The following is a 144,179-nucleotide window of genomic DNA, read 5'->3' as shown; positions in this document are numbered from 1 at the left end:
GCTAAAGGGGTTTTTCAATCTGAAAGAAAAAGATAGTAAGGAGCAATAAGAATCTAAAGGCACAAAACAGCAAGTATACAGAAAAGTACAGAATATTATAATACTGTAATTGTGGTATGTAAACTCATATCTTGAGTAGGAAGACTAAAAATGAACCAATAAAAAATAATAGCTACAACAACTTTTAAAGATGTAGACAGTATAATAAGATATAAATAGAAATAATAAAAACTTTAAAAGTTGGTTCGGGGAACGAAGTTCAACTGTAGAGTTTACATTAGTTTTCTCTTTGCCTGTGTGTTAGTTGTTGTTTGGTTGTTTTGGGTTTTGTTTGTAATCAGAGTTAAGTTGTCATCAGTTTTAAATAATGGGTTACAACATGTTATTTGCAAGCCTCGTGGTAACCTGAAATCAAAAAACTTACAACAGACACACAAAAAGGCAAGAAATTAAGACACACCACCAGAGAAAATCACCTTCACAAAAAGGAAAACAGGAAGGAAAGAAAGAAGATCAGAAAACCAATTTTAAAATGGCAAGAGTAAATTCTCATCAACAATAACATTGAATGTAAATGAACTAAACTCTCCAATCAAAAGACATAAAGTAGATTAAAAAAATCAAGCTGAATGGATAAAAGAGCAAGTCCCAACTATCTTCTCCCTAAAAGAAACACGCTTCACATATAAAGACACACATAGGCTGAAAATAAAGTGATGAAAAAAGATAGTCCATGCAAACTGAAACTGAAAAAAAAAAACATAGAAACAAAGAAGGTTATTTCATATTGATAAAGGGGTAGATTTAACAAGAGAATACAACAATTGTAAATATACATGCATCCAACACTGGAGCATTCACATATATAAAGCAAATATTCCTAGAGCTAAAGAGAGAAATAGACCCAATGACATTCTTCACCGAGATTGAAAAAATAATCCTGTAATTTATATGGAACCATGAATGACCCAGAATAGCCAAAGCCATCCTGAGCAAAAAGAACAAAACTGGAAAAATTATATTACCTGACTTCGACTGATACCAATGAGTGATAGTAACCAAAACAGCATTGTGCTGGCATAAAAATAGACACAGAAACCAATGGAACAGAATAGACCACCCAGAAATAAGACCATATATCTACAGTTAACTCATTTTTGACAAAGGTGCCTTCAATAAATGGTCCTGGGAAAACTGGATATCTGTATGCAGAAGAATGAAACTAGACCTCTATCTCGCACCATATACAAAAAATCAAATCAAAATGGATTAAACACTTAAATTTAAGAACTCAAAACTATGAAAACTACTAAAAGAAAATATTGAAGAAACTCTCCAGGACATTTGTCTGGGCAATGATTTCTTGGTTACTGCTCTACAAGCACAGACAAATAAAGCAAAAATGGACAGATGGAATTATAACAAGTTTAAAAGCCTCCACACAGCAAAGGAAACAATCAACAAAGTGAAGAGATGACCTACAGCATGGGAGAAAATATTTTCAAACTCTTCATCTGACAAGGGATTAATAACCAGAATGTATAAGTAACTCAAACACTCAATAGGAAAACATCTAACAATTTGATCAAAAATCAAGCAATCTGATTTTTTAAATTAGCAAAATATCTGGATAGACTTTCCTCAGAGAAGACATACAAAAGGCAATCAGGTATAAGAAAAGGTGCTCAACATCATTGATCATCAGAGAGATGCAATTCAAAACTACAATGAGATAATCATCTCATCCCACTTAAAATGGCTTTTATACAAAAGACAGGCAATAACAAATGTTGGCAAGGTTGTGGAGAAAAGGGAACTCTCATACACTGTTGGTGGGGATGTACAGTAGTACGATCACTATAAAGAACAGTATGGAGGTTCTTCAAAAAATCTAAAAATAGAACTTCCATATGACCCAACACTCCCACTGCTAGGTATATACTCAAAAGAAAGGAAATCAGTATATAAAAGAGATATCTGCACTTCCATGTTTATTGCAGTACTATTCACAATAGCCAAGATTTGTAAGTAACCTAAGTGTCCATCGACAGACAAATAAAGATATGGTACATATACATAATGGAGTACTATTCAGCCACAAAAAAGAATGAGATCCTTTCATTTGCACTAACATGGATGAAACGGGAATATTATGTTGAGTGAAATAAGCCGGACACAGAAAGACAAAGTTATGTTCTCACTCATTTTGGGGAGCTAAAATTTAAAACATTTGAACTCATGGAGATAGTAGAATGGTGGTTACCAGAGGCTAGGAAGGGTAACAGCAGTGAGGGAGTGAAGATGATTCATGGGTACAAAAATACAGTTAGATAGAATGAATAAGATCTAGTATGTGATAACACTACAGGGTGACTACAGTCAACAGTAATTTCCTGTGAATTTAAAATAACTGTAAGAGTATAATTGAATGTTTGTAATGCAAAAATATGATAAATTCTTAAGAGATGATGGATGCTCCATTTACCCTGATGTGATTCTTAAGCACTGTATGCCTGTATCAAAATATCTCATGTACCCCATAAATATACACACATACTATGTACCTATAAAAGTTTAAAATAAATGAAATATAATAGCATCATGGAGAGACAGTAAATGTGATAAGATGTTAATGATTGAAGACATGTGAGCTTTTAATACTATTGCAACTCTTCCATAAGTTTGAAATTATTTCCAAATAAAAATATATACCTAAAGACTATGTGTATTTCATCGATTTTCATAATATGCTTTCATGCAAATAAATCATATACAGATATGCATAGGAAAGAATAAGAGGTGAGAAGGTAGGGTTATTGAGTATAGAGAACTCTTTTTGGAATTTTGCTGTAAAATAAAGGGGAGAAATGAAACAGTGGCTGGAGATGTTGGAATTAAGAAGGTTTGCTGTAATTGCTGTTATTTGAATGAGTGACATTAAAGCAAGTATATAATAGAAAATGAGGAAAATTCAACTGAGGAAGGACAATGGATGAGTCACAAGAAAGAAAGAATATTTTCAGAAGCAAAACCCTTCCACAGCCAAGTAGTAATGAGTTCTGGTGCCTACATAGGGCTTGGCCTTGTATTACAGCATGGACAGTTCATATACTGTAAAGGAAGGGACAGCCCGGGTGTGAATGCAATTAGTTTAGTTTATTTGATGTTAGAGGGACAAGAAGTGCTTTTCTAAGAGCTCCTATTTTCTCAGTACAGTTAGAAGCAAGGTCTCCAGCTACAATTGAAAAGAGGGAGGAATGATGAAAATTTAAGATTACTACAAAGACAAAAGCAGAATTGTAAAAAAGCAGAGCTCAGAGGAAGAAAGCAACAATAAAGTCAGCAGACAAGTATTTATAAATGAACCATGAAGCTACTTACTTTTAAGAGGAAATAAAACTATTTAGTCATACAGCACTTAATGATGGGAATACATTCTGAGAAATGTGTTGTTAGGTGATTTTTGTGGTTGTACAAACATCATAGAGTGTACTTACACAAACCTAGATGGTATAGCCTACTACACACCTATGGTACAGCCTATTGCTCCCAGGCTACACACCTGTACAGCATGTCGCTGTACTCAATACGGTAGGCAGTTGTAATACAATGCTATTTGCATATCCAAACGGATCTAAACATTAGAAAAGGTAAGTAAAAATATGGTTCTATAATCCTATGGAACCACCATTGTATATGTAGTCTGTCACTGATGAAAATGTCATTATATAGCACATAACTATGTTTATTTTTTATTTTCAGAGGCCTGTAAATGGGTAAATGTTCCTAAGGACAAAGATCTCTATAAATCTGCAGAGTGTACATCTGTAAGAATAGAAGACTGATTCCTCTCTCACATCCTCGCTGATCTAATAAGTACTCTGGCTTCCAAGATGCTTCAAAAACTAAACTCAGCAAAAAGTGCAGACCAAATATGTGGCAGAAGTTGAACTGAGCTCATTAAGTTTCATATTACGTATATCCTTTAATATAGCCTTTTAATGCCAATAAGTGTGTCATGCATAGATGAAATGCTAAACTGTCTTATGGCTTAGCAGTATTGGTCTTGGTCTCAGATGGGTATTTAGAACTCAGCCTCTCTTAAGACTTTTCTTCTCTGCCAAAACCTGCTTAGTCACCATCTAGGGTACCCCAAGGTTTTGTTGCTGTGCCCATACAAATTTACTTGAGAAGGTATTCGCTGTCCTAGGCAAAGAGGTAAGTAACAATTAATCTATTTCTGAGGAAAAGAACACATAAGTTAGTCATATAGTGCCAGCACGTCTGAAGAAAATGCTTTTAATCAAATAATACTGAAATGTATAATAAGAAATATGATGAGAAGAGACTGGGATTCCACTAAGATGCTTCCCACTCATCAAATTATTTCTAAAATATGATGATCTACCAAAGTGCTTTATGCTTCAATCACAGAAACCAATTCAAGCTTAGACCCAGACTTAAGGATGGTCCAAAGATTATGCCACTAGCCATATGTAAAGTTAAACAAAAGTACAAATCCTGTTTCTCAGTTGCACGAGCTATGTTTCCAATACTCGGTAGTCACATGTGGCTAATAGCTACCATATTAGTGCAGATATAGAACATTTTGTCATCACAGAAAGTTCTATTGGGCAGCACTGGTCCAAACCATGGAAAGCCCCTGTGGTTTACTCCATTTTTTAAATTGTTACTGGTCCCAGGGAAGCATAAAGAAATATGAACTTGTGCTGTAACCTCAGAACTACCTTGGACTTCCAGCTGACCCCAAACTGGAGCTCTGAGCCTTCCCAATCTGGATCTGACTCAGGATAGACCCACATCAACCATCAGAGTTTAGGAGGAGGAGGAAGCAACACTTACCTCAAATGACAAAGTGATGCCTGGGAAAGTCCTTTTAAAACTATGAAGTCCTGTGCAAAAATATTCTTTCTATTTTCCTAAGCAATTGCCTTCACTTTGTTGTGGGGCTCTCCCTAGATTATTATATTCATTGCTGGACTCTAGAGCTTGAGATAAATGCAGAAAATTTGGAGGCAGTTCAGAGGAGACACTCAAAGATGATGAAAGGTTTGCGAAATAAAATTCTGTGGCTAAAAAAAACAGAAGTCATCCATCCCGGAAGAAAATCGTAAGATTATCTTCAAGCATAAGCATACATATTATACAGAGGATTATGTCCAGCTACTTTGAAAAGCTGCAGACAGAACAGAAGAATTAAATTAAATTAAATTAACAGCATAAAAGTAAATTTCCTGATAATGATGGCTGCGATGAAACAGGCTATCAAAGAAGTTTAAGAAATCTTCTCTGGATGTATTTGAAAGCAGAAAAGTTTCCATGTAAACATTTTCCAGTAATGACTCCTTCTGAGGAAAGCAGTCACATATAATTCATTATGTATACATTCTCATGTTTTGTAACATGTGCAAATCTGGTCCCAGCTGGTAGGCCTAGGGATTGCTTCTGGCTCCTATCATGCCACATATAGTCAGGGATGTGGCTACTATGAGAGCCCTATTCAACAAAGATACTGTATTCTCAGAGTAATTATATTAGAAGATAAGGTCATTGTTTCCCCAGAACCCACTTCTCCTTTCCTTATAACATATCCCATTATTTTTCTTGTGGTACCGTCCTTCTCCTATCCTGTACAGCCCTGGTCTGGTTAATCAGAGCATCCATTCTCCCTGGCCACAGTGATTGGTTCAGAAGTAACAAGTAACCCAAGTCAATCCAGTATGGCTCGACGCCAGGACTTTCGTGTTGTTGTTGTTCAAACTGTTGGGAGCACATAATCGCTCTCTGTGACATATTTGGAAATATGAGATTTAAGCCTGGTTCTAGTGGTCTGGGTTGGGTTGCCATTACATGCAGAGTACAACAACAAAGTGATCCTGTAGGAACTTCTATTAAATTTATCCAGAGAAAAAGCATTGGCTCTCCTGCCAGGAAGCAAGTAGCTAGAGATGGTGAGCAACCTGCTAAGCCACAGAGCTAGAGAAGAGGAGAGAAGGAAAGAAGGAAAAGAAGTCCACTCTTTGGTACACAGGCTTTCTCACTTCATCACCTTCTTTACAGCACCATACTGTCTCTCCTTCAATGGTCCTTGGCCCTACCACAGTTCTTTGAGACAAATAAGCAATCTTCTCCTCCTAAACAGCTTCCTCTGGTCCTAATTCAGTTATCACTGCTCCATGCTTTCCTTCTGCTAAACATTTACTCAAACTTCTCAACCACTGATGTCCTCTTTCCTATTAGTCCTTCGAGGTTTTTTTGGTTTGTTTGTTTGTTTTTGTGTTGTTGTTGTTGTTTTGAGATGAGTCTCGCTCTGTCGCCCAGGCTGGAGTGCCGTGGCGCAATCTCAGCTCACTGTAATCTCTGCCTCCCGAGTTCAAGCCATTCTCCTGCCTCTGCCTCCCGAGTAGTGGGATTACACGTGTGCACCACCACAGCCAGCTAATTTTTGCATTTTTAGCAGAGGCAGGGTTTCGCCATGTTGGCCAGGCTAATCTCGAACTCCTGGCCTTAAGTGATCCACCAGCCTCAGCCTCCCAAAGTGCTGGGATTACAGGTGTGAGCCACTGTGCCGGCCCTTCAAGTATTTTTGTTGTTGTTGTTTACCATCATTTTAGAGTGGTTTCAGGAAGGCAATAAATGTTCATGGTCAATCCACCATGTTTAAACGACTTTTATGTTAAGAACAAGCCAAAATATCAAGAAGAATTAAAATAGAATGAAGGAGAAAGAAAGAATCAAAGCAAGACATAATGTCTGCTAGCTGTTGTCATGAACATAATTGCAGGGACTAGGATGCACTTACTCAAGCAGCTCGGGAAACCCATTATGCACTCGGAAATCCTCAGAGTAACAATGCTTCAGTGAGGCTGGAGACCAAATCCTGCTGGGTCCAGGCAGACACCCAGTCTGTAGATGTTTGAAACTGAAATTTTCCCCTGGTCCAGTGAGGGTGAGAAGTGCTTTAATTTGGTTGTTTTGTCTTTCTTTTTTTTTACTTTTGGATTGATTTCAGGTCTCTTCTCTTAGGCGTTTTGTTTAACAAATATTTACTAAGCAACCAATAGGCACACACAGTATTATGTTATTTCCTAAAATACAATAAGGAAGACTCAAATCTTGCTTCAAAAAAAAATTCAATTTTTTGGAGAAAGTAACCTTTCTACTAAGTTATTTTGAAAGAGGAGGGCAGAGCAGGGAAGGAGATGGAGATGGGGTGGGTGGGGCAGTGGTTATAGGAACAAGAGGAAATGTTTGGGAGGAGTCAACCCTCTGGTGCCAAATTGGAACACTGGTGTTTCCAGATGTCTCTTTAAAATCCCATCTCACTAGCAGGATTAATATTGAAGAGACTTACCCAGATTTGAGGGTGGAAGAATTGGCCTGGTGAAGGTATTATTACTAAAATACACAATTTCACTCTATTCTGGAGCTATAATCTACAATATTTTGTGACCCTTCACTTCCTCATTTAAAATCTCAAAGGTTGTTTTCAGTTCTAAAATTTTAGTATTTGAACCCAAATTCTGGCTTCTGGGCAATCTTCCCATAGTCTTTCTATTTATATCACATCCTGTCCCCAAGCCATTGAATTTTTTTACTCTAACTGATTTGGAATTCTACATTACTTATTTCAGTCCCCACTCTAGACATATTTTTTCTTCCCAATTTATTCTTAAGGTTGAAATAAAGTTCAAATGAAACCTAGCAACACATAAACCTAGAGAAAAGAAGTAAATAATCTATTTTCTGGTATAGAGGAAACTATTTGTAGCTACAAATAAACCAAATGTTCTCAAATCTGAGTGGAATTATATTAATTATATTTTTTTTCAAGAATATTCTGAAATGGGATTTTTCTGACCTAAATGAATCACCCAACTGTTATGATAATAGCCCTCCAAAGCTGATGAAGCCCAGATTTTTTGATACTATAATGTACTGCAGAGTCATCTATCATATAATTTGAACAACAATCTCTAATTGTGTTTTCCTTCATAACCAAAAAGAGCATCTTAAAATTGGATGAGTTTTTGAAATGGTCAGGAATTCTTTATTTTTGTTCTTTGAGTATTAGAATCATCCAAGATTATACCCAAAGACACTTTAATTATAATGATAACATTCACTGAAAAAAAAGAGCGCTATGTAAGCAGGGCGTCCCATGTTTTTTTGCATTATGACACACATGAAAGCTGATTATATTTGCACAGCATGCTGGGATCAACTTAGAGTTGCCTCAGCGAGAAGCAACAAACCTAATGGTGGTAGGCGCCTGCTAGCTGTGAAACTAGTATTTCAGGATTCCAGTTACACTTCCAAGGCATTAGAGAAGTTTAGGAGTAGAGCATAGACTTTTCTTAGAGAGTTGCCTAAAACTCCCTTTAATCTTCTTCTTAATAGGGACACCCATCTCTCTACTCATACCTCACTCCCCGGCAAAACTGCATTTTTGCCCAAGGTGGGCTAAGCATACATAATTTTATTTTTACATTGGTTTAGTACATTTTAAAAATCAAAAGAAACTAACACATGAAAACAGAATGTGGATATTTTGCATTAGGGGAAGTTGGCTGCATTATACATATGATTTTAGAGATAGAGCTGCTATGAGGAATTGGCAATAAAATTGTTGACCTGAGTTGCATATCTAATCAAAAGCCCACCGAGACATTACAAATTCAAGGAAAATGTCTATATTATTACCCAGGAGATTAATAAAATTTCCTAAATTCTCTTTTTATGGCCTCCTACTGACTTAGTTTTATGAAAGATGCTATAAAGATAATTAAATTAGATGCTCGCTAGTGACTGCTATTGCACAGGACTTTCATTTCCATTTTATAGAACAAAACAGTGTTGAAGAAGAGAGTTGTGGTAAATGGTAGATATCTTGCTTTGTTTTGCAGAAATTAATTTTGTAATATAAAAGAAAATATAATTATTATGAAATCTTCAGAAAATAAATAAAGGAAGGCCTATGGTAACTTCCTCAGGTGACTTATTCAAAGATCTTTTTCTTTTTTTTTTTTTTTTTGAGACGGAGTTTCGCTCTTGTTGCTTAGCCTGGAGTGCAACGGCAAGATCTCAGCTCACCACAACCTCCACCTCCCAGGTTCAAGTGACTCTCCTGCTTCAGCCTCCTGAGTAGCTGGGATTACAGGCACGTGCCACCAAGCCTGGCTAATTTTTTGTATTTTTAATAGAGACGGGGTTTCTCTATGCTGGTCAGGCTGGTCTCAAACTCCCGACCTCAGGTTTTCCACCCGTCTCAGCTTCCCAAAGTGCTGGGATACAGGCGTGAACCACTGTACCCAGCGACCTTTGTCTTATAAAATAAAATATAGCTTCAAAATCCTAACAACATACAATGATGGCTAGGATGTATCAAGTTCTGGGTGCCAGATTTCATGCCAACAATTTTCCAAAATCTTCCAAACTCATTTCATCTTCAGAACAATATTATGAGGTGGGCACATTTATCTTTATCATACAAATAAGAAAGCTGAAACTAAACAAAATTACCTGGCCAGTCTGTGGACATAGACAGAACCAGCAGAGGTTGAGCAAGATTAAGAAGCAGCTTGTCTGATCCAAGTGCCTGCAATCTTGATCACATTGCCTTAGGCCCAATCATTGCAAAAAGTCAACCTAACAAACTAGCTCATTTTACGATGATATCGTCCAAATTTCAGGAGTTCCCAAACTTTGTTCCACATTAGAATCACTTGGGGAAATTTTACGATTCCTATTCTCATCCCCTACCAATTAAATCATCATGTCTGGTAGAGTTAGGGGCAACCAAATATCAGTATTATTAAAGATTCCTAAGTGATTCCCTTTGCCCAAAATTTGGGGACCACTGACCAACGCTGATTTTGGAGGTCTCAGCTTACAGCTGGTCCTATAGTTCTAAATTTCACTTAGGAGAAACCATTGTGCTTCAGGTTCTGGAGCTAGACACTTAACTATAGGCTATGACTAGTCCCTATATGTGTAAATCTTCTCATCTCCCACCTCCCTCCAACCAAAAAAAATTTCTACAAGTGCACTATTTAATTATTAGGAGATGCACAGGTGGACTGAGCAGTGGTAGCATTTTTTTTAATGCACTAGAACAATATTGGCTAAGCATACAGAGAAGGGAGAGAGAGAGATTTGGCAATTAGCAGTTATTTTGATACTGTTAGACAGCCAAACAGGAAAATTAGGCCCCCCCAAAATCCACTTTGGAATCTAATTATCCAATCTGACTCTTTACCATGATCAAATTAGTCAACGAATTGCCTTTTCACTTGTCCTATGTATTCCAGGATATTATAAATGAAAATTTGAAAACTTCCTTTTGCTATTTTTGCAGGAGGTAGAAATTGAAAAGAAACTTACAAGTCATTTGGGCCAAGCCCTTCATTTTAAGCTGAGGAAGTGATGCTACAGATTACTGCCTTATTCTCCCAACAAAGCAACAGCAGCTCTCAGGGCCTCCTGCTACAGCTTACTATCTCAGGAAAAAACCCAAGGGTGACACAATGCCTGAAGGGGGCTGTTGGGATTCTAGACAGAGGCAGTATCTCTGGGGAGGGACATGTGATTCTGATCTCCATGATGTTTGAATCCCTTGGGTCAGTGATGCATTCTATTTATAGAAAAAATATAGAAAAACAAAATATAGAATATAGAAATATATTCTATATTCTGAATGTAGAATATATGAAAATAAATATAGAAAACAATATGAATATAGAAAAACAAAACATAATTCGAAGAAAGGTTGTCTATCAGAATTCACTCTCAGTATTGGCTGTGTTACACATACTTGGCCTTTCTATGGTGACTCAGCTACCTTCCTAATCAAGGCCTTTCAGGGCAGGGGCCGAGGAGTAAAAGCCTCTGCTGTCAATGCCCTACAGATCGTGAGGTGTTAAGAGGGTGGGCTCCTTTGTTGGCATCAATACCTACAATCTAGGGCATCCACCTGCAGGCCTAGATCATTTGTGACCTCAGAATTGTTGTGGTTCCTGGACCTTTGTTGATGTAGTTTACTTTGCACCCCTCAGACAAAACTAGAGGGGCTGGGCAAGGAAGGGAAGAGGAAGTCAGGCCTGCAGTAGCTTCTTGGGGTCTCTACCTCTGATCCTCCCTGCACAACTGTAATGTAACATGCTGGCTTCCAAAAGTGTAACTACTTATTTTTTTTTAACTACAATTATTCTCTTAAGAGCATCTATATAGAGGGGAAAAAGGAACATTAACCAACCAAACTTAAGTTTTCCCTTGAATTACAAAAAAAAAAAATTTAATGATTATTCACTTTATAGAAGCAAAACCTTACTGTGTCTTAATATGACCAAATAAAAACTTAACCAAAAATAAAAAAAATAAAAATAAACCAGGGCCGGGCACAGTGGCTCACACCTGTAATCCTAGCACTTTGGGAGGCCAAGGTGGGTGGATCACCTGAGGTCGGGAGTTCCAGACCAGCCTGACCAACATGGAGAAACCTGTCTCCACTAAAAATACATAATTAGCCAGGTGTTGTGGCAGGCGCCTGTCATCCCAGCTACTCAGGAGGCTGAAGCAGGAGAGTCACTTGAATCCAGGAAGCAGAGGTTGTGGTGAGCCGAGATCGCGCCATTGCTCAGGCACTCTTGTTGCCTGAGCAACAAGAGTGAAATTCCATCAAAAAAAACAGTTCATTAATGACTGTACTACCAATAGATTCATTACCATGATAGAAATGCTTCACTTACTCCCCATGGTAAGTGCTGTAGAACAACACTACACTATTAAAGAGACTGTAATTGCATTAATGCAGGCTAAGATACTAGTTAGCTCTTGGCAAATCACTATATTTGTTTGTATTGAACTTACTGTGAACAAAACCCCTGGCTTTTTTTCCACATCTTAGGCCAGTCAACATGGCTCTTTCAAAACATACCTGAATATAATTGGTTTATTTGTGTACACTTTTTTATTGACTCCACACAAATGTGCTACCTAGGATGCTAGAAACAGGTGGGTTGTCTTTCCTGTGTCTGTATTTAGGCCTTTATAAATTTCTATATATGTAAACTGTCCTCCCTTTTAATATCCATCTATCTCTCCCCACAGATGACTAATAGAAACCTTATCCACCTTCAACTGAAAAGCTCCCTTCTCTCTTTTCCTTTATTTTACGGTTCTTTGCAAAATCCCATTACCCACCCCTTAAAACTCTCTGAAATTTTGATTCTACCCATCCCAAGCTCATCTCTCCCTATGCAAAATCCTTCCCTCTATTACTCTCTTTGGTGACAATGCATTAGTAGGAAGAAGACAAAATTCCTGTCAAAAAAGATGACTCAAGCTTGCTTCCATAACATAGGACAGCCATATAAATGATGGTTTTGTTGTTTAGTTTCATTTAGTTAAATGTAGGTAGGCCCTAGAGCTCAGTTAGAATTGCAATGGTTGAGAAAATAAAGAAATAAAATTCTTTGCATAATTAAGAATTGTTAAAAAAAAATGTTCCCTTGGAAGGCAAGGGAGACAAAGAATTGGGGATCCTAGGACTGGAAGAGAAGCTTTAGAAGACAGATTTAAATAGAGGGCAAGAAAGGCCTGAGGGGGGAAAAAAACAGAAAGTGAAAGTAAGAATACCCCTCTGATAAGGATATTTAGGGCACTTTTAAAAAAGTAATAGTGCTGAAGAGGTTGTTTATGAGTGCACCAACCAGCCACCTCTGTCCCTTTCCCGGATGATCCGGAAGATGAAGCTTCCTGGCCAGGAAAACAAAACGGCTGTGGTTGTGGGAACCATAACAGATGACCTGTGGGTTCAAGAGGTGCCCAAACTGAAGGTGTGTGTGTTGGGCGTGACCAGCCGGGCCTGCAGCCACATTGTCAGGGCGGGGGACAAGAACCTCACTTTCGCCCAGCTGGCCCTGGACTCCCCCAGGGTCTGCGGCACCGTCCTGCTCTCAGGTCTTCGCAAGGGTCGACAGGTGTACCGGCATTTCGACAAGGCCCCGGGAATCCTGCACAGCCACACCAAACCCTACGTCCGCTCCAAGGGCCGGAAGTTCGAGCGTGCCAGAGGCCAAGGGGCCAGCCAAGGCTACAAAAACTAACCCTGGATCCTACCTTCTTTTTTCTTTTTTTTTCTAATTATTATACTTTAAGTTCTAGGATACACATGCACAATGTGCAGGTTTGTTACATATGTATACATGTGCCATGCTGGTGTGCTGCACCCATTAATTCGTCATTTACGTTAGGTATATCTCCTAATTATATCCCTCCCCCCTCCCCCCATCCCATGACAGGCCCTGGTGTGTGATGTTCCCCTTCCTGTGTCCAAGTGTTCTCATTGTTCCATTCCCACCTATGAGTGAGAACATGTGGTGTTTGGTTTTTTGTCCTTGCGACAGTTTGCTGAGAGTGATGGTTTCCAGCTTCATCCATGTCCCTACAAAGGACATGAACTCATCCTTTTTTATGGCTGCATAGTATTCCATGGTGTGTATGTGCCACATTTTCTTAATCCAGTCTATCATTGATGGACTTTTGGGTTGGTTCCAAGTCTTTGCTATTGTGAATAGTGCCACAATAAACATACATGTGCATGTGTCTTTATAGCAGCATGAGTTATAATCCTTTAGGTATATACCCAGTAATGGGATGGCTGGGTCAAATGGCATTTCTAGTTCTAGATCCTTGAGGAATTGTCACGCTGTCTTCCAGAATGGTTGAACTAGTTTACAGTCCCACCAACAGTGTAAAAGTGTTCCTATTTCTCCACATCCTCTCCAGCACCTGTTGTTTCCTGACTTTTTAATGATGGCCATTCTAACTGGTGTGAGATGGTATCTCATTGTGGTTTTGATTTGCATTTCTCTGATGGCCAGTGATGATAAGCATTTTTTCACATGTCTGTTGGCTATATAAATATCTTCTTTTGAGAAGTGTCTGTTCATATCCTTTGCCCACTTTTTGATGGGGTCATTTGTTTTTTTCTTGTAAGTTTGTTTGAGTTCTTTGTAGATTCTGGATATTAGCCCTTTGTGAGATGAGTAGGTTGCAAAAATTTTCTCCCATTCTGTAGATCACCTGTTCACTCTGATGGTGGTTTCTTTTGCTGTGCAGAAGCTCTTTAGTTTAATTAGATCCCACTTGTCAATTTTGGCTTTTGTTGCCGTTGCTTTTGGTGTTTTAGACATGAAGTCCTTGCCTATGTCTATCTCCTGAATGGTATTGCCTAGGTTTTCTTCTAGGGTTTTTATGGTTTTAGGTCTTACATTTAAGTCTTTAATCCATCTTGAATTAATTTTTGTATAAGGTGTAAGGAAAGGATCCAGTTTCAGCTTTCTACATATGGCTAGCCAGTTTTCCCAGCACCATTTATTAAATAGGGAATCCTTTCCCCATTTCTTGTTTTTGTCAGGTTTGTCAAAGATCAGATGCCTGTAGATGTGTGGTATTATTTCTGAGGGCTCTGTTCTGTTCCATTGGTCTGTATCTCTGTTTTGGTACCAGTACCATGCTGTTTTGGTTACTGTGGCCTTGTAGTATAGTTTGAAGTCAGGTAGCGTGATGCCTCCAGCTTTGTTCTTTTGGCTTAGGATTGTCTTCGCAATGCAGGCTCTTTTTTGGTTTCATATGAACTTTAAAGTAGTTTTTTCCAATTCTGTGAAGCAAGTCATTGGTAGCTTGATAGGGATGGCATTGAATCTATAAATTACCTTGGGCAGTATGGCCATTTTCATGATATTGATTCTTCCTATCCATGAGCATGGAATGTTCTTCCATTTGTTTGTGTCCTCTTTTATTTCGTTGAGCAGTGGTTTGTAGTTCTCCTTGAAGAGGTCCTTCACATCCCTTGTAAGTTGGATTCCTAGGTATTTTATTCTCTTTGAAGCAATTGTGAATGAGAGTTCACTCATGGTTTGGCTCTCTGTTTGTCTGTTATTGGTGTATAAGAATGCTTGTGATTTTTCCACATTGATTGTGTATCCTGAGACTTTGCCTAAGTTCCTTATCAGCGTGAGGAGATTTTGCACTGAAACGATGGGGTTTTCTAAATATACAATCATGTCATCTGCAAACAGGGACAATTTGACTTCCTCTTTTCCTAATTGAATGCCCTTTATTTCTTTCTCCTGCCTGATTGCCCTGGCCAGAACTTCCAACACTATGTTGAATAGGAGTGGTCAGAGAGGGCATGGGTCCCACACCCACAAAGCCTCGCTCATTGCTAGCACAGCAGACTGAGATGGAACTGCAAGGGGGCAGTGATGCTGGGGGAGGGGTGCCCGCCATTGCTGAGGCTTAAGCTGGTAAACAAAGCAGCTGGGAAGCTCGAACTGGGTGGAGCCCACTGCAGCTCAAGGAGGCCTGCCTGCCTCAGTAGACTCCACCTGTGGGGGCAAGGCATACCAGAACAAAAGATGCAGAAACCTCTGCAGACTTAAATGTCCCTATGTGACAGCTTTGAAGAGAGTAGTGGTTCTCCCAGCATGGAGTTTGAGATCTGAGAACGGACAGACTGCTTACCTTCTTATTAAAAAGATTTTGGATGCTGACAAAAAGTAATATCTGTGGTCAAGAAGGATTAGGGGAACTATCTTTACCTAGTCAGAGACCAGAGACCCTCTCTTTTATCTGGTCAGAGATCCTCCTTTTCTGCACCATTTTCTAATGGAATGTATAAAATATGAAGCTACCTGTACTTGTTACAACAGAGAGAGCAAGTTCACCTCTGTAAATTACTAAGATAAGTAAAGGAAAGAATGTTAACTGAAACTATTAATCATGAGTTGAGAACTGAAAGAGTTCCAGAGAAGAGTTGTCATAGCACTAAGTGAAAGCCATTTATCAATGTGGAAGTCATGAGTGCAAATATGTAGGGAGGCTCTTCATATAAATAAAAAGGAAAGGACCTGCACACTGGAGGAAGGTTCCAGCTGATATGATAAGGGAGGTGACTTCATACATCAGATCATCCATTTGAGGAGGTAAAAATCTAGAATAATGTGTCCCAAGACAGACTCCCTCATCAGAATTCTGTGAAGGTGACTTCTTTAGAGCCACTTGGAGTTGTCTTGTTACTTTTCGGGTTTTTTTTTTTTTTTTTTTTCTAAGACCAGGTGTTGCTGGAGTGCAATGGCACGGTTATAGCTCACTAATGCAGCCTCCAACTATTGAGTTCAAGCAAACCTCATACCTCAGCCTCCTGAGAAGCTAGGACTACAGGTGGACACCACCATGCCTGACTAATTTTTATCATTGTTTAGTAGAGACGAAGTCTTGCTATGTTGCCCAGGCTGCTCTCAAATACCTGGGCTCAAGCAATCCTCCTGTCTGAGCCTCCCAAAGTGCTGAGATTACAAGCATGAGCCACTGCACCTGGCCTGGCCTGTTGTCTTCAGGAATCCTTATTGTATCACCTTTCTCCCCTTCATTTCGTTCCTCTATCTTTTGTTCTTCAGAGAAACACAAGGGTGTGGGAAATAATAAGCAACCCATTAAGCAGTCATTTAAAGAAGCCAAGTTCTAATTTTTTCTAGATTCTTAGGATCATATTGGCACTATTTGTCTAACAAAGAAAGTTAATTGCAACCTTAATATAGTTTTTAACCTTACTTACTCTCCGTGATCCAAATAAAATGTAAGCAATATGAAGACAAGGATTTTGTCCTTATTGTTCAACGCTTTGTGCCCAGCACCTAGAAGAATGTCTAGATGATGTGATAGGAGTTATTAAGAAATTATTTTAGGCAGATAAAGAGGAAAAGGGGTCCTTGGGAAGTTTTCATTTTTTTAAAAAGCATCCCCAGAAAAGTTTCCTGTAAAGCCCCTGCTCTTAGAGCCAGGCTGGCAACCTTTGATATGCAAAAACAGGCCATTAGAAACCGGGTCCACCCAAACATGGTGATTCCCAGGGTCTTCTTGCCCTTACCCCACATGTTCCTGGCAACATGGCTGCCCCCACATATCCCCACGTGTGTAGAACATCATGGCCCCCTTCATTTGCATATTAGGGTGGGAGGGCCAGCTTTTTCATGGGCTGCATGAATGAAATGCCTGGTCAAACCAATCCCCTGAGCCCTGTGCAAATCAGACACCAATTCCTCCAGCCTCACATATATCTGGCTGGTATCCACCGCACTTGGGGTTGGTTCCCTCTCTCTACTTTGAAGCCCGGCTCCCTCTCTGTATGGAGGAGCTTCTTCCTTCTGCCTTCTTCCTTCTTTCTTGCCTATTAAACTCTCCGCTCCTTTAAACCACTCCATGTGTGTCCATGTCGTTTTATCTAATTCGACTCCAGACGAAGAACCTGGTGTTCCTCTATTCATTGGAGTCATATCAATGATAGGTGTTAAAAACTATTTACTAAATGGGATGAATGAATTCTCCTGTGTCTCTATTATTCTCAAACCTTAGGCAGGTATCTGTTACATAAAACAGCCCAGTGTTAGTGGTGCTTTGCTGAATGCAGGTAGGAGAGCAGTGGCCATGTGCAGGGCAAAGGTGACAGCTGCAGGAATCAAGAGCATAAATAGGGGTTAATAATGAAGAGGGAGCAGGAATTATGAGTAACAGGAGAACAGGAAGACATTGAAATATGGCAATGGGAAGGGAGTGTGCTTTCTTTCCAATAGCACATGGATTATGTCACCAGCTAATTATTTGGATTAAAGGAAAGGCTGAACCTGAAAATCAGGAATTTAGGAACAATTGAACGAATAAATTGTAAAACTGTTCTTTCATTGTAGACAGACTGCCTTTCAGTTAAGACCTTTATCTCAACTGAAGATTTATAACAAGAGACCTAAACATCAATTACAACTTATCAGATGAAGGCCCAAGAGCGAATTTCACCTTGTCCCATTGTTAGTTCTTAAAACTAGACCAGCCCACCCACACCATGAATTAATGGAAATGGCTGAAGTTTCACCAAGACTGCTTCCATGAACCCTCCTTTTTCTTTTCTTTTTAATTGACAAATAATAATTGCATGCATTATTTTTATGGGGTACAATGTGATGTTTTATATATGTTTACATTATGAAATCATCATTTGTCCTCACTTTTTCCTTAATTGCTCTTCATCTCTGGTCCATGCTCTACCCAATTCTTGGCCCAGCAGTGCTACCTTTGGTCGTTTAAATTTGAAATTAGTTATTGGTCTTCCCAGCATTTGAATCTTGGTTATACCTTTTGAGAAAAGAGTACTTGTTTCTGTGATTTTGAATGAGAATCCATGTCCAGGTTGCAAATTCTTGGCAATCTTGACACGAGATATCCTCTGCTGGATTGACCACAACTTCTCTGTAAAGTAAGTTAGGGACAGATTAAGATAATCTATTTTAAAAACCCACAAGATTAAAGCAGATATATGTGAAAGTATTCAGGAAAAGGCAAACACTAAACATGTTGATTTGTATTCAACAAAACTTATCTCAAGTGCTTTGTTTATTAAGCATTATGGTAAGTGTTGCTATTATGTCCTTTAATGTCTCTTCCCATTCGTGTTGGTAAAAACACTTTTTCTCTCTAACAGTAACCTGTTGGTCTATTTCTTCCTATACTTGATTTGAAGAGAGATGAGTAGTAATTTTCTTCCTCGGTTTCTTGTTTTATTTTTTATTTTTTTGGTTGCCTGTTGACTCTTTTTTCTCTCATCGTACAGTCTCTGTTGACCGTTCTTTCTTTTATTATACAATTCTTTATTGTCCTCTCTCTCCCTTTCTGTCTCTCTCACACACACACACTCTCACACACACATGCATACACACTGCCTTAAGGACAATGCAATCTTCACCATATTCTGCAGATCTTACCTACATATTCATCACAGTCACATCTTTAGCTTATAATTTGTTTCTCCATGAGCAATGGCCTCAGCCACTTCAGCGTTCTTATTACTAAACTGCTTTGATGCCATATTTACTGAGTTTGTTGCCTTAACTTCTTTGCATTTCTATTTAACACCATCAACACACCAGGATAGTATATACCAGATCTCTCTCTCTTTTTTTTTTTTTTTTTTTTTTGAGATGGAGTTTCACTCTTGTTGCCCAGGTTGGAGTGCAATGGTGCAATCTCGGCTCACCACAACCTCTGCCTGCTGGGTTCAAGTGATTCTCCTGCCTCAGCCTCCTGAATAGCTGGGATTATAGGCATGCACCACTACGCCCGGCAAATTTTGTATTTTCAGTAGAGATGGGGTTTCTCCATGTTGGTGAGGTTGGTCTCAAACTCCCGACCTCAAGTGATCCGCTTGCCTTGGCCACCCAAAGTGCTGGGATTACAGGCGTGAGCCACCACACCCAGCCCAGATCTCATTTTTAATAGGCATTGCTATTTCTCTGAGATTCAACCATGTGCTTCTTACCTGCTCTATATCAATTTCTCTCTGCTTCACCTGCTCTTTTTTCACCCTCTGAAACAAGCATTCTAACTTCAGAGAGATCTCCAAGCCTTTCATGTCCTTGAATTCACTTCATCCTATCAGGGCCCTCTTTACGAAACTGGAGTTTGTCCTCAGACTGGGCAGCATGGTCTACAATACTTCTCTCTCCACTAGACCAGATGTCCTGGACCCCAACGTTCTGCAGAACTGGACACCATTGTCTTCTATAAAGGGCTGCTACCATGGCTGGCTTTCTCCACTGCTGCTTCCTGGCCACTGAGGACTCTTAGGGGAAGATGCAGAGTGGTTCAGACCTAACTCAGCTTTGTTAATTTTCAACTGGATCCTCATGCTGTTGCTTGATCTTTTCATTGTTTTCTCATTGACTCAGTAAATCCTCTCCTTACAGAAGATATTCCAGTCTCCAATCACAAAACCAAACACAGAATGTTAGGGACTTTAGAAATTGAGCCTGGTTTCTTTACATTGTGAAAGAAGAATCTGAAATTTGTAGATTTACCTGAGGTCAGTAGATATTCTGAGCCAGCTGAAACCCAGACATCCTGACTCCCACCTGATGCGTTATAGCCAGCCTCCTTATTTTCTTCATGCTGCTCAAGTCCTGATTTCTGCCTGATTGTTTAGTGGATGATCTTGCCTTCTATGTCACATGAAAGATCTGGGCCATCATCTTCAGTATACCCCAGCATTATCATTTAAAAAAAAAAAATCAACTCTGGCCTACAGAAGCATTATCTTTTTTTTTCTTTCTCTTTCTTTCTTTCTTTCTCTCTCTCTTCCTTTCTTTTTTTCTTCCTTTCTTTTTGAGACAGAGTCTTGCTCTGTTGCCCAGACAACAGAGTTGCAGTAGCGTGCAACGTCAGCTCACTGTAATCTTCGCCTCCCAGGTTCAAGCAATTCTTGTGCCTCAGCCTCCCAAGTAGCTGGGATTACAGGCATGCACCACCATGTCTGGCTGATTTTTTGTATATTTAGTAGAGATGGGGTTTCACCAAGTTGGCCAGACTGGTCTCAAACTCTTGACCTCAGGTGATCCCCCTGCCTTGGCCTCCCAAAGTGTTGGGATTACAAGCGTGAGCCACCGCACCCGGCCAGCATTATTGTTTTGATAGACCATTTAGTCTCTTCCATAAGTTTCAAAGGAAGAGAAAAAACCTCTTTATTTCTAAAAAGGAATCGCTCCACTCTTTCTCTTATATTGTAAAATCCAATCTTTCTATTTTCCCTGATTTTTGATTGCTTCTTTTTTCTCTTACAGTTTCAATTCCTTCTCTGTAGATAGCTTTTTAAAAAGAAGCTCTCATCTCCCTGCCCCAATAAACAGCATTAAAAAACAGGACAAAAACAAAACCAAAAAATAAAATAAAATAAAAACAAGGTTGATCCCACTATTTATTTTATTTATCAAACCTTTTCTCCCACTGTTAAACTCATGAAATGAGTGATGTATGCCTGGTAATTCTCTCCTTCTACTCCTTACTCCAAAATGTACCAATTTTATAACCTACCAAAACTGCCCTTGCAGATATCATGATCTCCTTTTCTTCTTTTCAAACCCTAAAAAATTTTTTCTGTTATCATATGATCCAAACATTCTGCAGCATTTTGTTGTGTAGAAGACTCTTTTCCTTGCATGTCTCTCTTCTCTGGAGTTTCACGTTTGTTCTGTTCTTCCTTCTCTGATCACTGCCTTTCTACTTCATCTCTTCCTACACCTAACCTCCAAGCAGAAAGTCCTATCAACATACTTGTTTTTGTTTGTTTTTTGTATTTTTGTTTTTTGTTTTTTTGTTTTTTGTTTTTTTTTGACAAGGACAGGCTCTATTGTCCAGGCTAGAGTGCAGTGGTGTGATCTCGGCTCACTGCAACCTCCACCTCCCAGGCTCAAACAATCCTCCCACCTCAGCCTCCCAAGTAGCTGGGACTAGAGGCACATACCACCACGCCTGACTAATTTTTGTATTTTTAGTAGAGACGGGGTTTTACCATGTTGGCCAGGCTGGTCTTGAACTCCTGACCTCATGTGATCCACCTGACACAGCCTCCCAAAGTGCTGGGATTACAGGCATGTGCCACCACACCCCGCACTTTTTTTTCCTTTCTTCTTCTTATTTTTTTTTTTGTATCTCAACTCTTCTGCGAGTTCTCCCAACCTCAGAGTCTCAAATAGCAAATCTATTTGGATAACTCTCAATCCAACATCTCTAGTACGTAAATCCTGCCCGTAATCTAGATTATATTTCAAATGCTTAAGAATAGCTATGTTTTGATTACTCAAAAGCCAAGGAATTTAATAAGATTACTCAAGTACAGGATAAGAAAAGAAAACTGCCCAGAAGCAAACGCTGAGGCACTTAAACATGTAAAGACTGAGTAGATATGAAGGAGCCATCAAAGGAGACGGAGGAACCAACCATGAGGCAAGACAAAAGCTGAGAAAAAGGAAGTGTTCTGGAAGCCAGGAGAAGCGCAAATGAGGGAGAAAGCAGCCCTGTCCAATGCAAGAAAAAGTCAGCACATTGGGATAGAGAGGGGGCCACTGGAGTTATAAACACTGAGGTTTCCACAGGAGTGGTGGGCAGGAGAGAAGCCAGACTTGAGTGAGTGGAAGAATTTGTGGGTGGCAGGGAAAGGGAGACAGCATGAGAGGCAAACTCTTTAGAGAAGTTTTGCAGATAAATCAGACTGGGTGGGATATTTGGGAATGAAGGTAGTTTTTTTGTGTGTTTAGTATATGGCAGATACTAGAGAATGTGTGCATGCTGGTTGGAATACCCAGAGAAACAGAGAGACACTGGTCTTGCAACAAGGTAAGAGATAACTGAAGCATCAAAGCTCTTGAGAAGGAAAAAGAATGAACCCACAGCTCGGTTGGCATAGGCTCTTGAAAGCAAGTTGAATACAGTTCTTATTGTAACAGGGAAGACATAGTGAAGACATGTTCAATTACTAATAGAATTATAGATTTTGTGGTGGGGAAACTAATAAAATTTTCTCCTAGTTTCCATTTCTCTTGAGTAAAACAGTGATGTCATTATCCAAAGTGAAAAGAAGGTGAGGAGGGTTGGGGAGATTTGAAGAAAAAGAAATCAGAGTGTGGGAAAGAAGACAGAAAAGTAAGACTGTAGGATGGCACTGAGAATCCATGTGAGGTGTGCGGTTATGTTCTTAAGATGAAACCAGGTTCTTGGTGTGATTTTCTCCTGCAAAATTCAAGATAAATAGATAGGTAAAGTGTAATAGTGTAAATATCATTGTGTAGGAGTTCAGGGAAGGCCTCTCAGACAATTCTGGCAGAGCTATAAGAAGTGAGGCTAGTTTCCAAGCATTCTATATAGAGCATACAGTGAGTGCAAATCCCTTAGGTGGGAACATGCTTCCCATAATTCCAGAAATATTCAGGAACCCAGTGTAACTGGAACACAGTTTTAGAAGGTGAGTGGTGAGAGACAAGATGGTGTAGAGCAGATTTTCAGAGTCTTAAATTAAAAAATATATATATATATAGAGAGAGAGAGAGAGTTTTACTTATAGTGAAGTGCCCACATATTAATTATACAGCTTAATAAATACTTATCTCTCCATATATATCTACATATACACACACACATGTATTTTATACATATATTTACACATCCAGATACATTACATATACCCATATAAACATAACCTAGGTCAAAATATGGGACATTTCTGGCATTCCAAATGGCTATCTTGTGCAAGGACGAGAATTTTGAATTGTATTTCTGGGTAAGATTTGAAGCTAGTAAAGGAAGTGGCACCATCTGACTGATTTTTAAAAGGATTACTCTGAGTGCCACACAAAAAATATACTGATGACACTGCAACATCTGAGCAAGAGATAAAGGTAGCTTGGACCAAGTGAGTGGTGGGGAAGATTGTAAGAAGTGGTCAGATTCTGATTATGTTTTGAAAATAATGTTCCCATGTTTTATGATGGCCCGAATCTGAGCTATAAGATAAAGAGAAAAGTAAAGGATGACTAAGAGATTTGTGGCCTGAACAATCAATGCAGCTGCCATTTAGTGAGAGGAAGAACCAGAGGAGGGGAATGTTTGGAAACTAGAGGAATCAATAGTTATGTTTTGGTTATATTCGCTTGAAATAGAGACTAGACATTTAATCAGAAATATCTAGTGGAGGCCAGACATGGTGGCTCATGCCTATAATCCCAACAGTTTGGGAGGCTCAGGCAGGAGAATTGCTTGGGCCCAGGAGTTCAAGACTAGCCTAGGCAACATAGTGAGATCTTGTCTCTATAAAAATAAATAAACTAAATTAAATTAAAATTAGCTGGGCATGGAGGAGGCTGAGGTGGGAAGATTTCCTGAGCCTGAGAGGTAGAGGCTACAGTGAGCTGTGATAGTGGCACTCCCCTCTAGTCTGGGTGACAGACCAAGGCCCCATCTCGAAAAGAGAAGAAGAAGAGGAAGAGGAAGAGGAAGAAAAAAGAAGAAAGAAAAAGGAAGAAAGAAGAAACACAGTAATGGTGTGTCCCAGAAGCCAAGTGAAGAGGGTGTCTCAAGAAGGATAAATGATCTATGGCATCAGGTGCTGCTGAGAGCTCAAGAAAGATGAGGAATGAGAACTGGCCGTTGGACTTGGCAATGTGTAAATAATTGATTACAACATCACTTACTACTGGCATTTCTTACCCTCCAGTAATTTCTCCCTTCATTCATATTGTGTGTTTGTATGTCGGGCGGGGGCGGGTGTTATGTTTTTTCCTTTTAACTGATACTTGATTAAAGAATGGTAATTTTGCTCTTTAAATGGGTGCTTATCCTACATACCTAACTTATCGTCACTGTTTAATAATAGATTATTATTCAGTAATTTTTTGTTTCCCTTTTACTCACCCTTATAGGCGTAAGTTTGGACAAGTGATTTAAGGAAAATGATGGGTTAAAAAAAAAAAAAAAAAAACAGAAATCTGGGCAAATAAGAATTAATAAGCCTTTCACAAGGCATATCTAAGAAGGTTGAAAGTATTATTTGAAGGAATGTATGCCCTGTGAAAAAAAAGTCTAGTAGAGAAACAGCAGGGAATAAGATGTTACAGATGTCAGTTTAAAATTAGTACAAAATAAAGCCATTGTCATAATTACCTCAACACAATTTAGGACCCCAGTTTGGGGATTTTTATTCCAGTGATACAGTTATTAGTGTTACTCACATATTTCCAATTCTCTGCTTTCTAGCCATATGCAACAACTGCATTCCCCACCTCCTTTTAAAGTTAGACATGCCCATGCTACTCGTTATGGCCAATGAAATGTGAGTAGAAGTGACCTGTGTCATTTCTATTTGATAACTGTGCAGAGTAATGCATGATTTCCCTGTTTTCTTGCCATACTGATGGCCTCAGTAGCCTGGATTCCTGAGTAATTATGATAAACAAAGCCATCCATCTGACTTTTAGTGGAGATGTAGTATGAATGAAAAATAAACTTGCACATTTTAAAATTCATTTTATTTTACTTATTTATTGTCTTTTAGAGACAGGGTCTTGCTCTGTCACGCAGACTGGAATGCAGTGGTGCAATCATGGCTCACTGAAGCTTTGCATTCCTGATCACAAGCTATCCTCCTACCTCACCTTCCAGAGTAGCTATGACTACAGACACACACCACTATGGCAGCTAATTTTTAAATTTTTTTTGTAGAGACAGAGGTCTTCCTATGTTGCCCAGGCTGGTCTCAAACTCCTGGACTCAAGCGATCCTTCCTTCTCAGCGTTCCAAAGTGCTGGGATCACAGGCACTGTGCTCAGCCAATTTTTGCCTTTTTAAGCAACTAAAATTTGGGGGTTGCTTGCCTCATCTAGCCCATCGTAACACACACTATTAAATTAATCTTTGATCAAGAAGTTTAAATGTTTTCATCACCTGGAGAGATTTACAGTAACAGAAAAAGTAAAATCTAAATAAATAACTATTTACTTGTTGGGTTTTGGGTGTCCATGGAAAATATGTTTGGGGGTAGTAAGATCTTGATATTCTACTCTACAAGCAGTTCCTAATAGGAGAAAGAACAAAATCAAATAAATAATGGTTCTCTCAAGTTTCATCTACCACTTCATCCCTGCTTGGAAAGAAGGAGTAAATATATGTTGCACTTTATGTTATACGTGACCGACAAAGTGCTAAATATTTTTGGAAGGCTTTATGAGATAAAATTTACATAACATAAAATTATCCATCTTAATTATTTTAAAGTGTATTATCCAGTGATCTCTAGCATATTCCGTATGTTAGGCAAGCATCTCTGCTGTCTAATTTCAGAACATTTTCATCACCCCAAAATGATAAGCCGTACCCATTAAGCAGTCACTTCCACTCTTCCTTCCTTCAGCTTCTGGCAACCACTGATCTATTTTCTATTCTGTGGGTTTGCCTATTCCAGATATTTAATATTAATGAAATTGAACAATATGTGGCCTTTTGTGTCTCACTGCTTTTACTTAGCATAATGTTTTAGAGGTTCATTCATTCCATTTTATGGATATATCACATTTTGTTTATCCATTCAGCAATTGATAGAAATTTGGGTTGTTTACACTTTTTGTCTGTTATGAATAGTGCTGCAGTGAACCTTTGTGTCTAAGTTTTTGTGTGAATATATGTCTTCATTCTCTTATTGGTTTGGGGAACCACAAAACTCTTTTCCACAGCTGCTGTACTATTACATTTCCACCGGCAATGTATAAAGTTCCATTTTCTCCACTTAAAAAAAATTATAGCCATTTAGTAAGTGTGAAGAAGTATCTCATTGCAGTTTGGCTTGCATTTTCCTAATTATTAATAAGGTTAAGCATCTTTGGCCCAGTGTGGTGGCTCACATTTATAATCCCAGCACTTTGGGAGGCTAAGGCAGGAAGATTGCTTGAGCCCTGGAGTTTGAGACAAGCCTGGGCAACATGACAAGATCCCGTCTCTACAATAAAAAGAAAAAAAAATGTTTAAAAATCTTCCCATGTGCTTATTGGCCATTTCTACATCTTCTTTCCAGAAATATCTATTCAAACTTTTGTCCCTTTCAGCTTCAATTGTTTGCCTTTATGTTGTTGAGTTATGAAAATTTTTTTAGTATATCTTTTGCATATTAGACTCTAATAAAATGTATAGTTTGCAAATATACTCTTACATTCTCTGGGTGTTTGTTTTTTTTTTTTTTTTCATTGTAGTGTCCCTTGATGCACAAAATTATTTAATTTTGATGAAATCAAAATTTTCTCTTTCGATATTTGTGTTATATTTAAGAAAATATTGCCTAACCCAAGGTTACAAAGTTTTGTCCCTCTGTTTCCTTCTAAGAGTTTTTTAGTTAGCTCTTACATTTAAGTATTTGATCCATTTGGGGCTTTTTTTTTTTTTTTTTTTTTTGAGACGGAGTCTTACTCTGTCACCCAGGCTGGAGTGCAGTGGTGGTGCAAACTCAGCTAGCTGCAACCTCTGCCTCCCAGGTTCAAACCATCTCCTGCCTCAGTCTCCCGAGTAGCTAGGATTACAGGTGCTTACCACCATGCCTGGCTAATTTTTGTATTTTTAGTAGAGATGGGTTTCACCATGTTGGCCAGGCTTGTCTCGAACTCCTCACCTCAAGTGATCCGCCTGCCTTGGCCTCCCAAAGTGCTGGAATTAATTTGTGTATATGGTATCAATAGGAATCCAAATTCATTATTTTACATGTGGTTATCAATCTGTCCAGGATCATTTGTTAAAAAGACTATTCTTTCTCCATTGAATGGTCTTGGTATATTTGTCAAAAATCTCTTGACCATAGGTAAATGAATTTACCCCTGGACTCAGTTTGATTCCCTTAATTTATATGTCCATCCGCATCCCAGTACCACACTATTTTGATTATTACAGACTTGTAGTAAATTTCGAAATTCACTCCCTAATTGGGTTCTGGGCTGAAAATGGAATGCACAACTATGATGCTCTGTTTTTAAATAGAGTCCCCTCTTCGAGTCAGATTATCCTTTAACCCCTTTATATCTATCCACTGCAGTGTGGGCTGGTAATGTGTAATTCATCTCTGCTTTGTGCAGTTCTTTTCTGTACCGGTTGTGTTTTTTAACCTATCTTAGCTTGGGCAACCATAACAAAATACCATAGACTGGGTGGCTTAAAAAACACGAATTTATTTTTCACAGTTCTGGAGACTGTGTAATCCAAGATCAACGTGCCAGACAATTTGGCTCCCCAGAAAGGGCTCTCTTCCTGTCCTGCAGACAGCCACCTACTTGCTCTGTCCTCACGTGACAAAGCCTTCTAGTCTTTCTTCCTCTTCTTATAAAAACATTGTTTAAAAGGTAAGTTGAGTAACAGTCACATTTTAAAGAGTTTATTTGAGCAAACAATTCATGAATTGGGAAGATCCAAATAAGAAGTGGACTGGGAGCTCCACCAAGGGAATGCAAGAGAGAGGCTCTTACAGAAAAAAATACAGAGGAAAACAAATAAAATGTTTAATTGGTTACAGTTATTCAGTTGCCTTATTAGGTCTATCTTGTTCCTAGTTACATAATTATAGGTTTGTTTTCTGTTTCTGAAGGGTTGGTGCTTACATTCTGTTTTTCTTTAATAGAGGCATTTATAAGAAATAGCTCAAGCTAAGTTTTGCTTATGTTTGAAAATCAAGCAAGGTTGAAGTCACCCATGAGGCCTCACTGGTTAAGTCTGCTCAGAGAATCTTCAGGCCTGGTTTCCATTTAAATTTACTTTAATATCAATAATCCCATCATAGAGGTCCATGCTGACAACCTCATCTATACCTAATCACCTCCCCAAGGCCCCATTTCCAGATATCATATTGATGGCAAAGTCTTCACTACACAAATTTTGGGGGGACAAAAACATTCAGTCTACAACATTACCTATCACTTCAACAGAAGGTGGTAAATTATGAAAGGGATACAATTCTGTAGTTTTATAAATTCAGAGTGATTGTTAACAGCTCCTATGGGACAAAAATAGAAAGAGTGTAGGTTGGGAAAAATATAGATCTACCCACAGTTTGGCAAGAATTTTGACTGCTGCTTCTTCCCAAGTGGTGATAATAACCAGCTTAGAATTAGATTTAATAGATAAAAAAAATTGTCTAGCAAAAGAACCCTCTTCTATTAGGAGTTTCTTGTTTCACATTCTAATGGCATACCCTTTTAGTTGTTGATTTAAATTTTGTAAAAACTGGAGAAGTAGTCAAGACCCTTAAAATGTATACTGAGTTTTAATTTCAAGTTATTTGGTTTAATTAATAGAGACAATCTCTCTTTTATTTTATTAAGCATATTTTATTAAACTATTCAGTGTTCCACATTTTTGACATCATAAACAATTAGTAGGGGACAATAAATATTTAAGTTCTCCAATTTTAGAATTGTTTATGTTATAATTTGAATACATAAATACTAGTGATTTTGACATATTTATTCATTAAGGTTTATAAATCATTTTATTTTTCTCCTTTTAAAATAATTGTTTACCCAATGAAATCAACCTGAGAAAAAGCATCCAGATCTTTTCTGAAATATCAAACCACACTTATGCTAAGTTTGTTTGTATAGTACTTGTTGATTTTAAAATATTGGAGTTGACAGCTAATTGTCTACCAACATCTATTCTCCATATTTCATAACAGTAGAGTTATGTCTGACACAGCCCCATCCTGCTAGAGATGATCAGATTCCCCTGCTGCTGGGTATGTCCAAGTAACTATAACCTATTCCACTGGCTTAAAGAGAAGGATTTCCCCACCACTTCTCATGTTCCCCTAACCTGTAATCTGGACCGTGCAGATGAGAGAAAGCCTAGAGCAGAGCAGCTGGTTGGAAGGAGTCTTAGACCCTGAATGACAGATCTTATGGACCACAACTGCCCACTTGTCTAAACTATCACCTTCCTTTAACCTGCTGCATGACAGAAAAATAAGTCATTATACTATTTCACCCTATGTAATATAGACACTATAGAATAAATGCACTCTATTTAATGTTACGTGTCCTAATTTTGTGGAAGAAACACAGAAATATGATATTTTTCTTCTCTTATTGAGTTTCTAATTCAAGGTAAAAAACTAATACAGGAGAGAAAATTTGGAAAATGAAATACTTTACCTAATTCGTACAGAACATTAATACTCATATCGAAATAATTGGATTAAAGAAGTTTATGATGATTGAAGAAACGTCTTGAAATATGGGTAAAAACATTTTCAAAAGGCAAGAACAAGAAGGCCTTTCAAGTTTACAGAAGTAAATGTATTGGGGCAGAAATAGTATATTACATGAAGAAAATAAGATGAAATTGGATGATTGGCATGTACGTTTCACCATGTGAGAAAAGAGTGAGTATGTTAGGGCAGCTTAAGTAGAAATTTAGGTTCTTAATCAATAAAATGACATTGATACAATGGTAAGAAAACCAGATCAGCATGGGAAGAGAGTGGAAGCAAGGATGACTCCTTAAGCTATAACCTAAACCCTAGAGTGTGATAAAATAATTGTAAAGACAAAACAGAGATTACAAAGATTACAAAGAGACAGAACAGAAAACAAGACATACTTGCTCACAGAAGATGCATTTGCAAAAGTCTAAACCTATATGAAAAACAAAGTTTTCACGAAGCATTTTTACTCTGTATCAATAATGCAACTAGCAGTAATAATCAGGATAAAATTACTTAGGACATCATTCTTTTCCATTTACTATCATTGTAACTGACATTCTTTTTTTTTTTTTTTTTTTTTGAGACGGAGTCTGGAGTCTGGCTGGAGTGCAGTGGCGTGATCTCTGCTCACTGCAAACTCCGCCTCCCAGGTTCACGCCATTCTCCTGCCTCAGCCTTCAGAGTAGCTGGGACTACAAGTGCCCGCTGCCATGCCCAGCTAATTTTTTGTATTTTTAGTAGAGACAGGGTTTCACCGGGGTTTCAGGATGATCTTGAGCTCCTGACCTCGTGATCCGCCCACCTCAGCCTCCCAAAGTGCTGGGATTACAGGTGTGAGCCACCATGCCAGGCCGTTACTGACATTCTTAGCAACGAACTTTCTGCCATCATGGGAACTTAATCATGACTTATTTATAGTAGTATTAGCTTAGTTGTTTCATAATATTTTATAATCTTAGTAAACTTGTTTGCAAATACAATGTCTGTTACATAGAAAGGGCTCATATACTTTTCGCTGAACTGAATTAGAAACTGCACAATAGTTTTATTGCAAAATTTTCTACATATGTATGGCATACATGGTGATGAAGATGGCCTCTCATGAGATAACAGGCCTTTATAAGGTATTTAAATAATTTAATAATTTAGAATAAAGCCTTCAAGAAGTGACTGTGTCCTCACCTACAATTGTACTTTCTTTGTTGAAATACTTATGCTCCAGGGAAGAGGTTATACTAATCATGGTAGTGTTCCCTTGATTCATTCTTTGAACAAATTGTGTCCAGAATTGGTGGGTTCTTGGTCTCACTGACTTCAAGAATGAAGCTGCGGACCCTCACGTGAGTGTTACAGTTCTTAAAGGCAGCGTGTCTGGAGTTTGTTCCTTCTGATGTTTGGATGTGTTCAGACATTCTTCCTTCTGGTGGGGTTCGTGGTCTCGCTGGCTCAGGAGTGAAGCTGCGGACCTTCCCGGTGAGTGTTACAGCTCTTAAGGCGGTGCGTCTGGAGTTGTTTGTTCCTTCCAGTGGGTTCGTGGTCTTGCTGGCTTCAGGAGTGAAGCTGCAGACCTTCACGGTGAGTGTTACAGCTCATAAAGGCAGTGTGCACCCAAAGAGTGAGCAGCAGCAAGATTTATTGCAAAAAGCAAAAGAACAAAGTTTCCACAGTGTGGAAGGTGACTCCAGCGGGTTGCCACTGCTGGCTCGGGCAGCCTGCTTTTATTATCTCATCTGGCCCCACCCACATCCTGCTGATTGGTCCATTTTACAGAGAGCGGAGTGGTCTGTTTTGACAGGGCGCTGATTGGTGCGTTTACAATCCCTGAGCTAGACACAAAGGTTCTCCACGTCCCCACTAGATTAGGTAGATACAGAGTGTGGACACAAAGGTTCTCCAAGTCCCCACCAGAGTAGCTAGATACAGAGTGCCGATTGGTGCATTCACAAACCCTGAGCTAGACACAGGGTGCTGATTGGTGTGTTTACAAACCTTGAGCTAGATACAGAGTGCTGATTGGTGTATTTACAATCCCTTAGCTAGACATAAAGGTTCTCCAAGTCCCCACCAGAGTCAGGAGCCCAGCTGGCTCCACCCAGTGGATCCCACACTGGGGCCACAGGTGGAGCTGCCTGCCAGTCCCGCGCCATGCACCCGCACTCCTCAGCCCTTGGGTGGTCGATGGGACTGGGCTCCTTGGAGCAGGGGGCAGCGCTTGTCCGGGAGGCTCGGGCCGCGCAGGAGCCCACAGAGGTTGGGAGGCTCAGGCATGGCGGGCTGCAGGTCCTGAGCCCTGCCCCGCAGGGAGGCACTAAGGCCAGGCGAGAAATCGAGCACAGCACTAGTGGGCTGACACTGCTGGGGGACCCAGTACACCCTCTGCAGCCGCTGGCCCGGGTGCTAAACCCCTCATTGCCCAGGCCAGCCTGGCCAGCCACTCTGAGTGCGGGGCCCTCCAAGCCCACGCCCACCTGGAGCTCCAGCTGGCCCGCAAGCGCCATGCACAGCCTCGGTTCTTGCTCACGCCTCTCCCTCCACACCTCCCTGCAAGCTGAGGGAGCCAGCTCCGGCCTTGGCCAGCCCAGAAAGGGGCTCCCACAGTGCAGCGGTGCGCTGAAGGGCTCCTCAAATGCCGCCAAAGTGGGAGCCCAGGCAGAGGAGGCGCCGAGAGCAAGCAAAGGCTGCGAGGGCTGCCAGCACGCTGTCACCTCAAAATGTTCACTAAGTGCTACCGGGTGGTAGGCATTGCTCTATATCCTAAGGAAAGAGTAGTTAAGCAAGCTCCTTGCTCTCATGGAACTTAAATTCTCATAGCAGAGATAAACAATAAATAAATTTTAAAAATCAGTGACATGAACCTACTATTTGTACAATGAGGAAAGTAAAGTAAGAGGCTACTGAATATTGAAGTAGGGAGGTTGAGTAAAGCCTTCCTAATGAGAAGTGGTCAGAGAACTGAATGATGAGATAAAGCAGCCACGCAGTATCTGCGGAGAGAAAATTCCAGGTAAAGATAACAACAGGTATAAGTCCATGAGGCAAGAACCAGCCTGGCAGGTTGAAGAACAAGAAGGCAAAATGACTAAGCAGAGTAAACAGGGGAGAGGAATAAATGAGGTCAGGGAGATAGGAAAGTGCCCGATTATATTGGGCTATATAAACCTTGGTCAGGAGTTTGCATAGAACAGAAATTAATTATATGTATATTATAGAAGATAAATTTGGTTGTGGTTGGTATCATAATCTGCAGCTCGACTTAGAACAGAAGTACTTAAACAGGACACTACAACTACGCTTAAAGCTTCCAGTAAGTTTTTCAATGGTCCCATCTTTGACATAAGCTACACCAAGTGTCACCAGGCACCTGAGGAGAGCACTAGAAGAAAGTCAGAAATCCAAGCAAATACAAACAAAGAAGGGGACAGTGCAAAAGCATGAAAATTGCTATTTTTGTTCTTATTTATTTTTCAACTGGCCGAGTCAATATGTATTAAAAAACACACAAACACATGCACAGTGGTAACAAAATAGAGACAGGGAAAGGAGACTTGACATCTCCTATCTGGGGACAGGCTGACCACATAGCATTTGTACAGGGCATGCCTCACTTTAAGAAAGAAGGTATCTTCAAGACCAGATTGACAAGCTAGATAAATGGATAAATGAGGAGGTATCTTTGTTTTTGTAAGAGAATTATTATTTTATTTATTTTTTTTTTTGTCAGAGTCTTGCTCTGTCACCCAGGCTGGAGTGCAGTGGTGCGATCTTGGCTCATTGCAACCTTCACCTCCTGGGCTCAAGCAATTCTCCTGCCTCATCCTCCCAAGTAATGGGACTACAGGCAAGTGCCACCAAACCCAGCTCATTTTTTTATTTTTAGTAGAAATGAGATTTCACCACATTGGCCAGGCTGGTCTCGAACTCCTGACCTCAGGTGTTCCACCTGCCTTGGCCTCCCAAGTGCTGGGATTACAGGCTGAGCCACCATGCCCAGCCTGTAAGAGCACTTGAGGCAGCTTCACTACTCTGACGAATGGGAATTAGAAGAGATTTATGCAGGAGTATTCACAAACCCCTCCATTTGTGCTAGGAGGGCTCATGAGTACCTGATGTGGTTCTAGAAGCAAGAAAGGAAAGAACAGATTTCCCTTGAGACTGCTTTCCTTTCCCAGAAGAGGAGGAATGTTCTCCAAGGAAGACTGGAGAAAGAGGCTCCTCCCAGGAGCTCAGGGAACCAGCTTCTTGGGAAAGCAGGACCAAAGTGCAGGCCGTGTTGGTGCCTGCCAGCCTGGCAGGACTTTGGCATAGGAACACAGGTCCAGAGCCTTGCCTAGGGTCACTGGTCCTCCTTTCTATAGAGCTCCATAAGGGTCCAGAGACAAGTCACCATTTTTTTCTGGTCCACCTCTTCTGCATGCTCACCTGTATCTGTTGGCCCTAGTCAGAACTTCTGCACTATTTAATCAGTACCATTTTTTCTATATCTAGATATATAGATATAGATATATATTCTGTATATAGATATCTATATATCTATATATCTAGATATAGATATATCTATCTGTATCTCTATATCTATACACACACACACACACACACACACACAAACACTACAGCCAAATAACACCTAACACCTATTTATGATTTAAGAAAAACTTAGCAGACTAGGAATACAGAGGAACTTCATCAACTTGATTGAAAAAATACAAAAGCCCTACAGCTAACATCATATTCAATGGTGAGAAAACTTGAAGCTTCCTGATAGGATCAGGAACAAGGCAAGGATGCCCCTGTCACCACTTCTTTTCAACATTGTACTGGAAGACCTAACTAATGCAATAAAATTAAATAAATGGTATACAAATAAAAAAAAAGGTATACAGATTGGAAAGGAAGACACACTTTGTTCACAGATGACACAATTATCTGTAGAAAATCTGAAAAAAATGACAAAAAAATCCCTCCTGGAACAAATAAACATTTATAGCAAGGTTTCAGGATAAAAGGTTATGTGTAAAAGTCAAGTGCTTTCCTAAGTACCAGCAATGGACAAGTGGGATTTCAAATTAAAAACTCATTACTATTTACATTAGCACCCCTAAAAATGAAATACTTAGGTATAAAATGAACAAAATATGTACAAGATCTATGAGAAAAACTATGAAACACTGATGAAATAAATAAAAAACTTTAATAAATGGAGAGACATTCCATGTTTGTGATACAAAGATTCAATATTGTCAAGATATCAGTTTTTTCCCAACTTATCTATAGATTCATTGCAATCTCAATATCAGCAAGTTATCTTGTGGCTATTGACAAATGTTTTCTAAAGTTTATATGGAGACGTAAAAGACCCAGAATAGGCAACTCAATCTTAAAGGAGAAGAACCGAGTCAAGGAACTGACAGTTTAAGATTTACCATAAAGTAACAGTATTAAGACAGTGTGGTATTGGAGAGACAAATAGATAAGTTGAACAGAATGGAAAATCCAGAAATAGACCCACATAAATATAGTCACCTAATCTTTGAAAAGAAAAAAAAAAGCAAAAGCAATACAACAGAGCAAAGATAGGTTTTTTTAAAACAAGCAGTGATGGAACAACTATATCCATATGCAAAATAAAAATAAAAAATAAAAGCCAACATCTAGACACAAACCTTACATCCTTCACAAAAATAAACTCAAAATGGATCATAGACTTAAATGTAAAACACAAAACTATAAACTCTTAAAAGATAACAGGAGAAAATCTAGATGACTTTGGATGTGGTGGTGACTTTTTATATACAACACCTAAACAATACATGAAAGAAAGAATTAAAGTTAAAGAATTAAAATTAAGTTCTTTGTTAAAATGAAGAACTTCTACTCTGTGAAAACACTGACAAGAGAATGAGGAGACAAGTCACAGACACGGAAAAAAATTTACAAAACACATATCATATCTGAAAAGAACTATTATCCAAAACAAGCGAAGAAGTCTTAACTCAATAATAAGAAAACCTGATTGAAACATGGCCAAAAGACCCAAAAAGATACCTCATCCAAGAAGATATTAAAGTGGCAAATAAGCATATGAAAAGATGTTCAACATCAGATGTCATTAGGGAATTTCAAATTAAGATGACAAGGAGATACCACTACAAATATATTAGAATGGGCAAAATTCGGCACACTGACATCACATGCTGGCAAGGATGTAGAGCGACAGGAACTCTCTTGTATTGTGGATGGGAATGCAAAACTAGTGCAGCCGTTTGGAAGACAGTTTGGCAATGTCTTAAAAAACAATATAATCTTACTGTATGATCTGTAAATCATGCTCCTTAACATTTACCCAAATGAATTGAAAAGTTATGCCAACACTGAAGTTTGGACAGTCATTTATGGCAGCCTTATTCACACTTGTGAAAACTTAGAAGCCACCAAGCTATCCTTCAGTAGCTAAATGAATAAATTAACTGTGATGTATCCAGACAATAGAATATTATTCAGTGCTAAGAAGAAATGAGATGTTAAGCCATGAAAAGACATGGAAGAAATTTAAATATATATTAATAAGTGAAAGAAGTCAATCTGAAAAGGCTATATACTGTATGATTCCAACAATATGCCATTCTGGAAAAGACAAAACTATGGAAATAGTAAAAATGTCAGTGCTTGCCAGGAGTAATGGTGGAAAAGAGAATGAATAGGTGGAGCACAGAGGATTTTTAGAGCAATGAAACTGTTCTGTATGCTGCTATAATGGTGGATACATACTATACTTTTGTCAAAACCCATAGAATGTACAACAAGACTGAACCCAAATATTAACTATGTATTCAGGGTGATGATGTATCATTGTAAATTCATCAATTATAACTGTATTGTGGGATGTTGATAATGAGGGATCTTGTGCATGTGTTGGGGACGGGGATATATGGGGACTCTGTATTTTCCTTTCAATTTTACTATGAACCTAAAACAACTCTAAAAAATAAAGTCTATTAAAGATTTATTTTATTGTTTGTTTGTTTGTTTTTGTTTTTTGTTTGGTTTTGTTTTGAGATGGAGTCTCACTCTGTCACCCAGCCTGGAGTGCAATGGCGTGATCTCGGCTCACTACAAGCTCTGCCTCTCGGGTTCACGCCATTCTCCTTCCTCAGCCTCCTGAGTAGCTGGGACTACAGGTGCCTGCCACCACGCTGGGCTAATTTTTTGATATTTTTAGTAGAGATGAGGTTTCACCATGTTAGCAAGGATGGTCTTGATCTCCTGACCTCGTGATCCACCCACCTCGGCCTCCCAAAGTGCTGGGATTACAGGGGTGAGCCACCGCGCCCAGCCTAAAGATTGATTTTAAAAATTGAAAATGATACATTATCTGATGTGTTGGTAAGCTATTGATCAGAGGTTTACATTTCTCTAGGGAAGCTTGGAAATGAAATAACGATGAATATATAGAAAACTAATCAATTTTTTTTAAAAAACTAGGAGGAAAATTTAAAAAGAAAGAAAATACATTTGGTTCAGATTCAAACATTGCTTACATACTCATAAATACTAAATACTGATTTAATTCCTTTTAGTATTGTGTTTTAATGTTTTACTTTGATAAATTGGGAAGATTGAAACTAAATGAAAAATACCACTGGTATAAGTACATCAGAAAGATATGTGAAAGCAAACTCGTGTGTGTGTGTATGTGTGTGTGTGTGTGTTCAAGATGGCTTCTAGTTGATAATACCAGAAGAAAAAATGCTAAAAGTGTTGAAAAATCTAATAATTAGTGATCTCAATATTTTTTTAGAAAAATGATTATTGTGTTTATTATAATTGAATTATAATAGATTTGTCAAAAAGGTTTTCAAACAAAATGAAAGCACAAGATTATGGGCTAAGCAGCCTAAATCTAGCTGAAGTGGGCACTATGAACTCAGCTGTAGGTACTGAGAGCAATAGCAGGCAAAGACACTATGGATCTGTATTTTTCAAGCACAGGACTGTTTCTAGAAGTAAAGATTAAAAAAATATTGCAACAGACTGAATATGTCCCCTCAAGTTCCCATATGTTGTAATCCTAACCTGCAATGAGATAGTATTAGAAGGAGGGACTTGGGAAGTGGTTAGGTCATGCGAATGCAGCTGTTGTAAATGAGATTAGTGCCCTTATAGAAGAGGCCCTACGGAACGCTCTCATCTTCTTCTCTATACGTGAGGAGACAAGGAGAATTTGGCAGTCTGCAACCCAGAAGAAGACGCTCAACAGAACCCGACACAACTGGTACCTTAATCTCAGACTTCCAGCCTCCAGAGACATAAACATCTGTTGTTTATAATCCACCCCATCTATGGTACTCTGTTATAGCAACCTTAGCATACTAACAAATAGTAGCCACAAATTTGAGAAGTCACTGGACTGAAGCCTGAGGCGAGGAAGGCCTAGCTGCTGATAAACGTCTATGAAAAGTAGACCTTGACTATAGGTTGGAAGAGTTTTTCTAACATGAAAAGTTTGACATTGAGATACTTGATATAAATATCAGGATTTCTCTATGAAATAAAACTTTAATGGTTATTAAGGTGTGATGAGTTAATGTGATGGGTTCATGATGACTCTTACAAAGATACATCCACATCATAATCCCCAGACTCTGTGACTGTTGCCTTATTTCTAAAAAGGGTATTGCAGATGTAATTAAATTAAGGACTTTGCGATGAGGAGATCATCCTGGATTACATTGTAAATCCAGTTGTAAACGTCCTTACAAGAAACACACAGATGAGAAGGCAAACACAGAGAAGAGGCAATGTGAAGACAGAGACAGAGATTGGAGTGATGTGGACATAAGCCAAGGGAGCCAAGCAATGCCCCAGTCACCTGGTGCTGAAAGAAATAAAGAAACATTCTCTCCTAGAGCCCCAAGAGGGCCCAAGCCTGTCACTACATTGACTTCAGACTTCTGCCCTCCAGAGAGAAGAAACCTTTGTTTTTAGCCACTAAGTTCGCAATGCTTTGTTACAGAAGCCACCTGAATCTATTGATAAGGCATTATATATATATATATTAGAGCAAAAAATAAATATTAGGCATAGGAGGCAAGGCACACACACACACACACACAAATTAGGATGGGCAGTGGGGATGCAGGCTATGACTATGTCTATGATATTCCTTCAAACTCTTTAAAATAGATGATAAGGTAGCTTTTAGTCTTCCTTTGTGACTCCTGCTATACTTTTTCTTTCAGGCAAAAAGAAAAGAGATAGAGATAGATATAAATATAGAATGGATATAAATAAATTTATATCAGCATCGATTACATTTACACAGGTTGATTCTTAACTTTTTTGTAGATATCTAATTAAAACACCTCACCACCATACTGCTATTTTCCATCTATTTTGATGTGAATTTGCTCTTTTGTGTATAATATGGTTAAAACAAATCTGATAAATGACTTCAAATGACAATTTAGTGGTGATATTTCTCAGGATACATTTGTATTTTATTAAGGGACTATTGGAAACAATGAAAAAAATGTTAATTGCTTATTTTGGAGTTTTTCTTGGATTTCAACTTTAAAGAGCAGAAATTCAGGTCAGCAGGGACAGTGCCATCCTCAGGTTTCAATAAAGTGGAGGTCACCATTCCAATTTCCCTGCTGCAGTTGGTATTTTAAAAAAGATATGTGTGTGTGTGCGTGTGTGTGTGTGTGTGTGTGTGTGTGTCTGTATGTGTTGAAATATTTTATCAGTGGACTGAAACTTATTTATTACTAAAAGGAAACTAGGTGTTATTAACCTCTCTTTTCTCCTTTCTTTTTTTATTTCTTCCATATGGAAGCAGAAAACAAAGCTTACAAAAATCATAACTTCAAGCAATTCTAATAAATTAGCATAGTTTATTATTAGAGTAAACCTTCTGATTGGTTATATACTTCAAACTTAATTTCATCTTTCCTTATAAGCAGACATGAGCTATGAGATAATTCTTTTTTCTGTTTGTTACTAAAATCTAATGTTTTCTGATATTATAAAATCCCTCTCCATTTTGATTTCTGAGGGTTAGATATACTGTGTTAGCTTAATCCATTGCCTTTCAAAAAATTCTAACTGTGTGAACCAAGAGTAGAATTAGAGTCCAGAAGATGATATAAATTTGTATTTACTCTTCCCTTAATACACACTTAGGCCAATGACAAGTTCACCTTCCTTCAGGACCCAGAAGACTCTTTCCCTGAGCCACCCTTCCTCCTTCATTTTCAATTAGATCTCTTCCATGTATGGGTCTTGATCTCTATTTCTCAACTTGCAAAATTTAGCAAAGCCTCCTACCCTGGAACCTACCATTTTGGGACCCCCTTTACCCTCAGTTCTCCCCAGTTTTAATGTAAGCTCTTTGAGGACATGGACTTTTCATATTTCTCTCTAAATCCCCAAATCTCAGAACTGTACCTGGCACACAAGTATGAATTCAATAAACATTTGTTCGGTGCATAAATTCTCACAGGCATTAGATTGAAGTAACTAAAAGACAGAACTTTCTTCTGCTAATTATCATCATTCTTTGCTTAAAGATTTCAAGGAATTTGAATGAAAAAGACAAAGAAGGTGAAAGAGGATGAAAATTCCATCCTGCTAGAATAGTAAACCACTTCTGGGAAGGGAGCCATCAGCCAGCACCTGGGAAATTGGATTACACGCTCAATGCTTATTGAGTGGGGTGCATTGATTGATTACATCTGTACCACTAACCAACTAAGATGAAATTATTTATCTGAAAGTTCAAACTGGAACAGAGGAGAGTGCATTGGAGTATGGGCAAGTAGGATTTTTTTTCAAAAAGGACTTTTATGATGGGCAGAGAGCAAGGCAAACATGAGATAAATGAACACTTTATAAGATGGCACAACCATCAAAGGCCATGTGGCTGCCACAGAGATTAGGACAAGATGTTATCCGAGTCCAGTAGTGAAGAAGCCAAGTCACTGAAAGATGAAATCACATTAATGTCCGATGATAACAGTCCTACGAAATAGGGATTTCCCCCTCTCCATAGGCTCCAAATTAATTGGGCATATAGGAAAATTATTGCATTAGTAGGAGAGAGAAATCAAGGAGTAAAAGAAGGCAAAACATTAAATATAGGTATAAGAAAGGAAAAAAGGGGGACAAAAAAACCCCAGGACAGCCTAAAGTCATAGCTTTTTTAACCAAATGGGGCAAAGACCTCTGAGGAAAGTGAGAGTCACAGTTGGAGACCAGAGCAGAACCAGGTGACAGACAAGAGCATAAACTCAAAAAGAAAACTAGAAAGCAGTCTCTGGGGGAATAGAGATTTCCCCAGTGATCCACCTACCTTATCTAGCTACAGGGAGAACACAGATACCAGAGGTTGGGTGTCCCTGACTTCTTTCCTTGGACGTTTGTCCTGAGAACTTTTTCTTTTTTTTTTTTTATTATACTTCAGGTTTTAGGGTACATGTGCACAATGTGCAGGTTTGTTACATATGTATCCATGTGCCACATTGATTTCCTGCACCCATTAACTCATCATTTAGCACCAGGTATATCTCCTAATGCTGTCCCTCCCCGCTCCCCCAACCCCACAACAGTCCCCGGAGTGTGATGTTCCCCTTCCTGGGTCCATGAGTTGTCCTGAGAACTTTTTCTAGCCAAGTCCCTGTATAGCTTCACCTCGCTCATTTTTAAAAATGCCATTTTGCCATACGATAGCTTCTCCTTCTATCTTTCTGTTACTTTTCTTTATTTCAATTTTGTTTCTCTTAACCCCTTAATGAATTCATTTTGTCAAATTATAACTTGCTCAGAAGGAACCAAGGTGAAAATATTTTTCATCTCTTACCTTGAACAGGAAGTCAAAATAGCCTCAAAGTTGGTTTATGGTGGTGGTGGCAATGAATACAATCCTCTGAACTTGATGAGTGGGTCCTCGTGAGGAAGTAGCAGATAATCGTGGTAAAATGAACTCCAGGAACTAGATTTTAAGAAAGGGCTCAGATTATTGCGTCTTTCCCTTTTTACATGTAGAACGAGGGGAAAAGCAGTAGAAAACAGTAGAATTGCATATTAAATGTTATTCAAATGTCCATTTAAGGTAACTGAAACTCTACCACGAAAAGTGACTATGCAACAAGTATAAAAGTTTTATGGGATAAACTTTTAAAGTCCTGAAGTTTTTCTAGATTAAGAAATGAAAAGTAAACATTTTAGGTATGCTTAGTAACATTTTATTAGTTCAGGTGGTCAAATGTGTACAAATAACCAAGTTCCTTCAAATGCTAACCCTATAAGATGAAATTCTGAACACAATTATATCCCTTGCATTATATGTGGGAGAGAAGTACTTGAACAATATTATACAAGAAACTGTCTTTCTCCCAGTTCATTAAATTCATTCTATCTTAGGAAAGCCATGTTAGCCTTTAGAAAAAAAAATTAATTATTTGAAAGGGGACCTGGCCAATGAGGTGCTTTGGTTAGCAGCCATTTGGTAATTGGAAGAGTAGCTCAGGTGATTATAATCTGATGTCCATTGATGGGCTTCAGAAAGTTTATATACCTTTTGAAATGATCAGCATTTCAGAATTAAAAATGCTATTTTGAAACATAACTTCCTTCTAAGAAGGTTTAATGTGTTAAGGGAAACCATGAGGTCTCAGGAAATGCTTGGTGCTTCTTGCAGAGTAGATGGCATCTTTGTTGGGATGAGCATCTCAATCTGTTTTCTTCCAAACATTTTCTGGGAAGAGAATCCCATGGTTTCTCCCATGTAATGTACATGGGAGAAAAGGAATAATTGAAAAGAAAATAAACTAATAGGAAAACTTTTTAAAAAGTAATTGTATATTGCATATTTCCAGACTTCCTTTGTATTTTTAAAAATCTTCATGTGCCTCTTTTTCACAAAGACATATCAACATCTCCAGGAAATTAAGTTTCTTTTTTGGCATTTCCTATTTTCCTTCTTTCTAGTTATTGTACTTTGACATTGCTGCGAAGATTTTTCAGAGCCAAGATAATCCATCCTTTCCTTGGATTTCCTTTTTAAATCTTAAAGACAAATTCTTTGGCCTTCCTTTGTGAAACTCACTTCACAAATTTCCATTAGATATGGACTAGCAACACACCCAAGGGAATATCATCTGCCCCTTGAACGTCTGTATATGGCTGGAATGTGAGTTCATGGATGGTTTAAACCTGTCCTAAACCAATTTGCTCATTACAACTTTTAGCTTAATTGTGGTAGTTACTGTTAGCTGCCAATAGAGGAGGTTGAGGGTTAACTAATATGTACAAACTTTCTAATGGTTTATAATAAAAATGAGTCTCAAACAAAAATCTGCTACAAACACATGTATTAAACAAATATTTATTAGCAAGTGGGCACAAAACAGCATAAAACCGTTCATGCAGCTTATTCTATAAACTCTATTAAATTCTAGTTCTCTGGACCCTGAAGAGATTTGAACACAACTTCCATGAGAGGTTCATTTGATACTGAAACAATATTCTGGCAGGAACATTCTAGAGGCAGTACCTTCAGAGATTACCCTTAAGGATACAACCTTACAAGACTCTTATATCTTGTTCATGCAATGGAGAGAAAGTGTTCTAAATTTTTTTTCTAATATATATATATGTGCGTGTGTGTGTGTGTGTGCTTTGAAAGATATATCTCAAAATAAAGAATATATGTAGAATATATATTAGACTATATATATCGAACATATATTAGAATATATCCTATATATGTTCTACATGTATAGTCTAATATATATTCTATATATATATATATATATCTCAAAAACACTAATTTCACTAATAAGGCAATATCTAACCTTTATATATACATATCAGGAACACTAATTTCACTAATACGGCAATATCTAACCTTTATATATACATATCAGGAACACTAATTTCACTAATAAGGCAATATCTAACCTTTATATATACATATCAGGAACACTAATTTCACTAATAAGGCAATATCTAACCTTTGTTATACTAATCAGGAAAGCCTTTGGTGTTGATGGGAGATACAGATATCGAAAGCATTTGTACCATAGCTTCATCTAAGGGACAACTTTTCTTAAATGTCAACAGACAATCCCTAAATTGTGAATTTCTGATTGGGAGAACCGGTTACCCTAGAATTTATCTCAAACTAAAACAAATATTTTCTCACACTTTCAAAGCTGAAATGCTTGACAGTAAAATACACACGTCACAACAGCCTCTTACGCAAGTCTTTCATTCTTGAAACATCTACCCATGACCCCTTCTAAGCTAAATCAGCTTCTTTACACCACATGCAAAGAGCAGCATTTGGGGAGTTGGGAGAGTGGAATGTTTGGTGGAAGGAAGACTGCCCAGAGGTAAGGTGGGAGCCCGGCAGCTTGAAAGCCAAGCATGAGGAACGTATATGGGTCCACTCAGCAAGCAGAACCCAAATGTTAGTCCTGGCAGCCTAGGGTTTACACAAGTTCACAATTTAACACACCTTTAACAGGACTTATGGCTTAGTCCATTTAGTGTGGTTGTAAAGGAATATCTGAGGCTGAGTAGTTTATAAAGAAAAGAGATTTATTTAGCTCATGGTTCCACAGACTGTACAAGAAGCATGGGCCAGGCATGGTGGGTCACACCTATAATCCTTGTGTTTTGGGAGGCCAAGGTAGGAAGACTGATTGAGGCTAAGAGTTCAAGACCAGTCTGGGCAACATAGTGAGACCCTATCTCTACAAAAATTTTAAAAATTGGCCAGGCATGGTAGTGCATGCTTATAGTCCAAGCTATTTGAGAGGCTGAGGGAGGAGGATCTCTTGAGCCTAGGAGTTTGAGGGTGAGGGTGCAGTGAGCTATGATCTTGCCACTACACTTTGGCAGTCTAGCCTGGGCAACAGAGTAAGACACTGTCTCAAAAAAAAAAGCATGGTGCAGGGATCTGGTTTGGCTTCTGGTCTGGGCTTTTGTGCTGCGCCAAAACGTGGTGGAGAAGGTCAAAGGGGAAGTAGGCATGTGCAAAGAGAGACCAAACCTGAGATCCTGGAACTAATCCAATCCCATCAGAACCAATCCTATCTCGGGAGAGCGAAGACTTACTATCATGAGAACAGCACCAAGCCATTCATGAGAGATCTGCTCTCATGATCCAAACACCTCCCACTAGGTCCCACCTCCCAACACAGCCACACAGGATCAAATTTCCACCTGTGCTTTGGTGAAGACAAACAAATCATACGCAAACCATAGCAAGTTGTCACCTTCCTTGGGGATTAGCTCTCTTTCTGAATGGCAATTTCTGACAATAGTGCTTTCTACTTTCTCTGTCATCCAGGGTCATAATCTTGATAAATTTTGTCTTTACAATTTCCACATTGAATTACAAATCCTGTCTATTCTTCCTTTATAAGACTTCCTTTAAAAGACTACATAATTTGTGGGGTCCCAGTGCACAATGAAAATGCAAGATCTTTATTCAAAAAGCAGAAAGAAAGATACTGTTCAAGGAATTAAATGGTCTTACCATGGTCTTTCTCTTTCCATCTGTCATGGTGTTTTTTATTTGCGATTTAATGTCCCACTCCCTCAAGCATAAGGTCCTGCAGGCCCTTCCCAAGATAACTGATGGCTGGGTTGCCCCTCCCACTATCTGCTGGATCACATTCCAGGGCTCAAATTCCTCTGCCCAACTCCCAGGGAACAGGAACCCACATGATTGCAACCCCCCTGCTAGGATGTGCTCAGTACCTGGATTGGGGAAGGACAAGAAACTCACTCCCATAGAATTGCCCATTGAGCACAACAAAGCCCCACCATCTAGGGCTGGGACGGCTGCCTCCAGGCCCTCCTGTGTGATGCCACAAGACGTGCATGCCAAACTGTGATCCTCCCCATGCTGTACCAAGCCCCACCGTGGGCATAGGGCAGCAGTAGACACTAGGCTCAAGCAGGGAGGAGGAAGTCAGACAGGGCTTAGAACACCAGGAAATGGTAAGGCTGGAACCAGAGAACCTGTTTTGGGGAGAAGAGATTGTAGGAGGAGAGATTGTGTGTGAGCAGTAGCTCCAAGCCTTCCCCATTGTCCCATTAGGTTTTACTTACAAAGCACAGATTCAAAGAGAAAATTATTAAGAATTTTAAGATGGTGACAGAGCATTAAAGGTCAAGCAGGGCCCTTCTGAGATTAGGATACTTCTAAGTTTGCTCACGAAGCCTGCCTCTGGGTGTCTCCCATATGCTTCCATTTCTTCAATTCCCATTGTTCCTGGTTAAACTCAGAACTTTATCTCTTTTGATCTGCTCTATGCCAGAGCTCTCTAGCTGATCCCTCCCTTTGGACGATTCCCTGCCAGAGTTCCACAAATACAATCAATCAGTGACACTGCTGGTTAAGAAACCATGGTTTTCCATATTCTTTTATTGTTGTTGTTTTGTTTTGTTTTGAGATGAAGTCTCGCTCTTGTGCCCCAGGCTGGAGTGCAATGGCGAGATCTTGGCTCACTGCAAACTCTGCCTCCCAGGTTCAAGTGATTTTCCTGCCTCAGCCTCCTGAGTAGCTGGGATTACAGGTGCTTGCCACCGCACCAGGCTAATTTTTGTATTTTTAGTAGAGACGGGGTTTCACCATGTTGGCCAGGCTGGTCTTGAACTCCTAACCTCAGGTGATCCACCTGCCTCATTCTCCCAAAGTGTGGGGATTACTGAGCCACCGTGCCTGGCTGGTTTTCCATATTCTTAAGCTTCTTTAGATGCCCTTTGGCATCTAGCCTCAATGTAAATGTTCTAGTCGTATAACACAATATTAGGCATTTGTCCTGGCCATTTTTATTTCCTGCATACTTGCATTTGAACACAGTGGTTATTTCCACCACAGTGCCTTTATTCCTTAAGACCAAAATGCAACCCACCACCCTTTCAGGTCCATCTCAAGCTACCTTGCTTTCATAAGGCCCCTGGAAAATCTACCTAAATCTAGTTTACAATGGATCAGACGTCTCTGATCTACTGCCTCGACCACTGTCCTCACCTGTACTTATGCATTTTTTCTATGTACTGTCCTTACGCTCAATGTGACTACAAGCTATTCAGATATCATAGTGTATGGATTGTCTTTCATAGGATGGTGCCACATTCCTATTAGGGGCTCAAAGAACATTTCTTGAAAGAATAAATGGACGAATTGATTATCATTCATTGCAGTGGGTTGAATGGTGCCCTCCCCACTCCCACCCCCCCACCCCACATACAAAAGATATGCCCATGTCCTCACCCCTGGAACTTTTAAAGGTGAACTCATTTGAAAAAAAAAAAAAAAGGTTATTTGCAGAAGTAATTAAATTAAGGGTCTTGAGATGAGATCATCCTGGATTGCCCAGGTGGACCCTAAATCCAATGACAAGTATTCTTTTTTTTATTTTTTTATTTTTTGAGACATAGTCTCACTCTGTCGCCAGGCTGGAGTGCTGCGGCGCGATCTCGGCTCACTGCAACCTCCGACTCCCTGGTTCAAACGATTCTCCTGCCTCAGCATCCTCAGTAGCTGAGATTACAGGCACGCACCACCACGCCTAGCTAATTTTTGTATTTTTAGTAGAGACAGACTTTCACCATATTGGCCAGGATGGTCTCGATCTCCTGACCTCATGATCCACCTGCCTTGGCCTTCCAAAGTGCTGGGATTACAGGCATGAGCCACCGCCCAGCGGTGGGCGCAACCACGCCCAGCCGACAAGTATTCTTATAAGACACAGAAAAGGAGAAGACACAGAGAGAAGAGGAGAAGTTCATATGAAGATGATGCATTGATTGTCACGATGCATCCACAGGCCTAGAGAGCCTGCGTTGCCACTGTGGAATTCCTGGAGCAACCAGAAGCTTTAAGAGGCAGGGAAGGATTCTCCCTAGGGCCTCCAAAGGGAACTCAGCCCAGCCAACATCTTGATTTCAGACTTCTCTTCTCCAGGACAGTGAAAGAGTAAATTTCTGCTGTATAAACCATCTAGTTTGTGGTAATTTGTTATGGCAGTTCCAGGAAACTAATATATATTTTATTCCCTCAGGCTGTTTGTAGAAATTAGTCTCTATGGATAATAGTAGAACCATTTTTATGTCACAGGCTGAAGGGGCAATTGCCCCAGGCATCTTGCATAATATGTACTATATGAAATCTTCAAAATGGCAGGTGCAAAATCCCTTAAGCTCTGTCAAAATCTGACATTCAAATTACACGATTCTTCAAGTATGCTCTTACTTTGCTAGTCATAAGTCCCTCTGGTGTGTTCTTAATTAAGCTTTTTATTTTTAGATCATTGTAGATTCACATGTAATTCTAAGCAGTAGTGGATCTATGTACCCTTTATCCAGTTTCTTCAAATGGTAACATCATATAAAATTATTCAGATTTCCCCAGTTTTAATAGCACTGATTTGTGTGTATGATTTTGGTCTATGTAATTTGATCCCCTGTGTTGGTTGTGTATCCACCACCACAGCTGAGGCACAGAACTATTCTATTGCCACCAGGATCCCTCATGATGCCCTTTTGAAAACACACCCACTTTCTTCTCTCTTCTCTCCTAGTCTTGAGGATAACAAATTGGTGAATCTTAGGAGAATTATGTTGAGTGAAAAAAGCCAATCCCAAAAGACTATATACTTATATACTGCATGATAACATTTCTATAACATTCTTAAAATGACAAAATGATAGTGATGGATAACAGATTGGTAGTTGTCAGGAGGCATGTGTTCTCTTGAAAGTGAGATGTATTTAAAATTTTCAGGGGTCATGTATGATTCCAAATTGTCCTGTATGGCAAATTAATTTATTAATTTAATAGACATCTGGAGCAATCATCTGTGTACCTGCTTCTATTCAGATGCTGGAAATATTTCATCACTATTTCAGGAAATGCTCAAAGATAACAAGTGAGAAGCATGAAAATGGAATCATATGTTAAGCCCTTGGTGAGATCTACTATGAATGAGAAGCTCCAATTAAAAGTTTTGTCTCCCTCAAGGAACTGTGAGAAACTATGAGAGGATTTGTCATCTGAGTTAAGGATTTGGGAGAGTAAGCAGCTTAGGTTGTTCAGATACAGGTGCATAGAGTGAAGCGTGTGGCCTCTGGAGTCCTGGAAGAAGGCAAATGGACCACTAATGAGTATGAGCCCTCAATAGGTGTACCACTGGTGATGGAGAGATGACAATTCTGCTGGGCTGGATGGAAGCAATGGAAATGAGGAGGTGGAAAATGTCGGCTCCTATGAATCAGTGCAGGCTGTGTGTGAAGGGTAGTAGTGTAGAAAAGAATAACAACAACAACAAAAGCAAAAATAAAATAAAAAATTCTGCAAAATGAGTCCCATCTCTTAGTGCTGAAGTAAGACCATGCAAATGAGTTCTAGGACAACTGGCGGCTTGAACTGATAAGCGGATACTTCACCAAAGTTTTGCACACAAACCAGGGGAGGGTGGGTAATGGCATTTAAGAATTATTTGGGACCATAGAGCTGATGTGGCAAATGAATTTCACCTCCAATACTAAAAACTATACTGAACATTCTCCAATACAAAAACAAAATGGAACGAACTAACTAAAAATCTGTGAGAGGATTGCTATTGTTCTCATTTACAGGGAAGAACTGGTTTAGACAGACTAAGCACCTGGGCTGAGGTCACTTAGAAACAATTAATAGATGTAATCAAGATCCAAATTCATCTGTCTGACTTCATGTCCAACCCTCTCACCTCAATCCTTGCAATGAGTTCAACAATGATAGGGGGCAGAGTGGCCTGGAGGTATAGAAGAGAGGGGGAGTTTCAGAAGGTGAGATTATCCCAGAATCTATAGAATCTGAAAGTTAGTTAATTCCCCGTGCTTGATTTTTCAAAGTAAAGTGAGCAGTTTTCTTGGTTTTGGCTTCATGAATAGAGATGGAAAATTTCACTATTGGATAAAACGCCATGAAATACCAGATGCTGTATTTGAGCAGAGCTTCTCTGAGTAAATAAATTACACTTAAAAATATGTCCAAGCCTCAGCAAGGCCACAACAGTTCTACAGAAAATATTTCAAAATAAAAGTGCAAAAAATGAGCAGCTTAGGGATTCATAAGTAACCTGTCCTATTTAATCAGGAAACAAGTTCAAAATAGTACAGATGTCGTACCTTTTGTGTGGTGGTGAGGGATGGGAGAGTGACCTAGAATTGGAAATGCAGTTAGTGAAACATATTTGGAAGGTTAGGCTGATTCCAGCTTCCTATCTAGGTCACAGGTACATCAAGGAAAAGCATTGTCGCACATAAAATACTGCCAGCCTGTAAGTTTTGAAGGTCAATGTCATTGTCTAGAATTCCAATGTTTCCATCTAATTCCTTGGAACAAGTATTATTGAAATAAGTCATATTAGGAAAAATAGCCAACAAATTTATGAGACTATATAATAGATGAAAAAGCACACAAAGATTGCAATAACAATATGCAGTATATATGTATTTTTTTATTTTGTGTTTGTTTTTCTATTGTATATTTCTTAGACTTGTTATGACCACATGGGATTTTGGCCTGCTGGAGTGTGTTGCTGAACTATCTGTAGTGACCACGAAATTCACCAGAGAACAGGTCTTTATGCAATACTAACAATTGAATGATGCTTTGTTACTCATATTTCTACTGTTTTGCCTTCCAAAGCAAACAATGCATTCCAATTTAATGTAACTAGAGATCTTAATGTTTAATAAAAATGCCATCGTCACAGTGAGTCCTTTTGTGCTTAGACTAAAGGGTTTCCATAGTCAGTTCTTAATAAAGAACTGAAGTTACAGACTTAAGCAATTATGTTGTAGGAAAACAGACACTTGGTTCAGTATTTGTTCAGTTGCTTCTTCTCTGAGAGTTTTTTGGTAGACTTTTTAAAAAATGGAATGTGGATAGAAGTGTTTTCAGATGACTTAATATGAAGCTTACTCATTGTACTTACTTAGATTTATATGAATGTTAGGGGTGTAGTCACATTTTCCCATTTATTCTGTGGCAGTGAAAAACATAAAGCATTTTCTCCAAAAGTCTGATAAATATAAATTTCTAAACACCTTATACACTATGTGTGTATTATGTATCTACGAGGTGTGTGTGTGTGTGTGTGTGTGTGTGTGTGTGTGTGTGTGTGGTATATTTAGGCGAATCCATGGTTACAGCATCGTTTGGCATTACCAACAGTTAACACTGCCATATAAGACTTCAAAAAAAGTATTTTGTAGAATATGATGCTGACTCAGAAATTTTATGACAGAATTTAAATTAGTCTTCAGAGGAAGCCACTAGTAACCTTAATAATTGCTTATAATTCACATTTGTGCACAATTTCAAGGAAAGGGAAATTACTTTGTAGTCATGATTCCAATACATTTTTTAGATATGAGTTACCATATACGGTATATCATTTAACATGATTTATAAGCAAGACAAAAATGCTAAATTTTCCCACACTGAAAGACCTATTAAAACATCAAATCCAAACTAGAATTCCCTATGCAGTGAAATCAAAAGTTAAATTTATTTGAATATTTATTTTTTATTCAATTCATTTAAAAATTCAAATTTTTATGGTATCTAGAATTTTCTTGTATGTTACTAGAAAAGTAATAGATTAAAAACTTAGAGTCTTTTTTATGCAAAGATACATTTGCTATAATGCCATTCTACTGTATCCTACATAGTAAATTAAACCACATTTTATAGGCTGTGTTGCTAATGTATCAAATACAGTGCCATGAAATCTGTGAGCACTCCAGCTTTTTGAACTGTACTATTTTGCCCTTGCAGGCAAGGATGAAGTTTAAGGGTTTTAAATTCACATTTTTATAAAAACTCTGAATAATAGTTTTCAAACAGCACTTAGATGTGGTATTTTAACCCGTATAGATACAAAATTTGACACGTTTACTTTTGGTTTTATTATTTTACCTCTCTCTTTTTTTCTCTCTCTCTTCTGCTATATTCTTTAAAAGCTAGGCAAGTTTCTGGCCATCTTGCCGCAGGTTTGAGTTTATAATCCAATATAAACATGCTTGAATATTTTAAAGTAATCCTACCCCCAGAGTTGGTCAACTTTTTTCCCCCCACAAATGTTTTCTTCCCTGATTCAGTTATTTATTGCTGTGTAACAAACTACCACAATACTTAGTAACTTTTTTTTGTTTTAAGTATGTTATTTCTCAAGTTTCTGTGGGTTTGTTGGTCTAAGCTGGGCAGTTATGCTCCACGTGGTACTGTCTGGAGTTACTCATGCGATATACTCAGGTAGGAGCTTAGCTGGAGCTAGAACATGCAACACGACTTTACTCATATGGCTGGTGCCTCAGGGGAAGTGCCTTGGGATGGTGTGGACAGAGAGAGATGTGTAGGGAGAGAGAGAGCTAGGCCTCTCTCTTTCTGCATGTAGTTTCTCATTACTCAGTAGTCATCCGAGTTTCCTATATGGTGACTAGATCCTGAAGACAGTGAAAATGGAAGCTGCAAGGTCTCTTAGGACCTAAGCCCATAGTCACATAAGATCTCCTCCTTGGGTCAGAACAAGTTCCGGGGCCAGCCTAGGTTCCAGAGAAGAGGATATAGATTGACATCTTGATGGTAAAAAACAAAGTGGCATGAACTTACAGGAATGGGGGAATTGTTAGTAGCCGTATTTGCATATAATTTACTACTCCATATACAGAAAAATGATACCAAGTGGACTCTTCTTCTTGAGGGTGGATGCAATTAAAATTCTGAGGCTTTTTGGAAATTTTGTACTTAACAGTATTATCTAATTCTTATATATACATTTTATATATATTCTTAGTTATAGTAATATAAAGCAGGTTATAGTTTTATATAACATATGGCACCTATTGAAGAGAGAATGAACATTCGTTGCTTTTAATCATGATCTGTGGTTTTGTTTTTAAGTCTTATGATCACACATAATTTTAAAATTTGTGTATATCTCCTCTACTTTAATAATTTTAAGTTGGCAAAAGCACCATTCCCAATCACAAATACACAGCAGTTCTACGATTTTCTGTTTCTGAATGGCTGTGTTTTTTTTTTTTTTTTTTTTTTTTTAGACAGAGTCTCGCTCTGTGGCCCAGGCTGGAGTGCAGTGGCGTGATCTCGGCTCACTGCAAGCTCTGCCTCCCGGGTTCACGTCATTCTCCTGCCTCAGCCTCCCCAGTAGCTGGGACTACAGGTACCCGCCACTACGCCCGGCTAAATTTTTTGTATTTTTAGTAGAGACAGGTTTCACTGTGTTAGCCAGGATGGTCTCGATCTCCTGACCTCATGATCCACCACGCCCAGCCTCTGAATGGCTGTTTAAAGACAATCCTAAATTATAACTTAGTTTGACTTAGATCGTAAATAATTCAAGAGTGAAGTTTAACTTGCTACTATTTTAAAAGCATGTTACCTTACAGATCATCTATAAAATGTGAGAAGTGTTAATCTTTATTTGATATTACACATAAACCACACTAAAATGCCTTTCAATAAGTAAAAGGAACTATTTTAAATACAGGGAATTCTAATTAGATTGACATAGTTAAAGCCAAAAATATAAAGTAGACATTGCTACCTTATCTTCAACCCTTGCCTTTAAGAGGCAAATGAACACAAAACACAGGTGAATCTTGCTTGGTTCTGAGATAGTGAAGGAATTTCCCCAGTATTTAAATATATTCACATAACCAGTTATATAAATCTAAATATAAAACCAATCTCCAATACGTTTTCACCATCTTTGTGAAAAGCTGAACATTACTAACGAAGTCTAATCATGTCTTTAGAAACGGTAAACAGTGATAGCATTTACTGAATTGGAATTACTATTAAAATTCAAAAAACTGAACATATTCATTTAACCGCAAGCCAGTCTTAGTTTTACATCAGGACTGCTCAACAAAATATTCTGTCAGTTATTCATGATCTGAATTTTGGTGTGTGAGGTCTATTAAATTATGGTACACATAAAAAGTCATAAGACATTTCTGTTTTGTAATAAATAAGGCAGTGGCCGATTATTATTCAGTAGTAGCTTTTTTGAGATAAGCTATCAGGTCTGCTCTTTCTGCCTTCTTCTTAATGCTGGCAAAGATCATTTTGTTCCAGAGATGTGCTTTTTGGGATTCTCCAAATACTCCATCAGTGTATCCTCTCCCCAGGTGATGCCTTTGTTCTTATTGGCATCTGTGTAAGATAATCCAACAGCTTGACGTGTCTTCCGTCCGAAGAGACCGTGGAGATTAGGCCCAGTCCTGTGCTTGCCCGCCTTTTCCACAGTGTGGCACTGGGCACCCTTCTGAATACAAATCTTCTTGCCTTTCTCAACATCATCCATATTTAATCCTCTCTTTTGTTGCTTGTGCTATGAAGGATGACACTCAGAAGCTGGATGTCACACTCTCTGTATATTCTTTTCGAGTCAACAAAAAAGTTGGGCTTTGAAGTTGAGCACATGAGTTTGAATCTTAGCTCTGCCTGGTCATAGCAGAAGGACCTTGAGCAAGTTTCAGTTTTCGCTGCTGTATTTACAGGATTATTGTGAGAATTAAATAAGTCTATATATAAAAAGTGCTTAGAAAAGTGCCCGGTGCACAATAAGCACACAATAAATATCAGCTTTAGAAATATACATTATCAGTAGCTATTATTATGTAATATACATTATCGGTAGCTATTGTAATAGCAACACCTTTGGCTTATACCTCCTGGACCTGTAAAGCTCTGTGGTTTTATTAAGCTTAATCATTAATCCTGATTACTTCTCCTGGCTCCCCTACCTCCTGCCAAGTAAAAGTAGGAAGTTATACTTACTCCTTTATAGGTGTAAGAACTGGCTGATTAACAGGAGTCCTAAAGAAGTGATTTACCAATGTTAAAAAAATTGAAACCCATATTAAGAAATATAATTTCTACTGTATCCAGGACATGGACACACAGACACTCATCCACACATGATACTGTACAAATGTTTCATGAAGAATACTTATCCTGAATTTATGCTTTCAACTGGTTTTTTTTTTCTATTTTTCAGTGAATCAACAGCAACAAAATGTTGGTTGTGACCCATTGGTATTAATTGCATTACCTACCAAAGGGTTCTAAGCTATATCTTACGGTCAGTGGAGAATAGGCTACTAACACATTAGACTTTATGCACATGAATTGTTTCAGGTGTGGTGCTATAAGAATATGTCACATGTAATTTCCAATCTGGTTGGCTTGGTTACAGAGCGGATTGCTCTTTCAGAAACACACCATGACCTCCCTACTCAAGAGGCTTCATAAACTCTTTCAGTGAGACATAGCAGTCTAGGAGAGGCATGTGTACAGTAAGGGTTATGATTTTTTGGTACTATAATAAGCAAAGTGCCTTTTTGTTTATTTGGAGCTACATGAAGCTAGGCCGGAATTCCAGCTTCATAACTTACTATCTTGTATTTTTGAGCAAGATATTTAAACTCAGTTTTGGAGTCTTAGTTTTTTGATTTAAGTAATACACAAATAGCATAATATTGGCACATGGAAGACAATGAGAATTCATTTCATGCTTTCTCCCCTGATCACGGATCACAAACTCCAGAATTCATAGTTATTATTAGTTTGTGTGTTTTATATTTTTGGAGGAAAGCTAAAATTTAGTAGAATATCAATTCTATATTAACACACTGTAGTCAAACCCTGTTTTTAAATGCAATTTAATTTCTGCAACCACTGATGATCCCAATATTCTATCAAATACTAGGTAATAGTTATTCATTATTTTAGAATATGGATCTGAATTATGAAATAATTTTGCATTCTGAGGTCTTATATACTAAGATTTGGATTAACTTCCCAATTATCAACACAATTGTAGGAAATGTCCTGAGAAAAAACATTTCTAACTATTGTGTAGCTTATAATTTAAAAAATAAACGTGACTTGGAAAATGCAAGGACTACTTTTCTTCTTGGGTGGTGAATTAAAGGTGATCAGAATTCTAATGACGCTGGACAGTAAGATTTTCAGAATCAGTTTCCTAGGGTTCAAGAAGTCAAACGGCAAATAACCAAGGTCCTTGGTTGATCTGACCATCTCAGCTATCTCAAGATATGTAAGATGACTTAGCTGGCGCATCTCTAGGATGGGTGGGTCATTTAAAATGTTCTGCCCTTGAGGCTGGGATTTTGTGCATGTAAATGGTGGGGAGAAGGCAGTGACACATTTTTCTCCCTCCCGCAGTGCCACCCGGCGCAGGGCCGCCGCCACGGCAGCAGCTCCCACGTGGCAAGTTGAGATTGTGCAGCGCCTGGCCGGGGGCGGCGGGCGGGACCGCAGACCCCTCCCTCCGCTCTCCGGCCCTTCCCTCTGGCCGGCCCGGGCGCCCGCTTGGTCCTCCACCGCCAGGGGGCGGGCGCGGCTTCCCGGCGGCGGGGGCCCATTGGTCGCGGCGGGGAAGCGTGGGAGGAGGCCCAGCGGCGAGCTGGCTTTCTCCTGGCCACTTGCGGGGGTGAGGGGCAGCCGGAGGAGTCCGAGAGAGAGCCGAGGCGCGAGCTGGAGGCGGCGGCTCCCGTCGGCCTCCGGCAGGACTGAGCGCTGGGAGGCCGGAAGGCGGGCGCGCACGGCGGAGAGGCGGGCGGGAGGCCGGTGAGACGGCTGGGAGGCGGACGGAGCCGGGGCTCAGGTTCGGGGAGGGACGGAGGAGGTCGGGGGGGCCGGACGCCCACCTACGTCCTCAGCCTCCGCGCACTCTGCGGTCACCGGCCGGGGGCGGGCCCCGGGCCCGGCTGCGTTGTCACGGCGTGTCCGGACGTTGGAGAGGGCGCAGGCGGGACCGGGGTCCCGGAGAGCCGCTGGCCGGGGTTCCCGGCCGCCGCCCCGGTGTGGGCATCCCCGGGCTCCGCGGAGACGGGGCGGCGTCTGCACCTGGCGCTGGCACTCGGCGCCCCGGCCTGGGGCGAGCACCTGGGTCGCGTCTTCCCCAGGTTGGCGGTGGCTCACGCCCCTGCAGCGTGTAGGCTGAGAGCTCCGAGAGGTGGGGACGGAGTTGGGTGTTGCATTTCAACTCCATAGGGGGCCGTTTTGACTAACTTGTAAAGTTTTAGTGTCGCCTGTACTAGAGGTACTTTTGGTTTTTTACAACCTATCCAGCCCTTTAATGTTCGGTGTCTTTTCTTTTTCTTCCCATTTGTTTGCTACTGCCCTCACCGCTCGGGACCACGGATGATGATTAGTGGCCCTAGATCTGAATATGTGAGTGACGGATTGGCAATTTGAGATTGAGAGCTCCAGCTGTTTTACTTGTGGGAGGAGCGGTTTCCATCATCCTCTACCTTTTTTTTTTTTTTTGAGAAAAAATATTATTGCCTGTAATACAGAACTGCTATCTAACTGATAGGACTTTTCCTTTGTTTCTTTTTGGCCAACATGGTGAAACCTCGTCTCTACTAAAAAAATACAAAAATTAGCCAGGTGTATGTATCTATATCTATATATATGTATGTATCCATATATATATATATGTATGTATCCATATATATATGGATACAATGACATAAATATTAGATTGCTTACTGTGTACTAGGCACTACCAAATGGTTTCATGTGCTCATTTATTCTCACAATAGCTCAGTGAATAAGTCCTTTTATCTTTCCCAGTTTTACAGATGAAAATATGAACTCCCAGAGAGTAAAAGTCGATGCTGATAGCAGAGGCCCAGACCTCTTGGACTTGTGGCCAGTTTGCAGTTACATTTTCTTAAGTCTTGGGAAACGTTGCTATTATTCATACAGTATCTTACAGAGTACCAGCAGATCTCTATTGAATTTAGAAAATAAAAGTTAATCACTTACTGAAAGCCATTTAACAAGAAATTGGCAGAGTCAGCAAATCAGCATCTGGTTTTGGTCACTTCATCGACCTGTACCTCTTTCTAGAGGCCACTAGTAGTCTCTTGTGTTTCTTGGCTGTTTAGCAATTAAGTCACAAGGTTTTCAATTTTATACAGGTGTTAGAAGCTTTGTTTCGCAGATTCTTGTAATGTTTTCTCAACTCAATAAAGACTAGCATTTCTTCATAGGAAGAAATAAGAGTTGGAGCCAATAAAAGGAGTTCAGTCCAGCGGTTCTCAACCTGAGGACCTCTATGAATTACCAATGGGAACTTCGTAAGAGGGACACAGGAGAGATTCTTCTAAATCCTCATTGTAAGGGGCTTATGTTTCAAAACGGAGTAAAAATAAGACACTACTGGCATAAAGTGATTTTAAAAATAAACTTAATGGATGTTTTATTACAATTACAAAGTTTTAATATGGATTGCTGCCTTAAGCATTGTCAACTAATCTTTCATAATTTATGAAGATACATTAAAAAGGAAAAGGAAATTGGAAAAGAGAGCCAAAAGGCTAAGAGGCTATGGAATGGCAAAAAGTAATGTTCCCTGTGGGGGTATCATAAGACTCGTGTATTTTTCACCATATATTTTAGGTTTTAAATGATTCATTTCATTTTTCAAAAAATTTTATATTCTTAAAAATATTGGAATGCCTACCATGTGCCAGTAATTGTAGATATCATGGATACTATGAATAAGACAGCCTGGGCACTCACAAAGCTACTTTATTTTCTCTAAGGCAGGGAGTCTTTTTTTTTTTTTTTTTTAATGCCCATTTCTTAAAGCTGAAAGGTGCAAGACCCAAATAGCAAAAGATTTTTGTGTTAGCTCTGAGCTAGATTTTTGTGAGACCTTGGTATAATAGCAAAAGTTTGTCTTGAATTTAGTCCAGAAGCGTCTTTGTTCTTGGGATCAGATGATCAGGATTTGAAGCATTGATTCTGTATTTAGTTATTTCAAGAGTGGCACTGACTAAATTACTTAATATCATGCAGTACTTTATTAATCTGATTGAGTAGACTGAACCAGGTAATTTCCCAAAATCTTTAAACTTTTAAAAGGTTTTGTACTTTCTTTTAATGCAATTCTTTGAGACACAATCAGCTGACTTCCTCTCAGAGGAGGAAATTAAGTGTAATACCCCTAAGTCTCTTCAGTGTACCCATTAATATTCTTTCTTTTTCTTCTTCATTGGCCTGCTCCATTTGATTGAAACTATTCTTATATTTCCCTTATTTTTAATCTAATTTTGAAAATCTGCTATTCATGATTTTTCTAACTTCAGTGAGTTTTTTTTTCCAATTTTCTTTTTTAAATTAAATTCCTGTAACAGAATTTTTCATTTTATTTTTAAATTATTTACAAAGACAGGGTACTGTTCTGCAGACTGGAGTGCAGTGGTGTGATCATAACTCACTGTAGCCTTGAACTCCACCTTAGCCTGTGGAGTAGCTAGGTTTACAGGCATGCGCCACCACACGCGACTAATTTTATAATTTTTTTTCTTAAAAGACGGGATCTTATATTTTGCACAGGCTGGCCAAGTCTGCCCTCAAGTGATCCTTCCACCTCAGCCTCCCAAAGCTCTGGGATTACAGACATGAGCCCCTATGCCTAGCCAGATTTTCCATTTTAAAGCGTGGCATTTAGCACGTTCACAATGTTATGAACTGTCACGTTTCTAAAAACATTTTCATCACCCCAAAAGGAAACCCCACATTCATTAAGCAGTTGTTGTTCATTCCCTTCTCCCTGCCAATCCTCGGCAACCGCTGATCTGCTTTCTGCCCCTATAAATTTATCTATTCTGGATTTTCCTAAAAATCGAATAATTCAATATGTGTTCTTTTGTGTCTGGCTTGTTTCACTTAGCATGTTTTAGAGGTTCGTCCTCTAAATCAGCAGGTATCAGTACTTCATTACTTTTTATGGGTGAGTAATATTCCATTCTGTATTCCATTCATATACACCACATTACATATATATCATTTCATTGGTACGTACTGCATTTTGTTTATTCATTTGTTAAATTTTTGTGTGCTATTCAGAAAGTTATATGAACATCTCTAAATTGATTTTCGTCATAATCTCTACAAGGCTTGCTAAAGTAGTGTTATGGTATCAGGTGTGCTACCTAACATACCATTCATTACCTGCAGTTAAGTGATTATTAAATGAGTTTTGAAGGACACAAGGTCAACAAAAATGGATTTTTAAGTTGGTTCAGTTGATACGTGGTGTGGTTTGGTTCTGCGTCCCCACTCAAATCTCATCTCAAATTGTAATCCCTGTGTGTCGAGGGAGGGAAGTGATTGCATCATGAGGGCGGCTTCCCTCATGTTGTTCTCGTGATAGTGAGTTCTTACGAGATCTGATGGTTTTACAAATTGAAGTTTTTCCTGCGCTCTCGCTCTTCTCTCTCCTGCTGCCTTGTGAAAAAGGTGTTTGGCTTTCCCTTAGCCTTCCTCCATGATTGTAAATTTCCTGAGACCTCCCCAGCCATGTGGAACTGTGAGTCAGTTAAACTTCTTTCCTTTATTAATTACCCAGTCTCGGGTATTTCTTTATAGCAGTGCAAAAACAGACTAATACAATACGTTTTCACGAAATTTTACAATAGAAGCATGTTTAGAGTTTATTTGAGCAAACAATTCATGAATTGAGCAGCTCCAAACCAGATCTGGGAGTTCCACCAGGGGAATCCAGGAGGGAGGCTTTTATAGGAGGGTCGCGGATGTAAAGCAAAGCAAATATTTGATTGGCTACAGTTATACAGTTGTTTTATTTGGTCTGTCATGTTGGAAAGTCCCCTAGATGTGTAATTAGAAGTTTGTTGGATGTTTCTGATTGATTAAGCTTAAGTTCTCTTTTTCTTTAGCATAGGCATTTATAAGAAGTAACTTCAAATTTTGCTTATGTTTGCAAATCAAGTAAGATTGATGTCACTTATGAGGTCTAATTGGTTTTGTCTGCTCAGGGATTCTTCAGGCCTGGTTTCCGTTTTAATTTACTTCAGCAGTGCTAATTCTCATTCAGTTTTTGTGGTACAAATGGTGTGCCAATACTGCATTTCATCCAGGACCCTTGGGCGATGGAACCATTCTGTTTCTCCATTTCTTCATTTGGAGGGTGTGACTGATGGAATTATGCCTACCCTGGTGCACTTAAATTCTGCAGACTACTTCAAAACAGCATAAGTAGAGTGGATACCTAAGGGAATCCTTAAACATGTAGAACAGGAACCTATAACTTCTCATCTAGTACAATGTGAGATAGTTACATGAGATGAAGATAGCAGTTCTACTGTATGTAAATGTGTACCTTTCTCTAATCTCATTTTAGCAGTTTATGAGTGGGACACTTCATTACCCCATTTATGTTCAACCTCCAATAGTTAATATATTTCACTTTATTGTTGTCATTGTTTCTAAGAATAGCTGTTTCTTCCTGTCCATCCATTCATTCATCTATCTATCTCTCCCTGGATGGTGTACTGTAGGATTAAGGTAGCTTAGATCACAAATGTTTAAACAACTGTAGAACTCAGAGCAGGCAAAACTGAATGTCATTTTGTAGAGTTCTGTCTTATTTTCTGTTTTGGGTATGTTTGTGGTCTTGGTTGCAGAAATCCAATCACCATTTCATTTCGTTAAGTGGATTATAACTTTTTAAGCAAAATTCTGCTTTGGTAGATAATAAAAACTGCAAGAAAACATTTGAATAATATTAAATCTAGTACTCTGGTTTAACCACTGCAAACAGGAGTTCTTTATTATTTATTCCTCACCACATTTTCTCCAGATTTATCTGTTGCCCACCAAAACTGAAGACCTGTTCTGGAGGCAGGTTGACTGTTCCAGAAAGAATGAAAAATCTTGTCATGTGAATTTTACTTTTGAACTTTTTTGGTTTAGATCTGCCTTACCTTCCCCTCCCCCCCACAGCCTTCCTTGTGTGTTTGGATTGGTGTGCTGTAGATCTGAAGCTCTCAGATCTGAGCACGAATGACAGTCATCTGGGGAGCTTGTTAAACATACAAGAGTTTTAATTCCACTCCTAGGGATTCTGATTCTCCAGGTCTGCAGTTGGCTCAGGAGTTTGCATTTTAAAAAACACACTAGTAATTCTGGTGTGCATGCTATAGGTAACCCTGTAGTAAGAGGTTCAAAGAACATATGATGTTTCATTGAATCTGTGATGCCATAGATGGTAAGGGTCAGAATCTGGTAGCTTTCAGCTGCATGACTCCTAAGCCCTAATTTCTAATCTTGTGGCTAATTTGTTAGTCCTACAAAGGCAGTCTAGTCCCCAGGCAAGAAGGGGGTTTGTTTTGGGAAAGAGCTCTTACCATCTTTGTTTAAAACTATAAACTAAGTTCCTCCCAAAGTTATGGCCTATGCCCAGGAATGAACAAGGGCAACTTGGAGGTTAGAAGCAAGATGGAGTTGGTTAGGTCAGATCTGTTTCACTATTTCAGTTATAATTTTGCAGTGGTGGTTTCACTACTAAGAAATAAAAATGTGGTTGTAAGCCTTATCCTGAGTTTAGTTAAAATGAGGGAAGCAAAATGCAAAATGAGTTTAGTTAAAATAAATAAGGTATTAAGTGCCTGGCAACCAGAGGTTCCTCTTATTATCTTAACAGGTTATTATGAAGCATAGTGGATATGAGATTTTAAAAAATTATAAAGCAACAGTTCTTCAGATCTTTTACCATGTAAATTATTTGATTGCAATGAGGAGTTTATATAAGGTGTCCTTAGTTGACATCTATTTGTAATGAAAATTGTACTGATGACTTTGTTTTAAAATGCAACTTAGGTGTATATGGGGGTGTAATAGACTCCAGTTTGGCCCCATATTAATTTCATCCTACTCATTTCCAGTCATTTAGATGTTGCTGGCTCAGTTCAGAAGTCTGATTTCTATCCTCCTTGTATTTCAGTGATTTCTGTTTTGTAATTATAGTCCACTGAAATAGTAAGGTGTGGCATAATCATTTGATGTCTACCTTTTTTTTTTTTTTTTGCCACTTTCCTGTTAGAGTCCACAGCTTTCATTAATGCCAGCTAGGTGATTATACACATATATACCAGCCGCGTAGCGTCTTGTACTGAGTAGTGGTAGGATGTAGTGGCAATATTTGGGGTAAACACCAAATCTGTGTCAGTGTAAACCTGAACTTCGGCTGCCAACTCAGAAATGCTGTAGTGGCATATTGGGTACTGAATGAGGGCGTATCTGTAGGTTAGAACAAATCTTTCCCCATTAATGAGAATTCAGTGAAGAGCAACCCCACCTGCTTAAGGTGCTTCCTTCAGTAGTATTAGCTTGGAAAACAAAATATCTTTGTTAGGAAAAAGTTGCCTACCCATGTTATATTCGGGTATAGAGGAGCAGAAGAACACATCCATTTAGTTTTTAGCTCCTTGAAGTGTTTTTGAAGACATAGTTAAATACTTGTTGATCCACTAAATACCAGATTTCTGAAAAGGAAAGAATAACTGTAGGTCTTTTTAGCTAATTCACATTGATTGAAGGGGTTGTACTATGAATTCTTAACATTGAGATGAATCATATTGGAATACTTATGTTCTCAGGATGTAGTGTGTATGGTCTGTCAGGCTTGGCTGCCTCTCCCTACACTAAGTCTTTGGGTAAAAGTTGGCCTAGATGGGGCACTTTCATGATTTGGCTGAGCACTTTTGCTAACCTGTTTTTAAGTGGAGGGAGAAGCAGGTATTATATTTTACCAATTTCATTCTTAGAAGAATGGAGTGTTATCTAAATTGCTGTAGATAGAAGTTTTCTGAAGTGTTTTTCTCCATTCACTGTCAGGAGCGCCAAATGAAAAGCAAGGTAGAGCAGTTTATGGTGGATTGTGGAGGAAAGCTAAACTTGCCTAGTATAATCCCAATTTGCTTCATATCTGGCATTGGTTAACATTCTAGGGGAAATTTAAAAACACTTTTTGGCTCATTTGTGCTTTTCCATAGTATACTTCTAATTCTATTTCTGTTTCTTAGCCACGTTTAGATGTTCTCTTTTAAATGTAATTTCAATATGATGCTACTTAAGAAAATAAGAAAAGCCACATGATGTTGATTCAGAAAACTGTCAAAAATCCAGGCATAGATCATCTATATTCTTTTCCCAAGATTTTCAATAGAACATTAAACATTTATTTTAAAACACTTATTGGTTCACTTGACCCATTGTTTATAAGTTTTTGGTCTATTGCTTTATGGGGGGACACTGCAGAAGGAGTGGATACATTTACATCATAATCATTGGTGATCTTTTGAAAAATTGGTCATTCTTAGTATTATAGAATTCGTATGGATCACCTCTCCCGCACCCCCAATTTTGTTTTTGTTCCTTTTTTTCCCTTTTCAAAATGTGAGTTTAGCTGGATTCTTTAAAAATCTGGGATACTTTTCTAGTTGCTGGTAATCATGTAAAAATCTCCCTTTATTCGTGATCAAGTCATACCCACCTCCAAATCTGTATAACAGGAGTGTGTGGGTGTGTGTGTGTTAAAATGGTGGTTTCTTTTAAGAGTGTATCTTCTAGGATTTGGTATCCTGCTAGTATTAAATACTTTCTCAAGTTAGTAACTAGATTTTTCTTTCAAGCCTTTAGTGTTAAAAACACCAAATTTTGTTAAATTTACAATATTTCTAACACAATGATAGCAGCTCAGATATCCTACTCAGTTTTTAAATGTTAATATTTTTTCAAATAAATGCAGTCATCTTATTCCTTTCCATTTTGTTATTTCAAAAATGTAGCCAGCTTTGCAAAGATGTGTGTATAGTTGCATTCAGGGGAGACAGGGTACTTGACAGCAGTCTGTATGTGCAATAGTAATAACTTGTTATTAAAGACAAGGTTTTTTAAAGCTAAATATTCGGAATTTTAGAAGTTTGTTAAGCATTAGATGCATGTTTACTTCACTCTTTTTTTAAGCCTATCACAAAAATAATCCCATATAAACACCCACATAAAGGAAATAGTAATGTAAGTTTTTTCCCAAGAACATAATTTTTATAGTTACTGAAGTGTAATATAGTGAGATTAATTTTTATTGGTTTCTTTACATTTCCTGGGATTGGTTTGGAAACATAACAGCATCTAGATTTGTTTCCACCTTTGCTATAGATGGATAGCTTCATCTACAGGAAGGGAAGGACTTTATTCTTCCTTTTGAAGAGGATCCATTCTGTTTTTTCTCATGGAATTGTGCTTCTTTCTGTGGAGAGCAGATTATGAAAATGTTTGATGAACACGTATGGAGCACAGAAATTAGGATTGTTTCATCTGTCCTGCATCTGTAGTAGTACTTCTAAGAGGACCTGTCGAAGCCATGTGGAAGTTGTATGTCCTGCACGTAGCCCAGCAAAAAAAGTTGGACTATTAGAGCCTGGTTGGGAAAGATGTTTATTCCTTTATTTTTAAATTTTATATTTTTATTTCTTTTTATTAGGGGTTGACAAAGTACAACCCCTAGGCCTATATGGCCCACAAGCCAAAACTGGTTTTCACATTTTTAAGTGGTTTGAAAAAAAAATCAAAAGAAGAATAATTTTGTGACACATGAACATTTTATGAAATGTAAATTTCAGTGTCCATAAAGAAAGCTTTATTAGAACATAATTAGACGCATTCGTTCACATGTTGGCTGTGGTTGCTTTCTAGCTGCAACTGCAGAGTGGCGTAATTGCAATGGAGATTGTATGGTTCATAAAGCCTAAAAATATTTACCATCTGGCCCTTTTACAGAAAGAGTTTGCCAACAGTTGCCCTGTTTTACTCACATAAAAGTAGTTATTTATAGCAAACACGGTATTTTAAAAAAATACTATGCTTTTGTTTGTAAATGCTACATCAGAGTAACCTACCCTAGTGATTCTTTGAGTTGTAGCATTCTTTTGATTTTAGTATTATCTCATTTTTCTCTTTTACTTTAAATGCTCTGGGGATAAAAATTTAATTTTTTACATTCTGTTCTTGAGGAGGTCTGTATTAGTCTGAGTTCCATAGAAAAACAGAGCCAATTATATGTGTGTGTGTGTGTGTGTGTGTATGTATACATATAGCTCTAGATATATAGACATATATTCCTTATAATGCATATGGAGATAGCTTCATTTATATATAGGTATATGAATTATATGTGCGTGTTTGTGTGTGTGTGTATATGTATATTTATTATAAGGGATTGGCTCATGAGGTTATGAATGCTGAGAAGTCCAAGATCTGATAAGTTGGCAAGCTCTGACAGTCCAGGAGAATGAATGGTATAGTCTGGTCTGAGTCTGAAGGCGTTGTCTCAGTTTAAAGATAGGCAAAGAAGGCGAATTCTCCCTTACTTATTAGAATCCCTTATTATTAGAGTCATGGGAACTTTCTAAGTTGGTTCGGTTAAAATTGTCATTTGTCCAGCACTGAGTTGAAGTAGGATTGAATTGAATGATAGTTTCTCTATTTGTAGAGGATAACTTGTAGTATTTTCCTCTGGTTTAATTAAGTGCTGTTTGTTGATATTAAGTAGGTACATCAAAGGGTATATTTGTACGTTTAATTTTCTTGTATCATTTCTATTTCAAGGAGGGGTTCCAATGCATAAGCTTAGTCATTTTGGCCTACTGTTAAATTGCTGGAGTGGGTAGTTTGCAGCAATTCCCAAAGCAGTTTGCAAAAGCCAAGTTGATTGGCATGACATTTTATCAGCAAGCCTCTTATATTAGAGTGTGTCAGTGAACAGCTGGAGTGAAAAGGAAGTGGATTTGTTTGTAGCGTGAGCTTCTTACTTACCCTTCATGTGACCCTAGAGACCTGATCTCATATATGCTGCTGTTTTAATACCCCCAGCAACTAGACGCTGGTGGAAAGATTACATAAAATAAGGATGTGTGTGAATTGCACTGACATAAGTATGTATTCATACTTGGTTTATGTTAACTGGCAAGAAATCTCCCTCCTGGTAAATAATTTTTTTCATGACAATTTTATCAGTATAGAATGATGTTTCTGTGGTTTATGTGATTTAGTCCACTTCCCAAGGAAATAATGGAAGTATCACTTGACCTTCGATTTTACTCTATTGTTCTTGAAGTTAACTGATTCTAGAACAATGACTCCTTATTCACATAGTAGCTTGATTTCTACCAGAGTAATAAAACTTGACTAAATTAGATCAGAGTAGATAGTGGGGCCAAAGGAATGTTTAAATTGTAAACCATGTAAAGAAGTTTAGTACGTCCCATCTGAGGCCCTAGTTCAGGCGCTCTTTCCAGCCGCAGTGTTTCGTTGCCCAGCGACATCGTGGTGGCTGTCCTTGCTGTTGAATCTCAGGTGATTATGAACCTTACATATTAGCAACTGGATTTGGTTCAGTGACATATATTTATCAAAAACACTAAAACAAATTTTGGCCTATGTAACACATTTTGGAGCAAATGTATAAATGTACTATCTAAGTTGAGTTTTGGGTTTTTTTTTCCATCCTAAAAATATCCTTCTATGACTCATTTTCTGGTTTTGGTAAGTGGCTCTAATATCTGTATTTCTACCTTTTAATGAACATACTTATATATAAGCCCTTTCACCTGTTGCTTCTAGGTTTAGAGTTCTGAATCTCTAGCAAAGGCCTTTTTCTCCCTTTACTATTGTGCTCCTTTTCTCTGGACCTGTTTAATCCTTGTTTAATTATTGATGGTTTTCAGCCTGAAGTTTCCGTTAAGTTTTTGCTTCCTTCCCCTATATAAGATAATTGTATGTAAATATTTTCTTTGCTTTTACGTGCCCCCCTCTAAGAAGACAAATAGGAATGATTTAGAATTAGCACAGTATCATCATACATAGATGCTCCTGGATTTGCTCCCAAATATATTCAATACTCCTATGCTGATTTAGATTCTTGAATGATTAATTTGCTTCTTAAGGAAATTAATTGAGGCATGTTATGGCTGAGATTTAATTTGATGAGATTTTAATTTAGAATTTTACTAAATGTGAATTCTCTGAGACTTTTTAATGGAAAACAGTTGTATTCAGCTAGACAATCATCATTGCTTATACTGTGGTCTTAGGGATAAGTTTAGAAACAGGCTTGTTGGGAGATACAAACAGGTGACAGGTACATGCAGCAGCCACTGCAAGGCGTGGTCTGAGCAGGCCATGGAAACAGTGAAATAGAACATCAAGTACCTGGTGCGTAACTGCTTGTCACACTTTCAAAGAAATTTTCCTAGGTCACGCTCAGATAAGAGTGAAGTTATTTTGGAATATTAGCTAGCAGGAAAAGCATGTATGTGTTGTGAAAGCTGAGTTCAATTTTGCCAGAAGCCAACAGAGGATTTATAACCAGTTGGGGTTTTCATTTAAAAAGCAGAGGTTTTTTTCTGCTTTTATGTGATGGTTTGTGGATACTTCAGTATCTTGTTTCCTTTTAGTATTTTCCTAGCCTGTGGCTAAGTAGTTGAAATAGATATATAACATTGACTTTTTCTATTACGTGGAAGCTGTTCAGATAATCAACAAAGGAAATCAATAACACACAACTCAGTTTAAGTGTCGTTTTTTTCTTTAGGATATGTTGTACAGAAGAAAGAGAGCTAGCCTAAGAGCATTGGACTTTTGGACGCTGTCCAGACTCCCCCACCCCCCAGAACCCCCTTAAGCCCACCTGCCTAGTCCAGTGAATAAAAAAAGTGCATGTCTCACTTCTTTTCAGTGTCCTTCAGGGATGTGCCATTATTATTATTTTCTTGACACATTCTGTGAATTACTAGATCAGGCAACAATATTGAAACATAAATATCAAAATACAATCTAAAATAGAGAGATATGTACTACTGGCAAATGTGATTCATCCATCAAAATTTCCTTTTGAATTCCATTCCTTTACAATAGGTTGAGTTGACTGTGGAAGCTCTCCAGCTAAACTTGAATGTGGCTTTCTTATTAAACTTACTTGTTTTTTCATTTTCTTTTCAAAGTGTCACCTATTTTGAGTTATTTCTTAGGATGAAAACACCCATGCACATACAGATTTTTTCCCAGCATCTGTTTCTTGTTGATCTTACAGTAATATCGGAGAATAGTTAATCCATTTGATGTACTAACATTACTCTGTCAGTCATGATAATTGCTGGGATATTTAAAATTGCAATTCTGTACTTCTTAACGTATTATTTTACAAACTTAAATCGAAAAACATGAAGAGGTCCCTGGTATTGAAATCGGAAGCCCTTGCTGTAAATGCTTATGGTAGTGGCACTTGAATTATGTCATATCAAAAATGAAGTGGCATCATGTACTGGAGTGAGCCAGCTGACCTCAATTCTTGCCCCATGTCTACAAATAATTTGTTCCACAACTAGATAAGCAGCTTAACCTCTTTGGACATCATCTGCAAACTGAAGGTTTGGAGCTAAATATCAAAAGTTTCTTATAGATGCATAATCCATGAGAATAAGAAGGTATTCTCTTCTATTCACAAGCTTGATAACACACTTTTTTTTTTTTTTTTTTTTGAGACGGAGTCTCGCTCTCTCACCCAGGCTGGAGTGCAGTGGCGCGATCTCGGCTCACTGCAAGCTCCGCCTCCCGGGTTCACGCAATTCTCCTGCCTCAGCCTCTCCGAGTAGCTGGGACTACAGGCGCCCGCCACCACGCCCGGCTAATTTTTTGTATTTTTAGTAGAGACAGGGTTTCACCGTGGTCTCGATCTCCTGACCTCATGATCCGCCCGCCTCGGCCTCCCAAAGTGCTGGGATTACAAGCATGAGCCACCGCGCCCGGCCGATAACACACTTTTACTCTTTGGTCATTCAGTTGGAGAGCTGAGGACACAGCAGGATAAGACAGACGCTCCTTGAGGTCTTATGGTCCAGTGGAAGACAGGCCCAGTGATGAGATTTTTTTTTTTTTTAATGCCAATTTGGCATAATACTTAGAAATGTCATAAAATTTACTAGTTTATATGCCCCATTTCAAACTCAATCTAAGGAGGAATGTTTGTTCTAGAGCTAATGATACTTGCTTTTTGTTTTGATTTTTTAGGAGCATATTAATGAAAAGCACCATAGACTGAAAAACCAAACATGAGGGTAGCAGGTAAGATACTTAATTTAGTAGAAGTAGTTGTACTTTTTGTGTAACCTGTTTGTTAAAGAATGACTAAAGGAGAGGTTAAATAATCTTTCTCTATATTGAGAAAGTTAAATAAACTAAATTATTCAGCCCTTTATTTTTAGGTAGTTGACAAATCACAAATTGGACATTTAGTCAGTATTACATAAGTTTTTTTTTTTGTTCAAGTCTTTTGTTGAAATTACACATTGAGCTTCTTAAATCTGAAAATCTGAAATGCTCCAAAATCTAAAACTTTATGAGCAGCAACACATGATGCTCAAAGGAAATGCTCATTTGAGTATTTAGCGTTTCAGATTTTCAGATTTGGGAAGTTCAACTGGTAAGTATGATGCAAATATTCTAAAATCTGAAAAAAGAAATCTGAAGACTGTATATAATGCCCATATAAAGAATGGTTTGACAACCTAGGGAGGCTGATTTTTGTTTTTGCTGTGTTCTAGCTTCCTGAGAAAAATGAGTTGTAAGGTTTTAAAGTTTAAATGTCTCATATGTATGTACTTAAGATGTGTGTGAAGGATTGGATAAAATACAAATTGCTCAGTATTTGTTCAAGTTTAATCTGCAAAAGTGAGGTTATGTATAAGAACTTTAATCTGTTTATTAAGCAGCATATTGAGAAAATTGAAAAACACCATTAGATGTTCATAATATTAAGGTAGTTATATTTAAATATTCTAAAAAGACACGTTTATAAATAACTGGAGGGGCTGATGACCTCTTGCTGTGTAGTAAAAATAAGTCTGTTTTTCCCCACCCTTCCCATCAACCAAAGCCCTAGAAGAAATGCATTCTTTACATGGAAATTTCTACTAAGCGTGTGCCCAACATAGGCAACTTGTAATTTCTCAAAATCAAGATAATTAGTCTTTTTCTTAATTGTCATCTCACCAGCAAACCAATTATTTTCCTAAGGGAGCATCTCTTAGAAATGCCTAAAGTCAAGCTGGGTGAACAAACCAGTCTTCATACTGTGGTCATAATTGCATAGAACCAGGCGCAATTGATTAAACATCATGATTATTAAACAAAGATAACTGAGGGCTGTTACAAATGCTTTTCTAGAAACTTGAAAAACTGAATCTTGTGAAATTACAAAGCATTTTTTAAAAAAGTAACGGTACAATTGTTCAAGAAAAATATTCTCAGAAACGAAGAGCTTGTTTGTGGTTTAAATAAATGTGTTGCAGTGTCTTTTTATGTTGCGTGTGTGTGTGTGTGTGTGTGTGTGTGTGTGTGTGAATGTTCTTTGAGTACAGCAGGACTTACTATTTATGATGTCATGTCTCCAGATGATTTTTAAAGTACATTATTTAAGCATGGCAATTTGAAATAAAGTAAGTTTCTCTTTCTCACATAATTTTAAATTCATGTTATTTGAAATCAACTTTGTCATTTAGTCCATTTCTCTGGTTCTGACAATTCCCAGGTTAATTGATGAGTAATTATTCACTGAGTGCTTATTTTGTGTTTGGCACTGTTCCTAGTATAGGTCTTGAGGGAACTGCCTTGAATGAATGAATAAGGACAATTAGCTATTAATTTATTGCTTTTAACTAATTAATCTCTTCTAATTTTTTTTTAAAAATCTGATTGCTTTGAAATATCCTCATAGCCATTCTTCTTACAGTGAGGCATAAATTCTGAAGTTTGTACTTTTTGGCTTGTGAAAAACTGGAACACATTGAGATTAGTGCAGTCTGTGACTAGGAGGAAGAGGGAATCTTACGGAAAGCTAAGAATGGGAATTGTGGTTGGTTTGTTAGGCCCCGTCAAGTCCAGAATGGGATGCTGGTTCTGGACTCAGGCCAGCTTTGGGGGCTATCTCTGTAACAGAAGCTGCAGAACTCTAACCCCATGGAGACTCTGCTAGTTTCTCCACCTCTAACTTTTGTCTGCCTTAGAGCTTTTCTTTCCTCCTAGTTCCTCTGATGGTTCAGTGTAAGTGAATAGGTATTGGTTTAAGACTCAATGTTGCCGCTGACTAGTTATGTGACCTTAGGCAAATGATGTAAAATTTTAGTCCTGTTTTCCTTATTTGTAAAAGGAAAATAATGCCTTGCAAAGCTATGCAAAAAAGATTATACTTATAAAGCATTTAGTTCTACAGAAGACACTAAGTAAACGGTATATGTGAGTGTCTATTATATATATATATATATATAATGTTTGTATATAGCTTTTTTAAAACTTTTAGGCTCAAGGGTACATGTACAGGTTTGTTATCTAGGTAAAATAAATTGAGTGTCACAGGGGCTTGGTGTACAGATTATTTCATCATCCAGGTAGTAAGCCTAGTACCTGATAGTTAGTGTTTTGATCCTCATCCTCTTGCCACCCTCCACCCTCAAGTAGGCCCCAGAGTCTGTTTTTCCCTTCTTTATGTTTATATGTTCCCTTCTCAGTGTTTAGCTTTTGCTTATGAATGAGAACATGCACTATTTGGTTTTCTGTTCCTGTGTTAGTTTGCTTAGTGTAATGGCCTCCAGCTTCATCCATGCTGCTGTATATAGCTTTTTTTAAATGTAGGCTTACATTTAGCTTGGTATAGAATTTAGAATGTTCATTCTATCGTCTTGATATTTTAATTTTTCAGTTTTGAACAATGAAGTTTTCATGTGACTGTTTTATGGGACAAGGAAAAGTTATCTCTGGTTGTATGTGCCTATGATTGCTAGAAAATAAGATGGTAAGACTATCATGTGACATGTAATTTTCGAGCTCTTGGTCTTAGTCTTAAATGATCAAGAAGGACTATGCCACCTGTTACCATTTACCTGCTTAGCAAACAGTTGTTGATATACAGTGCACTCTGCTAGATCCCTGGGGAGAAGAGTTCAAAGCCTAACAGAATTTTGCTCTCTTATGCACTAAAAATGTAGGCAACTTGTAAGTTGCTCTTGAAAATAGGAAGCAGATTTTAGAGGGGACAAGGTAGGAAATGGAAAAGGGAGGCAGGGATTGATTAGTATTATAGTTAGACTTCCTCATTGCTCTTTCATTTCTACATTAATAATGTTTCTTTCAGATTTTTTAAGACTTTATTATTTTTAGAGCAGTTTTAGGTTCACAGCTAATTTGAGAGGAAGATGCAGAGATTTTGTACATACTCCCTGCCCTGCTCCCACATAGTCATCAGTAGAGTATTTCTACACAGAAGTGAGTAGGCTGTGAGAAGTAGTAGCTTTCTGAGCATCATCAGTTCATTGAAGAGTCTGCCCACTTGGAGCTTTCCATGTAACTGTGTTATGAAGCATATGTGATAGGTACCAAATTATATCCTGTAGGAATGGAGAAGGCCTGTCTTAAGATACTAAGGTATTAAGTATGAAGGGGGAGGCTTTGTTGATTGCCACACCAGGAGGGCTTATGTAGCTCCAGGAGATATGTTGGTTAGTGACAGGACAATAAATCTGTAACATGTTACTCGAGAATTCCTCACTTAGCATGTCCTTAGGATGCTAAGGACATTGTGGCCTTAGCATCCCCAGAAGGTCCACTGTTTTTGAAAAATCCTATATAGTATTGCTCCTTTTATTTTTGAAGTATAAGGAATCTGCCATTCAACAAACTTGGTGGTGGTGTTCCATTAGTCATGACACTTTTTTGTTGTCAGCAAGTAATAGGTAATTTTTTTGCATATAAAACTAGGCAGATGGTTCAAGCAGTCCTTTGTCTGGATAACTAGATAATCTGAGAATTCTTTGATCAGGAAAATTCTTTATCTTGATGAATTGTTTGTATAATTTTTTTGTATCTCATGTAAAATTAAAATCTAATAGATGCAAAGTAGAAATTTATTAATCCTAAAAAATTTATATACATTTTTCATAGAAATGCAAAATGAAAGTTCTGTGGGTTTACAAAGTTATGCTGAAATACTTCTGCCTTTTAGGTGCTGCAAAGTTGGTGGTAGCTGTGGCAGTGTTTTTACTGACATTTTATGTTATTTCTCAAGTATTTGAAATAAAAATGGATGCAAGTTTAGGAAACCTATTTGGTAAGTTTTATTTTTTTCCTTTCTTAAATCTTATTTTTGATGTGGCCTAGTTTTATCAGTTATCAGCACTGAGTCACTCAGTGCTAGAAAAGGAAATGTAATTATTATATATCCATAAATGTGATTTGTTAGAATATTTTACAGTATGTAATAAGATATCTTGGAATTAATTTAGTATAAAACATGAATCTTCTTTCTATTCAACATTTTGAACATATGTAATGAGTCTATTTTATACATTTTTAGGGGCATTAATCATGGCATTCCAAGTGCACATTCTAAAACATAAAATACCTCCAGGCTTAAATTGTTTTCCGGCTGCTAGAAAACTTGAAGCCAAATCTAGCCCTGAGTTAACCATGTGATTAGGAGTCACAGTAATGCATTTTAGATACCAGCCATAGAAATCTATCTTGCAGCTGGCTGTGGTGGCTTGCACCTGTAATTCCAGCTACTCGGGAGGCTGAGGTGGGAGCCACGATCACTGGAGCCCAGGAGTTCCAGGCTGCAGTGAGTTGTGATCATGTCACACTGCACTCCAGCCTGGGTGACAGAGTAAAACCTCATCTCTTGAAAAAAAGGAAAGAAATCCATGGTGCTTTCTTACCCTTATTTTCCCTCTGTGGCGTTTTTCTTCTAACCCACTAATTTAATGTTGCCATACTGTAAATGTACCATTATAAAGGTACCTTAACCCAGTTTTCTAACAGAATCCTTACGTTCATAAAATAACATTTGAAATGTTTTCATATGAACCAGTTATACATAGTGCTATTATAGATGATTGTATATGAATATCTTATTGAATCTCAAATAATTGCTAAGTATGCATTTCTTTTCTATAAATATACCATTATAAGACTGAATAATAGAATTTAATTTTGACATATTAAAGTGGAAAACAATTATTTAACCAAGGCGCTATATGAGATCATAGTCATGTGTCACCTAATGATGGGCATACATTCTGAAAAATGCGTCATTAGGTGATTTTTGTCATTGTGAGAACATCATAGAGTATACTTACACAAATCTAGATGGTATAGCCTACCACACACCTCGGCTACATTGTATAGCCTGTTCCTCCTAGGCTACAAACCTGTACAGCATGTTACTGTACTGAATTCTGTAGGCAGTTGAACACAGTGGTAAGTATTTATGTATCTAAACTTGGGAAAGTTAACAGAAAAACATAGTACTATAATCTGATGGCACTACCACTCTATATATGGTCTGTCATTGACTGAAACGTCATTAGGCAGCACCTAACTATAATTCTGAATCTCTTCTGGAAATTGTTTTTGTACACTTTTATTATTGAAGCTAGAGAAACGATGAGATTCTTCATAGATCCTTGTACTTACGTTGAGTAAGCTATGACTAAATTGTTGTTTATAATATTAAATAATTAAGCATAAAAAGTGATAACCATAAACCCTAGAAACCATATTTTGATCTAGTAGGCAGAAGTCAAATGAAAGAACTGAGATCTCTGGGCTACTGAGTTTTGCTTTCCATAAATTCACATTTGAAAAGAAAAATCCCCAAGACTTAATTCAGTTTCCGTATTAGGTTCTCATGCTGCTGTGAAGAAATTCACCAGACTGGGTAATTTATAAAAGAAAGAGGTTTAATTGTCTGACAGTTCTACAGGGCTGAGGAGGCCTTAGGAAACTTACAATCATGGCAGAAGGGTACCAAACATGTTATTCTTGGTGGCAGAAAGGAGAAGTGCAGAGTGAAGTGAGGGGAAGTCCCTTATAAAACCATCAGCTCTTGTGAGAGCTCACTATCATGAGAACAGCATGGAGGTAATTGCCCCCAGGATTCAATTACTTCCCACCAGGTCCCTCCCATGACACATAGGGATTATGGGACTACATTTCAAGATGAGATTTGGTGGGGACACAGCCAAACCATATCACTCCCTTTCACATTTAATCTCAAGATTATTATTCCAGTGTTTCTCAAACTTTAATGCCAAAATAATCTCCAGAGAATCTTGGTAAATGCAGATTTCTGAGTTAGTGTCTGGAGTGGGGCCTGAGATTCTGCATTTTTGACAGCTCCAAGGTGCTGTTGAGATCCCTGTCCATGGACTGCATACTGGGTCTCAAGGCTTTGGACAATTCTGATACGTAGACTTCAGTTTTGGCATAAACCTTTTCAGGTGACTTTTCTTACAGTGACTACATGAAAGTACTTTATTGTACGGGTTGAACATCCCTAATCAGAAAATTCAAAATCTGAAATGCTCCAAAATCTGAAACTTTTTGAACATCGACATGATGCTCAAAAGAAGATGCTCTTTGGAGCATTTTTAGATTTCAGATTTTCGGATTAGAGATGCTTAACTGGTAAGTATAATGCAAATATTCTAAAATCTGAAAAAATCCCACATCCAAAATACTTCTGGTCCTAAGCATTTTGAATAAGGGATACTTAACCTGTATTGCACTGAATTCTGCCTTTTGTACTCCCAAGTAATTTCAGTTCACTGATCTTGTTTCTGCCTGCTAGAGCCCCCTTCTTCATCAGTGATCCCTCAGTTAAACTGTAGCCATTTTCCATCAGACCTTCCTTTACAAGTTTTCATCTTTTCTAGTAACAGAATCCTCCCTTTCAGCCATTTCTCTTGATAAACTGGTTATGTTCCTCCTAAACTTGTTTGTTTTTCAGCACACATCCTAAAATGAAGTCTCCAGGTTCCAGCATAAAAGTAGTTACTGCAAAGTATAGTGAGATTTTGCTTTACTTGTTCTGGTCTGTGTACTGTGACTCAAAAGCAAGTTGCACATATTTTTCTTTTTTAAAGTAATAGGCTTTCACTTGTCTATAGGCCTTGGGGGAAAGTTGAGTGAAGGACAAATGAATGCGAAGAGACTAAACCAGCAGGGAAAGGAGGATGTTTGGGAGAAGGGAGGCAGTGGGACCATTGGAACAAGTAGAAGTTACATGGGAAAAGACCCACTGTTTTTAGAAAGAAGATTGAAGAGAAGGCTGGGTGAAGCTACAGTGTGGTATAGTCACTGTGCACATGCAGCTGATGGTTCTTCTCCAGTGATACCAATCATTTCTGTCCTCATCCTTTGTCCCCCATCTTTGCCCTAGTTTGGATCTTCATCTCTAGTCTGTACAGTTTTTATGAACATCATAGTGATGTTCCTTTCTTTTCTCATCTCTGATATCTGCCTATCTCACCACTTTCAGAGCCATTTTCTTAAAACTCAACAATCTTTAGTATTTCCAGTTACTAGAGGATAAAGTACAAACTCCTTACTTAGGGTGGCATCCAGATTCCCCCAGCCTGCCTTTCTCAGCTGTTCTTCACCCCTCCTTCCTGCATGGGTCACACTCTTATGCCAGTCTGCACACAGTCTGCAGCTTCAAATCCCCTCCTGTCCTTTCAACCCTGACCTTTGCTTGTCCTGGTTCCTCACCCTGCACATCTTTCTCATTTTTTAGAACTTTGCATACATTCCCCTTCTTTGGAAGAAATTGTGTTTGAACCTCCCTCTTTAAGAATGTATTGCTTCTTTTTCTGAACATTTGTTCTGATTGCATAGTACTTATATTTCAATTTGGCACTGATTTTAATCTGCCTTGCATTATATAATTTTTTTTCTTTTTTCCGTCTTTTTCCTGTGTCTGTCTCCCTTCACCCAAGAGTGAGTCTTAAAGGCGATATTTTGGTGCTTCACCCAGCATCTAGCACTGGTTGCTGCAATTAGTAAATGCTGATTGAGTAAAAACAAATGTAGGTAACAGAGAATTAGGATTTCTACATGGAAAGGAAGAATATTTCCAAAGTGGGATTCACATAAAGCTGTATAGTTGGAATATCACTGGTAGTCAGCTATGAACAAACATTGAGCTCCTTTATTCTCCTACTTTTTATTTCTTGATTTTTCCTGATGTTAAGAACCTGCAAAGTGTTTTTGTGTGCATTTTAGCTATTTGATTTAGACATTATTAGGGCAGATGGTTATTTTGATGTCAAAACTGAAGTGTAGTACTTTGTAACCTTACTGGTTGCCAATCTATTGAATTGGCCAAAATTTAATTGTGTGGTTTTATTTTAATTCTCATTTCAGACTATCTTAACAAAGATGGATATATGGTTATCTTTGTCATTTGTTTAGCATCTTAGTATATGAAAGGTTAACATATTTAATCCAGTAGGGGGATTCTTGCTATAATCACTATCTTAAGGACCCATAAGATTAAATACAGTTCTTTTTGTGATTAGTTTTCCATTTTTTAAACTTGACGGTTTCTATAAATTATGTAGATTTATATTTATTATATAGTATTATTTTAGAAAAATAAAACACATTTCTAGAAAGGAAGAATGAAAATTTTGCCTACAATTAGTAGTTGAAATTACCAATGTCGATTATGAATTTTTAAAAACAATTGTTTATAAAACTTTATTTTGAGATAATTGTATTATTTTTTACAAATCCATTTGAATATACAGAGAGATGGTGCATACTGTTTACTCAGTTTCTCCCATTGGTAATATCTTACAAAACTATAATACACTGTCACAATCAGGACATCAACATGGATACAATTCACCAATCTTATTCAGCATTGTGGCTTAATGTAGTGTTTATTTTCAGTATGAATACTTAGCTAGTAAATGAACTGAACACAGTCCAAATTATTTTTGTCTATATTGCTGCAATAAGTACTTAATGTTCTTTTTTTTTTCTCTTTTTTTTTGAGACGGAGTCTTGCTCTGTTGCCCAGGCTGGAGTGCAATGGCGTGATCTTGGCTCACTGCAAGCTCCACCTCCGGGATTCACGCCATTCTCCTGCCTCAGCCTCCTGGGTAGCTGGAACTACAGGTGCCCACCACCACGCCCGGCTAATTTTTTTTTTTTTTTTGTATTTGTAGTACATATGGGGTTTCACAGTGTTAGCCAGGATGGTCTCGATCTCCTGACCTCATGATCCACCCGCCTCAGCCTCTCAAAATGCTGGGATTACAGGCATGAGCCACTGCGCCTGGCCATAAGTACTTAATGTTCTATTGAATTTATTTATTTTTACCTTTTCAGATTTAAACTATTGATATATAGTATATACATAAATTACTTGAGACATTATTAAAAACTAAAGTGCAAAATAGTTCTGATTCATTAGCCCGACTTACTGAAGGACATTCATTGATGAAATGCAATAACAAATGTTTATTACTGTTCCTTGAATTGAAATGTATATGCAGAAAGAAATTAAGCATTGAAGCTATCAGTGTAGCTTCAGGGAAAAATAATTGTAGGAGAGGAGGGATTTTGGTGTTTGTACGTTGTACCTGTATTTTATACTTGGACAGCTGTTTATGAAAATTAATGTACCTGTTTGGCCACCAGGTGCTAATGTTTTCTGAATTGTAGACTTAGTACAGGGCTCTTGATTTTGATGTGTATTGGATAAAAATGAGCTTTCTTCTGGAAAGAAAAGTCTTTCACAGGAGTTTCTTCACCTTAAAGCATCTACTCCCCTTACTCTTACACAAATTAAATGGAGGTGATGTTATTTACTTAAAATCCTGATGATTAAAAAACTGATTTTCCCAAAATTATATCCCAGTAAAGTGTTGATAAGGTTTGTTTTCTGCTATGTTCTGAGCATTAAGCTTTTTCAGTGTAATTATATTACCTTCATGGCTTTAATGGTGCATAATATTCTACTGAGTGTTCTATTGAGTTGATGAGCTTTTATTTACTTGGTCATTTTCCTCTTTTTAAACATTTCAGTACAATCTTTTAACTTTCAGCTTACCAGTTTGAGTATTGGACCTACAGGAAGTTCACAATTATCTAAAATAGTACAGAACTAAAAACCGTGTGACTATTTATAGCAAGACAGCTGGTTAACATTTATCACACTGCATACTTATTAGTCAAATCAGGAAATGGCTGTCCATTTCCTGATTTGATCTGATCTGTCCATTTCCTGATTTCTCTGATGATCTGAGTTATAATCTCCTGGGCTGGGATCAGATGTTAGTGCTTTTAAAAAGCCCTAACTATAATTACGATAGACGGTCAGGTTGAGAACTACTACATTCAAATTAAGATTTGACCTCATGGATTCCTTGAACTGATAAATTATAAATCTTTTAGTAATGACCTTCCTCATCGCCCTCCCTGGCCCTCGCAATCTCCTAACCTCACCACTAAGATAGATTCATGTATATTCTCTGGGGCTTTCTTTGCATATCTGTACAACACCATACAGCAGCAACAACTTTTTAACACCATCATATTCACCAAATTTATATTTATAAACATTGAAAGGTAAGTTTGTAGAGTAACTTCCTGATTGAATTTTAAATATGTAGTAACTAAAATTCAAAACAAAGTGGTAAGGGAAAAATGAAATGTTTTCTCAGTAGTAAAAGACTATCCTCCATAATTATTTAATAGTTTATAATGAATGTACAGTGTGAAGTTACTTTCTCACTTTTTCTTAAGTGATATTCATGTTTTATTGTATACTGAATCATTATTTGAACACTTATTTTTGTGGACCTAAATATATTTTAAAAGTGGATACTTGCCAATAGACTCATTCCTTCTAACAAAAGTAATTTTTTTTTCAGCAAGATCAGCATTGGACACAGCTGCACGTTGTAAGTATTTCATCTCGATATTTTATGTATGATTTATTCTGCCTTATCTTAGGCATATGAGAGCTTATATTCAAAGTGTCAGTAGTTCAGTATGAGGAAAAACTGATTTAGAAATTGCTTTTTAAAGTTGTAAAAGGATGCTATTTGATTGGACAGCCCAAATATTTTTGGTAATTATTCATGGTGGATATTTTGGTTTTAGCTCCATTATTATAAGTACAGAAATTGGTGTGAGAAGGAGTTAAGAGGAGAATTCCTAGTTAGAACAATACTGTACATGGGCATGTAGTCAATGGAACATTAGGCCTTTTTTAATTATCCTGGAGGTGATGATTTTTTGTGCATATATGGACTAGAAGTGCAAAGTAACATTCAGAACCTCCCACATCCTGAAATTTAAAAATAAACTCATAGTTAGATAAACTATATTTACCCTAATGAAGATCATATTACTTGACCCATTTACGTCCATTATTAGTTTGTTTCCTAGGAAGTTCTGGTGTCTTTTGTGGTTTTTTTTGTTGCTGTTTTTTTTTTTTTTATTTTTTGAGGTTCTTTGAAACCCTCAGGGGAAAAAATTAGCTTGTATTTTAAGACACGTGTATCTTGATGTTTTACTTAATGCCCTTTGTGGTTTGAGATTTGAAATAAAGTGAAGTAAAGTCTATTAACTTGTTTTCTAAAAAAGACATCATGTTTTCTCCCCCAAAGCCACAAAGCCTCCCAGATATAAGTGTGGGATCTCAAAAGCTTGCCCTGAGAAGCATTTTGCTTTTAAAATGGCAAGTGGAGCAGCCAACGTGGTGGGACCCAAAATCTGCCTGGAAGATAATGTGTAAGTCTTTGTTGACTTGAGACGATAAGGTGTGCTATTAAATTGCAGCCAATTGAACCTGAGTTTAATGGATATTTTGAAAATGTGTTTGGCATACTTTATTAATGGAAAATGATTTCCATTTTTGTTATGCAGTTTTTTTCCTCATGAATTCAAGGGGCCTTAAAGTTCTTAAATTTTATATTAGACAGTGACTAAGAACATAACACTTACTCGGCTTTATAGAGATAAGAGATTTCCTCTGAGTGAATTCTGTAGATCTGCACTGTCCCATTTACTAGCAACAGAACACATGTGACTATTTAATTTTGATCCTTAAATATTAGGAAGAAAGTTAATTCACTTAAATTAACTAAAAAATTCAGTTCCTTGGTATCCGTCACCGCAGTTCAGGTGTTCAGTGGCCACATGTGGTTCATGGTCACCAAATGGAACAGCAGAGAGAGCATTTTCATCATGGCAGAAATCCTATTTGCAACATTGCCTTGGACAATGAATGCTTTCTCTTTTGAACCAATGTCTTTCATTTAAAATATTTGAGTGCTTCTTGTTGAAGTGTGAAATGATCCAGTGATAACCTCAGTTCCATTGCAGCACAAACTGCTTGCCTCTGAGCTGAATGGTTTCCTTTGTTGAGATGCTTTCTAAAGGATGGTTTTTAGGATTTTTGATATCCTACCTCAGTGTCAACTGTTGCTTGCAAGTTCCTGCTGCTGAAATTGCAAATCCTACTTTTAGTTGGTTGCTTTTAATATGCTATTGCCTAGAAAACTAGACATGGGGGCTTATTTAAACTTAATATAAAATAATAAATTTGTCACAAATTATATAGAATAAAGAGATAATTTTATAGCAAAGAGGAGACCTAGGCAGCTTTTCCTGGCTGTTTATGTGCCTCTTCTTTTTAATATTGAAGCTCTTAAATTTTTATCCTAGCCTCTTTTGCAGGTAGTTAGCTGTAAGAAGTTTATTGAGCTTCATGGGACAACACTTGTAAAATTAAGGGCTTGAGCTAGATGATCATTAAGGTCTGTACTGATTTCCTTTATTTTCCTGTATTCTAATGATGATTTATTGTTAATCTATTTGTCTTCTGATTTCTCATTAGAATAGTCCTGTTTTACTGACATGTAATAAGGCACTAGCATTTTAGAAGTTTGTAGGTTTTTGAAAACATTCCCATTTCCACTTTTTATCTTGTTTGGTTAAATAGACCCCAAATTTGATTCTAAATAGCAGGAACAAAGTTCTTTTAGAATACCTAACCCATGGATGATCTTGGACATCTATTCTGCCCCGTTGATGCATGTGAATTTTAGTTCAGAGAAGAAGAGATCAGACTATTTTTACTAGCAGGTTTTTTTATTTACAGATTAAAACCATAAACAACAAAACACACTCAGAAAAAAAGCTCAACTGTTTACCCACATGGCCTACAAGTTCCTATGTGTCCTGACCCTTATTCACTTCTCTCCAGAGCTTCCTGATCTTGGGGCCTTAGAGTATGCTCTTCTGTCTAGGATAGTCTTTCCTCACTCTTCACTGGGCTGTCTTCCTTCTTGTCCTTTGGTTCTCAGAGTACACATCACTGTCTTAGAAACTATTCTCTATCCCTCAACCTAATGTTGAACAGCTAAAGATCTAAGGTTGAAAAGAGAACAGTGCATAGACAGTGGAGCTTGGTAAAATACATACTGGGCTTAGAGCCAGAGAATTTGCTTCTAGTATGGTGGATGTGTCATGTAGCATTTGTGTTTCAGTTTCTTTAACCATTAAATGAGGCAGGCCACCTATCCATCCTTATTTCAGGAACCATTCTGCCATTACCATGAGAGATTAAATATTTGGTGGGATTTTATACCCAAGCCTCAGGTTAAAGTCCAAAGAAAGAGTCTTAAGTTTTCTGCGAGTCACTTATTCACCTGTTCAGCAAGTATTTTTGAGCGTAATCCCTCCTGTCATGGAACTTACAGTTTAGTAGGGGTGACAGATGTTTAAAAAAAATACACACTTATAAATTGTGACACGAGGCTGGGCGCAGTGGCTCATGCCTGTAATCCTAGCACTTTGGGAGGCCGAAGCGGGTGGATCACCTGAGGTCAGGAGTTTGAGACCAGCCTGGCCAACATGGTGAAACCCTGTCTCTACTAAAATACAAAAGTTAGTCGGGCGTGGTGGCACATGGGCCTGTAATCCTAGCTACTTGGGAGGCTGAGGCACGAGAATCTCTTGAACCCAGGAGATGGAGGTTGCAGTGAGCCAAGATCGTGCCACTGCACTCCAGCCTGGGCGGCAGAGTGAGACTTTGTCTCAAAAAAAAAAAAAAGAAAAAACCACCACCAACAAAAAAGAAACAAATTGTGACACCAGCCCTGCAGGGCAGCAGGGTGTGATGAGTACTGGCGAGAGTGGATGGAAAGAGGTGTCCAACTTTAGATCAAGGGTTATGGAACAGTTTCTAAGACAGTGATGTGTGTATTCTGAGATCTGAGGGATAGGAAGGAAGACCATCCTTGGTCTTCCAGCAGGAGGAAAAAGCCTGCTCGAAGGCCCTAAGATTGGGTAGCTCTGGAGAGAAGTGAATTAGGGCCAGGCTGCATAGGAACTTGTAGGCCATGCAGGTAAAGGGTTGAGACTTTTTTCTGAGTGTATTGAGAACTTGTGTAAGGATTTCAAATTCTGGCATGTTGTGGTTTTATTTATATTGAAAAAAGTTATCTGGCTGCTGTGTAAAATAATTAAGGAAGTGGAATAGAGAGGACAATTGGAAGGCCATTGCCAGTTACTGCCACAGCTCTTTCATACTGCCTCCCTATTGGTAACAGACTTTATTGCTTATACATTCACTTAAGTAGATAATAAAAATAACATAAGCAGATAATTTAATCTTTTCAGAGCACCTGCTCTTAGTACATGTAACTCATTTTGGAGACTACTATTCTTGGATCAGTGTGTCTCAATGGGGGCAGTTTTGCTTTCCAGGTGACATTGTAATTTTGGGTTGTCATAGCTTTGGAGGTACTCCTTGTAGAAGCCAGAGATGCTGTTAAACGTCTTTCAGTGCATAGGTCAGCTCATCCACAAGAATTATCAGGCTCTTAAAATGAGAGGCTGGGTTTGAGAAACTCTGATACAGACAGTTGATAATTACGATTAGGATGGTGGTCATAAGTAGATCAAGTCAAAATATATTATGCAGATTAAGAAGTGTTTTGAATGTCTCATTAGTTAGAAAATCGCAGGTATGAACCTCAGGTCTCAGGAAAAACAGTAATTGCAGCTTTTTTTTTTTTCCTTTACTTTTTTTCTTTTTTCTTTTCTTTTTTACCTAGAGACAGGGTCTCATTCTGTTGCCCAGGCTGGAGTACAGTGATGCAATCTTAGGTCACTGCAACTTTGAATGCCTGGACTCAAGCAATCTTCCCACCTCCACCTCCTGAGTAGCCGGGACTACAGGCGCATACCACCACCACACGCAGCTAATTTTTCTGTTTTTGTGGAAATGGGGTCCCATTGTGTTGCCCAAGCTGGTCTTGAAGTCTTGGGTTCAAGCAGTCTTCCCACCTCAACCTCCCAAAGTGCTGGGATTACATGTTTTTTCTTTCTCGTTAGAGCACCCATAGAACTAACTCATGTTCCAGTTATAATTTTCATCTAAAGCATATATTCATTTGATTTCAATTTGTATGAATTTGATATTAGGAATAATTCATTACTTTTTATTTTAATGGTATTATTTGCTGCAAGAATATGAGATTATTTTGAGGGATTTTTTTTTTAACAAGGGATCAATGTTTTTGGCTATGAGGGCAAAGAGGTAAAATCAAGGTTATTATATAGGTACTTACATAATCATTTAAAATGTAACCATTTAAAAATGTAAAAACTATTCTAAGCTCATGAGTAGTAAAACAAAATAAATCAAAAAACCAGTTGGCGGGATTTGGCTCGTGAGCTATAGTTTGCCAAGCCCTGCTTTAAACTAACCATCTAAGAGATAATAACTAATAATTAGAACATGGAGTAGCTATTTGAAAGAAATCTATATTTGAAGATACAGAATATTTCTACAGATGATGTAATCATTTCCTTTAGAATTTTGCCTAGAGGTGTGGGGAGGGGTACCTTATATTCATGAAGGATAAAAGAAAATGTTTCAACTTGTGTTAGTAAGGGTGAATAACCTTTATACATTTCAAATCTCAGTGGGTTTTTTATTTGTTAGAGATTTTGTTTGAATTTCAGTTTTTAAAAATTGATAAGCTGCTGCCCTCTTGTGGGAAGCCTATGTCATTGTGCTTCTTTGTTACCTTTATTTCTTTGCTTTGTGATAGATTTCAGTCTGTAAAATGCCATATCATACTCCTAGATGATCTTTACTTGGAAAAGTCACTCTGGCACTTAACCCGTTAATCACAGCAGTAACTTCTTAATGATGGAGTTTACTTATTGAATGTATTTCTGAAAGAAACAGAACAATACATTTTGAAACTTCCTTCTCTTTGGTGCAGCTGAGCCAATAGTAAAGCATAGAACTTTTTAAATGTATGTGCTCCAAACTAGTACTTTTAATCAGTTTTGAGATATAATTCACATGCCGTCCATTTTGCTTATTTATATTATACAGTGTTTTATTATATTCACAGATATATGCAATCTCTGCCACAGTCAATTTTAGAAAATTTTTATACCTCTAAAAGAAACTCTGTACCCCTTGGCTAATACCCTTCTATGCCTTTCTTGTCCTGCCCCACTTCCCCACCCCCAAACCCTAAGTTAACCATTAGTTTCCTTTCTGTCTTTATAGATTTGCCTATTTTGGACAGTTCATATAAGTGGTATATAATATTTGGCCTTTTGTGATTGGCTTCTTACTGTAATGTTTTCAGGCTTCCTCCATGTTGTATCATGTATCAGAACTTCATTCCTTTTATGTCTGAACGATATTCCATTGTATGGATATACCACATTTTGTTTACTCATTCATTAGTTGGTAGACATTTGAGTTGTTTCCACTTTTTAACTATAATGAGTAACATTTACAGAAACATTTATGTACACATTTTATGTGGACATATGTTTTGATTTCTTTATACTCCCAGGGAGTGGATTTTGTTTCAGATGGTAACTCTGTTTAATTATTTGAGGAACTGCCAGATAGTTTTCCAAAGTGGCTGCATCTGTTTGCATTTCCACCAGCAGTGTAGGAGGGTTCCAGTTTCTCCACATCCTTGCTAACACTTGTTATTATCTGACTTACTGGTTATAGCCAGCCTAGTAGATGTGAAGTGAAATCTCATTTACATTTCCCTGATGATTAGTGATGTCTAGCATGTTTTTGTGTGCTTATTGGCCATTTGTATATCTTCTGTGGAGAAATGTCTATTGAAACCCTTTGCCATTGATAAATTGGGTTGTTTCTTTATAATTGAGTTGTAATTTCTCTTTTGATTAATGTTTGCATGATATGTCTCTTTCTACCCTTTTACTTTCCACTGCCTATATCATTATATTTAAAGTGAGTTTCTTGTAGACAGTGTGTAGTTGGTTCCTGTTTTAATTTCACTGTGCCGATTTCTGTCTTTATTTGGTATGTTGAAACTATTTTCATTTATTATAATTATTAATATATGAGGGTTTAAGTCTACTATTTTATTATTTGTTTTTATTTTCTTTTTCCTGCCTTCCTATGAGTTCCATGAACATTTAAAAAAGTGTTTCTTTTTATTTATTTATAGTGTTTTTGAGTGTATCTCCCTGTAGCTTCTTTAGTGCTTTCTCTCTTTACAGAAAAAGTTTGCAGACTCAAGTTCTAAACTTCAAGTGGAGAAAATATTATGCAGATTAAATTGAAAAATATGTCATATCTGTATCTATTATATGGTGGATAGCACCAAAAATATAGGAAGTAGTCTTCCAATATTTAAAACTTATTATGTGATTCAGTCATCATTGACAGGCAAGTGGAATTTGAACATGAATCTTCATTATTTGTTTTTCTTTATTTTATCTTACTCATTAACATAGATCCAACATTTGTTAGAACTGAGCTCATTCATCAGTTGCAACCATAGTTTAGCTGTAGATGTGAATTGTTTGAAAAATCAACTGAAATACTCTGTGAGAATCAATTGACTGAGATTTATAATAAAGTACATTATAGATTTTATTTATGAAATTGTGTGCTATACATCCTTTATATTAGTTTATAATTGTGTGCCTGTGTGTATATATAATTCTGTCAATATATGGACATGTGTGTGCATGTGTAGTCACATATATGCATATTGCCTCTCTCTCCTAAACACAGACCAGTTGTTAAATATTTAACAGCACACCACTGGGAGTATTACTATTACCTTGAAGTTTTGAGTTAAAAGAACTCACAATTTTAGTTTAATAATTCTAATTTGAGCAACTGAACAGACTGAACTGATAACCAGCAAATGTGTCACTGGTACCTTCCATTTTACAATGTCATTGTCTTTATATAGTGGTCAGTGAGCTGCCCATGGAAGTCGATTATGTCAGGTAGTCACCATGTAAGTGACGGTCATTCAATGCAGTGATTTCATGAGTGCAATATTTCTTAGTGTAGAGGAACTTTACAGTGATAATCACTAGGAGAATGTTCACAATTAGGTAACATTCATGAAAGAGTGCTCCCCCACTCTGTTTGCTTTTAGATTTAAAAGATGGGGGTAGTATCTCACTTCTGTTTCATGTCACGCTGGTACTGAAGAGAGCAGAAAAGAGATTATCTTTCATTTGATACCTTAAGAATGGTGCAGAACATGTGCTTAATGTCCATGTTTTAAGAATAATCTGAAGCAGTGTAGCACAAAAATGGGTCTATTATTTCAGGCCTAATATTTTTTAATATGTATTTCTATTTGTGAAATATTATTTAAGGACATTGTTTTAAAATTATTCAGTATTAGATTGTCTTCTCTGACTTAGTAGAGATCTTTTTAATTTCCTCTGCAGCACCGAACAATGGAAAATATGTATAATATTCCTAACCTTTTTTGAAAGACTTTATTTTGCTGATATGTTATTGTACAATATTTAATTCTAAATTTATTTCAATTTCTCCCCCTTCAGTTTAATGAGTGGTGTTAAGAATAATGTTGGAAGAGGGATCAATGTTGCCTTGGTAAATGGTAAGAACAATTATTTTAGCTTGTGGATGAAATCAATGGATATTTTTCTGTCCCAAAGTAAAATGCACTATCAGAGGATCAGGTTAGAAAGTGCTGCTCTTGATGATAAAGCCCTCTGTCCCATCCCTGCCCCGCAAAAAATCTATGGGTGGAGACTTGGTGTCTAAGAATTTATAGTGTGTTTCTTGAAAGTATCCTGATTTGCTATGCAAGAGCTTCCCATGAGATTGTCAGAAAACAAGCAGTCTAACATCACATTGATAAAATCTTGCTTCAAATTTTGGAATCCTAACATAATAGGAAGATAGGCTGACAGGATTAAAGGCGTCTGAAATGACAAAGGATGGTGTAGGGGGAGGAACAAAGAATAAGAATTTGTTGTAATTTTTCATTATTGGCCACGTTCTTCTGATAGCTTAATTAGTATGAATAAGTTGATTGAATCCTGAACATCTCAAATTTTCCTTCAAAATCAAATCTGAAAACCTGAAACCATAAAGTGAGGCCTAACTGCATATTGATCCTCTCTGTTCTGGTACAATAAGTATTCCATAAAGCTGTATAGGATGGTTATGAGATATATAGGATGGTTAGAAACCACTGTAGTTTCATAGTGTAGAAAAATATATTTTACTACTTTCACAGCAAGAGGTAAATTTTTGTGTTTCTGCTTTCTTCATTTCTTTAGGTAAAAGGTTCAGCATCTGTCTATTTCATTAATAGCAAAAAATACATTTTATAGGGCAAGTTAATGTAAATTTTATTGTAAAAACTGATTTAATGTAGAAAATGGCATCTGGTTCAAGGAGATACTTCTTTTTTGTAAAAGGTTTACTTTCGAGTAATTTTAAAATAAGAGAATGTGGAAACAAGGATGAAATATACCTAACCGAATTGGCATGGTCTACAGTCAGTAATGAACTTCTATTCTTTGGCTTAAAAGATTAATGAGAAAGTTCTATTAAGAAATTACCCTTTAAAAATATATTTTAGGTGCATATGATTCAGATTTTAAGTTCTCAAAGTAATTCCTTCTCTGCTAATGAATTCACATCAATCATTGGATAAGATTATTGGTCTTACAGTGTATGATATACTTCAGATGCATAATTTGATATAAATTTAATCTCTTTCAGGAAAAACAGGAGAAGTATTAGACACTAAATATTTTGACATGTGGGGAGGAGGTAAGCGTAAATAACATGACTCTGTGTTCTTTTGCTGGCACTGACTTAATCACCTCAATACAACGTAGCCCATTACTGAGAGAATGATGATGCTATTTGTGTTAGTTCATTTTGTTTCCCTTACTTTCTGTTCACTAAATGTCCAGCTGTATTTAAGTTATCATTCATGTTTTATATACTTTCTTCTTAGAAAAATTTTTTGTGGTGTGTGATTGAAGATAGTAATATCAAAATTGAGATTTTTTCTTTAAAAGTCATCTTGTTTTGTGCAGGACAACCAATTCAAAAGTTTTGGGCTCCTTTAGATCTGTCTAAAATTAAAAAAAAAAAAAAAAGTAATTTGAAGACCAGAATAACCAATGTAAGCATTCCTAAGTGATAGGAATTGATTTTTTTTTTTTACATGTGATTTTTCAGTCTCAAAAATAAATCATAACTAGGAGCATTAGAAGGACAAGATAAACTATCAGTTTTAGAAAAGCAGTCCTATTATTCATCACAGTTCTACCCTCTGACTTGCAGCTAATTTTTTAGGTAGGTGAATATTTGAGGGAAGAAATAGAGTTCTCTTTCTTGTAACGCAATCCACAGATACTTTCCTCTTCCATATTTGGAAGTCCCACAAGGAGTGGGAAGAAGTTACCAGCACGCAGAGGCAAGGGACTGGCACCCCAAAGAACACTGCCCGGAAGCAGGGATTTTTTTCCTCTAGTTTGAAGGGAGGCCAACGCTGGTTTATCTTTTGATTCTTTAATTTGGGAGATTGATCAGTATGAGGATCTCCCCTGCACCTCCACGTTCCATTTATATATTCCCTAGAAGCCAACAGCTATTAGGCTTCCTGAAATTCATGTTAAGAGTTCCCAGATAATTTAGCTTTTCTAACATATCTTCAGCTTGTAATAAGATGCTATGTAGCCGAGCGCGGTGGCTCACGCCTGTAATCCCAGCACTTTGGGAGGCCGAGGCAGGCAGATCATGACGTCAGGAGATGGAGACCATCCTGGCTAACACAGCAAAACCCCGTCTCTACTAAAAATATAAAAATTAGCCAGGCATGGTGGCATGCACCTTTAGTTCCAGCTACTCCTTGGGAGGCTGAAGCAGGAGAATCCCTTGAACTGGGGAGGCAGAAGTTGCGGTGAGCCGAGATCATGCCACTGCCTCCAGCCTGGGTGACAGAGCCAGACTCCGTCTCAAAAAAACAAAAGATGCCATGTATTATTTTGTTCTTAAATAAGGTTAGGACAACATTACATACCTGTCAAAGCTGTATAAACTTAAAATGGACCATCAATTTTAGATTCTAAAGGCATAAATTGGTCCTGCCAAAATTTATTGATAGAAACAGTCTTACAAAGCTGTTGTTGAAATCAGTCATGTGACCAGGAGCTCTCTTACTTCTCTTGTCACAGATAGATTAATTACCGCTGGAAGCATTCTTCTAGTTAGGAAATTGTTGCAGTTTATTGCCACCTTTGCATTTAAATGAAGTAATTTGTTAGCTGCCTTGTTATATCTTTTTGAATTGAAAATGCTATTATTATGAAATATAATCAGTTATCGAAAATCTTTGGAATCTTTGCTGTGGAAAGAAACTGAGTACATTTGAAGTACCCAGTTTTGGAGTAGAATTAGACTTCAGAGCTATAAGGAACCCAGACATTGTAAAGAGTTCAAGATGTTAAGTGGTTTGTAGAGTCTGACCTATGTATCTGGCATCAACAGTTTATAGTCACTGAAGTGGTTTATTTTGAAGTCCTTGTGGATTTTGATTTGGTAGATCAAATGAGTAGTGACTGTAATATTTGCTACAATTAGTTTGGCTTTTAGTGATCACCTAACATATTCCTTCTCCCAGTTCATAGCAAATGATATACCTAAAATATCCTTTAAATCTGTGCGTATATGTATTTTTAGATTTTCCAAAAATTACAGATATCTTTGAGAATCAGAGAAAATCCGTGTATCCTCTTTCTAGTAAAGTACCCATACAGATAATGTTATGCTTTTTTTCGTTTCGTTTTTGGTTTTGTTTTTTTTTTTTTTTTTGAGACAGGGTCTTGCTGTGTCAACCAGGCTGGAGTGCAGTGATGTGATCTCAGCTCACTGCAACCTCCACCTCCTGGCCTCAAAGCAGTTCTCCTGCCTCAACTTCCTGAGTAGCTAGGACTACAGGCATGTGCCACCAAGCTCGGCTAATTTTTAAATTTTTTTATTGAGATGAGGTCTCACTATATTGCCCAGGCTGGTTTCAAGTTCCTGGGCTCAAGTGATCCCCCAGCCCTGACCTCCCAAGGTGCTGGGATTACAGGTTTGAGTCACTGTGCTCAGCCCATACAATTTTACATACACTTAGGGAGTCCACAAACCTCCCATGCCTCCTTAAGCTTATGCATGGACCCCAGAATAAGGTTTTCCAGGATCCCAATTATTCAAATCTGAGAGATGTCTAAATTTCTTACTTCATAAGTCATGCTTTACTTTGCTATGATTTTTTTCACTTAGCCCCAGGAATATCAATACAAAAGATACAGGATAAATCAGGAATGGGAAATTGTAAGTTGATGGTGGGATTATATTAAGGGACAAATTTAACAGTTTTTAAACTCTTTATAAGATTTGTCTGTCTTTTGTATTACTTTACGTTGGAAATTAGTGCTTTACAGATACTTCATGTTTTATAATACTACTTTTAGAGATTATCATGATACTTATTCATCATCTTTTAAAACCCTCAACCCTTTCTTTTTCTTCAGATGTGGCACCATTTATTGAGTTTCTGAAGGCCATACAAGATGGAACAATAGTTTTAATGGGAACATACGATGATGGAGCAACCAAGTATGTGAACTTAAAACTTCACAGAACTTTTTGGAGCTATAATTTGTAATTATAAAAGCAATACATTTTCATTAAAAAAAAAATCTGTAACATAGAGCAAAGTAATCAAACTACCAGATAAACACAACTAACAATTTTTATTTTTACTTTGCCTCCTTCCTGGTTTTCTATGTACATGTTTATCACACATATGTTGTCGTGAAATTAGAATCACATCATATATAACATTTTTTATACTTTTATGTTCTGTTTTTTAACATTCTGAAATTGTTTTTCCTGGCATTAATATTCTTCAGTAGTATTTTTATGGTTCATCAGCAGTTGTGGGCTCACCTTTATTTAAAGTTTCCCTATTATGTCATTAGGGTAAATTTCAAGAAATGGAGTTCATTGTCAAAGATACAAGTGTGCTATATTTTAAATAAGTTTAATAAATAGTAGTTTTATAACTTTTTCTTAAAATAGTATATGTTGTAAAAATTTGGAGAATATAGAAAAGCACAAAGAGACCAAGTTCCAGTCCATCTCACCATCCAGTGTAAACATTGGTGATATTTTAGTTTCTATTCCAGATGACTTAACACACTTTTTTTGGCATTAAATATTTAGAATGCTGGTATTTATAGCACATCTCTTCACTTATGTGGTGAATATTTCCCCTTATTATTAAATATTCTTTATAAAAAATTGTTTATGCCTGCCTAGTCTGATTTTTAAAATGTCATAATTTATAACCTGTTTAATGAGTTGCCTATTGCTGGACCCAGGCTAGTTCCAATTTTCATACTTAGCAAAATATACTATCTTAGAAATGTTTGAACAGTCCATGTCTATGTCTTTAAGATAGACTTCTTTTTTTTTAAACTGGAAATGATTAATTAAAGGATGGCATGTTTTTAAAAATGGATTTTAAAAATTTTTTTACCAATTTTATATTTTTCTCAGAAGTTCCATGGCACCAATTGTTAATTTTTTTAAGTTTCAATTTTAAGAGTTTGAAAAGGTATCTTATTTTAATATGCCTTTATTATTGAGATTGGATTTTTTTCACAAGTGTTTTTTTTTTTCTTTTGCCTTTTTATGTAAATTGTCTTTTGACCATTCAAGTTGGCATATCTTGACTTGTAAGACCCCTTTATGTTTTAAGGATATTAACCATTTCTAATGTAAAAAGAAATGTGTTTATTGTACATTATTTGCTTTTAATTTTGTTAGTGTAGGGTGCATTTTGAATTTTAGAATTTTAGCCTAATGCCTATATAGTCTATGTATTTTTCTATCCGTCTCCTTGTATACTTGAGAAGTATTTTTCCACCTCCAGATTAGATATTTAGTAGATTTTCTTTAACAGTGATTTCACTGTTTTCATGTATGTTTAAAAACCCATTTGCAATTTCCCCATGACACACAATGCCTATGTTCTTATGTAGATTTGGCTTTATCTCTGGAATTTCTGTTCTGTTCCATTCACTTGACCTATTTATCTCTGTTCCAAAAAGACACTATTTCAATTATTTTAAAATTGTTTTATAAAAGTAATTGTACTTCATGCCTCTCTGATTGAGATTAAATCCCCTTTAATGTTCTTCTTTCTAGAAAAAAATAATTTTTTCTCTGACTTTTCTTCAGATGACTTATCAAGGATAAAAAAATCCTTTATAGATTCTAATTGACAGAGCTTTAATACTATAAGATTTATAGATTTTATAGATTTTAATTGACAGAACCTTAATACTACAAGATTTATAAGAAATTTGTATTTTTTATGTATTGATTTTTATAAATGTATTATTTTATAGCTACATTATCACAGATTTACATGAAAACAGTGCTACTTTATAAATGGTTGTAAGCTGAAGTAATTTCATTGACATTGTGTGTTTTATCTGGTTCAACTAAGAATATATTAAATCCATAAATTGAAGGTTAACATAAAACTTAACTATTCAAGCATTTTCATCTACCTAAATAGAATGAAACAGGATGTAATTAGGTTCTCATCAAAAAACAGGTAACTTGCTATTTGCTTTTGCTGAGAGAATAGGCTATTACGTGTAAAATTTGAAGTTTTAACATTAAAAAGAAAAGGCCCCACTTTTCTGAATTGACAAACATGACCTCGGTTTTTCACCAGATTATTTTGTTATACCTGATGGGAATCAAAATTGCTCCCCTTAATCTGCTAATATGCTAATAATAAATTGTAACCACAACTAAGAACTAGGGGAGGAATGATGTTTACTCTTTAACTGCTATTTTTTGGTGCCCATTAAATGCACCAAAAGCAGCTTTGGAAGAGAGTTCAACCTCTAGATCAAAAGGAAAAATCTAAACTTTAATTTCTTTACGTTTGGTCACTTGGTCAATATATGATTCATCTTCTGTGAATTTAAATGAATTCAGTTGTATGAGTTTGGGGCACACGAATTTATATTTCAAATATTTCCTTTTTCTAAATACCGGTAAAAGAAATTGTAAGCATCATATCTTTTATACTGAAATGGACAACATCCTTAAGAAAGGCAATCTACATCTATTATATATATATAATATTATATATATATGTAATATATTTTATATATATGTATAAACCCTTTTATCTTGGCAGGTATCTAATTGTGGCACATTTGCAGTGATTTACCAGTTGTGTTATATACCCTGTCTTATATATGAATAGAAATTCTGCTTACTGCTGCTGATGTATTATGGCTTTTCCTTATTTAAGGCCATTGAATTTTACCTCGTTTTCTTCCACTTATACTCAAGAAAGTCAAGTGCCTAAACTGAATGTCCCTGCTCTTTCCAAGAGAGAAAGTTGGGTGGCATGTTAACCAGAGAAAGCAGAACCCAGCTGACTCACACTCACTCTCACTCTCACTCTCTCTCTCTCTCTCTCGTCATCTCTGATCCTAGTTTCTCTTAATCATGATGAGCCTGCTTTGCAGTGCTGTGAACTTCAGCAGATTAACTAGGACTGATCTCCATCACATTATTTCCCAGAATGTGTTTGGTAGAACCCCAGTCCTTTACAAGTACATATAATGGTCAAAGAAGTTTGAGGATGGTGCCTTATATTTTGCCCCTTTTCGGGATTCACAATGAAAGGCTCTGAAGTTCTGCCCCAAAGAAACGTCTTTTCCTTTGTTAATCATGGTGTTTCTTGATTCTATGAAGCCCATTTAAAAAACAAGATAGAGAAAAACTTAGATCTAAGAAAACTTACATTTCAGGGAGTACAGTTATCTAATGATACCTACTTTCCACCCTGACCCTCACTAAAATAAGTTGTTCTTTGGTTATAAAGGAGGTAATGGTTTTAATGAGCAAGCTAAACTTGCCAGTTGTATTCTTCGTTTTGGAGAGAATACTCCATGACATGTTATGCCTACGTGAAGGGCTTCAATATGAATGTCTTGGAGTAAGAAGGGATCTTAAAGGTCACCTAAAGCAGCATTGGAGCCTGGGCAAGATTCCCTTGTTCTCTATGAATACCTTTACTTAACACCCTACCTACTTAATGTGCCAGTACCCTTTCATTTCTCCATTTGAAATAGATTGAAACAAAATATTCACAATACAGTGTTACATTCTCAGAGTGGTCTCCCTCTAAATTCTGCCTGATATTCTTTAATTTGGGTAGATGGAACAACAAAACAGTAAGTGTATTCCCCAAATCATTTGATACATCAGGTATTTGAAGCTAATTGGTATTTTTCTTTTAGCTTTCTCTTTTTCTGGCTTAATACACAGGCTCTTTTAACTTTTTATCATGTATAGCTTCTGATTTGTTTCATCCTCCTGGCCATATTTCTTAGGCATTTTCTAGTTGATTATTGTCTCTCTTGAAATGAATGCATCAAATCAAACACAGGGTTCCAGATGTGGTCTGGCCAGTACAAGGTACAATGCAGATGCTAGCCTACCATGTTTTAGAGATTACATTTCTTGGAATATTCATGCAGACTAGAATTGTATTAGTTTTCTTTAAACAGTCACATTACATTTTTGGCTCATGAGTTTTTGGTCAAGTTAAATTCTCAGATCTTTTTATTTGATCTCAGGCTTTTTTGTTTCCTAAACCACTGTCAAATCAGGTCTTTCTCTTCAGAACTTGATTTTGTTTAATCTAAATGAAGGCCTTTATTTTCATTTATCCTTGTTAAATTTAATTTTGCTGATGTAGGCCCACTTGGTCTTGATTCTGACAGTCGTCCTATGAAGTTCCCATGATCCAGGCTTTGTACTCTCTACAAAGTCATGCTTATGTCTAAATATAAGTCATTGATAAAAATGTTTACCACGGGCGGTGCGCCACCCTGCTAGAGGCTTCCTCCAAGGGATGCATCTGTTAATCAGCTGCAGAAACTACTTTTCAAACAGCTGCCAGTATACCCTACCAGGAGTACCATCCAGCTGCTATTTCATTATTTTATTCATAGAGGTTATTTTCTGAGACTATCATATGCTCACTTGAAATTCATGGACTGTGCTAATTACAGTACCCTGATCTACTGCCTGAAAACCTCTTCAAAAGCTGAAGTAGTTGTGATGACATTAACTTGGCTTTACTTATTTCCCTCTCCTTCCCACCAGTTCCCCTTTATTTCCCTTTCTTTCCTTATTGCTTTTTAATGCTCACAGGATCTTCTTGTCATCCCTTCAAGGATTTTGGTAGGAATTCACATTAGTTTTATTGGACCATTATTTCGAAAATTTTCTTGCCTTTTTTGAAAACTGGGATAATGTCTTAGCATCTCGCATTTTCCATGAGGCTTCTAAAATAACTGACACTACCTTGATGATTATTTCAACAAGTTCCTTTACAATCTAAAAGTGTGGAGTGGGGGAGGGGGTTTACAGGACTGGAGGCTTAAATTTACTTCAGAGCACTTACATGGACTTCTTGAGCTACTATTCCCTTTTTATGTTGATCAAAGAATGTTTGCCTCCCTGTAAAAGATAGTCATGCTTTGGTCTGATGATATATCATTCTCGTGAAACAGTGAGTCCGTTTGTTATTCATACTTAGTAGCAAAAGCTGTTCCTGTGGCTTTTAATAATTTTATGAGTTTCGTCTCATTCTGAGCACTACAAGTCTTCCTGGTTAGTAGTATTAAAAATTTTGTCATTAGTAATGTGGTTTGGTTTGTATTTTTGCACACTTCCTTTCTTAAGTTTGAGCCCATCATAAAACATTCCTATGATAGCACTAATTTAGAAACTATGCTCCATTTTTTTCTGAGAGTGTTAGCAATTATATAGTGAAAATTATAGAGTTTTTCTGTTTGTTTTTAAAGAGTTGTATTCCCTCATAAAAATTTCTAATCTGAACTTTGTATAATATGTTCTCTTTAAAGTCTAGGCTGGGTCGCCATTTATGCCTTATATAGTTAGCATTTCTTACACTTCAACACCCTGAGGTAATATGGTGATTTTTTTTCCAGACTTTCTGATATTTCTCCTTCCCAGCTTTTTCTTCCCTATTAATCAGAATTGAGCCGTTAATATTGTCCTTCTTGCTTTCTGTGCTTCCAGAAAGGCAGCATTGGCTTGGTTTGATGGTGCAGCTGTAGGACTGTCCGACGTGCCTCCTTTCCCAGCAAGGATGGAGGCAGAACCCACAGATTCCTGTGTCCAGTTCCCACTTCCTCCCTTTCTAGTTTAGATTGCCTCTGGGCAGCGTTAGATTGTCTTCTAGCAAAACCTGATACCGTTCTCTGTCTATCCTGGTTTATCACAGGATAATTTCTGTTCATTTTGAAGAAAATTATTCACTAAAATAATTTATTTGACATAAATTTTTAACTCAGTTAAGACCATTAGTAAGGATTAAAATATATGTAACAAACCCAGGGTGCTCCTATGTGGAATAAAAAGCTTGTATTTCCAACCTTTATGCTATATAAAAATATATTTGCTGCCCTGGCTTTTTTTAAAAAGGGGCATTTTGACATTTCCTGTATATTCAATTAAATACTGGCTATGTTACATGATTTTAAACTTTTGAAATACAAAGTTTTTTTTACTTAGTTACATAGAAGATATCTAAAAATAATAATAAAATAATCCACCAAATTCTACATAGGCAGATCAGAAAGTGTTAGAAGTCATTGACAAAGTCATCTTGTTATAAAACTGTAGTTAGATATACACAGGGCTATGTGTTAGACGTCCCCCAGACCACTCCCAGTTTTGACAATTCTCCAGTAGGTCTCATGGCTGTAATTTGTTAAAGCAAAAATACACAAAGGAAAATCAGCAAAGGGAAAAGGTTCATGGGACAAAGTCTAGAGGGAAAAAGGAGTCTTCTCTCAAGTGGAGTCAAACAGGACATGCTTAATTCTTCCAGCAACCAATTAGGACAACACACGGGAAATGTCTGCAAGGAAGCTTATTAGAGACTCAATGCCCAGAGATTTTATTAGGGGCTGGTCATGTAGGCACCCTCTGCCTAACCTGTTCCAAAATACCAGACTCCCAGAGAGAAAACAAGTGTTCAGCATAAATTGCATTGTTTTTGCCCACAGTTTAGACACAGTGAACCATTTTTATCAGTTTTGAAAATGATAGGAGCCCTCCCCAAATCCAAGTGGCCAGATACCACCCAAGGGTCAGTCTTGCTAGTAGGCTTTTCTAAGCTCAGGCCTGCTATGTTAATGTGTATCTGCACAGGATCTCAGTATCTTCTAATGGAAAAGCAAGGAATAAGATTAATGGAGTTAAAACATAAAGCTCAATCTTTAAGTTTCTCCTTGATATCTGGCTTGATTGTAAATCAGCTTGGTTTATTCATACAGATCATAATGGTCACTTCTGAAATTCAGGAGTACAAAAATAAGAATGCCTGACTGCCCTTCAACATATTTCTTAGTTGATGCAAAATTCTTGGATAAGATTTTACTTTTAGCAGGGAGCTAGACCTGCATTTGGATAACCTTCTACTTTGCAGGGAGTTTTTCCTGTATAAAGCAATCTCTTAACATTTGTGAACTTCACATTCATCATTTCAGCTGTTTATGAACCGCCCTAAAGGCCTGTGAGGTATCAATTCATAATTTTTTTGAGATGTAAATGTGAATGGAACCCCAAAGCCTCTCTGCAGGAGGCAGTCCACTTAGCTGACCACTGAGCCTACTACCTGTGCTCTGCACATTTCAATACTATTTATTCTCGTTACAGCAGCAAAACTCATTGCTAGTGCTGATGATGCAAGTGTAGACTTCTATAAGGTAGTTAGAAAATAGAACATTTGGATAAATGACGCAAGTGGAATTTGACAGTCTTTTAGATCTGTGGCATCCCAATAGCATTTGGAAACAAGAAAACAAGGTTCAGGTGATAATTTTGGGGCATTTCCCTCTAGCACAAAAGTTGCTTATATCAAGTGAGCAAACAAGTGAAAAGTGACGGATAATTCATGTAAGGATGGGCACAGGAAACAAAGCTGCAGAGGAACTGTGGAGGGAAAGCCAGCGCATATGCACAGATTTCATGTGAAGGCCTCACAGTCTTCACAGAGGCTGAGATTGGTTCTTCTGCACAGTCATTTCACTTCTTTTTAGTTCACTTGGCTATAAATGTACCACTTAATATAGGAGGTGAATCTGAAAGGCTAAATACTCCACAGGCTATGGCTTATTTTCTTGCTGATTCTAGTGAACTTCCTCCAGGTGGACAGCAGTGCCCAGGCTGTGGCCAAAACAGCTCCACAGCCCCCACGGATGTGGTTGGCATCAGTCATGAAAGTTTAATGATATATGTAGTTCTTTCCTGTTTTATGACGCTTTTTTAAAAAAACCATAGGAGTATCCCTTTTTCTTTAGTTAAATGAGAACTGTTCTATGTAGTGTTTCTTTCACTAAGATATTAAAGGAGCTAACTGGTAGTAGCATGAGATGTTAGAAGGAACACTGCAGAATGAATAAGTACCTTCCTCACTGACTTTCCTGCTGTTTGGAAATACAAACTTGCCTTGCCTCAGGTTTTAGCAGAACAAACCTCTCTAAGTGATCTGTTAGAGCTGTCTTTTGCGCAGTATATAGGACTCAATGCCAAATATGTGTACAAGTAGCCCTTAGTTAATTTTTTCTTCTTCTTTTTTTAAGCTCTATAGCTAGCATTTATGCACTGAGTTTCTTTTCTCCTTAGAGATAAAGGAGAGAAAATCATTGAACATTAGGATGATCACTTACACAAAATTTTTTAGTGACGTCTTTCAATTAGTAGTTTCCCTAGTGGTTGACTTTTGTCACTGCTCCTCCTCCTGCTAGTAGGCATTTAGCTGCTGTGTGGTTAATATTTTCATTTTTATTAAGTAACCACTTGGGCAGTTATCACTGAAGTACAATTTATGTATCTGTTCTCAAAATTCATTTTCTTTTAAATAAAACATAGTGTTAGAAACATACAGATTTTTGTCAGCATTTACCTTTATTCTGGTCAAATGTAATTTACAGAGGGTTTAGTGGAGATTCAAAAAGATTATTAATTTTATAAAAATATTGATTGCTTAAGACCTTGGATTAGTCTGGGTAGGCATCTACTAACTTGGTATCCCTTATTTATTTGATGAGTGTAATTTGAAAAGTTAAATGAAGGTGAATTGTTGTGAAATAAAAACCTAAAGGTCCTTTTAATAGAATAAACTTAAAATTAATTGTTGGAGTTCATGTCTTTTGTCACTGAAGAAATCAACCAGTAGAAATGTTACTCTGTGAAAAAAATTATTTTCCGAAATGTTCTGTTATTTAAAGTCTTAATTTGTCTCATGTTATGTGTTAATATCCTAGTGAATCAGTATTAGCATACAGTTCCCTCTGTTTATTGTTGTATTCTTTCTCTCCCTCTTCAAGACTCAATGACGAGGCACGGCGGCTCATTGCTGAATTGGGGAGCACATCTATTACTAATCTTGGTTTTAGAGACAACTGGGTCTTCTGTGGTGGGAAGGGCATTAAGACAAAAAGCCCTTTTGAACAGGTTAGTGTCATAGACTCAGAATTAACAAAAACAAATTCTGTGAAACCTTATGGTACATTTTCTCATCCCAGCTATTTGAAAATTAGATAAAGCAGATAGTAAATATGATCGTATATTTGTCATAAATTCTTGGTAATCAGTTATTTGAAATAACCATCATACTTTTAAATTTCAAAACTTAAAAATTCTGCACGGGAATATTTTTTCCTACAGGACAATGCATTGGAATAGGATTACCTATCTTAAGCCTTTTAGGAAGCTTTAGTTATTAAGAATTTTAATTGAGCTTTGGATTTTAGAATCAGTTAAGTTTGGAAATATTTTAGAACTTAGTAGAATGTAAATGTTAGTTTTTGACTAGCAAATAATCCTTTAAAAGCATCTGCAATGTATTCTTTCAGCTATTATTTGAAGGTCTGCCATGTATGTGATACAGCCTGAGGGTCAGTCATTTAATATCTTGACCAGTAATTTAAATGAACTCATTGTTGACATGAGTATTACTGAAATGAGAATGTGTAAAATGTTACTTCAAATCAGCAGTTTACAACGGTTTTTTAAACTATATTATTACTGTGTTCCAATAGCACATAAAGAACAATAAGGATACAAACAAATATGAAGGATGGCCTGAAGTTGTAGAAATGGAAGGATGCATCCCCCAGAAGCAAGACTGATGGAAATGTGGAGAGAATTGAAGAAAGCGCACTTTTACTATTAATGGGAGAGCTATAAATGGCAGAGCTATGTGTAAATATTTTAAGAGCATGCAGCCATCTTGGTGTGTGCATGAGTATTGTCTCTTTTGATAGCAGGATTATTTATTGCTAACGTAAATAGATAGCATTGTAAATAGTCATCACAATGATCAAGTCACTGAACCATGTCTCCACACATTTCCCTAAATACAATGTTTAGACTGCTATGGCAATACATATTTTAAATTCTAAAAGCATACGCAATGTGTAACTGAATGGTTTGTGAAAAATATATTGATATATGTACTAGTTGCTGTGAAAATATCATGGAATAATATGGATTTTAGGGTGGATACTTTATTTTCTTTTATACCTCTATATATTGCCTTGTGATGACATTATCTTTTAAATTAAAAAGAGATTTGGCTAGTTGTGTGTGTAATGTTACTTTACAGTCCGACTCTCCTGATGTACCTCTTTTCATGATCTTTTTCTTTCCTTCCCAAGAAACTGAGGAATGTTTAATATGAAAACATACATCGGATATGTGAAAAGCACAACAAAATTCTTAATGTACACAGTAAAAAAGCAAATATATAAATGTAGATGGCATTTAGGACCACAGCTTGCTGGATTTGTGTTAGATATGGGAATAACTTGATTCTGTATAAGCTATTTAGAGTGAGGCTGGAGGTGGCAGCTTCACAGAACTGGAGAACGGGGCCAAGTCCCCTCCCCAACCTGATTAGGTTGTTCAGGACAGCTAAGTCAGTATATTTAGAGCAATACTAGCATATGTTTTTCTTAATTGTTATCAGCATTGACCAAGTGGTTTGGAAGGAGGCATGCTTTAATATCACAATAATTTTGATTTGTAAACCAAGAAATTAATCCTGTGTTTATCTAACTTCATAATAGCAATTATTGCCCGAAGCTATAGTGGCATATTTACAAAAGTTCTTATTACTGGGTGGACTGATAACATTTAAAAAATAATTGTGTTTGACCCCAGATGACTTTATACCCAATTCTACATAAAAATATAGAAGATCTATCTTTTTTGTTACCTTCAGATGTTCACTAAATAAGTCAGTTTTTGAACAGAAGTTTTCAGGGCATTAAATATATGTTGTGTATGAAGTATCTCAAACTGGAACATAAATTGAGTGATCAAACTGCCATTCACTATGTAAGGCAGCACTTTAATTTCGAACCTAAATTTTAGATGCATTGTATAAAAAAAACCTAAAAGCAGTATCTGTTATTTAGCTGCAAACCAAGTTGAAAGCTATTCAGATAATTTCTTGAATATTGATGAACTTTGGAGTACTGTTTCTTCCTTCAAACTGAATGTAATTCATGAATAAATGCACCTTATATGTTTAAACAATCTTTGTATACTTTTGGGATTTTTGGTGCTTATATGCTAAATCACATTCAGCATGTGTATTTTGACATTTAAAATACTTCCATCAATTCTGTAAATTAAAAGAATAGTTATTTTACAGTTCCAGGGATTGTGAAATAAATGTTGCAGTTTTTTAAAATAATGAAAATAAATACTCTTGGTTTTGTTTTGTGAATTTTTTTTTTTTTTTTTGTATTATCTGGCAAAGTAATATACCTACAGAACTTCACAAAAACTCACACAAGGTTTGTCAAGCATTTATTATACTGCCTAACTTGGAAAAAAAATTGTTGCTGTGGTTAAAAATAGTAATATCCTCGACATATCTTAACATGTAAGAAGCTAAGTAGATGGCAGCAAAAGCCCTTTTATTAAGACTGTAAAAGGATAGCTTTTCCAGATATATAAAATGTTAAAAGAAGACAAAGATTGGTTATGTAACTGGTGTGGTTTCCTTTTATCTCAGTTCAATCTTGTATAGATTGTGCCAACTTAACTTGAAAGCAATAACTTTATACTACATTTTCAGATACCTCTTTAAAATCGGTTTTAGACATGAAACAGTGCTCATTTAATGTTAAGAATTTTCTTTATTAAAATCAAATTAACATTGACATAGTATTTGAAATGGTGCTTATGGGCTTATTGATTTATATTTTTATTTGTAATCCGATGCTGTCCCAGAATAAGTGTATTATAATATGAATGTTAAAATTGAACAAGAGAAAGCAGGAAATAAGTGTTATTTGGGAAATTAAAGAAAAATTGAACCAGAGTCTTTATATTCCTGAATTTAATTGGATTAATGTGAAATTTATCATTGTTCTTACTGTATTGGACTTGTTTTTAAGTGAATCAGCTATTTTATAATTTTATGACAGATCAAAGCTGAGTTCATTTAGCCTGTATTGCACTTCATACTTTAAAAATTTACATAAATTATAAATAACTTGACCAAAAAAGTTATAATTTCATTCAGTTTAGTCAACAAACTCTCCCTTAATTGAATGCAAAATGTGCTGTGTTCAGTTAGTAGAGCAATTAAAAGTGGAAATTCATTTAGAATACTTTTTCAAAGGAATATGAGAGAGATAAATTGCTTGTGTTGATTAGGGAGAAGATTTGTCACTTAAACCTCTTCAATTAGTTCAACCTCTTGTACAGCAATAAATCCATGTAAATTTAGAGCTATAGAATAAAGTAACAGATTGCACCTTTGCATTCCTCAAAAGGATTTTCTGTCTCTTCAGAATGGTGTTTCTACCACATACTTGATTTTTGATTATCACGTGCTATAACTAGTTAATTTCTATTTCCATCAAAACTCCCTCAATTTAAGCCTTTTTTCTCTGCTTGCTCCTTATTGTGATCCTTTTTTTTTTTTTTTTTTTGAGTTTCCAGTCAAATCAAAGGCTAGATGGAGTGAAAAGTAATCAGGCTTCGCGAGGGAGTGTCAGTCATTTGTCGCTAGACAGCATGAAGAGAGCATCAAAGGATGTTTCAGGCAGCATGGGAAAAGCCCTCCAAGGAATCTAAGAGGCTCTTCTGCCATCAGAACCTTCCTCCAGGCCAGTGAGGGGGCAAACACCTTGAGGGAAGCTATACTGGGGAAACACTTCAAACAGATGTCTCTTCTATGAGTGGTCAGAAAGGAAAAGGGACTGGGAAGTTCTCAGGTTAAAGAAGAGATATTTCTCTTGGGCTTGTCCCATGGCAATTTATAAGCAAAGTTAGCATGGGGAAGACAGTCTTCTCAGTACAACTAGTTCACGGGTACAACTTGTTGCCATCACTAACTTCACTGTTGAGCTCTGCATCAGTTATGCTGACCACTGGGGTAAACTGAGGTGCATTTAATATTGAAAGAACAAGCTGAGGCTAAATTGATAAAAGATACTCCCTTTGGTCAGGGAAAATTGACTTATAACCTGCAAGCTCGTAATGTTCCATATAGTCAGCCCATATTTCCTTCACTTGATAGCCAAGGAAAAAAGGGGCTGAAAAACCTTTAAAGAGGAGAGAATTCTGTAGTGGGGAGACAGTGTGGCATAGTGGTTAAGAGTGCAGACTTGCCTGAAAATTCATCTCTGTTCCACTGTGAACTACTTGAGGACTTTGAGGAAGTCAATGTCCAACTGTAAAACAGGGGTAATACCAGCATGTCTGTGGTGCCTATCAAAGTGCCTGGCACAAAGTACTCATTCAGTGCAACTGCTAATATTGCTGTTATCAACCATGTGTCTTAACAGGCATTTTAGCCCAAGAGAAGATGCAACAAGTCAGCCTCTCTAGCCTTCCAATCCCATCATACCCAGCCAGAAGGGAGCCACTAGATGACTTGAGCAGTAAGATCATGGGAGAGGATTCATTCATTTCTTCACCTGAGGTTCTTGACCTCCAAACCTCTAACTTTCATATTCTGCCTACCTCTTCACTTACTACACATTGACACCAACTCCCCTTCATAGGTAGAATTCAGGCTTTTATGTATCTCCAGGTAGCTAGCATTTTAAATGGTTAATTTATCTCCATGTATTTTGGTGTATCTTCAGGTAGCTAGCATTTTAAATGGTTCTACTTGATTGCTGGTCTGGCCTTTAGGGGAAAGTATGTGACTTAAGCCAAAGAGGCTGGGAGCCCTTGCTGACCTCTTCCTGTGGCAGCAGCTGGTTGATGAGCCTCACTGGAGAGTGCAGACCTTGATGCCTGCTCCTAATAACCTCACCACCCCAATTCCTGCTGCGGGGCAGGGTGACATACTGATCATGGTAGGGAAGATGCTGGGACTCAGCTGGCCCTCTCTGTCACAGAACAAACTCAACAGTGAGGCCAGTGACTTCCCCACCAAATTGTAGCCTCCTGTATCACCAGTAGAATAAGACGGCCGATTTGGACATCTACCTGTTGAAAAGAATTGCTCTGTTTTCCGTAAGTATATCCCTCAAAGCAGATGAGACCAATGCCCACGCTACACTTGGGAATCTTGTCTTTTAGCGAAAAGCCCAGTGTGAGCCTGTGAAGTTCTCTGATTGTAAAACTTCACATGAATTTTGCATTTTTTTTTATTTTTTACGGATGTTGGTATTAACATGGAAATCTCTTAAATTATTTTAAATTTCAACTCCAAAAACTACTTAGCTTGTGTATGCTCTGCTTTTTGGAAGGCTGGTTACAGAAGTATTATGTGCTCTATTTGGCAGGAACAGAAAGGAACCCCAAGGAGAATGCATTGTGAGTCCAAGCTCTGAGAAGGGGAGAGATTTAAAAGCAAATGATGGTTGGGCTACGGTTAGAAATATGTTGGGTTAGTGGAGAAGGCAGTGTTCCCTGAGAGTTGTGGTTTTCAGTGAGTAGAAGTGGGAGAGTCAATTGGTGAGGATTTCCTTAGGTGTAAGGAATGAGCAAGAACTGGGCCTTAAGTCCTGCCTCCTTCTTACCTGGGGAGTGCAGCCTGCCCCAAATGGCTTCCTGTTCTCCCTTAGGGAAAGGACTTAAGGTTTAAGGTAAGTGAGCTCATTCCTAGACCTCTGGAAATCTGAAACTTTTGACCAAGAATGATATTGACAGCTAATTCTTGTGGAACTGTTAAGACCTTACAAAAGGGTGTTAAAATTATATTATGGAAATAGTCTGGAAATACTGTGGTTTTAAAGCACTGGGTGTGTTGGATATGGGCACAGTTACAGGAAACATGGCAAGTGAAATTTTGAAATCATTCCTGTATTTTAAAGTATAGTTTCTCAAAAAATGATGAATTGGGTGTTTGGGGAAAGCAAAACAACTTTAAGCCGGTGAAGGAAATAATTTCTCACACTGAGAATTGAAATTTATCTTTCAGTTTGCAAAGTTCCTGTACCCATTAAATAGGGGACATGTTAGAGAGGATTTATCCCATTCACTTCTTCAGGTTTCCCATTTTGCTATTGTGCCCTATGTTATTTCTTGCCTTGCATAGAGCCTTGTTTGCCAGGGAGTTTGAGATAAAACAATGATGGTGGATAGGACTAAGAGAAAGTAAGGATTATGTACTGGCAATACATAGGTAGTTATTGATTTCCATTTTGTATATCTACACCTTTCGTTGGTTTCCAGAGAATTCGAGGTGTATTTAAATGTACTGGTATATTTGGTGATATTTCTTTCACCAAAAAGTAACTAGGGGCAACAACGATCTGCCCTTTCTTCTTGGCTAAACAGGGCCAAGTAAATGTGGGCCATGATCATGGGTGTCAGGTGGTTACTAAAATGTAGAGGGAAAGGCTTCTTGGCCTCTGGAGTAGAGCTACCCTGATGGTTCTGAATGGCCATCTGACAGGGACAAAGGCAGCCCTCAGCCACCGCCCTTTCTGCCTTTCCAGTTCACACGAATCAGATGCTTTTACTTACTCTGCAAATTATAAAGTCACACATGAAACTTTAGTTTGTGTTGACTTGATTCTCCTTTATTACTTTACAACCACATGGGAGAGGCTGCTTTTGCTAGTATGATTTTGTTTCAAAAGGTTTTAATCTGGCGCAAACCACTTCTAGTGGTTTTCCTTTGGATATGAGTGTAAACCATTACAAATAGTAAATTTTAATCCATCTATTAAAAATAACACCTTATGTAACATTTGGCTGTAAGCACAACAATAAAAAAGATGTAAGTATTTATTTTATGTCACACTAAATTAGTTTGATCTTTACCCCTAGTTATTTTCTTTTGGAATGGTTGTTAGATTCTTGCACAATCCAACTGTAAGCCACATTGCAATCTAAAATAGAAGTCAGCGTAAGTCACTTTGGGCTTAGTGATCAAGAGGCAGTATATTTTAATTTTATTTCATAGTAAATTCTAAGATCTCAGCTCTCCCATCACTTCGCTCCCTACTTTTCAACCAAGTTTATATAACCAAACCATGAAGAACATCCTGTAACTTTCATTACATTCACAAATCCCCTAAACTCTTTAAATGGCATATGTTTGTAAACACAGTCTGACAGTTCTGATACTGTGAGAAGCACAATAACAATGTGGTGGTTAAGGGCACAGACATTGAAGCCAGTTCATTCTGTGTGACCTTGGGCTGGGAACTTACTGTGTGTCTCAGTTTCCTCAGCTGTAAAACGAAAACCACAATAATGTACCTACTTTACGAGCTTGTTGTGAAGATTGAATTTTTATATGTATCTCTCTATGTATTTTTTACTTAGACTAATACAGGTATATACTAAGTGCTATGGAAGTATTTGCTAATATTATTTATTCCTTCAAAGTAAATTAGTCCTTTCCTTGTGTATCACTGTGTCCCTTGTCATGCTGTGCCATGTGTCATCATCTTGCCCCCCAAGAAATGTCATGATTTATCACATCTGGTCGATAGTAAAATTTAAATTAATTTTAAAAAGGAGACATCTTAGCCAACTTTCTTTAAGAAGGGCTTGTCTTGAGGAGGTTTCTGGAGACAGGATTCAAATTTTTCTTCCCTCAAATCACCTAAGGTAATCAGTGTTTCAGATCACTACCTGCCTCTAAACAGTGAGTTGAATTTCTCAATCTTTGATGACCTTTGGGAGGTGATGCAAAAAGGATGAGCAACTCACCAAATTGCCTAGAAATAAATATTTTGATGAGAGGCTTTTCTGTTTCCACCTTTTAAACTAAGTACAAACAAATATCATATTAGTACTAACAGTCCTGGAGAAAATTAAAGTGTGTTTTAAAATACTTACTGTGCATATCACATGGTTTTAAAGCTGTCAAAACATAAGGTCACAGCATCTAATGTGTAAAATTAAAATTTTATTGTTATTTTTAATATAATTATCAGTCTCTTAAAATACAAAACAAAATGACTATCATCCAAATTGTGAATAAAGAAATAATGCAGTTGTTTATATTAAAAAGAATTAACGTGTTGTTAATGTTGTGTCAGTACCATTATCAGGAAAATGCCTTAATTATTCAACTTCCTGATCCAGATGCTACAGATAATATCATTTAGTATGTTTTTCTTGACTTCGTTTCAGGATGAATCATTGCCTCTTACCATTGCCTTTATTAGGCAGTTCCAAATTTACAAGGAAGTTGAACTCCTAAATTGAAAAATAATCCACTGGAGCACCTCCCTTCGCCCTTTAACATTATGCAAGGTATTTAAACAAATCAAAGCACTTCGAACCCACATACATAATCCACAGTGTTCGGGGCTTGCTTTGTCTGTTGTGAGCTCCATATGATACCAAAAGCTGTCTCCTAAACAACTCACTAGAACTAAGACAGAAAATGTCTTTGCTGCCCAGAACCCAGGTTCTCCTTACCGGTAACATAACACCCTGGTTTTCCTTTAGGGAAACCACCTCCCTGTCTATTCTCATGCTGTGTAATTTTAGTTCTGGGGAATCCCACTTCCACTTCCAGGGTCATGATGGCCTTAAGATGGATCAATGTACCTATGGCTCACCTAAAACTCCCAATGGTCATGGTGATTTTTTCAGAGAGAGGCACATTTAATCAGTTAGAAACATTGAGACTCAGGAGACCTCTTTGCTGAACCCTCTGAGAAAGAAAAGATTTTCTTTCCATCTGTGTGAGCAAACCAGGAGAGAACCTCTCTTTCTTGAGATTGGGACCCCTCTTTCCTTAGAATGAGTGGTAGGTAGGAGAATGTGAGGTCTGGAAGCATGGCAGCCATGTTACTAAGAAAAGTAGAGATCCCGGAGATGCCGGGGGTGGGAGACTTTGGAAGAGGTTGGGACACAGCACTGCATGGACCCTGAAGTAGAAGACTTGGCCAGTAGCCAGCCTAAAGAAATAGAGAGACCTGAGCCCAGGGAACATGGTGTGAGCTTATGGATCAAGCTTCCCCTGAACCAGTCACAGGTTTGGAGGTTTTAGTTACTGAGTCAACATATTTAATGTTTAAGTCAGTCTGGGTTGAGTTTTCCGTTACTTGCAACATAAGGGGCCCTAATGAATGCAGGCAATGTGGTTTAAACTAGATAGGAGCTTTTGGGTCCCAGAATTGTGTTCCCAGGAGCACCATGGTGCTTCCTCTACCATGACTGGGAGTGGGATGGAAATGGGCTAAGGGCAGGCTGTCAGCCAATAAGACAGATAGGTGATGGCCAGGCGCGGTAGCTCACGCCTGTAATCCCAACACTTTGGGAGGCCGAGGTGGGTGGACCACTTGAGGTCAAGAGTTTGAGACCAGCCTGGCCAACATGGTGAAACTCCGTCCTACCAAAAATACAAAAATTAGCTAGTCATGGTGGCACATGCCTGTAATCCCAGCTACTTGGGAGGCTGAAGCGGGAGAATCGTTTGAACCCAGAAGGCAGAGGTTGCAGTGAGCCGAGATCGGGCCACTGCACTCCAGCCTGGGCAACAGAGTGAGACTGTCTAAAAAAAAAGGTGAGAAACTTAAGGATGGCGTCCATGGTGATACCAAACGTGAGAAGAAAAGAAGAACCCAAAGACACAGGTTTGGAGTTAGGAGGAGTTTTTGCTTAGGCATCCCAGAGAGAGGTGCCTGAGTCAGCATCACTGTTTTAAAGGAAAGGCTGAACAGTAATCAAGTGTTTGTAAATTAGATGCTGCCTGATTCTCACACTCAATTGATAAGGTAATTATGAAAGGTTTTCTAATTAATAGAAGAAATTGGTTGTTAATAGACACTACAGTCTTTTTTAAAAAAAATGGGTGATTATGTTCAAAATAGATTTACTTTGAAAAAATAGGCAGGAGAGAGTGTCTATTTTCAGATTATTCTGTTCAAGGAATGCTAAAGACTGGAAAACCACTTTTAAATATGCACTATATTCATATATTTGCCATTTCTATGTCTCTCATTTAGTAAATAATAACTTTGTAAAACTTTACGATGACAGTTAAATGCTTAGTCTTGATTTTAATATTAGACCTGAGACATTTTCCATGGGTTTGCTCGTTTTCAAAAATTGTTTCTCTGCCTCAGTGAATAAAATTAAAGAGAAATAGAATGAAGACTGTGGGGCAGGGAAACATTTCTTTATCTTATTAATAAGAAAATGAATATTTCTCTTTGTCCATTCTGAATTTAAAAAATCTATTTTTTCTATATAATACTGAAATATTTAACAATTCATAAAAAACATAAGCATTTACATTAAAATACATCCTTAAATAGAGCCCTGTAATTTTTACCAGGAACCTTGTAAAATATGATGAATATAAATGCATGAATATTAAAACAAGAAAGACCACTTAACATTCAAATAGAAATGCAGCATTACATAAAATATAATAAATATCCAGGATATCAAATCCACAAATTGATCACTATTCTGATTTAGATTCTTTTTTCCAGTTAAGACTTTTACTAATATAATTTATTATAATAACCTTATGATTTAAGCATAACTAATGTGAAAAGAGAATTCAGTTAATCTTACTGCTTGAAAAAGCACAATTTTTGATATTTTGCAACATATTTTAATCTGTAACATATAAAACTGTCATTTTAGCAAGAAATACACATCCACATAACTAACTGCTAAGTTAAATTCTCTTCAATGTCCAAAAAAATAGTGTTAATAGTATGAAAAAAAAGAAGCTAATCTTATTTATGAGATAATTTTACTGCCTTAGCTCTTGGGCTTTGTCAATAAATGTTTTAATATAGATCATATAACTTAAGTACTGTATTTACAAAATAGAAACTTTTTAAACAAAATTCTTTACAAAACACTGTCTTTACACATTTAAAGGGTGCTTTTCTTTACAATGTATGAAATTATATTTTTACCTCCACTTTTTACCTTTACTTTTCCCGCATGTTTCAGGATCCTCCCCCCTAGTATCTCAGAGGTGGGTTTTTAACAGTTGAAACTGGTCTGTGATAAAAGTATGAATCTAAAGATCAAAGATTGCTATATACCTTATGGAGGTTTTTCCAGATTCTCCCAGTGAAAAGGCACTTAAAATCTAAATCATTCATTATACTTTTTACATATTGATTCTTTGTCACTAAACATCTGTAATGATCTTTTTTTTAGGGATATTGTATCACTTAAGAAGATTCTTTTTGATTACCTTTCTTTGGAAGTGCATGAAAGAGTAAGTCTGCACCCAATGCTTATGTTAACTTTTCAACAGCTATCTACGCACAAACAGTATGATTTCTTCAATTAAAATACTGAGAGAATCAGTGAGATTCATGTTAACGTCTCCTTATTGTTATAAGAGGTGTCTTTTAAAAATGACTAATGTTCACCCACCATTATTGAGTCCTGTAACTAAGTCCCATATTCAAGGATCTTATCCTGAGTATGGCAGGCCTCCTGGCATAAGGGATCTTTCCTGTTATTTCTTGCTTAGGAAACAGATTATCTTCCTTGTGTGTCAATATATATTCCCCAAATCAGCAAAGGGTGAATATAAACCTTTTCAACATTAGAATCCTAAGAAATCCACATGATTGATGGATTGATCAGATAAAGGAAAATATGTCGATCAGGTAAGGGAAACTCTCAGAGAGGTCCAAGGTTCTAGGGATTCCACTGCAAGAGTCAACTTTACTAGCGCTGCACAGGGAGGGGCACCTCTCTGGTTGCAATGCCATTGTATATTGCTGAGGCATCTTGCCCAAGGCTGGATGGAGTGGTTACTTGCAAGTATGGACATCAGTCATGCTTTCACACCTCCTGCAACGGACATAGCAGCACCAGATGAACTTACACTCACACCTCTCCACGTGCCTGACCACGTGGGTGTTGTAACCTCGGCCACAGCAGAGGAGGTTGCAGCCATCTGCACCCTCCGATGTACGGTTGCATTCTCTGCCTTGTGTCCCTGGGATTCCCAGTTTCTTATCTTCTACACAGTAGTTGGGAGACTTATTAACATAAAGCAGATCATCCTTGTGGATTGGTATTTTCCTCTGATCTTTTTCTCTCCTGCGCATTTTCCTCTTTATTTTTTCTGATATCTGGATACTGTTTTCGTATTTATCCTTCAACAAATGACCAATCTTTTCAAAAGAAGACATGGTTTTCCAGCATGTTTTCACAGCACAGGAGCCGGAAACTCCGTGGCAGCGGCAGTCTACTGACATCAACTTGGCGACAGCCTGAAACCAACAGTAATTGTGTTCGACTGTCAATCATAAAGTGTTTTACTCAACAACAGAAGCACAGTTAATCTAATCACTTAACTTTCTGGGTCTATTTCCTCTTGAATAAAAATGATGGTTTTGAACATAAATGATCTTTAAAATTGCGTAGGCTTCAAATGTTTTGTCCTTTGGTTTTTGTCCCAAATGTCTTGTCCAAATTTCTTGACCCTTCAGAGCAAACCTTCCTAAGCTGTACTTAAAGTAGTGGACCAGACTAATATTATTGGAGATCATCTGCAATAACAAAAGGATATTACTTCTATTTCTAATCCCTGGTCTAATTTTGAACGTGGTAGGATGTTCATGCATGCCTGTATGTTCCTGATACCATTCAACACCTCATTACTCAGAATACAGCTGAGGGACCAGCAACAGCAGCATCACTTGTGAGATATGCAGACTCTCAGGCCCCACTCCAAACCTACAGAACCAAAAGCTGCATTTTAACAAGATTGTCATTAAAATTTGGGAAGCACTGGGAGAGAAGTTACCCTCAGCTCTCATGGTGCAAGAAACATCATGGAACTTTACAAATAACCAATGCTCAAACCTCTCAGATTCTGATTTCACTGGTCGGGCAGGGGGTGGGGTGTCCAGGCCATGGTACTTTCACAAAGCCGCTGAGATTATTTTAATGAGCATCCACGGATGAGACCTATTGATTCAATTGAGAGTTCTCAAGTTTGATCACTATAAAAGTCAGTCACATACAAAGGGAGGGCTGGAGGTGGTGAACTATGCTATCCCCTGGTTCTAGGCCACATGAGAAACTATGACAAATCTGGTTGAGTTGGTCAAAAGGAGAAGGGGCTACAGTATGGTGGCTCCTCCCCCAGCAAATTCTCCTTTTCTGGAAAATTAATTCAAAACACATGCCCTATCCTTGATGAACCAGTAGCACTATCCTAGCATGGAAAATACAAAGGGGATAATGTTTATGTAATTTTCTCAATTCTAAGTGCTAAGTTCGGTTTAAACAGACTAAGAAGTTAAATGAAACTACATATATTTGTAATAGTCCACTGCCTGACACACACTAAGGTCTAAATAAAAGCCCCTTTCTCTGAAAAAGAAGATATAGAGTTGAGATAAACATTTCCAGTAAGGTTAAGAGTACAAAAACAATATAGAGATTTCAAAAGTTTAGGGCTCTAGTCTCTTACATACCAAGCTAGCCAGCATAGCTTCCTTCAATCCCCAGACGATGGCAGAACAGATTAATAAATCCTCAGGGCTAGCTTTGGAGTTGACGTTCTGTCAACATGCTGGGTAAAATGAAAGATGGATCTATCCATTCAATAACTTAGAAATTATGTGTGTAATCTCACCGAAGAAAGGAAAAACCTCACAGTTTAAATTCCACTTACAATTCTTATCAAAACAATAAAATGACAGGGGTCTACACTTTGCTATTTTGTACCAAACCTGACATTGACACGTTTGCAGAATGTTATGTTTTCAAACAAATTTTAAAAATGTCTGAACTATCTAATGAGACAACATTACAAACAAATAATAACATTTGCAACCTTAAATAAGAGCATATGGTATTGATTTATGCAATGCTTGATATTTCTTAGTAGTGCATATGGCACATAGGATTTTTCTGAATTCACAAAACTAAGAAACTAGTAGATGTATCTATTTCTTCTTAACCCAGGGCAAAAGGTGTCCTGCGATTTTATGACAGCAATTTATAAAGTATGTCACAGAGGCTTATTTCTTTAAGTTTATGGCATTTCATATTCACAAAACCCTCAATTCTTTAAAACATTTCCGGGCAAATAAATGTTCAAATAAATGCGATCTGCCTACCTTTGTTCAAATTTTAAGTTCCCAAAGGTTACGAGAAAAAGCTCTGTCAGTGCTGGGTAATAACAAAACATAATTGTCCAAAGAACGCTAAAAACATAACAATGTATGTTTCCATGTTTAAGCTGATCAGCCTTCTTTACAATCATCACTTAGTGACTTAAAGCTGTCTCTCCCCTGGATCATGACTGGGGAGCCGACTTTTTCTTTTATTAGCCACTTCAGACATCATGTAAGATGTTGCCAATTTGCACAGCATGAGGGACAAAGTAGATGCTCATCAAATACTTATTGAATAATTGGTCCAGCTCACTTGAACAGTTTTATCTCATCTCCTGTTGGTAAACTGAATCAAGAGGGAGTAATAAAAAACACCTTCTTAAACACGTGTCCCTGCTAAGAGGTTAATGGTATTGTTTGAGCCAGCTGGGCTCTCTCTCTCAATTCCTCAGCTTTAGCCCCGTCCGCAATAGTGTTATTCTACAAAAGTTACGCACTACATCACGATGAAGGGTAAAAAGAGAGACTGATTTTCAAATTCAATTACATCACCTGCTGAATTTGTGTTGAAATTATAGAAAGATTTCCCTCCTAGAAAATTAGCGCTTTTGAATACATACATGGAATTTATCATTTTTCAGTGATGACAATTTAGAGTTTTATTCTATTACCTTTGAATTATAAGTGTCCCCAACAATAAACATAATAAAGTAAATAATGTCTTTATTATATGTGATATATATCATTTTTGTATCCTCAAACATCTATAGAGGTATATACATATTCTTAGAATATCTATGGGTATATCTATCTATATATATACACACATATATGTGTATTCTAGGACAGAAAGAGAAATGAACTTCAAGGAAAAAATATCAATAACCTGACCTGGAATTTAAAAGATTGTACCCCCATAATACTCCAAGGAAAGAACTTGGACAACCTGGAATTAGAATAAAGCAATGTCATCACCACTCAGGACTGATGAAATGCAAAATTCAAGGACAGATAAACACACACACACACACAAAGTTTAATTCTACAGAATTAGAATTCTGCTTCTCAGAGCACATTTTAATAAATATTTTACCTGATTTAGTTTTAGTGAAATTTGTCGCACATAGTAGCTGGTTAATAAGCTAGTCAATTTACAGAAAAATAAAGTCTGGTTGATAAATAATATAAGGTATTTATATGCAGCAGGATAATTTTAGTGGAATAGGGAAAAATAAAAGTGGAAAATGCAAGTATATTTAAGGAAATTGCATGAACACTCCCCCAAAAAGCATATTCTGGAGATTTTCCTCCAGGATTCCTAATTAATGTTAAATAGCCATTCTGAATTACAGCAATATCACCATCATTTTCCGCTAACAGGAACATAAGAGAATAGCAAAGGAATGAGTGCTGTGTGGTTATGAGAAAATTCCTTTCTCTACTCTAGTTGAGTAGTTAAGGTTTATAACGATATTAACAGAGGAATGTTTTGTTAACTATTGCAAACAGATGTGCACATTTTGGTGGAGTATTTTTAAACTATGGCAGAGCAATCAGAAGGGTAGCATTTAATCTACTGGATTCCTTGTGTAAATTTTGGTTTGATAAATTTCTAATGAAGTGAAATAGGAAAGATGCATCATTAATACTTAATGTAAACATAGAAACCACTTGAGAAGTGGTTTAAGAACTGATTGGTTCCACAATTTTGACTCAGAGGTAATGTGGCAGTTGGTGATTGTTTTTCAGTAAATTACTTTGTCCGAATTTTATAAAAATGGCCAGAAAATTGTTGTGGAACGTTTTGTGACTAACATTTCATTTTCTCAACTATCAGATGACCTAAGTTTTTATAAAAACTGCGACATGAGGTTGGATGGGTGTACGTAGGATTCCTGTTCCTCTGACCCACTTTGTCCCCTTCTGTCCAAAAATATATTCGAATCTACTGAAAAGCAAAACACTATGTGTTGTTCAACTACTTATAAATATTCTTGGAATAGGTCAATGAAAATTTGGGATTGAGCCCTTCCCACTTTGTTGAGTTACTCATCATAAAACAAATTATGGGGTAGGGAAACTTAAAAGTTTATGAGGTGGACATGGGAAGAATGGAAATATTTTAAGCACACCAAAAGAAATACCCATAAATATTCCAAGTCACATTATTCCCAGAAGTTCTGCCCCTGGAAGACATCACATCATTCTGTTAGCCAATCATCATTCGGCAACATTATTCTTGGAGTCATAACTTTAGGAATGGTGTCAGAAACCAAGTGGGAATCAGAGTATTTAAGGTTAGCGGTTAGAAAATCATCTATCCTGCTCACAGTACTACTAAGCGCCAGTACCCACATTTCTCTGAACGCTTTCCTACATTTTGAGTTTGTGATTTTGAGGCTGAGAAAATCAACTCAATTGAATACAGACCTGGATTTTACTCAGAAGAATATGCTTATTAGATTAAAATCCTAATTGCCAATGTTGAAAAAATTGAGTTGATTGCTTGTCCATGTTAGATAATAACCAGGAAACCTCTTTTATGGTGGTGGTTTTTTTTTTTTTTTGCCACCAACAGAAAGAAAAATACAAAACTATGTTGAATTATAATACCTCAAGAGAAAATAAAAACAACAACAAAAACACCAGCATAGTACCTACCAAATAACCAGGAAAATGTTTTCTAATATTTTAAGATTTCATCTAAATGTGAAACAATATGAACCAAAAATGAACAACGTGAAAAAAATGATTCAGGAGAGAAAACTCAGAGATTTACACAAAATGTGCATATATGCATAAATTGAATTGTTTTCAAGCTAATTAGAATAACAGCAAGAACCTAGGTAATGTTAGGAAATTATTTTTTGCCAACAAAAATGGATTTAAATTAATGGTGAATAGGAAGTATGTTTTTAATAAAATCAGAATATAAATAATAGTTTAAGATTAACATTAACAGTTATAGAGAGGAATATTACTACCTAATTTGAAAAACACACAATATAAAATAAAACCAAATAGCTGCCGAATGTTATTAATAAAAACATATTTTAGAATGCTTTAGGGTTTTTTGTAAGTCCCAAGATTATTTTATTTAAGAGAATCAATCATAGCATGAGTTTTTGTGTTCTGAGTTTTTAGTTTATTAAAAATCTCTACCAAATTTACTTAAAGAATGGCTAAAGAAGATTTAAGGTCTGTTGATAACAAACACTCATTTATTTGTTTTCTTGTTTTAAAAATGTATTAATTTGAATAATCTTATCTCTAGGTTTAACTCCAGAGTTTTAAGAACAGATGCTAATTACGTTTAACCTTCTTAAAATTAATATGCTAGAAATAATAAAAATTCCCTTACTGGATAATATTTAAATTGGAGCAACATCTCACTCATTTATTTTTTTAAATGTAAAGCCTTAAGAGATGTGCATAACTATGGTGCTGGGCAAGAGTTATTCCAGTGAAATAAAATAACTTTTACAATTTTATAAACAAAAATACGAAAAGCTTACATAGCTATTTACTGACATTCTTACTTTCTATTTTGCTATTTTGAATTAAATATTTAAATTGAATTAAAATTCAAATTTGAATTTGAAGTGTTACGGTGATATATTTACTGACTTTTCTGTTTTTGTATTTTAAATGGACTAAGTAAAGAAAACTGGAGGTAACTTGTAACTATTCTAAATGGGTTCCATTTATTCACTTTCCAAAAATGGAAAACAAATGAAACATATACTTTTAAGATTCCTAAGAGACATTGCAACTTGTTTTATTTATTTCAGAAGAATGTGGCAGATTGCAATGATTACTTTGGGACCTTTATAAGTTATTGAATATTTACAAGAATATATGATATGTGCTAATATTCCTGTCCTGAAAAAGTTTATTACAACATAGAAAATATATATTCATATAAAAGATTTAGACTTTTTAGAAAAGTCACTATGAATTGCCAACTAAGTCAACTATGGTGTAGAATTCAAACTTTATTGTGTCAATATTCACTAACGTGAATATGTAAAAGTCAAATTTAGCTACAAGAATGATGCATTTTAAGAAAACAGCATAAAAATGTAGAATTCATAAAAGTCGTTAATTACCTAGCAGTTCTTCAAATATACCTCCTCTGTATCTTTAAGATACTGATATTTTAAAATATCTATAGATTTAATATATCTATAGCTTCTTTATGCTTAGGAGTATTTATGAATTTTAAAAATTAACCTACATTGCTTTATAATAAAATAACTATTTCCCTTAAAAAACTTTCCTTTACAAAAAGTATTAGTTAAGGGTACGTATTCCCTAAGAATGTTTGCTAAAAAAAGGTAAGTACAAAACTGACAACATGTTTAGGAGCCATTGCCCACTAAAAAGTAGATTTAAAAAAATATAATAAAAATTCAAATTGGGGGAAATGAAATTTGACTCAGTCCTATTAGAAAGGCATATACTGTAGACCCTATTCTGGCTCCATGACTAAGGGGGTAGAACCAATGAACCCTACAGGCATTGTGCATCTATTATATTATAGTTAAAGTTTTAGATATACACAGTATACAACCACAAACACATCCTATAACACAGTTTAACTCATATCAGTTAGAGAACCAAAATTGTGGTTAGTACATATTCATGAAAGAGTATATATATATGTGTATAATACACGTTTGTAATATACGTGCAAATGTGTATATATATATACACACACACATATATTTATTCTAATCAAAGCCTCCTATTTATCCTCTTACCAGAGAAGGAATTTTTCAATTGCTTACCATGGATGCTTTAACGCATGAATATTTAGAAAGGATAATTTTCTATTGCTGTAGTCTTTTAAAAACAATATTAATTTTCAGGATCCCACTTGAGGGCTGCCAGTGTTTGTTTTTTAAGTCATTTTGACAGTTTCATCCACATCTGTAATCCTAGTTATTTACCTAGCGGCACTGGATTTTGATTATTCCATTTTCTAATACATACCTGCCTTCCAGCTTCATTGTTATGTAGGTTCATCGCTAATAGTACTTTGTTTTCTTTGCCCGTGGTGTTTCCGATGGGGAAATCTAGGAACTTTCTGCTGAACCACATGCCATACTGGACATCATCGGAGCAGCCCCCCCAGTGCCAGCCTTCACTTGCTGAGCCGCCGTTCTGCAAGGTGGTGTCACAGGAACACTCTGTCATGTTGCCTGCGCTGCATGACCTGGTCACAGAATGCACCAGGCCTGCAGCCATCACAGCGTAAATAAATGCTGTCTCTTTGGTGCCTAGAAAAAATATAAATTGCTAAATTAGAGACCCAGGCAACTTCTGTTTATGTTCAGAAGAAAGCCTCCTACTCATCATCTTACTGGACAAGTAATTTTTCAGTTGCTCACAATGGATGCGTTAACGAGTACATATTTAGAAAGGAAGATTTGCCCTTGTTCTAGTCTCTTAAAAAGCAACATTAATTTTCAGTATTCCACTTGAAGAGATTGTCATATACTGTATGGTCATACATTTTCCCTTTACCTTAAAATCATCTGTTTACTTTTTAAATTTGAAATGTATGTTTGCACCCAGTTCAGTGCACAGTTGACAGTCATAGCTCAGTAATACAAGCTGAATTAAAAATTCTTTGCATAGATACTGTAAACGGTAATACAACACCCAAAGAAAACTAGATTACTTTTCTTTTTAAATTTAAAATGTGCTCTCACAGAACACAAGCTGAACATTTTGGTGTGATTTTTGTTTGCATGAATAATACGTGTCAGAATGAAAATTAAAATTAAGGAAAGACCAAAGCAATTAGTAAACGGTACCGTATACTTTCACATTAAAGATTAATCTCGCATTAGCATGAAACAGTTAAACATTTTATATAGTATTAGCTAGTCCTCTTACAGTCTTAAAGGCAATGAAAGGTAAGATAATTAAAATGTCACTAGCAAAAACAAAATTCTATTAAAAATATTGAATACTGAAAATTATGCATTTAGCACACCTGCAGTAGAGTTTGAGCTAAAATCTTTGAAAATTAAAGTCCATTAAAACATTAATAACGTGGACTAGAAGGGAATCAGCAGGCGACTTTTGTTTTTTCTTTCCAGATGTTTAGTTTGGAGTAGAAACAGTTTCATGCCCGCTGTCCAATAAACCTTTTCAACAGCTGATGCATTTCAGCAACTGTGAAAAACACATCTATTTTCTTTTTCTTTCTGTCTCTCTCTCTTTTTTTTTTTCTCTCTACGGGGACCAGGACTCCTTCGGAAGGGCGTGCCGGCCAAAACGCCGCGGGGGAGGTGCGCGACTAGGCGGGGGTGCGCGCAGGGACTGCGTGGAGAAGGGTCAAAGGCGGAGGTGGAACGGAAATGAACATGAAAAACGACAGCGCATCTTTCAGCGCCCCAGTCCTAACATTCTTTGGATCTGTTGATATTCCAGGAACAATCCTGGCTCCCTGTACCGTTATCCTTACCAAGTCACTACGCACGTGGAAGTTGAACTTTGTTTTCCTGCAGCTTCCCGCGATGCGGGAGTGCGCCGAGGAGGGAAGAGATAGAAAAGCCAAAGAAACGAGGAGCGCACAAGTGGTCCTGCTCAGGTTAGCCTCACGTTGGGTGGTCGCGGACAGTCGCTTTAAAAATCACCATTATTCTGTCAACTCAGTGCTCCTAGGAGCCAATAAAGGTGGGGCTTCGCTGCAATTAGCCACTTGTCCAGGGCTTGGTGCGCAGCGGAGTTGGTTAAATCAAAGCAGATGCGGCAGCCGCATTCCCCGCTGCCGACATCATGTTTCTCCAGCTGGTCACCCACGTAGGGGGGCGCTACGGGGTCCGAGGGGGTCGGCGGAGTAGGACAATTAGAGTTTTTTTTTCCAACTCTGGCGGCGCACCGCAGGAAAGAGGAACAGCTCCAGCCCTAGCGCTCCGCTCTGGACCTGAGGAGTCACCTCCCTCCAGGCTCGCACCTGCTCCTCAGGTCTGGCCTCTGTAGCTCTCAATCCCCGTGCACTAAAGAGCCTCTTTTGGAACTTTGAGGGCCACAGGACCACGTAGCACTGTTTACATAATTTGGAGGAATGGTGGAGGAGTTGTCGCCTTCCGTCCCCCACCAACCCCTAATGTCCCAGGACTCACCGCTGCTCAGCTCGTAGCCAAAGAGGGGGCTGGCGCCCATCGGGGCCGTGGTGGCGGCGGCGGTGATCATGCAGTTCCATCTCTCGTGTCTGAACTGGCTCCTGCACTCCTGAATGCCCAGCCGGGCGCCCTCTCGGATGCTCGGCAGCAGGTACGGTTTTCTCTTGCACAGCTCCTTCTGGCGGCTGTTCAGCGGCAAATTGGCGCAGCCCAGCTTCTCTGGAACCCCGAAGGAGGCAATGCCCAACCACCTGTAAGACACGGCCGCCCGTAGCTTAAGCCGCTCCCCAATTCCAGATGTTTTCCGAAAAATTAGGTCACTCGTCCGAGGGTCCCCGCCCTTCTTCCCCAGCCTCAGTTGAAAGTTCCCGAGGATTGGGCACCCCTTTTGCCACCTACCCGATGCGTCCCTGCCACCTCCATACTCACATCCAGTTTCCTTGGGCTCCGTAGGGGAACAGCACGAGCAGGGCTGCCCACAGCGCGCACAGGCGGGCCAGTCCCAGGAGCGCCGCCCTGTCCATGGCCCCCGCATGGAGTCCCCCAGCCCAGCCGCTCCTGTTTTGCACCCCCTCCCCAGAGGCCCTTCGGGCCGCAGGTCAGTTGTACAGCACCAAGTTATCCCTCGCCCTCTTCCTCCTTGCATACAACATTAAAAGGCCAGCCGTGATAGGGACTCTCAGCAGCTTCCCCCTCGTTTGCAGGGAGCTGTAGGAGAGGTGGAGAGAGCAGCTTGGGGATCTCCTCCTGCGCAGAGGTGATGTGCAGGAGATGCGGGAGCGCCCCTCGCATTCCTAGGTGAGAAACTTCTGTTGATGTATCCGCGTCTCCATCGCCCCCGGCCTCTCCTCCCATCTCCTCCCCCTGGCCGCGCCTGGAGCCTGATTGGCTGAGCAGCGGCCCCGCATCTCATCATCTCGGGACCTCAGGCTCTCATTGGTGGAGAGCGGCTCCGCGGGGGGCGCTCCCGGCCCTGGCCTCAGGGACAGCGTGTCCAGACCTGGGTGTGTCATGACCTTTCCTGCTGTCACAGTCTCCTTAGAGCGGGTCGTTGTGGGGTTGATTCAACCCGAAGACTTACAGGACGCTCTGTCTTAGCAACCTTGGGGGAAAGCGTGGGTTTGATGAGTCCCACCCATCCCACCAACATCTGGGTTACCCTCTGGGTGTAGTGGCTGGAAAATGTCACTGACCTTTTTTTCTTCTCCTTCACCTCACAGGAGAATAATTTTTTTGAGTCAGAGTTGGTACCAAACAAATTGACCTTCCAGTCCCCTGCTTGAGGTCCCAGTGTCAGGAGACTTTAGAGTGGGTGAAGCACTTTCAGGCTTACAATCACTGTCATTTATGTATGCGTTTATTTTGAGCGAAAGAGAAGATTCCAGTCTAGCATCTTATCTGCCATATTTCAATCGTGCTCTGATTTCCTTTTCCCTGTTTGTCTTATTTCCTGCAGTCCCTGAGAACGCTGTAAGTCCCCTGCAGAAGATGGGGACAAAGAAAGTGAGAGGTTTCTGGAGAGCTCTAGAGTACATGAGAGATGTGCTCTGACCTTTTTCTCCAGTCCTACCTTACGATTCTCATGGTGAGAGGGTCCCTGCCCTTCTCCCCCAACCTCAGTTGAAAGTCCCCTAGGATTGGGCACCCCTTTGCCACCTACCCGATGTGTCCCTGTAGGGCAGGACAACACAAGGAAGACACATTTTTTAAAACGTACTTATTAAATACCTGCTGTGTGCCTAGTCCTGTGGGAATTTATAAAGAAAAGATCTCCTCCCACAACTGTGCAAATAAACCATACACAAGTGTAAAAGAAAATAAGTTTAGCTGAGCAGTAAGAGAGATTAAAGAATCTAGCAGGGTACTCCCTGGAGCCAAAGATAGTTCAGAAGCAGAAAGTGTTCCAGTTACTGGCAGATTTGGAAGGTTAGTTAATCAGTGTTTTGTAGGATGGAAGGTCTCCGAGAGTTATCTGAAGGCAAGTGCAAGGTGTTTAGCTGTGGTATTGGAAAAGCCTACCTCACATAATTAGACATAAGAAATGTTTCTAAGAAGCATTATCTGTCCTTAGAGATCTTTTGAAGTGTTAATACATTCCCATGGTGGATGTATCAGCTCAGTGGGTGCCCAAAGCCAAAATTACTTAAATAAAGGATTTGGAGCCAGGTGCAGCGGCTCACACCTGTAATCCCAGCACTTTTGGAGGCCAAGGTGGTCAGATCACCTGAGGTCAGGAGTTCAAGACCAGCATGGCCAACAGGGCGAAACGCTACCCTACTAAAAATACAAAATTAGTTGGGCGTGGTGGTGCATGCCTGTAATCCCAGCTACTCAGAGGCTAAGACAGGAGAATTGCTTGAACCCAGGAGGTGGAGGTTGCAGTGAGCTGAGATAGCACCACTGCACTCCAGCCTACGGCACAGAGTGAGACCCCGACTCAAAAAAAAAAAAAAAGGATTTGATAACATTAGCTGCTTATCTCCTATATCAATCAGCCTAGAGCAATAAAAGCTCACTGAAATTTTCATCCTATCCCATTCACTCCCTTATCCAACAAATGTTTATTGGGTGTACACTATGTACCAGGTTCTAAAGCCACATTTTAAAGAGTCAAGGAGTCAAGTTGATGATAGGATGTAGATACTGATCCAGAAATATTTTGGCTAAAGGCTAGCAGCCTCTCTGAAAGTCAGAGCCTTCATCCAAGCTCACTTTATTCTGTGAGCTTCTCCAAGAGGGACCATGGCGGATTCATTGCTGTACCCCTGCCATTGGGCCTAGTACATGCGATCCTGTTTTTGAACAAAATTTATTGAGTGGATTAACAATGAGGAACATCCTGAGTGGATATGTAAGAGGCCCAAATGCTGGAACTACAGTATTTACTTCATTTCAAGGGGAATTGGAAGTGGAGAGGCAATCTTGGCTTTGGGGGTGCTGGACAATATCCATACCTTAGGCTGATTTTAGGGCCAACAGTGGTAGATGCTTTAAAGAGGTGTTTTTTTAAAAATCAAAAATATATATTGAGTCTCCGTTATGGGTTAGAAACTGGGGATAGCACTTACTCAAATGATTGTGGAATTCACAGTCTACCTGGCAAGACAGACAAGGGAGCTATAATATGTGCAATAAATGTACGAAGTAGAGTGTGCTATGAACACACAAAGGAAGATTACTTATTTCAGCCTTGGGGATCAGAGTGGGGAGGAGACACTTGAATGTTACCTTAATTATTATTCCGGGGATCTAGCATCATCTAGACATCCAGATAAAGCCTTTGGGGTGCACTCAGAGGGTATTCTGTCCTTAGAGTCAGAGACCACTGTGTCAAACATTTTCAAACACAAGACACCATTTTAGGGCCTGAGTGGTCTTGCATCTCTTTTGTATGGGCTAGAGCCTTAGGGGTCATTCTGTCCATATCTCCAAAGCAAAGGAGACATATTTCTAGGAGCTGGCCCAGCTGAAGATGCAGACTTTTCATTCAGTGAACAGACATTTGAATGATAATTTTGTTCCAGGCATTGTGAACTTTCATGTTCTGAGAGCTGCCATACACCCCCAAATCCCTCTTACTGTCTTTATTTGTCTGTCTCTGTCTCATTCTCCATCTTTCTCTATACAAAATTGATACTCACTTTAAAGATGAGGAAATTAATTTGGGGAGATTAAGAAACTTGCTCGAGGTTACTCAAAAACAATCAACCTTTAGAGGCCCCTCCTTTTTTTTTTTTTTTTTTTTTTTTTGAGATGGGGTATCATTCTATTGCCCAGGCTGGAGTGCAGTGGCTCTATCATGGCTCACTGCAGCCTCACCTCCCAGGAACAAGCAATCCTCACCCTCAGCCTCCTGAGTAGCTGGGACTACAAGTGTGCACCATTATATTCAGCTGCATTTTTTATTTTGTGTAGAGACAGGGGTCTCACTATGTTGCCCAGACTGGTCTCAAATTCCTGGCTCAAACAATCCTCCTGCCTCAGCCTCCCAAAGTGCTGGGATTATAGGCATGATCCATGGCACCTGGCCAAGACCCTGTTTTTTTCACTACAACATACTTCTGCATACCTAATTCAAAACATATATATATATATATAAACATATATATATAAACATATATATATAGTGTGTGTATATATATAGTGTGTATCTATATATACTGTGTGTGTATATATATATATATAGTGTGTGTGTGTATAGAGAGAGATATGTTAGGTGTTTTTTATATATATATGTGCATATATATATGCATATATATAAATTTACATATATATGCATATATGTATAATATATATAAATTTACATATATATGCATATATAAAATACATATAAATTTACATATATATGCATATATGTAAACATATAAAAATTACATATATATGCATATATATGTAAATTTTTTTTTCCCTGATCAAATCCCCAAATCTTAAAACTCAGATTACCGGGTCTTTGGGCCAAAATTTTTTACTGGTGTCTGTGGTTCCTTACATCACAGTTCACAGATCTCTCCACTGAAACATTGAAAAAGTTTTGTTCTCCGAAAATAAACAAAACTCACCATAGGGAGGTCTTTTGAGAAGCCCCTGTGAAGAGGGTCTCCCTGAGGCAAGTGGTGAGCTGCATGGGTGCTTTTCCATCTTTCTGGCTTTGCCCTCTGTGGTTTTTGCAGGCTGAGAGGGGCAGTGGAAAGAACACTGGGTTGGGTTGGGTAACCGGGGCTCCTGTCAGCACGTGATGATCATAGACTACTCATTTCAACTTTGAGTCTCAGTTTTTTCATTTGTAAAATTATCAAAAATTTTTTTCAGATCTGAATCTCTTACTGGAGCTACCATAGGGCTAGAGGGAGGAGAGTGGTACGTGTGTGTGTGTGTGTGTGTGTGTGTGTGTGTGTGTGTGTGTGCGCGCGCGCGCGCGCGTGCACGCACATGGTGGGGAGGGGGAAACTGCATTTGCTGGGGGGCTGCAGGTGGAGGAAACCTTAGCCATTGACAGGAACTTGTCTACCTGAAAGATGGTTCAGTCCCCAAGGTGGCATAAGCCAGGGTTTTTTTGGCCCCCATCTTGTATTAATATCTCCAGCTTCACTTTTGCTTCTGGATTTCAAGGAAAATGAATCTATTTTAATTGCAGAAGTCATTTAAAATGGTTGAATTTTAAAATATAATCTTGTCAGATCATATGAAATTTTATTTGGAGAATATAAGAAGTTACAGATATTTTATCCTGGCATATGAGAGTGAGGAGCTCTTTCATAATCGAATTTATGTCTATTAATATAAAGCATTCAACTCTACTCTCATTGGAGGGGATTATGCTATTTACACTTGATGAATGAAGTAAAAGATCAATTCCAAACATGTATACAACTGCACATTTCAAATTATTTCTTTCTTTCTCAGCAAGCAGGAGCTTCATTTCCTATTTATTATACTTTGATTGAAGAGAGGACAAAATATTCACTGAGCGGTAGAATGTGAGACCTAAGGTTTACTGTACTGTATAAACTTTTTAAGCTTCTAGTGTCCATATGTATAAAATGTTGTAAAGATCGTATCATTAGGCCGGGCGCGGTGGCTCACGCTTGTAATCCCAGCACTTTGGGAGGCCGAGGCGGGCGGATCACGAGGTCAGGAGATCGAGACCACGGTGAAACTCCGTCTCTGGTGAGGCAGAGAATAGGTGAACAGATGAGTTGCAGTGAGTCCAGTGCTATGATCCAGCCTGGGGACAGGAGGAGATCCAAAAAAAGATCGTATCATTAATCATTTAATAAACACACAAATGAGAGCTAATATTATGTCATTTCATGATCTGAGCCCAGCTGCCTAGATTTTGACTAGTGATGTTAAGAAAATCACCATATGACTGCAAGTTTCCATGGGTTGCTCAAACACCTGTAGGATCTGGATTCCACATAGAGGGCATACACTTAAACTCTTTTTCCTAGCCGGAGGTAAGGTGCTCTGAGCTGTATTCTGGGAAAAGGAATTAGGGAGAGGAGAGCCAGATTTCAAGCATATTCATTTCACTCAAAAGAGCTCTCTCAAGATGCTGAATCTGTGACTGTTGTCATCTCCAATCCGCTGAGCCAACTGAACCAGATAAGTAGCTAGACGGCAATAAATCCCATCTTCCGCCCAAGACAGTTGCAGATTGCTAGTTGTAGAATACAGGGGAGCCTCTTCCTTCTGATAGTTTTCTCTCAGTCCCTGGGAAACTCAGCAAAAAAAGTCTGCCTGCAGAGATATGCCTTGGACTCTGCCTCTGGCAGCCCATCAGAGGACGAGACTTCTAAGGGCCCTGTTGTAAGAATTTCTGCTGCAGATCACAGAGACTTATGTGCTGGAAACTGATACCAGAAGCACCCCAGCTGGTCTTAACTCCCATGATAGAACAGAAGACCAGAGGTGACTTTTTACATAACTGGGTCCCCATCCATTCTATTTTAAATTCCACCTGGATGCTACAAGTGTGGAACAGAGCACAGGCTTGTGACCACTGGCTCTCAGGAGGGGGTGGGGAATGGCATTCTGGATAGCCTGCTGTCCTTTAGTGGCCAGAAAAACCCGCAGGAATGATAGACTTGGAGGAACAGAGGAGACACCAGTGATAGTCCCAGGAGAAAAAGCAGGAGTTGGAAAGGGATGATGCTTTGCTTTTTAAATTTCCACAACCACAAAAGTTAAAAGTTTTTTGTTTACTCATCCTAGCAATTAAAGTTGAAGAAGGCTTGTAAAGTGTTAGTAGAAAGTTACTTATCTCTTACCAGCATTTCCCCAGCAATCCTTAAAAAACTTAAAATAAAAAAGAGGGTACCTCAAGATTTTTTTAAGTGGTATTTTGTAGGAATTATGCAATTTTTTTTGGAATAAAGGAATAAAAGTAAAAACATTCCTTGAAAAATAAGAGTGGTCACTTCATTCAGAGGGTAAAAGTAAATAAAATGCACAAAACTGGAATATATTGATAGTTTTGATTCTTTAAACACTTTTTCCCAGTAATTTTTTCCAAATAAAGCAACTTCATTAATGAATGATTTTAATGTTTTAATGTTGTCAAGAAAATTAAGAATCTGGCATTTACATTGTTTAGAGTAATATTTATGGAGTAATCACTAGGCTGCCTATAATGGAAAAAACAAATTTGCCCTTCTTGGAGGATTTTCCTAACATAGAATAATTAAAACTTCAAGGGGGCCAGGCGTGGTGGCTCACACCTGTAATCCCTCACTTTGGGAGGCTGAGGTGGGAGGATCACTTGAGCCCAGGAGTTTGAGACCAGCCTGTGCAACATAGGGAGACCCCGTCTCAACAAATAATTGAAAAATTGGCTGGGCGTGTTGGTGTGCACCTCCGGTCTCAGCTACTTAGAAGGAAGAGGCAGGAAGATTGCCTGAGCCCTGGAGGTTGAAGCAGTAGAGAGTTGTGTTAGTGCCACTGCATTCCAGCCCGGGTGATAGAGTGAGACCCAATCTCAAAAACAAAAAAACAAACAACTTCAAGAGAAAAGCCATTTAGAATTGACTGCATCTATCCTATTCTATCCGTTGGTCTGCAGAATTATAGTTAATGTCATGTTATAAATGTCTTTCAGTCAACAAATGCCTGTCAAAGGTAAACAATTGCTGATACTGCTTTTGTATCCAAGGTCATTTTTCGAATGTCTAACCATTGGTTACTGTCCTCATTATGAGTGGGAGCAAGTTGAAATGGAGGCTTTTAAGTCTGGCCAAGCAACAAATGCCATTTGGTGTTTACTTATATCTCATTGTTCACATTTAAACTTGACCTTAATATTTTCACTTTCCTCCATAAAATCTTTAATAATTTATTTACTCTTATATCAGTTTTAAACCCTTTGGTTTGACTTCTAAAATCCTTTATTCAGGATTTGTCCATAACTGTCATTTCTGATTAAATTCACTCTATATCCTTGTACTCCTTCTTCCTAAGCAAGACACCTTCTGTCTTCCCTTTTCCATGAGCAGGACCTGCATATTCTCAGTTTCTTGAGAAACACTGCCTCTATGCCTAGAAATTTCTTTTCTCTCCTTCCACTTACTCAAACCTATCTACCCATTTTCTAGGTCATACCACTTCTGGAGTCAACCATGTTAACGTCTCTCTCTGCCCAATTCCTATATCACCTGAGGTCCCTACCACAATACTTATCACTTAATTTACTTTTGCTCATGGTCTAATGTACCTTAGTTGTCAGTCACCAATTAGATTATAAAACATCTTTCTTAAAATTATACTTTAAGTTCTGGGATACGTGTGCAGAATGGGCAGGTTTGTTACATAGATACACACGTGCCATGGTAGTTTGCTGCACTCATCAACCTATCATCTACATTGGGTATTACTCCTAACGCTATCCCTCCCCTAACCCCCAAACCCCCATGACAGGCCCTGGTGTATGATGTTCCCCTCCCTGTGTCCATGTGTCTCATTGTTCAATTCCCACTTACGAATGAGAACATGCGGTGTTTGATTTCCTGTTCTTGTGTTAGTTTGCTAAGAATGATGGTTTCCAGCTTCATCCATGTCCCTGCAAAGGACATGAACTCATCCTTTTCTTATGGCTGCATAGTACTCCATAGAGTATATGTGCCACATTTTCTTTATCCAGTCTGTCATTGATGGGCATTTGGGTTGGTTCCAAGTCTTTGCTATTGTGAACAGTGCAGCAAAAAACATACATGTGCATGCATGTGTCTTAATAGTAGAATGATTTATAATCCTTTAGTTATATACCCAGTAACAGGATTGCTGGGTCAAATGGTATTTCTGGTTCTAGATCCTTGAGGAATTGCCACACTGTCTTCCGCAATGGTTGAACTAATTTACATTCCCACCAACAGTGTAAAAGCATTCCTATTTCTCCACATCCTCTCCAGCATCTGTTGTTTCCTGACTCTTTAATGATCTCTGTTCTAACTGGTGTGAGATGATATCTCATTGTGGTTTTGATTTGCATTTAATGATTTGCATCTAATGACCAGTGATGACGAGCTTTTTTTCATATGTTGGTTGGCCACATAAATGTCTTCTTTTGAAAAGTGTCTGTTCATATCCGTTGCAGACTTTTTGATTGGATTGGTTGTTTTTTTCTTGTAAATTTGTTTCAGTTCTTTGTAGATTCTGAATATTAGCCCTTTGTCAGATGGATAGATTGCAATAATTTACTCCCATTCTGCAGGTTGCCTGTTCCCTCTGATGGTAGTTTCTTTGGCTGTGCAGAAGCTCTTTAGTTTAATCAGATCCCATTTGTGTATTTTGGCTTTTGGTGTTTTATTCATGAAGTCTTTGCCCATGTCTATGTCCTGAATGGTATTGCATAGGTTTTCTTCTAGGGTTTTTATGGTTTTAGGTCTTACATTTAAGTCTTTAATCTTGAGTTAGTTTTTGTATAAGGTGTAAGGAAGGAGTGCAGTTTCAGTTTTCTGCATATAGCTAGCCAGTTTTCCTAACACCATTTATGAAATAGGGAATCCTTTCCCCATGGCTTTTTTTTTGTCAGGTTTGTCAAAGATCAGATGGTTGTGGATGTGTGGTGTTATTTCTGAGGCCTCTGTTCTGTTCCATTGGTCTATATAACTGATAAAACGTCTTTAAATCAAAGAATATGAATAATTCTTTTGCAACTCCTATTGCCTACCACAGGGCTGAATGCATAGTAGGCATTCAATAATGGTTGAGTTGTGATTGTTTTAACAGACAAGGAATCTCTTACAAGAATAGTGGAGGCCGGGCGCGGTGGCTCACGCTTGTAATCCCAGCACTTTGGGAGGCCGAGGCGGGCGGATCACGAGGTCAGGAGATCGAGACCATGGTGAAACCCCGTCTCTACTAAAAATACAAAAAATTAGCCGGGCGTGGTGGCGGGCGCCTGTAGTCCCAGCTACTCAGAGAGGCTGAGGCAGGAGAATGGCGTGAACCCGGGAGGCGGAGCTTGCAGTGAGCCAAGATTGAGCCACTGCACTCCAGCCTGGGTGACAGAGCGAGACTGCGTCTCAAAAAAAAAAAAAAGAATAGTGGAATCAATGAAGCATTAAGTTGAGAGATGTCAGCATTGACATAATCTACTAATTTACCACTTCTCAACTGGAAATTGTCATGACCTCTACCGACTACATTACATTAGTATGTGCCATGTGATTTACACAAGTTCCAAGGGGACCACCAGATGGCTATGTCGAGAGTATTCACAGTTTCGGTTTCTGCTAGTGTTAAAATCAGTAAATAAACTGAGACTCTTAAATCTTTCTGACTAACCTGTAGCCATGCCATGTGCTCCTTCCAGGTAAGTTTGTTGAGCTAGTCTAATAACTCAAACTCTTACTGGAGTTTTCCCCAGAGAATGCTTTTTATTTGAGTAGGCGAGTGCTCCGAGCCCGGGAGATTTACGAGGGTTCAGAGACATAAACACAAACTGCATAATAGGTGTGAGGTGTGTTCCAACTGCAGCCCTCTCACCTTCTGTTAATGATTATGGGAAGGGAGTCATCAATACAAAAACAGCCGACTTGAGGGCTCTCAAGTTTGCAATCTGAAGAAGTCTTCTGGTGCCAGACCAACTTTTGGGGTTGTCACATGGCTTAGTGAAGCAGCTTCCAAAATGGACTGAAAACCACAATTTTGATATACTGGGCTAGATGCCAGAACGGAGTCGGAGTCCAGCCGGCTGGGTAAAAGATTCCAGTTGCTACTTTAGCACTAGTCTATTGTCTGAAATCCCCAGGGCACACTCATGAAACCAGCACCAGACAAACACAGTGGAGCCACTTTTTAATGCTGTTTTGGGGAGAGAACTAATATTTGCCTTATAGGTTAACTGAGTTATGGCAGGCTTTGGCTGGAAGGAGTTTTCCTTCAGGAACTGATTTGGCCCTCAGCATATCTTAATCTTATGGTAATTGTTGGCAGTCCGGGCTGGGGTTCAGTGCTGGAATCTTACCCTTCATATTCCACTCCCCTCCTTGCCCCAGGGGTTCTGATGAATAACGCATGTACAGAGAGAACTGAACCAGTTTGGGCAAAGTATCAGGTTTATTAAGTATAAAGCTTCCTAGTATTGTTTTACTATGCAAAGTGAAATTTCCTATTTCTTCCCCTTGAAATGAAGACTGCAGGCTGACGAAGCAAGGTTGATCTGATATATCTACCCAGTATTAGGCTCAAAAGTTGGGCCAGAGAGAAGAAACTAGGAAGAGGCAACAGGCAGTGGAGAGGAGAGCTCACTATAATTGAGGACACTGAGATCTATGAAGAGGAAAAGTGGAACCATCCTTTGAGTCACCCACTCATGATGGGGAGCAACTGACTGGCCACTCTTTTTCCACAGGGAAGGAGCAACAAATGAGGTGGGAAATAGAGGAGCATATTCTTCACCATAGAAGGAAGAAATGAGAGTACAGAAATGTCACAGGAAATCTTCACTTTCTTGGGCAGAGAGGACAAGTTACTCAGTTCTGTTACCTACTGTAAAATGTAGTATTGTAAGCCCTCAAAATAGGCAGGCAGATTAAGAGCCATTGCAGAAGCTATAGACAAGATAACTATATTGCAAATCCTCTGGATTGTATTCTGAGAAAAGACAAGCTATGCAGTGATAAGTAGTGGCAGTGTAAGAGGAGTGGTTAGCATAGGACCTATTAATGCCCATGGAAGCCCTATCTGTGTCTGTACTTGGAAGCCATATTGAGACAGAGCAGAGTTCTTATTGTCATTCACCCTCAGCTGTACAGGTTAACCCAATGGACCAGAGAGGATGACCAAAAATTATAGTGTTTCTAAATAATGTCCGCCTCTACCTTTTCAACCTTAGAACACATTATTTGGGTTGTTTTTCTGTTTGTGGTTTCCTTTGGCAACATTAAAATTAATTCATGATTCCTCACACATTGTCATCTCAGGCAAGTGAGGCAAGTGGCCCAGAATCATATCAGGTGGCCCAATCAACATGAGGTTGGAAAATTGGATGGGATTTAAGTCACAAAATAGATCACCAGCAGGTGGCCTAAAATCAATACGTTGTATTTGAGAACTATAATACTACTGTATGTAGATGCTCATAAAAATACTGAAGAAGTATTTTGATTCATATAATATTCACAATTATTTGTGGATAGATTTGCATAGATTTTCACGCTTGACAGAACAGGTTATGACTGCTTGTGGTGGCATAGAAAGAAATATGCTGCATTTTTTCAGAATAATTTAAGTGATTTGATAACACTTACCATGGAGGGTTATGTTTGGTAATTGCTTGCTTTAAGGTGTGTCTTACTTATGAACAAAAGAAAGGAGTCGAAAGTCATAAATATATTTAACAGCTGGAGAAAACGGAAGAACCACCTAGAAAGATTAAGCTCAACCAGGATTGTTTCCCTTAGTTTTATGCAGTATCCTGCAGTGAATCTTGAAATTTTTTTGAGGCTCCTTTCCTTATATTAATATTTAAACGGTAGTATTCAGTAGGCTAATCAAACTTTGCAAATCAGCTTAAATAAAATATCCTCTCACTACATTCGTAACAGTACCATAGATTTTTAAAAATCACATACATGAAATAAACAATTCTGTAGGTCTTGCAACGAAAAACAAGTTTCTCACTTCCCTACCACTTTCTCCTCCCCGGGAATAACAACTTGCAGCCCTTTGACCTGATTCTTTTGATATTTTTCTTCAATTTGTTAAATATTATTACTGATGCCATTGCTTCTTAATTTTTAAAATTTTAGGCATTATCTGTGATCTTCACCCCCATCCCTGCACATGTGTACTTTCTTATCCTTTCCATTTTGAATATAGATATCTTGAAATTGTGGTTAGATCACCAGTGAGCTTATATATTATCATGACATGCAATGTTATTTTTGCTAAGCTATATGGTAAACAGTGAGTATTTCCCTTTTCCTCACTTGCGTTTTTCCCCCACTTAGTTTTCTTTTATTAAATTTTATTATAAATTGACAAATTATGATTATATAAATTTATGGTACAAAGCAATGTGATGTATACAGTGTGGAATGATTAAATCAAGCTAATTAACCTTCCATTACATCAAATATTTACCTTTTTTGTGATAAGAACATTTAAAATTTACTCTCTTAGCAATTTTGAAAAATGTATTATTATTAACTATAGTCACCATGATGTGCAAACAATTTAAAAAAAATATTCTTCCTGTCTAACTAAATCTTTCTACTCTGATCAACATCTTCCTATTCCTCCTCCATCCTCAGCCTCCGGTAACTCACCACTCTGTGAGTTCCCATTTGCTTAGCTTTCTATAAGCTTGCCATGAATCAAACTCTGAACCTCACCAGTTTTCTAAACCTCCTCTGATGAATGAGAAGTGCTATCAAGTCCATGTTTTTGGCACAGTGTCTTGCAACATCCCCTGACCTGTTCCAATCTGGAATGGTTGCTTTTATACCTGGTGCCCCACTGTCCAGGGATCCTCTTCTCCTTCATCCCAGGGATTATATTTTCCTTGTTTCTAAATAGAGACCTCATTTTTCTGAATCTTGTATATTTCTCATTTCTGGTTTACTGTCCTGTTCCAGTGGGGCACATACTACTGTAGCTTCTTGATAAAAAGTATATGTAAAGTAAATTTTTATCAGAATTTACCTGTTTTACAATAGCGTAATCCTACCCTGATAGTTTGGTTAGGTATCAAATTGTAGGTTGGATATAATTTTCATTCAGACAGTTAAAGACATTTCCCCATTGTTTCCTAGCTTCCATGGTTACTACTGAAACATTCCAGACCCTTTTTTCCTCTGGTTATCTTTTAGGATCTTTTCTTTCTCTGTAATGTTTGGCAACTTCATGGTAATGTAACTACATGTGGGTATATTTTCATCAATTGGTCTAGACACTCAGTAGCCTATCTCAATATAGGAACCCATGTTTTTGCTTGTAGAAAAGCATTTTCAAATTATTTTTATTGATTTCCTTTCTTCCATTTTTTTTCTCCTGAATTTTCTATTTTCTGAACATTGGATCAACTTTCTGATTCTTTAAGTTTTGTGACTGTTTTGTTCTATTTTCTTTTGTATGTTTTTCTCTAATTTATATGTGATTTTCTCAATTACATCTTTATAGATTTCTATTTTTTCCTTTTGCTAGTATACACGTGTATGTGTGGACCTGTATATGTGTGTGCAGGTGCTTGTGTATGTGTATGACTTCTAAGAGCTCTTTGTATGTTTCTTTGCATGCTTTTAAAAATGAAATAACTAGTTTTAATTTTGAGTGTGCTATGTTCTGTTATCATTTTATATTATTTATTGGTTTCCTATTTCTCCTTTAAAAAATTCTCACATTTTGAGTGGTTTAAACAGCACACATGTACCATCTTACAGTTTGGAGGGTCAGAAATCTACAGTGGATCAGCACTACTGGGTCCCTTCTAGAGACTGTAGAGAAGAATTGGTTTCCCTGCCTTTTCCAGCTTCTAGAGGCTACCTCTTTTCCTTGGCTTGTGGTTCCTTCCTCACATCAATCTGACCTTTGCTTCTGTTGTGACATCTCCTGTTCCTCTGCTCCTATTGTTATATCTTCTTCTCTGACTGTGATCCTTCTGCCTCCCTCTTCTAAGGACCTTGTGATTACATTGGGACCCCATGAATAATCCAGGAAAATCTTCTCAAGAGCCTTAACTTAATCACGGCTGCAAAGTTCCTTTTGCCATGTAACATATTCATAGGTTCCAGGGACTAGGACATTATAGTGGGTTGAGTGGTGCCCCCGAAATAGACATATATCTATGCTCTTTTTTTTTTTTTTTTTGAGATGGAGTACTCCCTCTTGTCCCCCAGGCTGCAGTGCAATGGCACAATCTCAGCTCACTGCAACCTCTGCCTCCTGGGTTCAAGCAGTTCTCCCGCCTCAGCCTCCTGAGTAGCTAGCACACACCACCACACCTGGCTAATTTTTTTTTTTTTTTTAGTAGAGATGGGGTTTCACCATGCAAGGTGGGCAGATCACCTGAGGTCAGGATATCTATGTCTTAATACCCAAAACCTGTGAATGTGATCTTGTTTGGAAAAAGAATATTTTCAGATGTAATTAAGAATGTTAACAAGAGATTATCCTGGATTATCTGGGTGGGCCCTAAATCCTGTAACAAGGGTCCTTATGAGAGAAGGAAGAAGAGACACAGACACAGAGAAGGAGGAGAAGACCGTGTGAAGACCAAGGTAGACACTGGAGGTGATGCCATAAGGAATGCTTGGAACAAGCAGAAGCTAGAGTAGGTGAGAAAGGATTTGCCTCTAGAGCATCCAGAGGGAGTGTAGCCCTCCCAATATCTTGATTTTGGACTTCTGGCCTCCAGAACAGTAAGACAATAAATTTCTGTTGTTTTGAGCCACCCCACTTGTGATACTTTGCTATGGCAGCCTGAGGAAACCAATACAGATGTGGGCATATTAGAGGAGGGGACACTATTCTAATGCAATGTATCAATGACATTTTCTGAAATTTTCCTCCTGCTGCTTGTTCCAAGTTATTTCATTGTTTTTCTTTGTCTCTGTCATTTTAGAAACTTGCGTCAGATGTCCAGTAATCCTTGGTTGTTGCTCATGATTATGAAAGAGTACTTAAAAGCCAATTAAATGCTCAGACCATGTGGGTGGGACTTATTGACTTTGGGTTTTAATTTAGGATGATTTTGACGGGTGATATTATTGGCAAATCTTCAGTGTCAGTATATTTATGTCTTGTCTCTTAGGTTGGTCAGTTTCTCCAGAGAAGGATATTTTAGCCTTCTATTTTGATGATATTGGCTAATGTTCTTCGGTTTAGTAGAAGAGAGCTTAAGAAGTCCCAGCAATCACTGTCTAAATTTTTTTTAAAGATTGATATCTGAATTCTCACTTTTCTTGGTGTCCTTCAGTCCAAATACCCTGTATCTTACATTCTTCAAAGAGTGGGGCCACCATCTTCTGCTGGGGTCTCGTGGACACTTGTTAAGCTCCTTTTAGTGAGGGAAGCAATCTGAGGGTCTAACTGCTTCCTAAACGTTCAGCCAGTCCTTTTACTTTTAGCCTTACTTTCATTTCAACTTACAGGGCTTGCAGTGGTCCCAATTTCTAAGACTTTCAGAAATATTATGGTGTTGAACAGGTGGCTTCTTGACCTTCCACAAATGGCTTAGGATTCTACTTACTTGAGTCCGATAATTCAGTTATTACTCAGTTATCTGCTTTACAGTTTTCAAAGCTATATTGCTGTGTTTCCTGTATTGTTCTTTGTCTTTTAGACATATGTTCTTTAAACATTAATTTACTATTGTTACTGTGGACTTTTGGAAAAGAGCAAAAGTAAACATTCATGTTTAAACCACCACCTTTAACCAGAAATTCCATAAAAAAGACATATTTCTTAGACTTGTCATTGTTACTGATTAGGTCCATTCAATGTCAGGACTTTTGGGGTTGTATTTTAATTATTTATTAAATGTTTCCACTTTTATTTTCCTACAGAATCTGATCTTTAAAATATCTTGATTATTCTTTCGAAACTTTTAACCATCTTAATATATATTCATTGTAGAGAGATTAGAATATTCTAATAAACAAAAAGAAAAATCATTTGTAATCCCAGGACCAGAGATAGTTTCTGTTGACACTTTAATGTGTTCTGTTGATTTTTGTCCTCAATTTTGTACATTTTATACAAAAGTATCATATTGTACATATTGCTTTATAATCTGTTTTTTCATTTGATATTTCAAAACAACATATTGTTTTTGATTGTGAGGATTTTATTCAGTTTTGTGGATTCATGAGTAGATGGGCACAATACTTTGGAAATCCTTGATCCTGACTCTTTGAACTGAGCCACGCTTGTAAGTCTCCTGTCATCTCTCAGTGCATCTATTAGAGGTTTTAGAGGCCTCAGCAAGAATCCATCACATAAAATTATTATTTTGTTGTTTGATCATACTCATTTCTGTGGCAGTTTTTTTTAAAGTCTTGCGAGCATACTGTTTCCCTTGTTGAATGTCCTTAGAACGCCACCTAGTCTGGCCAGGGAGTGTTTATCCACAGTGTGCAATTTTATACTTTCCCACAATTACATTGCAGTAATTTGCTCTGACACCATCTAAGCAGGTTGACTATACAGCAATGTCAGCCATCTTCCCTCCAGATAGTCTACTAGCTTGAAACCAGGAATACAGGAAGATAAGAACAATGGACAAGAAATCCACGCATAGTAAGTTTGTAGTGCTGGGAAACAGCTGATCTTGTCAGGATCACTGCCTAAGGGCCATGGCCAGTTAAGACTTGATGTCAGCTATTGAAATATTTGCCCAGCCTACAGCAGTTGCTCTTTGGTATTGATGTTCAGTCACAGTAATTCTAGTAGTTGCATGCACTGTCTGGTACATTATGAGGCCAATCATATTTGATCTGGTAGTTCCATGTTTCAAATCATGATTATTGAAAATAGCTTCTGTTTTAAATGTGTACTGGCAATTGATAAAATCAGAAATGAATTTTCAGGTGTTAATTTAGCTTTCCAGACTAATCATCTTTAGTGTAAAGCAATTAGGAAAGTATCTTTGAGAGAAAGTTGAATCATGACCAAGTAATGAAAATACAGTACTCACTGAAATAGTTTGATAACTTAAACTGGGAAGATTTGAATCAGAATTTAGGACAACTTTTATTACTAAGAAATGTGAGAAATACAGTAAGAAAATGAGTTACAGTGGTTAGGTTTATTTCTGAAGCAAAAAAATTCATGATTCTGATGACTAAACTAAGAAAGGCATTAGTTCTTTTCAAAAGGCAGTTTCAAAAGTACGACTAATCAGATTAGTTTGTATGAAATATGACATTTATTTTCCTTTTGTGACTACCATTATCCTGTCCCTGATTAACAGCATCTTTGTATCCTGTTGACAATGCAGTCACTTCTTGGCTGTAAAGCCAGGCACACATCTGGATAATTAAACATTTTAGTGACCCTTCGCTGCCCATTTGTGGCAACCTCCAAAATCTACTTGCAGAACTTGTGGTTAAATTCTAGACCAGTCTTGCTGACTGATCATCATGACACCAAATGACATCTGCCACCATTTCTTTAGGGTTTCTGAACCTCCTCTTTCTTTCTCCTTTTTTTTTTTTTTTTTGAGACAGAGTCTTGCTCTGTCGCCCAGGCTGGAGTGCAGTGGCGCGATCTCGGCTCACTGTAAGCTCCGCCTCCCGGGTTCACACCATTCTCCTGCCTCAGCCTCTCCGAGTAGCTGGGACTACAGGCGCCCGCCACCACGCCTGGCTCATTTTTTTGTATTTTTAGTAGAGACGGGGTTTCACCATGGTCTCGATCTCCTGACCTCGTGATCCGCCCGCCTCAGCCTCCCAAAGTGCTGGGATTACAAGCGTGAGCCACCGCGCCTGGCCTCTTTCTCCTTTTAATTTTTATTGCTGTCATTTCTTCCCTTTCTTTATTCTTCTCATGTTCTTTCACTATCTCCTTTGTCTTCTATTTTGGAACCATAAGAATGGTGCTTTAAGCTTTTGAATCTTGTTCCCCACAAGAGTTTAGCCAGCAGGCGTTTTATGACAACATAAACACGGCAAAGTGGAGCAGATTCTGTTTAGGTAACGGTTATGCTTTTGCTTTTTATTTGCATGCTAGAGACAAAGGATAGAATTTTTGTAGTTTATCCTCAAGTCACTGAACTGCCTTCTGTCTATGGAGGCCAAAGACAATGAGCATATCTAGTCAAATTTAGAAAATCCTTTAGAAGATAGAATGCCACCACTGCATTCTTTAATCTTCCTGGTTTTTCCCTGTGTTTTTCAGCAAAATATTCTTCCCACACAACTGTAATCTCAGCACATTGGGAGGCCAATGTGGGAGGATCACTTGAGTTCAGGGGTGCGAGACCTGCCTGGGCAAAATGACAAAACCCCATCTTTACAAAAAATACAAAAATTAGCTGGGCATGGTGGCACACACCTGCAGCCCAGCTCCTCAGGATGCTGGGGTGGGGGGATCGCTTGAGTCCAGGAGGTCAAGGCTGCAGTGAGCCGTGATTGTACTACTGCGATCCAGCCTGGGGTCTCGTGAGTCTTTTGAGATCCCATCTCAAAACATTAAACTAAAAATCAATAAAAAAGAAAAGGAAGAGAAAAATATTCTTCTATAGCATGAGATAGTTGGCATCTCAGCCAGATTGCATTGAAAGAGTGTTCAGATTCTCTGACCAATAAAGGATGAATATAAACCTTTCATTTCTATCAACTTTTAAGCAGGTAACTGTCTCCATTTTAACAATTGCTTCTCTTCCTTGGCAACCATCTAGGTGGTCTGCATTTAGATGCAGTGGACTTCTGCTTGAAAGTGCAGTGCTATAAAGGAAAATGTTTTGCTGCTTTGTGCCGTGGTGGAAACCAGGAAATGGCCAGATGGAGGCTCAAGAAATGTGTTTATTAGGTCTTCTGACTATGCTGTATTGATCAAATGCAAAACAGTGGGTGATGGGAGTAGTCCAATCAGGTCATCTCTGAAGTTTCTGCTTTCCCAAGTAAATAGTTCAAATTCCTCTAGCAATTCCTCAGAGAAGCTATATGCCAAATCCATTGCTCAACTGTAAGTGATTTTAAAGTTCAGTCTTTAGAGGTGAACTTGGCACAGGATAGCGCTTGGTCACAGTGACCCTTAGGCAGTCAATGTCCCTCTGCTTCTCAGGCTCCCCTTTCCCCCCACAGGAATCTTTTTCCTAAAAGGGTTCCCTTCAAAATTACACCCCATTCCCCTTATTTACTCAGTGCATGGAATTTAGCCAGCTATTGGTAGAAAAACAATGTGATTAAATTCACTCATATTGTAAATGTCTAATAGCCCCAACCCTCCCAAAGATATTAGCATCTTAAGAGAGCCTGGAGGTTAATTTAAGTGATTTCACTAATTGAAAGGATTTCAAACAGTAGAATGCAGTAAAATAAAGAATTTTGGACACAGTAGGGAGTCATCTGGTAACAAAGCAAGAAAGCTTTTCATTTGTTCTGAATACCAGACACAGCTTTGTACAAAAGTATGAGTATCAATCTTATGCTTTGCAGTCCTCTTTATACTTCCCAGATTCATATTTCAAAATCACATATAATGCTACTTGCAAAATTAAATTGCTGAAGAATATATCTATTATCTTGGTTTAGGAAAAAATATGCAGAGAAATCTTTTAGCTACTGCACTGTTGCAAAAAAATTATAGAATTGGTGAGTGTAAAAGACACAAGTACCTATTTGAAACTCACTAGAAACAGATGTCTTCCTACCTCTACTTTTCAGTGAAAATGTGATCTCTCTACCCATAGCACTTCCAGTTCCATAATTAAATTCAGTTTCATTGTTAATGTACTGTTGACATTAACTTGTATCTCATATACACAAGACCGGGAATACACACATGCTAACTTGAAACAGCTGTTTGCAAAATTATTACAATATGGCATACTTCTTTTAACCATTATGTCTTCTATTTAAACATGATTTGCATCTGTAAGCACTTATGATATACAAAATTAAGGGAAGATTTATAACATAAAAATGAATTTTGATGTTGCATTAATATTGCATTTGGTGACAGTATGGTAGAAAAAGAAAGCAAGTAGAAATATTTCTATGGATCAGAAGCCATGCCCATTGGTCTATATGCTGGAAGGGCAGGGCCTGCATGAATATCTTCCCATACACTTTAGGCTCCGATAACTCACATCTCTAAATGGGGCAATCAGTATAGCTTTTTTCCTGGCTCCTCAATTTTTGGTGTCAAAATAGCAGACTCTTCCAGATAAGTTATGTGATACTCTCTGCTTCTTTTAATAGTCTCATTTCTGGCTAGCCGATACCTGAAATTCCACAACTAGAAATGTCTTACTTTGTCCTCTCTTAAAACTTCAGTTCCCTTAAGAGGGCTTGAGATACGGTTCATGTAGACATGGGCATAACTTCATCAAATCCTTTCCAGTTTTGCTAGGGGCAGGGTGGAAAGAACATCTGCTTCTTCTGAGATGAGCGAGGTATAGGGGTACGGCAAAGAGCAGGCATGAAGCACCATAGCCCTGTGCAAACTGCAAGCCTCAGGGCCCAGCACCGGGTGTCAGCAGCTCCCTGAACTTCTAGCAGCCTCCCCATTGAGTCCAGGAGGACAACTTCCACATGTACCTGACATCTTCCCCAACTACTTCTTTCGTACTCCACCTCAATCCCAACTGTAAATGTACTAAAAACCACTGAATTTTATGCTTAAATGAGTAAACTTCATGGTAGGTAAATTGTATCTCAATAAAACAGTTAAAAATAATATATATAAACAATGAGAACAAACATTTGGTACTTGCTAAACAGCATATCAGGAAGTGATGATATTAATACTATTTCTAACATAGTGCTTTGTCAAAGCCTTTTAGATAACTTCTATTTCGAGCACAATTTTTAACTCCAGAAAATGCTAGAGTTTGTTAGTGCATTTGTTTGTGTTTTTTTTTTTTTAATAAAAATTCATGAGTGTCTTTCCTGTGCCAGGTAATTTGTTTCTAAACTGAGAGTGCAAAGATTAAAACATAATAATGCTAAGT

The 144,179-nt window shown here is 37.8% G+C and overlaps 2 protein-coding genes and 2 pseudogenes across 5 annotated transcripts; 2 read left to right on the top strand and 2 right to left on the bottom strand.

Moving 5' to 3' along the window:
• The first annotated feature begins 11,746 nt into the window (after positions 1–11,746).
• On the top strand, positions 11,747–13,127 carry LOC116810969 (large ribosomal subunit protein eL18-like; annotated as a pseudogene).
• Positions 13,128–53,707: 40,580 nt separating this feature from the next.
• Positions 53,708–54,024, bottom strand: LOC116809658 (cytochrome c-like; annotated as a pseudogene).
• A 2,125-nt stretch (positions 54,025–56,149) lies between these two features.
• FAM3C (FAM3 metabolism regulating signaling molecule C) lies at positions 56,150–102,500 on the top strand. 3 transcript variants are annotated; one of them, XM_032761578.2, is made up of 10 exons: positions 56,150–56,315; positions 69,633–69,686; positions 73,618–73,722; positions 80,336–80,365; positions 81,077–81,200; positions 88,305–88,363; positions 89,500–89,550; positions 92,310–92,394; positions 101,247–101,373; positions 101,961–102,500. In XM_032761578.2, exons 2-10 carry the CDS (start codon positions 69,674–69,676, stop codon positions 102,048–102,050), a joined length of 684 nt encoding a protein of 227 aa, XP_032617469.1. In that variant the 5' UTR covers positions 56,150–56,315; positions 69,633–69,673; the 3' UTR covers positions 102,051–102,500. The 3 variants fall into 3 exon arrangements, with proteins under 3 accessions (XP_032617469.1, XP_032617470.1, XP_058282225.1); XM_032761579.2 differs by lacking the exon at positions 56,150–56,315 and adding an exon at positions 56,334–56,352; XM_058426242.1 differs by lacking the exon at positions 56,150–56,315 and adding an exon at positions 56,614–56,703.
• Positions 102,501–111,344: 8,844 nt separating this feature from the next.
• WNT16 (Wnt family member 16) lies at positions 111,345–127,236 on the bottom strand. 2 transcript variants are annotated; one of them, XM_032761572.2, is made up of 4 exons: positions 127,123–127,236; positions 122,564–122,814; positions 120,420–120,706; positions 111,345–113,567 (listed from the first exon to the last, which is right to left on the bottom strand). In XM_032761572.2, the coding sequence occupies exons 1-4, from the start codon at positions 127,185–127,187 to the stop codon at positions 113,103–113,105; spliced, it is 1,068 nt and encodes a 355-aa protein (XP_032617463.1). In that variant the 5' UTR covers positions 127,188–127,236; the 3' UTR covers positions 111,345–113,102. The 2 variants fall into 2 exon arrangements, with proteins under 2 accessions (XP_032617463.1, XP_032617460.1); XM_032761569.1 differs by lacking the exon at positions 127,123–127,236 and adding an exon at positions 122,993–123,377.
• Positions 127,237–144,179: the final 16,943 nt, after the last annotated feature.

The sequence above is a fragment of the Hylobates moloch genome, unplaced genomic scaffold (genome assembly GCF_009828535.3).
Source record: "Hylobates moloch isolate HMO894 unplaced genomic scaffold, HMol_V3 SCAFFOLD_1, whole genome shotgun sequence".
NCBI classification, from domain to species: Eukaryota; Metazoa; Chordata; class Mammalia; order Primates; family Hylobatidae; genus Hylobates; species Hylobates moloch.
The sequence above is the reverse complement of the archived record's forward strand: the minus strand, read 5'-3'. Positions and strand labels throughout refer to the sequence as shown.

Excerpts from the sequence above, each read along its gene's own strand:
- WNT16 (XM_032761569.1), bottom strand. The coding sequence starts at position 123,087 with ATGGACAGGGCGGCGCTCCTGGGACTGGCCCGCCTGTGCGCGCTGTGG. Across the intron at positions 122,815-122,992 it reads GGAGCCCAAGGAAACTGGAT|GTGGTTGGGCATTGCCTCCT; the intron begins GTGAGTATGGAG and ends CGTGTCTTACAG. Across the intron at positions 113,568-120,419 it reads ACAATGAAGCTGGAAGGCAG|GCTGTCGCCAAGTTGATGTC; the intron begins GTATGTATTAGA and ends TGTTGGTTTCAG.
- FAM3C (XM_032761578.2), top strand. Across the intron at positions 80,366-81,076 it reads ATTGGACACAGCTGCACGTT|CCACAAAGCCTCCCAGATAT; the intron begins GTAAGTATTTCA and ends TCTCCCCCAAAG. Across the intron at positions 81,201-88,304 it reads ATCTGCCTGGAAGATAATGT|TTTAATGAGTGGTGTTAAGA; the intron begins GTAAGTCTTTGT and ends CTCCCCCTTCAG.